Source organism: Urocampus carinirostris, chromosome 18 (genome assembly GCF_059441175.1).
Source record: "Urocampus carinirostris isolate Australia breed hairy pipefish chromosome 18, RoL_Ucar_1.0, whole genome shotgun sequence".
Taxonomy (NCBI): domain Eukaryota; kingdom Metazoa; phylum Chordata; class Actinopteri; order Syngnathiformes; family Syngnathidae; genus Urocampus; species Urocampus carinirostris.
In genome coordinates, this window is record NC_142366.1 from 21,083,038 (window position 1) to 21,187,780 (window position 104,743).

The 104,743-nt window shown below is 37.8% G+C and overlaps 3 protein-coding genes and 1 pseudogene across 4 annotated transcripts; 1 reads left to right on the plus strand and 3 right to left on the minus strand.

The window, feature by feature from the left end:
• Nucleotides 1–29,925: 29,925 nt before the first annotated feature.
• On the minus strand, nucleotides 29,926–69,191 carry hnf4g (hepatocyte nuclear factor 4, gamma). Of its 2 annotated transcripts, none has more exons than XM_088322100.1 (11): nucleotides 68,833–69,191; nucleotides 46,424–46,589; nucleotides 41,941–42,035; nucleotides 41,540–41,646; nucleotides 41,301–41,450; nucleotides 39,713–39,800; nucleotides 39,035–39,187; nucleotides 36,491–36,540; nucleotides 34,610–34,796; nucleotides 33,793–33,912; nucleotides 29,926–31,372 (listed from the first exon to the last, which is right to left on the minus strand). In XM_088322100.1, exons 1-11 carry the CDS (start codon nucleotides 68,861–68,863, stop codon nucleotides 31,251–31,253), a joined length of 1,269 nt encoding a protein of 422 aa, XP_088178226.1. In that variant the 5' UTR covers nucleotides 68,864–69,191; the 3' UTR covers nucleotides 29,926–31,250. The 2 variants fall into 2 exon arrangements, with proteins under 2 accessions (XP_088178226.1, XP_088178225.1); XM_088322099.1 differs by lacking the exon at nucleotides 68,833–69,191 and adding an exon at nucleotides 56,012–56,190.
• LOC148348626 (U2 spliceosomal RNA) lies at nucleotides 44,298–44,435 on the plus strand (annotated as a pseudogene).
• Nucleotides 69,192–74,318: 5,127 nt separating the features above from the next.
• Nucleotides 74,319–79,607, minus strand: gpr141 (G protein-coupled receptor 141). The gene is made up of 2 exons (XM_088322562.1): nucleotides 79,221–79,607; nucleotides 74,319–75,285 (listed from the first exon to the last, which is right to left on the minus strand). The coding sequence occupies exons 1-2, from the start codon at nucleotides 79,230–79,232 to the stop codon at nucleotides 74,365–74,367; spliced, it is 933 nt and encodes a 310-aa protein (XP_088178688.1). The 5' UTR covers nucleotides 79,233–79,607; the 3' UTR covers nucleotides 74,319–74,364.
• Nucleotides 79,608–80,246: 639 nt separating this feature from the next.
• Nucleotides 80,247–104,078, minus strand: pign (phosphatidylinositol glycan anchor biosynthesis, class N). Its single transcript, XM_088322128.1, has 29 exons — nucleotides 103,872–104,078; nucleotides 101,105–101,359; nucleotides 100,923–101,044; nucleotides 98,510–98,608; nucleotides 97,953–98,059; nucleotides 97,754–97,878; nucleotides 97,553–97,683; nucleotides 97,356–97,475; nucleotides 96,519–96,559; nucleotides 96,389–96,448; nucleotides 95,904–95,996; nucleotides 95,581–95,636; nucleotides 94,012–94,090; nucleotides 93,714–93,896; nucleotides 93,497–93,636; nucleotides 92,212–92,311; nucleotides 92,009–92,101; nucleotides 90,803–90,894; nucleotides 89,707–89,812; nucleotides 89,515–89,623; nucleotides 89,343–89,445; nucleotides 88,010–88,112; nucleotides 86,159–86,245; nucleotides 85,238–85,293; nucleotides 85,013–85,088; nucleotides 83,627–83,700; nucleotides 82,300–82,342; nucleotides 82,172–82,224; nucleotides 80,247–81,445 (listed from the first exon to the last, which is right to left on the minus strand). Exons 2-29 carry the CDS (start codon nucleotides 101,329–101,331, stop codon nucleotides 81,322–81,324), a joined length of 2,802 nt encoding a protein of 933 aa, XP_088178254.1. The 5' UTR covers nucleotides 101,332–101,359; nucleotides 103,872–104,078; the 3' UTR covers nucleotides 80,247–81,321.
• Nucleotides 104,079–104,743: the final 665 nt, after the last annotated feature.

Consider the following 104,743-nt stretch of genomic DNA (forward strand, 5'->3'; position numbering starts at 1 on the left):
CTGCCATAGCTTATGGTCATCCTGGAAGGGGATTAACTCATGTGCGGTCCCTTCTCAAAGTTTCTTCATTCTCCACATGTTGAGAAATTCTAGTTTTTCCTTGCCCTCTTGTAGGTTTCAAATCATCCATATTGCTGCAACATTGCACTCTTGATTCAGGACACTATCACTTTTTATTTCAGATTATGATTTATCACCATCATGTGGACCTTAGCAGGAAACAAAAACAAGCTGTAAAACTGCTTTTAACTACCTTCAGCATGTAAAAGAAGTCCAACTTTGTTGGCGACGGAAAGCATATTTCCCTGCCTGCAGAGCCCCGGCCCAAGGCATAAGAGAGCTAAGCTGATGCTAAGGGCCCCGCAAACACTAGGGGCCCCCCAAGAATGGTTAACTTTTTTGGGTCCAACATTGTCCTAATGGTTACCTTGTGTGTCCAGTCAAAAATACTTCGACAGAAATACAACAAAATACTACACAATAACTACAAAACTAAATATCAAATAAAGGTCTTATAAACAGGGACCGTATTTATAATTTTGCTTTCAGTCTGAAAATAAATAAAAAAAATACTACAAAAATACTACTACACTGCTACAGTAATACTACAACAGAATTATCAACTATAAAAATACTACAAAAAGACAACAACAGTATTATTAAAAAAATACCAAAGAAACGAGACAAATATCATACTATGGAAATACTAGAAAAAATCTACAAAAATATTATGAAAATACTGCTTTGGAAATACTTCTTCTAAAAACTACTATAATATAAAAAGCAACTAGAGAAATGTTACTACAAAAATACGACTACAGGTGGTTTACAACCGAAATACTGCAAATTATACATATAGTGATAGTATAAATCCTCCAATGGAAATATCACAAAAATACCACTATAAGAAGTCAAGTCAAGTCAAGTCATTTTTATTTGTATAGCCCTAAATCACGAAGAGTCTCAAAGGGCTTCACAGATTGTTACACTATATTACACAAACTATTTTCAACCGACAAGAGGAGTAGGTTATTCGTATGCAATGGAGTAGAAGTGAGTTTTAAGTTTAGATTTAAACATTTCCACTGAGGTTGCAGATCGAATCTCAGGGGGAAGAGCATTCCACAGCACCGGTGCCCGGATGGAGAACGCTCTCGAACCAGCAGAAGACTTCTTTGCTCTCGGGATCATCAGAAGACCAGCACTCTCAGATCGTAGGCTTCGGCCCGGGACATAGTGGCAGATCAGATCTGAAAGATAAGAGGGAGCAAGTCCATGTATGATTTTGTACAATACTAAGAGAACTTTGAAGTCACATCTTTGGCTAACTGGGAGCCAATGCAGGTTAGCCAAAATCGGTGTTATGTGATCGTACTTTTTTGTCCTGGTTAAGAGCCTCGCTGCGGCATTTTGTACTAGCTGAAGAGACTTGATTCTGGACTTCGGGAGACCGGAGAGTAGTGCATTGCAGTAATCGAGACGGGAGGTAACAAATGCATGAATTATTGTTTCCGCATCAGACTGAGACAGTATTGAACGGATTTTAGCAATGTTGCGAAGATGGAAGAAGGCAGTTCTAGTAATTTGTTTTACATGCATCTCAAAGGATAGTTCAGGGTCAAATATGACACCTAAATTTTTAACTGAGTCACTCTGTGTGATGTGACATTTGTCAATGTTCACAGCAGTTTTTGAGAATAAGTCCCGGCATTTAGAAGGACCAATGACTAACATTTCAGTCTTTTCAGAGTTAAGACGCAAGAAGTTGAGTGACATCCACTCTTTTATCTCAGTGAGACAGGCCTCCAAATTTCCACAGTTTAGTGTGGAAGATTCCTCCAACGGAAGATATAGTTGAGTGTCGTCTGCATAGCAATGGAAGCTGATATTGTACTTGCGAATAATATCACCTAACGGAAGCATGTAAATGTTGAAAAGTAGGGGGCCGAGCACTGAACCCTGCGGAACACCGCAGGTAACATTAAAGGGCTCAGATGTCGTTTCACCATATTTAACACAGTGTGTCCTATCTGAGAGATAGGATTTGAACCACGAGAGGACAGCTCCTGAGAGACCAATCCATTTTTCCAACCGTTCTAGTAGGATATTGTGGCGTACTGTGTCAAAAGCAGCACTAAGATCCAGCAGCAGCAAAAGTGATGAAGCGCCAGAATCCATTGACATTAGGAGATCATTTGTTACCTTGATCAGAGCTGTCTCAGTAGAGTGGTTAGCCCTGAATCCTGATTGCATGGATTCAAAAAGGTTATTCTCCGATATGAAAGCATTCAGCTGCTGTGCCACTACTCTTTCGAGTACTTTAGAGAGGAAAGGTAGGTTTGACACAGGTCTGTAATTACTTAATATTTCTGGATCAAGGTTGGGTCGTTTCAGTGTGGGTTTAATAACGGCGGACTTAAAAGCTGCTGGAACTACACCTGAGGAGAGTGATGTATTTATAATATTTAGAACTGAAGGCCCAAGGACGCTAAAAAGACTTTTAATAAGTGAACCTGGGAGCGGGTCGAACTGGCAAGTTGTCGGTTTGGCCGCATTCACCACTTGTTTGAGATCATCAAGTGACAGTTCACTAAAACCGGCCACGGGAGGTTTTTTTCTGAGGCACTGGGTGACCCAATAATATGGTGCGATGACTGGGTGCTACCTTTGAACTAAGTGGAGCCAGGGGAGAGAAAAGATGGTGCCAAGTTGCTGGTGATATCCGTTTTCCTTCTTTATTTCAAGATGACACTTCGTCTTATGATTGAAATTCCACTTTACTTCATCAAACGCGCTGCTTTTCCTTGCTTGCTACAGAAAACTACAGTAACACTATACTACAAAACTGCTACAGATATACTCCAGATATACAAACATTCTTATATGGAAATACTAGAAAATACAACAAAGATAGTAAAAAAATACTAAAAAAAAAATACTACAGTAATACTACAAAACTACTACAATCATTAAACTACTGTAATAATACAGAAATACTACGAAAATACAACAGATATACGACAAAAAAAAATCTACTTTCAATATACAACGAAAGTGCTGCAGTAATACTAAAAAATACTAATATGGAAGTACTATATGAAAATAACTTCAGAAATACTACAAAAATAGTACAAAAATACAGTAATACTTCAAAACTAAATAACAAATGAAGTGCTTAAGTGGTCGTTTCAAAACCAATTTGATTAAACTAATCTATTTCAAAAGAAGTATAACATGTCACATGCGGCCCCTGATCCAAATAGTTGCCCACCCCTGGAGTAGAACATGGAATGAGTTCTAGTATGTATGTAAATTAATAAGTAATTGGGGGCCCCAAACTCAATTTTGCTTAGGGCCCCATGGAGGCTTGGGTCGGTCTTGCATTTTGTCGACATGCTGTTTAAGGAAAGTTACATTTTAAAACCATTTGCCCCAAAAAATGAATGATCCGAAAAAATGCTTAAACTTTCCTTCAGCATGAAGAGAAGTCCAAGTTTGTTGGCGATGTAAAGCATCTTTCCTTGCCTGTTTGAGCTTTTGCTCTGGGTGTTTTGTTCATATTGCTTTTAGAGAAACTGGAATTTTAAAACAATTTTCGCATTTGTAATGTAGGTTCATCAAATGCTTTTTACGTGCACGTGCAACATTAATGACGCACAGGCAGAAAGGGAGCGTTTCAACTGCTATGCCGATCATTATGCAGAACACAATGCACGATGAAAATGCGCAAAGTAGAGAAGACCCTAAACAAGCAACTTTTCTCATCAAATGACTACATAAGTAAGCTTTTATCCACGAAATGCTTCGAATGGAACCATCCAGCTGAAAATCAAGTTGACAAAAACAGTAAAGAAAGAACCAGCAGTTACTTGAGGCGTCTTGCTACTGCATTATCACATTATGGCCTATTGATGCGGCTGTCAATGAGGGAATTGCGGTCCCTGCCTCTTCCCTGCCTGATTGCTTCAAATGCAAAATGGACAATTCAGAGTGAACCCATTTCTCTTTGATTGTCAGCAGCTGACAATGGCCTGCTAATACTCTTAGAGGTTTCTTCAGATACAACAGATTATTTATATATTTTCTCTCCCCTCGTTTCAGTTCTGAGAAAGAATCATGTGTGCCTCATTTATGTTTGACAAACTTCCTACCACTCTAAAACGAACGGAACCAAAATAAACATTTTTGGATCCTGTCACATGAATTACTGTATAGTCATTATAGATAAGGGGTGCACGCTACATACAAATTTAATAAGTAAAATCAGAAAAGTCACAGTACCAGAAAAAAATGCGAAACATCTAAGCAGGGCCGCTGCTAGCCATTTGGGTGGCAATCGGCACAAATGCATGAGACTTCAGGCATCTAATAAGCAGGGTTGGGTATGGTTACTTTAACTTGATTACTTTCAGTTACTTTTGGATTACTCCAGTACCAAATATGCTAATAAAAGACAAAAGAAACTAAATATGAATAAAATTACTAAATTTTATGCAGGCTTGGGGAATAACAGAACTCATGGAACGGCAAAAATGATGTTGGCAAGCTGTTTGGATTTATTTTCATTTTGTTTCTGTCGCATTTTATGTTAGTTTTGCCAGAGATCAAAGCCAGGAGAGAAAGCTTACCACGTGTTGTGAGTCATAATTGTATTCATATTTAGTTTCTTTTGTCTTTTATTAGCATGTTTGGTATTGGAGTAATCCAAAAGTAATTGAAAGTAATCAAGTTAAAGTAACCCTACCCAACCCTGCTAATAAGCTAGTGCGCCATATGAGCCGACAAAAAAAATACAATTAAGGAGAGTGCGCCCTTTAAAACAGTGCACTAAAATGGGTGTGGAAATACGGTACGCATAAGCTCCATCTTTTTTCTTCTTATTTTTTCTTTTTACGCTTATGACTTCTTTTGCGGTTACGAGGCTATGTTTGCACAGGGGTTCAGCTAATTGCGAATGATGCATAATAGAACATACCACTGGGAGTGCAGGGGGGCACCATGAGACTGGAGATAGGCCGGGGCACAAAGCAAACTCATCCATTTTCTCGGGAAATTTGGTTTATTCTGCTTTTGTGTTGTTTAACCATATTAGCGCATATTATTACCACTTTACACTTTTTTCTACGACCCTGATTTCTTTTGGTGCCCTCCTGGGCATTTGATGCCCTACGCAGTGCACGTTATGTGCCTTTGCGGGGCTACGGCCCTGCATCTACGTTTATTTGAATGTAGTAAAGATTATCAATAAATTCTATATTAACCTAAAATGACTGTGTGCTGTCATTATTTAGCACCTCGTAGTGGTTTCAACAAAACTTAATTCATTAAAAAAAAGTAATTTGAAATATAAGCAAAAATACATGGTACAATCATATAAGCGTGTACTGTATTTCTTTAATTGCTCATAGGTCAAGAAATGTCTATGTATTTTACATAACCTGACGCTTATCTAGAGAGAGTTAACATGATTTCTGGCTTACTTGCTCCTACGGGCACCCACGTAAAAAACTACAAAATTATATTTAGTTTGAAACCATACCGTTGTAGATTTTGGTTTGGATTAGTATGCAGAGTATTTGTCTTGTGCACAGATTGTCCCACCCCATCTGTGTTTGCCTGCAAGTCAACCAACGTGATAATGGGCCTCTTGGTTGCTTCTCTGATTAGTTTTTCTCTTTTTTGGGCAGAAAGTTGAGAAGGACTGCAAGGTTTTGATAGGTTTGCAGTCGTTTTATGCTCTCTTTGTTTTTATATTATTGCTCAATGTTGTAAATTGTATCGTATCCCATTTCTGCCTTGAACGTTTCCACAATTTTATTCTGGACCTGCCTGGTGTGTTCATCAGTCTTCATAATGCAGCCTGTTCTCAGACTGGTTTTTATAATGCTGTTGTAATGCCGTCTTCATAATGTTGTTTGTCCTCTGAGACTTAATGACACAGAGGCGTTCTCTGTTTATCATTGTTGGTCATTTAGGTTGACCTTGGATCATTCAGGTGTCAGTTGGAGGGAACCTCTGGAGTCAGTTGGCCAATATTTTTGCAACATGTAGTTTTTTTTTCTTTTTTTGTTGTAAATATCATATACAATGTTGAAATAATTTGATTAACTTGTAGATTCTTGGAAAATAATTTTAGTTTGTTAGACTGGAAACCTGAAATGTGGCAATATGACAAAACCTTCTTGGGGGGTTGGGGGCTAATACATTCGCCAGGCACTGCATAGCATCATCTCATTTACTGTGTTTTTTTAATACGAAATATGCTTCAGTAAACAATCAGCAAATTTGGAAATTATGTTCATAGTACATAGATTCTAGAAGTATGTTTTCAAAGGTGACTGTCTCGGTATATTATGAAAACCATGGAGCGGTTGCTGCTGCACCACCTGAGGCTACAGGTCCGTCACGTCATCGACCCTCTGCAATTTGCCTACCAGGAGAAGGTGGGAGTGGAGGATGCTATAGTCTACATGCTACACCGATCCCTCTCTCACCTGGATAGGGCTAAGGGGCTGTGAGGATTACATTTTTGGACTTCTCCAGTGTCTTCAATACCATACAGCCTCTGCTACTGAGTAGGAAACTGACAGAGATGGGAGTTAGCGCACACCTTGTAGAATGTATTACGGACTACCTGACAGGCAGACCCCAGTATGTGAAACAGGGGGGCTGTACATCGGACACTGTGGTTAGCAGCACAGGATTTCCGCAGGGGACCGTGCTCTCTCCGTTCCTATTCACTCTGTATACATCGGACTTTCAGTACAACTCTGCCATGTGCAAAAGTTTGCTGATGACACTGCGATTGTGGGATGTATCAGAAGTGGGCAGGAGGAGGAGTACAGGAAATTGATTCAGGACTTTGTCCAATGGAGCGACGCAAACCACCTGCACCTGAACACCACCAAGACCAGGGAGATGGTGGTGGACTTCAGGAGAACAAGAACTCACCCGGTTCCCGTAACCATCAAAGGAGAATGTGTAGAATTTGTCCAGACCTACAAATACCTGGGTGTGCAGCTGGACAATAAACTGGACTGCACTGCCAACACAGAAGCTCTATGTAGGAAAGGTTCCTCAGAAGGCTGGCGTCCTTCAACATCTGCAAAAAGCTCCTGAAAATATTCTATGAGACTGTTGTGGCAAGCGCCCTCTTCAATGCGGCAGCGTGTTGGGGAGGCAGCGTCATGAAGAAGGATGCCTCTCGTCTCAATAAACTGGCGAGGAAAGCGAGCTCTGTTGTGGGCAAAGAGCTGGACCGTCTGACAACAGTAGCTGAGAGACGGGCACTGAAAAAGCTGCGGTCAATCATGGACAATCCATCACATCCACTACATAGCATTATATCCAGACAGAAGAGCAGCTTCAGCGACAGACTGCTGTCACTGTCTTGTACCACGGACAGACTGAAGAGATCTTTTCTTCCTCATGCCATGAGGCTCTTTAACTCCACCCGGCAGAGTAAAGGCCCACATTAAACCACGCCCCCTACATTGCATATTACCGAATTTTATTGCAATATGTATTCTGTGTAGCACTATCTAGATACTCTATAGAACACGCTACAGTGGGTATAGCCACGTCACATTGGGAATTTGTATACTGTATTCTTTCTGCTTTATTATTGTATTGTTTCTCAGCACAGGGATGCTGCTGGAAATTTGAATTTCCCTGCGGGGATGAATACAGTATCCATCTATCTATCTATCTAGTACTTCATTAGTTATCATTCAGTTAGTAACAATCTCCATGCAGGAAAATAAAGATATAAAATGAAAGTATATTACTTTTTCATGATGGTATGCTGTTTATTTGCGTAAAAATCGGCGCATCCGAGCACCATTATCACCGCATCAGATGTCATTGCGCAAAACACTACCCCTACGGTGTGCATTTAGATCCATTGACCGAGGTCCATAGGCTGTAATTTAAACTTGTAGTGACACGACGGGGTTCCTCATATTCTTCAGATAGAAGGTGCTTTGGTTGATGCGCCACAAAAACATTGAAGGAGTCGAAAGGTAAACGATTCCTTGATGCAGATGGAGCAATCTCAAATCAAGACTTCCCTATTCCGCCCTCCCTCATCTTCCACGTGTCCCCCCATCCTCGATAGCCCCCCATCTCAATTGTGTCCCTCGCCTCCGGCGAATGGGAATCATTTGTTTGTGTGAACTTCCCATAACCTGCAGTGCGTGAGACACTTATCATTCAGAGTGCTTGGGCTCCTTCGTCCTCCTCCGTTATAATACCTCATCTATTCTCGGCCCCCTTCCTTTACCCCCCCCTTTCAATATGTATTGTTTTCATTTTTTAATATGACAGATCTCTGCTTTTGTTGAATGTGGACGGTATAAAATTGCTTCATAAAGGTCGAAAAGTCCTATATGTCCTAGAATGTCCAATGCTTAGGAAAATAAACTTTTGGGCATGGAGAACTCAAACTTGGTTTTGTTGGTTTGATTTCCCGTAAGCAGTCTACCTCCAATGATTTGAATGTAAATCCTGACTTTTACACACTGAAGGATTTTATACATTTGACTATAAAGGATTTTATACGATTGAATACAAATTACATTTAATGCAAAAGATATTCACTGACTGGACTGTGGTGCGAGGTCAGGGTACCCCGGTGGAAAATGTTGTTTACAGGAACGGCGGGAACAGGACATACGGCTGATAAGATAATCAGCACATCCAGACGCTGTTGACGCAGAAAAGCCTTGATTATGTAGAAACGCTTGGTGTTGTTTTGAGTACCCCAGACATCGGGATGCTCTTCTCCGAGATAGTGAAGCCCAGGGGGCTTCCTTGGCGTGCTCTTGGGAGGAGTCGCCTTGCCATTATGCGGGAAGAAGATGGCCAATAGGAGAAAGCTAAAAGACTTGAGAAAAAGGCTTCCCAGAGACTCCAACGTCACTGATTCGGCCGTTTACGATGGAGTTCACTTAGTTATTTGGTTAGGGAAATTAAATATGCCCCCGTGTGAAAATGTCGGCTTCCTGTTCATCTTTTCCCTCAAGAAACGAGTGCGCATAAATTGTTGGCTGAATGTAGGTTGTGTTTGGTTAATGGAGTCAGTTAACTAATTTGAACGATTTGGTAAACGGTACTTTTTGATAAGTAAATTCCAACAACACCCGCAGTAACAGATAAGAGACAGAAAAGTGCTGTTAGGGGAGTCAGATGAACAGGGTTCCTGCGGATCCTTGAAAAGTCTTAAAAGGCATTGAATTCATTATTCTAAAAATAAGGCCTTGATTGTAATTAAAATGCCTTAAATCCAATGTTCAAAAGTCTTATACATGTAAACACATTAACATCATATATATATATATATATATATATATATATATATATATATATATATATATATATATATATATATATATATATATATATATATATATATATATATATATATATATATATATATATATATATATATATATATATATAATGAAGAAAATATTTGAACCCTGCTATTTTGCTATTTCTCCCACTTGGAAATGATGGAGGGGTTTGAAATATTAATTGTAGGTGCATGTCCACCGGGAGAAAGATAAACTAAAAAGAAAAATCCAGAAATCACAATACATGAATTTTTAAAAATTAATTTGTGTGATAATAATAATAATAATAATAATTTCCTTTGTATTGTCATTCTTTGTAACAATGTACACAGAACGAAATGTCGATACATCTGACCCGTTGTAGCGAGTCGATGCAGCCGCAGCCAGAAGGCGCCGCCATTATACCAATTAGGTATGTCTCGGTCGAGGCGCGAACCAGCGACCTCCCAGTCTCAAAGCGGGCACACTACCATCTAGGCTACTGAGCTGGTATATATACAGCTGCAAATAAGTATTCAAAAACCTGTGTATTTTGTATTTTGTATTTTTGCTTTTCTTCGAGATATTCATACAATATGCACACAATATGAGAAAAAAAACGATGCCGAGATAGAGGCTTCCGCGGCAAACTCGTTTGACTTGATTGATCTGCCGTTTCGGGATAGTCGGTACCCATAATTGAAAAATTTTCGTTTTTCCGTACAGAATTTCTTGTTCATCGTACATGTCTTAAAATAAATGAAAATAATAAACGTGCTTTGTACGGCAAAAACATACAGGTTGAAAGGTATGAAGGTGAGGTAACCTAAACGAAGTCTTGTATTACATACTATAGCTGACTAGTACTCTTTTTCAATTTTTTTATTTTTTTTTGTTCCTTTAATCCCACTACCCATCGCAACAACCCCCTTTACCCAGCCCCCATCACCTTCCCTCTCCAATCTCCTTCCCTATGTAATCTCAGGGCGCACAGAACTGTTTTCATTACGCCACCACTCATCTTATCGTCCACCCCGTCATCTCCTCCGTCCCCTGTCTCTTTTTTATATGCCTTTATTCTAACAAGTCGGTGTCTCGGAAGCCGGCAGCGGTCCACCCCCTTTTTTTTTTCATTTCCATAATGTTCTCCGCCAGACACACCCTGGCCTCCCCCCCACCCACCCACCCCCCCCCCCCCACCCCCCCCCCGCTAACCCCTAATTTCATTCTCCTAACCCGGTCGCCATCATCATCATCATGATGTGAAGCACACAACCCGGTTGATGTGTGAATGTGTGAGTGGGTGGGTGTGGCTGGTGTATCCTATTTTTTTAGTGTCCTTGATTTGATAAGCTTGTTGTGATTATTCCTGTTTTTTTTATATTAGACACCTTCAAAAGAAATTGCATAGGATACCAGTTATTTTCACTATTATGCATTGTGAACATCATTGCCACTACCTTAATCATTTCACTCTTCTTTGATACCCACACCCTTTAAGGTGGGTGTGCTTTCGGTAATCTAGGACATTTAATAAAAAGAAAGGGCTAGGGGGGAGGTACATTTTAAAACAGCTAGTTATTTTCTTATATTGACGATTTTTGTACAGTCCTCTCTTGTTTTTCTTGCAAGATCAAAATTAATTGATGTCCCCTTTCCTTAGTTTGAGTCACTACTAAACTATAAACGTATCCATATTGTTAAGGGGGAAAAAAAAGGATAAATTAAACAGTCCTCTCCTATTCTCTTTGCATTTTTTCTGTTTTCGCTCTTGATGTTGAGTGTCTACTAAACAATAAACATACAAATATCTGTGAGAAAACAAAAATAATAAAGAGCAAAGTCAACTCTCATCGTCTATTCTTGCAATTTCAAAACAAATTGATGTCTTCTCTCTTTATTTTGAGTGTCTACTAAACAATAAACATAAGAATATCTGTAAAAGAAAAAAAGGGCAAAGTCAACTCTCCTCTCCTGTTTTCCTTGCAATTTCAAAATGAATTGATGTCTCCTCTCCTTATGTTGAGTGTTTACTAAACTTACCATCTTGTTAAGAAAAACAACAATAGAAAAAAATAAATTAATTGAACAGTTCTCTTCTAATCTCCCTGATATTTTTTCATGTTTCCTCTCTTCATTTTGAGTGTCTACTAAACAATAAATGTATGAATATCTGTAAGAAAAAAAAATTAAAAAGACGGGCAAAGTCAACTCTCATCTCTTGTTCTCCTTGCAAATTCAAAACAAACTGATGTCTTTTCTCCTTATTTTGAGTTTCGTCTAAACTATGGTGTAAACTTACCATATTATTAAGAAAAATCAAAAGAAAAAATAAAACAATTATACAGTCCTCTCCTCTTCTCCTTGCAATTTTGTCATGCTTTCTCTATCTTTTGAGTGTTTACTGAACAATAAACTTCTGTAAGAAAAATAAAAATAAAAAGAGGACCAAATCAACCCTTATATCCTGTTCTCCTTGCAATTTTCAAACGAATTAATGTCTTCTCTCCTTGTTTTGAGTGTCCACTAAACTATAAACTTACCATATTCGGGGGAGAATAGAAAAACAAAAACAAAACAAAAAACAAAAAGAGGAAACAAATCAACAGTCCACTCTTATTCTCCTTGCAATGTTTTCATGTTTTCTTTATTTTTTTTAAATGTGTTGACGAAAAAATAAATTTGTAGAAATCTGTAATATGAAAAAGGACAAAGTCAACTATCATCTCCTGTTCTCCTTGCAATTTTAAAATGAGTTGATGTCCTCTATCCTTATTTTGAGTGTCTACTAAACAATAAGCGTGTGAATATGTTTAAAAAAGGGTCAAAATCAGGGCAAAGTCAACTGTCCTCTCCAGTTCTCCTTGCGAGTTCACAATGAATTGATGTCTTCTCTCCTGGTTTTAAGCGTCAACTAAACTATAAACTTACCACATTGTTAGGAAAAAAGTAAAGAAAAAGAACAATTCTACAGTCCTCTCCTATTCTCCTTGCAATTTCTTCATGTTTTCTTTTCATTTTGAGTGTCTATTAAACAAAAAACTCATTAAAATCTCTAAAAAAAAAAATGAAATAAGAAAAAAAGTATACACTTATACTATGTTCTTGTAATTTCAAAACTATTGATGTCTTCTCTCCTTATTTTGAGTGTCTACTATAAAATAAACTTATGAATACCCTTAAAATAACATAAATAAAAAAGGGGAAAGTCAACTCTCCTCTCCTATTCTCCTTCCAATTTCTTTGTGTTTTCTCTCTTTTTTTCAGTGTCTACTAAACAAAAAACTCATAAATATCCGTGAAAAAACAAAAATGAAATAAGAAAATAGTCTATTCTCATATTATGCTCTCCTTGGAATTTCAAAGACTATTGATGCCTTCTCTCATTATTTTGAGTGTCTACTAAAAAATAAACTCATGAATACCCTTAAAAAAACATAAATAAAAAAGGGGAAAGTCAACTCTCCTCTCCTATTCTCCTTCCAATTTCTTCGTGTTTTCTCTCTTTTTTTCAGTGTCTACTAAACAAAAAACTCGTAAAAATCCGTGAAAAAAACAAAAATGAATTAACAAAATAAGTCAACTCTCATATTATGTTCTCCTTGCAATTTGAAAAACTAATGATGCCTTCTCTCCTTATTTTGAGGGTCTTCTAAACAATTACGGTAACTTATGAATATCTGTAAAAAGGGGCAAAGTCAACTCTCCTCTCCTGTTCTCCTTGCAATATCAAAACGAATTGATGTCTTCTCTCCTCATTTTGAGCGTCGACTAAACTTAAAAACTTATCAATATCGGGAAAAATAAAGAAAATAAAGAACAAAGAGGAGAAGCAATTGCCAGAGGGCCTAGGTGAGCCCTGAATCTTTTTTGCCTGCTTTAATCCTTCATTTACGTGGACTCAGCTTTGGAAATGAAGCTGTCACTGTATTTTACCTTCTTTCAGGCAGCCGCCGGTATAATCACAAACCACACATATGCGTTTTGCACACGGAATCACTCAGGAGAGCTGCAAATTCATTCCGGAGGTGGAAGCGGGAGGCTCACCTTGTCTCCTTCTCCGGGAATCTTCGGATATGTCGGAGACAGAAAGGAATTATGGGTAAATGCACTGGTGAGGAATGATGGGCTGCAATCTCTGACTTTAATCTGAGTTAGGTGACACATGCCATTCATTCCACTGCAGTATTCTGCAGTCCTTTATGAAGTAGTCCTTTTTTCAAAAAACGTATTTTTATATTTCAAATAGAGTATATGATTACTTACAGGGTTGGGTAGGGTTACATAACTTGATTACTTTCAATTACTTTTGGATTACTCCAATACCAAATATGCTAATAAAAGACAAAAGAAACTAATATGAATACAATTATGACTCACAACACGTGGTAAGCTTTGTCTCCTGGCTTTGATCTCTTTGATCTCCGGCAAAACTAACATAAAATGCGACAGAAACAAAAGGAAAATAAATCCAAACAGCTTGCCAACATCATTTATTCCATTACTCCCAAGCCTGCACAAAATTTAGTAATGTTATTAATATTTAGTTTCTTCTGTCTTTTATTAGCATATTTGGTATTGGAGTAATCCAAAAGTAATTGAAAGTAATCAAGTTAAAGTAACCCTACCCAACCCTGATTACTTATATGTGTGAACATCCGCCAATTTCTCACCTTATTAATAATTGCAATTCCCCTATTAAGCAATAGAAAACATACAATCAAAACAAGGCACCTATTTACTCACAGTAACACAGATTATAAAAAATAAATACCGCAATCATGTAAAGCATTTACCATGTAAACAACACAACTAATTATTTAATCATCTTTCTCTTTACTTTGAAAATACTATAAATTTCTCCTATAGAAGTACTACAAGAATCCTACAGAAATACTACTGCAGGAACACTACAAGACTGCAACAGAAATACTACGATTGCTGCTACAGAAATACAACAAGTACTACAAAAATCTTTCTACAGAAATACTACTAAAATACAACTACGGAAATGCTGCAAAAATACTACTCTGGAAATACTACAAGAATACTAAAAAATACTACTGCAGGAATACTACAAAAACACTACAGAAATACTACAAAATCAAAAGATAGAAATACCACAAAAATACTACTAAAATCTTACTAAAGAAATACTACTAAAATACAACTACAGAAAGGCTGCAAAAATACTACTCTGGAAATACTACAATAATACTAAAAAATACTACTGCAGGAATACTACAAGAACACTACAGACATGCTACAAAATCAAAAGATGGAAATACCACAAAAATACTACAAACATACTACTAAAGAAATACTACATAAATACAATTAGAGTCTAACTACAAAAATTCTACAGTCATACCACAAAAATGCTATTACAAAAAAATATTTCTGCAGAAAAAGACTGCAAAAATACTATAAAAATACTTCAAAAATCCTACTACAGTAAAATAACTAAAATATGAATGATTCCAATTCCCCTTATTAAGTGATAATAAATGAGACAATGGAAAAATATACAAAAACCCTAATACAGAAATACTGCAAAAATACAACTTCAGTAATATATGGAATAATACAGAAATACTACATAAATCTTACTACAAAATACTAATGCAGACATACAACAAGAATACTACATGACTACAAAAATCCAACTACGGAAACAGAACAACAAGTAGTACATGAATCATACTACAGAGATACTACAACAAATGTACTCTGGTAAAAAAAAACTACTGCAGAAATACTACAAGAATACTACTAAATACTTAATTATTTTTAACTGGGAAATAGTACAAAAAATACTGCAATTATATTACTACACATATAATACAACATACATCTACATTAAGACTACAAAAGTCTTTAAGAAATACTACAAAAATCCCACTACAAAAATACTACAATAATACGCTAATGTTCCCACTATTAATTATTGCATTCCCTTCTTATTGAGTGATAATAAACCACACAAACACACCACGACACCTATTTACTCACAGCAAGACAGACTCCTTAGAAAAAAATATATGTGAAAGCTATTTTCGTCTAGAAAAATTGTTATATTGCGTACACAATTTGAAAAAAACGTATAAAATACTGGGAAAACGTATACATGATGTATACTGTACATTCTCTTCCATGTATCCGAAACAACAATAATAGTGTACTTTAGAACGTGTTGGTTGAATAGGTGTAATAATAATAAACGCACTCTATAGTTTCATTCTCTTGTATTTGCATATGTGTACTTTTTTAAATTGTATTAGTTATTTATTAATAATAAATGATCAAACTATTAAAAGTTATCGCTTATTTTTAAGAACTAATTATTTGCCTCAGAATGCTCATTGACTGTCTTATGTCAAAAAACGGGTCCTTTTACATCTAGCACAACAAAGACTTGCACTGCCATCTAGTGGTAATAAGGAGGTACAACAGTGGTTGGTAAAATTAAATGTGAGAGACGCGACAGCGTATTTCGATTATATATTTAAATTGTTTCTTATTTTTGTTGGGATTCAATTAACTACCGAGCCCCAGTGCTTAATGAAGTACCTTGTAGTAAATATGTAAGCCCTTTTATGCTGACATTCTTATATTTCTTTATTCTATTTCCTGGAGCGTCATGTCTAATCTCATATTCAACGATCACTACGTTGTAATCAATGGTGAAATAGACAATTCAATTCAAATTATTTCATGAAAAAGAAGCTTTATTTCGAGAAGACATTCAATTTATACACGTCTTTAGATAGACAGATAGATAGATAGATAGATAGATAGATAGATAGATAGATAGATAGATAGATAGATAGATAGATAGATAGATAGATAGATAGATAGATAGATAGATAGATAGATAGATAGATGGATGGATGGATAGATAGATAGATAGATAGATAGATAGATAGATAGATAGATAGATAGATAGATAGATAGATAGATAGATAGATAGATAGATAGATAGATAGATAGATAGATAGATAGATAGATAGATAGATAGATAGATAGATAGATAGATAGATAGATAGATAGATAGACGGATAGAGGGATAGATAGATAGATAGACGGATAGAGGGATAGATAGATAGATAGATAGATAGACGGATAGAGGGATAGATGCAGATCATTTACCATAGATAGATAGATAGATAGATAGATAGATAGATAGATAGATAGATAGATAGATAGATAGATAGATAGATAGATAGATAGATAGATAGATAGATGGATGCAGATCATTTACCATTTACCATAGATAGATAAATAGATAGATAGATAGATAGATAGATAGATAGATAGATAGATAGATAGATAGATAGATAGATAGATAGATAGATAGATAGATAGATAGATAGATAGATAGATAGATAGATAGACGGATAGAGGGATAGATAGATAGATAGACGGATAGAGGGATAGATAGATAGATAGATAGATAGACGGATAGAGGGATAGATGCAGATCATTTACCATAGATAGATAGATAGATAGATAGATAGATAGATAGATAGATAGATAGATAGATAGATAGATGGATGCAGATCATTTACCATTTACCATAGATAGATAAATAGATAGATAGATAGATAGATAGATAGATAGATAGATAGATAGATAGATAGATAGATAGATAGATAGATAGATAGATAGATAGATAGATAGATAGATAGATAGATAGATAGATAGACGGATAGAGGGATAGATAGATAGATAGACGGATAGAGGGATAGATAGATAGATAGATAGATAGACGGATAGAGGGATAGATGCAGATCATTTACCATAGATAGATAGATAGATAGATAGATAGATAGATAGATAGATAGATAGATAGATAGATAGATAGATGGATGCAGATCATTTACCATTTACCATAGATAGATAAATAGATAGATAGATAGATAGATAGATAGATAGATAGATAGATAGATAGATAGATAGATAGATAGATAGATAGATAGATAGATAGATAGATAGATAGATAGATAGATAGATAGATAGATAGATAGATGGATGGATGCAGATCATTTACCATTTACCATAGATAGATAGATAGATAGATAGATAGATAGATAGATAGATAGATAGATAGATAGATAGATAGATAGATAGATAGATAGATAGATAGATAGATAGATAGATAGATAGATAGATAGATAGATAGATGGATGCAGATCATTTACCATTTACCATAGATAGATAGATAGATAGATAGATAGATAGATAGATAGATAGATAGATAGATAGATAGATAGATAGATAGATAGATAGATAGATAGATAGATAGATGGATGCAGATCATTTACCATTTACCATAGATAGATAGATAGATAGATAGATAGATAGATAGATAGATAGATGGATAGCAGTATCCTTGTGTTGAAAAATAAAAATAATAAAACAAAATGATAGACTACAAAAATACCCAATATAACATGTTGATGTAGAGTATTTAAATACTGCTACGGAAAATACACACTGCAATAAAAATAGGGTAATATGCAAATGTGGGGGTGGGGTTTAATGTGGGCTTTTACTCACCCGGGTGGAGTTAAAGAGCCTCAATTACAAATAATTTCATTTTGTTAAATAACTTACTCGGGAAGTATATTAAGAATAATTGCATAAAATAATCATTTATTTCAATCATTTGTTGTTCCATCGGATGAAAATATAGCTTGTTTTTATATTGATATTTCTATTTAAAATGGATAAAAATGGTGCCACGGTGGATGGGTGGTTAGCGTGAAGCCCTATGGTGCGAAGGTTCAGGTTTCAATTTCAGCTTGCGCCGTCTCCTCATGCAGAGTTTGCATGTTCTCCCCTGTGTTGCCTGGGTTTATTTCGGGTGCTCCGATTTTCTCCCAGGTCTAAATTGTCCCCTTGTGTACAGGTGGTCCCAAAAATAGCTGGCGATGGGCTCGAGCACCCCCCGTGACCCTACTGAGGATAAGCAGTGCAATAAAATCTGAAATGGGATTTTTATTAAAGTTCTGTAGTTCTTTGCAGTGTTACTGTGTTACTGTTACTTTGTTTTTGTGTGTTTCTGAAGTAATTTTTATGAAGTCTTTCCAGAGTAGTAGTTTTTACATTATTTGTATTATTATTCATTGTTTCTTGTAGTATTCCTGTAGTACTTTTCTTGTATTTTAAAAGAACATTTTTGTTGTATATTTGTTGTATTTTCATAGTATTTTTGTATTATTACAGTAGTTTTATTATTACAGTATTTTTGTAGTATGACTGTAGTATAATTTTTTAGTATTTTGTACTATTTCTGTTGTATTTTGTAGTATTTCCAAATACCGGTAAGTATATTAGTTCCCTGTTTTAAGCACATTTGTTATTTAGTTTTGAAGTATTACTGTGGGTTTTTAAGGGTTTTTTTAGTATTACTGAAGTCGGATTTTTATTGAAGTTCTGTAGGTTTTTTTGTAATGTTACTGTAGTCTTATTTTTGTAGTATTTCTGAAGTAGTTTTTATATAATATTTCCATAGTAGTATTTTTTTGTATTTCTGTAGTACCTTTGTTTTATTTCAAAAGTAGATTCTGTGTTGTATTTTCATAGTCACTTTGTAATATTACAGTAGTTTTATGATTATAGCATTTTTGTTGTATTACCGTAGTATTTTGTTCTTAGTATTTTTGTACTACATATGTTGTATTTTTTAATATTTCCATATAAGAATGTTTGTTGTACATCTGTAGTAGTTTTGTAGTACAGTGTTACTGCAGTTTTGTTGTAGTATTTTTATGATATTTCCATAGGATAATTTTTGTATTATCGCTATAAGTGTAATTTGCAGTGTTTTTGTTTTGAAAGTAGATTTTTTGTTTGTATATCCGTAGTATTTTTGTAATATTTTTGTATTTTTACAGTAGTTTTATTAGTTCAAGTCATGTTTATTTGAATAGCCCTGGCTCAAAGGGCTGCACAGACCACAGATTATTGCAAACTACAGACTGTTATTACACCATCCCCTGATCTAAAACCTACAAGAGGGCAAGGAAAAACTCAAAAACCTCAACATGAGCAAAATGGAGAAACCTCGAGAAGGTACCGCACATGAGGTAATCTCCCTGCGGATGACCAGGCTGCAATGGATTTTGCAATTACAAACAACGTAAAATATAGGTCATTCATATGCTATAGAATAGACGTGTTTTTTAAGCTTAGATTTAAACATTTCCACTGAGGTTGGAGATCGAATCTCAGAGGGAAGAGCATTCCACAGCATCGGGGCCCGAATGGAGAACGCTCTCGAGCGTGCAGATCTCTTCTTGGCTCTTGGGATCACTAGTATAGTATTTTTGTAGTACAGTGGAACTTCCGTTCTCGACCATAATCCGTTCCAGAACCCTGTTCGAAAACCGATTTGTTCGAATACCGAAATCATTTTTCCCATTAAAAATAATGTAAACCGTTTTAATCCGTTCCAACACCCTGAATGTTTACCTTGAATGTTTAACGTAAACATAAAGCTAACCCGGGCTAATCGTACGTTCGTGTTATCGTAATCTTCCGTACGAAAGATTACGCTAACATGAATGTGTAAAAAGAAAAAAAATCAGGTCGTTTACAAGTCATTTAGCACCCGGGTCTCCACAACAAGTGGTGAGTGGTTCATTGGAAAGGGGGCTCCGTTCCAACACCCTGAATGTTGGGCTCCGTTCCAACACCCTGAATGTTTACCTTGAATGTTTAACGTAAACATAAAGCTAACCCAGGCTAATGGTACGTTCCCGTTAGCGTAATCTTCCGCACGAAAGATTACGCTAACATGAACGTATAAAAATTTTAAAAAAGGATAAAGAAAAGAATTATGAATAGGATTTCTTACCTTTGTGGTGGTCAGCAGAAGGCGCAAGTCAGACACTCGCACACCTCCTTCATATTTTGCTATTATTTCTTTCTTGAATGCAATAGTTGTACGCACTACTTTTCTTTTTTCACCTGTAGCAACTTTGATGCTTGCACTGACTTTCTTATGAGGCATTATTAGGGGCTAAAAAACTTCGTACACCTATATTAAAAGCGAAAGCAAAACGAAGCACGTCCGCACGCGATAACAGTTGGTCACGAAAAGAGTGACCTACACCCGTACGCCGCTCAGCATCGCACCCTAGCGTACGCACTCACACATTACCGGCGTTCGAACTCCGATTTTTTTGACCGAACAGCGAAGCAAGAATTTCTCAAAATTTTTGGTCGGACTCAGATATGTTCAAACTGAGAGGCGTTCGAAAACCGAGGTTCCACTGTATTACGGTAGTAGTATTCTTTTTTGTAGTATTTCCATATAATAATGTTTTTTTGCATATCTGTAGTATTTCTGTAGTATGTTTTTAGTAGTGTTACTGTAATTTTATTTGTGTGGAATATTTGTGATATTTCCATAGGGGAATGTTTATAATTTGGCAATACGTGTAATTTGCAGTCTTTCTGTTGTAAGCCTCTTGTAGTAGTATTTTTGTCGTACAATTTCTCTAGTAGATTTTTAATATCATAGTATTATGTTTTGGTATTTTTTAATTTTTATTTCAGTCGAAGTATAATTGGTGTATTTCCGAAACAGTATTTTAGTAATATGTTTGTAGTATTTTTTTTATATTGCTTTAGTATTTTTGTAATATTACTGTAGTTGTATTTTTTTAGTTTTTGTTGGAGTAAATAAACCCTGCTCTTGTCTGTCCCAGTGTGCCCTGCGATTGGCTGGCAACCAGTTCAGGGTGTCCTCAGCCCACTGCCCGATGATTGCTGGGATGGGCTCCAGCACCCCCGCGACCCTAATGAGGATAAGCGGTACGGCTAATGAGATGAGATGAGATGAGGTTTTATCACCCAGATTACTCAGTCTTATTTGATCCTATTCAGTAACATTTGATAAATATTACTAGAATGGCTTTCTTCCACCATCGTTATACTGCGAAGATTTTCCCCAAATTAGATGCTGAGTCTATAAATAATGTGGTTGTTACTTCTCTGCTTGATTAAAGTATTGCAAAATGTGTCAACATGACTTTTGATTAGGACGAGAAAATTTGATCATGATACCATAAGAATTTTAGCTAACTTGTATTGGCTCTCTGTCCGGTTAGGATGTGACTTTCTATTACCAACATAGAAAGGTTTGCATGGACTTGCCCCCTCTTATTTTATCTGATTTGATTTCCCCTTATGTTCCTGCTCAAAGCCTCCGCTTAGAAAATGCTGGTATTCTTGTGATTCCGAGAACTAAGGAGAAATCTACAGGCACAAGAGTGTTCTCCATTCGGGTTTCAGATCAGGGGATGTTGTAATTGTGGTCTGTGCAGTCCTTGAAACATTCAATGATTTATTGTATTGTATTGTGTTGTATTGTATTTATTTATTCAGCCAGTATAAACCATAAACATGATATATACAAAAATCATTTGACACGCGAACACTCAATAATAATAAAATAATAGATTTAAAAGAATAAAAAGAATAGAGTAAAAAAGATATTGTAGTGTATAATACAAGGTAATTATATAGAATAGTTTAAAAAGAAAGAATATGTAAATAACGAGACTAGAGTAGAATAGGTCGGAGGAACGCCGTCCAAAATATAATATTTACAAATGTTTGGCGCAGCATACCAGTAAGTATTGAAGTTATATACTATTTTGTACACTGTTTTATCTTGCTTAAAGTCAAATATACTGGTCCTAAATCTTGATTAGATCTTTGTTCACATATCGAGGAAGTCCCCACTTCCTAGTCTTGCCTTCTGTTTCCAGTGATAGTAGTATGTAGATGACCCCACAAGGCCAATACATGCATGGATAAGTACAGACAGTTAACGCTTCCAGCTTTTTTCGTTCTAACAAGACGACGAAGCCCCTTTGTCATCGTCGGGCCAAGGAGGGATGACGTTTTATGCACGTCTGGAGTAACGCAATCACCATGGTGACCAAAATAATGTCATCGGACGTTGGAAGTATCACAAATACAAAATGAAAATCAGTAAAAAGCCATTTTACTCAGAGGTTTTCTTGGAAACAAGTATTTCCAAGAAACTTGGCAATGTTCAACTGTCGCCTGTGAGAGAAAACCTTAAACTTTAAACTCACCTCAACGACGCACCACACCTTTAAGGTTTCCTAAAATCGACACTCAAAAATAAACAAAAGTCTACCAGCACAAAATCACAAGCTCATCACTAACAAAACCGAGATTTAAAAAAAACACCGCCGTCTATCTTATGCTCCTCCATTCTTCCATCTTGACATCCCCCTTCGTCATTTTCCTCAGGTGTAGGCGAGGCGGCATGGGCTTGTGATAGCGTGCAGCAGGAGGCGCTAGGAAGAGACTCTCAGATGAGATATGTGACTAGCATGCCAAGGCACAGTTTTATCTTCGCAAGACGAGAGCCACGAGGCCCCTGAGTCTCCACGCTGTGTCTTTGATTAAAGTTCCTTGGGTATACACTCTTCCCAAAACACACAGCGAACGCTCATGCACCGGCACACATCAATAATTTGGAGCGTATAGAACACATACAGTATATACATATCCCATTGTGGTTTGCTGTTATTTTGACCTGAGTCGGGCGGCATGTCTATTATTGAGTTGATATGGAGGATTTGGCCAATGTTGATTTTAGATAGACATAAATAAGCTTATTTTTCTCTCTCTGTCTCTGACACACAATAAAGAAGAACTCTCGGATTTATTGCGCGGCATGCGCCCGCAATAGGATTTGTGTATGTCTGTACGAAGATATTTACCGTAGTTTTCAGAACTTTAAGGCGCACCTAAAAACCGCAATATGGCCTGAAACTTAAGAATGCGCCCTATAAGTCGGTGCACCTTAGACACCTTAGAACAGGGTGGATAAGATCAAAAATACATACCGTATTTTCCGCACTATAAGGTGCACATAAAATCTGATTTTTTTTAAAAAAGCTGGCTATGCGCCTTATAATCCGGTGCGCCTTATATATGGATCAATATTGAATTGCAAGGTCTCGCAACTAAGAGAAGCAGCCACCGACTCCATTTTTTGCGTAGAAGAAGAAGTGCGCTGTGTATACTGGGAAATATTAAACAACGATTCTCTTTTATTTGTGCGTTTGTATGAAGACCCTGAAATGGCTCCTATTAAGAGACACGCTTACAACGCAGAGTTTAAACTCAAGGCGATCAGTCACGCAGTAGAACACGGAAATAGAGCAGCAGCAACAGAGTTTAACATTAATGAATCGATGTTGCGGAAGTGGAAGAAGCATGAGGTTGAGGTGTTTATGTTTTAAATTTTACAGTTATTATGTTATTGCTTTATTGTTATTGTTTTGCACTTGTTATTGTTTTTGCACATTACGAGTGTCATTATATTGCGATTGCACTAACGTTTAATTTACCATATCTGTATCACACGTTTTTTTGCGTGACTAAATGGAGGGAGAGTAAAATGTTATGCCTTGCTGTTGTTCAAAGATGTTAAAGATGTGTCACGAAAATGCTTTACCTCAGAGAAAATAATAAAACAGCTGTTTATTCATTTCGGGAGTGAATGGAGTTGTGGAAAGCTTGTTTGTTATCTATTAATAAAGTTTGACTGACCTATCTAATGGTTGCATAACGTAACTATATCCTCTACTGTAGCCAAGTCAAGTCAAGTCACATTTATTTATATGGCCCTTAATCACGAAAATGTCTCGAAGGACTGCACAGGATTACAATTACAAAATTGCACAATTACCTGATCTTAAACCAGCATGCACTTATAGCGCCTTATAATGCGGTGCGCCTTATGTATGGAAAAAGTTTTAAAATATATCATTCATTAAAGGTGCGCCTTATAACACGGTGTGCCTTATAGTGCGGAAAATACGGTACATCACTGTTCTAAAATACAAACCATTGTATGCAACTGGAATAGGGATGGTGAAGGTGCTGACACTTGACAAGAACGAGACCACCTATGGTACAAAAGTCATAGAACAGAGATCTACAACCTCAATTGAAGTTTTTAAATCAAGGCTTAAGACACACTTCTATTCCAAAGCTTATGATTGATGCCTCATATTCTGTATTGTCCTGTCTTTTTCCGACTCCCTGCCTGGTGGTGATACGAAGGAGAAGGACGATTTGAAATGAGTCAGCGGACCAGCGTTTGACCTGAAGCATGTGAACGCCTGCATGGACCAGCTGGCAGAGATGGGAAGCTGCGTCGTGGCCATCATAGACTTTCTGGACTAGTTTACAGGCTGGGGGCGTCGCTGCTGTCATGCACTTTCCGGACAAATGTTCAAGATGTTACCTAGTGTTTACTTTGTTTGTGTACTGTAATGCTAAATGTAATTCACCCTGGTCATCCTGGAAGGGGGATACCACTCGTGAGGACCCTTCTCAAGGTTTCTCTTTTTCCTCACGCTGATGTTTTGAGTTCTTCCTTGCCCGCATGTTGGTTTAAGATCAGGTAATTGTGTCATTGTAATCCTGTGCAGTCCTTAGAGATATTTTTGTGATTAAGGGCTATATAAATAAATTTGACTTGACCTGAATTTTTGAACAGAGCATCAGACCTTATCCCATTATCACACTATTTTACAGAAGCAGAATCACTGATTTGCATAGTGCATTCTGGTTGGTTGAACAGTCTCTCCAGTTTTTCAGCAAAATACTATGAGAGGTTCGTTTAAATATGTATAAATTTCAAACTGCAACATTATTGACGCACAGGTCCAGAACTGATGAGATTGTTTAATCCATCATAATACACTATGCAAATTCATGTTGTGGCATCAAAATAGTGTGATAATAGGAAAGGGCTATTGTCATTTCATATGACGTTTGTACCACTGGTGTGGTCATGTGTCAGCGCTCTCTAAACCACTACAAGGGTTTGATTCCCATTGCATACAAAATTTTGCGATATATGGTCAGCAGCACTTGTTAACACGTTGCATAAGCTTCTACTGCAGTCTCAATTTCTTGCACCATATAGTCCAGTGTGTCTTATGTATGAAAAAAACTATGACGAAAGATTATTTTGGGGGAGTGTGATTTATAATCCAGTAAAGACATGTTTATTTGAATAGCTCTTAATCACAAGAAGTGTATTATTATCAGTCTATTATGACACCATCCCCTGATCTAAAACCTACATGAGGGCAGCGTCTGAACAAGTTACTGGACACCAGGGCAGAAAAGTTGCCTGCCCAGCATTAAAGTTGCCAGCCCATTTTTTCACATCTTGAAACACAATAAGACGACTAATCGCAAAAAAAACAACAACATCGTTACAAAGTATTAAGGCAGGGGTGGCGAACAGGTGGCTCTAGAGCCTCATGAGGCTCTTGGCCAATAAGAATGCGGGTTTTTGCCTCATCATATTTTCTATATACTGTGGAACTTTGCCTTATTTTATGTTTATTTTTTTGTGTGTGTATTGAGGGCGGACATTTTCCTTGAAATCAACACAAGAACAATACTTGTTGTATTGTGAGGAGAGGAGTGTGTTACGGAAATAATATGTTTTTAAATGTGTGTGTTTGTGTGTGTCTGACTGTCATGGCAGGTCAGTGCGTGGTGTGACTCTTTGACTCTCACAGTTAAAAATGTCGGCTCTTTGTGTCAAACTTGTTCGCCACCTCTGTATTAAGGATTGATAATCAGAATATATAACAGAACAACACTTTAAAATTAAGTTTATTGTATATCTACTTATAACCTTAATTGCATCTATATGACATCGCTGTTTTCCATCTGCCATCAATAAGTATCTACCTGTATTTACTCATCTTCATTCATGCAATGTTTGCATTGCGTCGTCTGCTACAAGCCACGTGAACTCCTCTTTCCACGATGCTTTTAATGTATGTTTTTCGTTTTGTAGCGTCATCAATTTTGTTAGCTTCTTTTGAATCTTTCTTCTGGGGCTGAGGTTTTGGCTTGATTCCTAACCACTTATCCTTTTTTCTTGTATTCTCTGTGCGTCTTTGTTGGAAAATGATGTGCAAATGCACGACCTTGTAATGCTCGGAAATGTCACGAAGTTATTCAATGCAGGCTTCTGATTGGCTGCAGAGTATCCAAATTGCCAAACAAACCGAAATTCAGAAATTTCCAAACCGAACGAAGTTTTCGAAATCGGAATAAAGCAAACGTTTGATTTCGAAATTCTTTCTAAAAAAAAAAATAAGAACGAGAGATTTTTTTTTTCTTTCTTGAAAAAGTTGTTGGCCACCCGGGCAGAGACGTCGTGTAAGTTGTACACTGATGAGGGCAAGGAAAAACTCAAAACCTCAGCATAAGAAAAATTGTGGTCATCGATCTTCTTGACCGGCCAATCATTGCGCAAATACGGTATTAAGACCTTGTGCATAACGTGCATCCAAACTTTGGTTTATACAAGAAATAAATATGTCCCATTGTGATTTTCAGTTTGTTTTTACCTGAGCCTGGCGACGTGTCAATGATAGCGTTGACGGGGAGAATTTGGCCAATGATGATTTTTAGATAGACATAAAATAACCTTATTTCCTCTTTCTCTCTGAAACACAACAAAGAAGAGCTCTCGGTTTTATATCTCGGCATCCGCCAGCAATCGTATTTCTGTATGTCTGCACAACCGTATTTTAAAGTACAGCTTGTCCCGTCCGGCTCAGTTTCTGTTGGAATGAATGTTTTACATTACGGCGTGGTATTGGGCTTTGCCTCCATGTGTGTCTCAAATAAATGACGGAGGGAAACTAGTTAGATTTTTGATGAACAGCATCACCCAGCAGGGAGGTTTTCAATAGCCGGGGAACAAACTGGATATATCCCTGACTGATGGAAGCGTGCGAGGGAATGATGACTTCCTTGGAGAAGTAATGGACAAACATGCCTTTGTGTTATTGCACATGGAAAAAATAGATCCTAAATATATTTGTATCAATAGGTTATTATAAGTCGGCGGATTGTGCTCCCAGTAGTAGTAAATACGGTAAGGGTAATTTTCCATTTTTGGAGCAAAAGTTTCGGTCTTTTGTTCGGAAAACTTTGGTTTCTTTAAATGCTGTCATAGGTGCACTCAGGGGCAAGAATACAATACACATTCATACATGTCAACTTGCAAGTTTTACCCGTATTTTACATATTTTTTGGATCATTTCAAATTGTGTACACATTTTTGTTTTGTTTCTTTGATGATACTGATAATAACACGGATATATATCCGTCAAGGTATAGTAGGCTCTGTATTTTATTAGTTTTTTGATCATTTTCAAATGTGTACACCGTTCAAAAATGTATGTGCGGGGAAAAGTACTAGAAAAGTACTAGAAAGTATATAGAAAGTATATATATATATATATATATATATATATATATATATATATATATATATATATATATATATATATATATATATATATATATATATATATATATATATATATATATATATACAGTGAAACCTCGGTTTTCGAACGCCTCAAATCGGTGTTCGACCAAAAATTTCGAGAAATTCTTGCTTCGCTGTTCGGTCAAAAAATCGGAGTTCGGACGCCGGTACGCTAGGGTGCGATGCTGAGCGGCGTACGAATGTTTTAGCCCCTAATTATGCCTCCGAAGAAGGTCGGTGCAAGCAGGACAGGTGAATAAAAAACAAGTTGTTCGTCCAACTATTGCCTTTAAGAAAGACATAATAGCTAAATATGAAAGAGGTGTACGAATTTCCGATCTTGCTAGTGAATACAGCATGGCTACATCTACTATCAGTACGATAGTAAAGAATAAGGAGGCTGTGAAAATCGAGTGATGCGGCTAAGGAAGTTAGCGCTATAAGAAAGCAACTGCCGCAAGTTTTGGAAGAGGTTGAAAAACCTTTGATGATTTTTCTCTCCCAACCGTCCATCACAAAGGTAAGAAATCTTAGTCATAATCCTTTTTTTATTTCTACACGTTCATGTTAGCATAATCTTTCGTACGGAAGATTAGGCTAACGCGAACGTACGATTAGCCTGGGTTAGCTTCATGTTTACGTTCTTGGTAAACATTCAGGGTGTTGGAACGGATGAAAACAATTTTACATTACTTTTAATGGGAAAAACGATTTTCGGTGATCGACCAAATCGGTTTTCGAACAGGGTTCTGGAACGGATTATGGTCGAGAACCGAGGTTCCACTGTATATATATATATATATATATATATATATATATATATATATATATATATATATATATATATATATATATATATATATATATATATATATATAAGTGGTGTACTTGCACTGAAAGGAGAATCCCTCATTTTTTCTGTAATTAAAAAATGACATTCAGTACGAAAACGTACTAAAGATAAGTAAAAAGTACGAAAAGGTACTGAAAAGTATGAAGAATTTCAAAAACGTTAAAATGTATTGAAAAACAAGTAGAAAGGAAAGTACTAAAAAGTATGAAAAAGAACATAAAAGTTTGGAAAAAAGTACAAAAATAATTGTAAAGTAAGAAAAATTACTAAGTACAGGACTAACAAGTACTGAAAAGTAGTAAAAAGTATGAGAACGTACTGAAAAGTGTTAATGTATACAAAAAGTGCTATGAAGTATGAAAAAGCACTAAAAAGTAGTAACAAAGCATGGAAAAGTACTGAAAAATATGAGTTAAAACATTAACAAGTCAAAAATCTACTGAAAAGTATAAAAAAACGATTAAAATGTCATGATTATCGACATGAATCATTTGGGCCTGCCCCTTTGGCCCCAACTGCCTGGGACTCTGAATGGCTCCCTGTCCCTATTCAAACCCACTCATATCCGTCCCCTTTTGTCAGTCTGTCTGCGAACCTCAGTTTACACTAGGCAAACCTTTATTCGACCCTGACTCCAACCTGTTTTTTGCTCCTGTCTGTCCCCCGGCTTCGACCCGTTTTTGATCCTGACCACGTTTACTCTCCCGTCCCGGCTTTTGACTTTTTTTGTACCCGACCACGTCTACTCTCCTTTCCTGGCTTACGAGTCACCTACGACCCCGACCACGTTTTGGCACTCCTGTCCCAGCTACTGACCCATTTTCCGTTCCCGACACCGCTATCGGTCGCCACGGAAGGCCCACTTTCACGTTCAAAGCGACCTGCTTTTCTTCATTCCAATGAAACAGAGAAACGTAACGCAAGTGGGTCCTGTCTCCATTCTGGTCTATACATAAAATATGTTCAAAAATACTGCAAAGTATAAGAAAGTACTGTACTAAAAATTGTATGAAAATATACAGAAAAGTATTGAAAAGTACTAAAAGGAACTGAAATATAAAAAAGTGAAAAAATTCCTGAAATGTATTAAAAAGTTCTAAAAATATTAGAACATATTGGAAAATACTGAAATGGATGAAAATATCCTAAAAATATGGGGGGGAAAAATACAAAAAAATATTATAAAGTAAGAAAAAAGTACTCAGAGGTACTGAGAAGTACTAAAAAGTGAGAAAATGAGTGAAAGGTATGGATAGGTTCTCATAAGTGTGTACAAATAAAGCATTGACTTGATATATTTAATATAGAAGTGAGAAATATAGTTTATTCAATACAAGATCCAGTAAAAGAATCATTTCCAAAATCCTTCCTGTACAAAACAATTTTAATTGCGATTTCTTGTATTTTTAGCTTACGAAACATAAATTAACATGAACATTGGTATGAATGGGGAAAATTAAATATAATTCATTATCTTCTAAAGTGATTGCAGTCACTCCATTACTTCAACATGTTTATAAACTATATTTACCTCACCTGAAATCCCCTTAATAGCTACAAAAAACATAAAATATCAGAATATATTAACATGTAGTATTTTACAATAGTTTTAAACTCTTTTTTACAATTTGGTTTTCAGAATTAAATCATACATTTCGCTAATGTTAAATTTCAATTTTCTTTATTAAAGATACTTTATTTTGTTTCTTTCTTTAGTTTAAAAAATATATATATATAAAATTGTGTATTGTCTAGCAGAAGGTATATATATTTTCCCCAAAAAATATTTGTTTGACTAAGATAAAATAGTTAAAATGGGGAAAAAACAATAAAAAAAATATTTTCCATATTTTCCTGACTTAAATGTTTTTATTTAATTTTTAATATTTATTTTATTTGTAAATTATCATTTTTTAAAAAGTTAAAATATCCCAAAATTTAAAAAACCCTGCCTGAAACAAGCAAAATTGGCGTAATAATAAAACAGTAAATATAACCTTAAAATTATTACATGGTATTGTCTGGTAGATGTTTTTATTTTTGATCAAAAAAAAAAAAGAAACTATGTAACGAGAACCAAAATCTACCATATACTTGATGTTTCCTATTTTATCTATCCATCCATTATCTGCACTGCTTGTTTTAATTTTATATTACTATCACATTTTGCAAGAAAATATTATCCCTTAACTAAAAAAAATTATATTGTAAATTAGATGTTAGATAGCTTTATTTTTCTTTAATATAAAAAAAATACTTAAAATGACAAAAACATTTGCTAAATTTTGTTTATTTTCTTTATTTGTTTTGAAGTTTATATCATCTTTAAATATTAACAGAAAAATAAGTTAGAAAATCCTAATACTCAATAAATTTAACCTAAAATGAACATTTTTTTTAACCGTATAGTTTTGTTGAACACATGTGACTGTAACCCCAGTTTATACAGTTTCCCTCAGTGGTGTGATCTCTTTTGTATTCAAAGTCTATGAGTTGATTTTAGATCTAACTGTAAGTACATATAAGAATAAATTTAGCGCCACGTCCCCAAAAAACTGACATTTATTTTAAAAAACAAAAGTGAGGACACCCCTGAGAAGATCACAATTACAAGAAGTGTTCATTATTTTCTCAGTCACTACAAGGAACTCTATATCGTATACTTTATGGACAAGACACAGTTTCCATTTCAAGGGTCTGTCGGTCTGGAAGGTGAAGGAGTGCCCGGAAGACAGATTTGCTGCGGAAAGTGTTTGTAAGTCTCAGAGGCTTGACCTTGAGGAGGTGATGGGATGGGAGTATCTGGAGAGGCTGTAGAAAGACAGAAAAGGGACATTTTGATATGTTTCCTGCGTACGTGGAAAGAATTTTGCAACTTTTCACATCGCCACCTGCCCATTTCCTCGCCCGCTGGATTCCAGAGGACAGGAAAAGGGCAGAAATTTAACATAGGAATGTTTTAGATCTGGTCTGTTTGTCTGTCAAAAGCTGATGTCAGATCATCCGTCTTCATATTGATTTGATTTTTAAGTGAGTATTCAAACCAGACAAGTAACCCTGATCAGATCTCGTTATTTGACCAAAGCAGCCTCAAATTAGCACAGACTGCTAAGGGCAACGCCCATTCAATGAGTTGGTGAAAAGGGTACTTGCTAAGTTGCTCTCAGTTCTGTATGGGTGCTGGGAGGACAACAGCTTCTCACACAAGCTGGCGATCCTTTTTAGACCTATTTTTTAAATTTTGCATATTTTTACCAGTCTGCGTACCACTTACGTAGTTTCCTTTAGGCCTGATTTTATCAGTGAAACGCTAGTTCATGCTGCCAGAAGGCAACTTGCAGGAAGTAGAAATATCACCCGCCATTGTGTTGCCTCCAGTTTGGTCCTGAGACAAACGCTGTGATTCTGGTCCCAGCAAGTCCATGGAATTCTGTGATTACAAAGTCCTGAGACTGTCTCTTGTGCTAAGTTTTTATCGACATTGACCTGAACCACAGGGCAGCACGGCGGCGCAGTGGTTAGCGCGTGTGCGGCACAGTTCTGAGGTCGTGGGAACCTCCTGAGTGGGTTCAAATCCCGGCCTTACTGTGCGGAGTTTGTATGTTCTCCCCGTGCTTGCGTGGGTTTCCTCCGGGCACTCCGGTTTCTTCCCACATTCCAAAAACATTAATTTCAGGTGAATTGGCCGGTCTAAATTTAGGTGTAACTGAGCGAGTGAGTTGTCTGTCCCGTGTGCCCTGCGATTGGCTGGCAACCAGTCCGGGGTGTCCCCTGCCCACTGCCCGATGATTGCTGGGATGGGCTCCAGCATCCCCGCGACCCTACTGAGGATAAGCGGTGCAGCTGATGAGATGAGATGAGATGAGATGACCTGAGCCACTTCCTTTGGACCGGCACTCTACAGCCTGACCAAGAATCGTCCTGAGACATCTTGATTAGTTGGTGGATCAGATTATAGATTGAAATGATTCTGGGAATATTTATCTGGTGTAAAAAACGACCAATCGTTAAACTCTATCCCAAAAGTTTACGTAACGCAATCTGGAGCAAACTGTTGTTTCGACCTCATCGTTTTCAAAAGCGCCTATCTTACTCTCTATCTTTCAATAAAAATATTTTAGCCCCCTGACGTGTTTTATTTAATTTCCTTTTGCAGATTTGTAGTCAACGAATTTCTCTGATTACATACCTGTCAACATCCACGGCTCCATGCCCTTAATAACTGTCGTATTTTTCGTTACAAAATACAAAATAATCTTACACAATATTTTTTTTCAAACGTGTTTATTTATGTAGTTTAACATCTTATATTGTACATGTGTTTCGTTATATCATATATATTGTTAATTAACATTTTGTTGTGAGATACTGAGTTGGTCGACTTGAATGAGGTTAATTATAAAGAAAGGTCAAAAATGAAGTAGCTTAGACGTTCACTGTTGAATGAAAAAATACATGCAAGTATAATTAAGTAGAATACATTTTCTTATTCAAATTATGAATTCATTTTCTGCATTCAATTATTGTTGGTAATATACTGATTAAAGGGATAAGCACAAACCTGTCTTTTTTTATTTTCCCCTTTTATACTTCCTTTTTTTCTTAACTTCTTAATACAACATAATAATTCGAAATATAATGCATCAAAGCAAGTGAGCTGTCTGTGAGCCGGTTCTTTTTAATGAGTTGAGCCGAAAGAGCCGGTTCTCTAGAAAGAGACGGACTTCCTTTCACTACATCAAACCGCTCGCTTCGTTTGCAACGAAGAAAACGATACCGTGGTAAAGGCTACAGCGGTGAACTCGTTTGACTTGATTGATTTGCCGTTTCGTGATAGTCGGTGTATACCGGATGGCACCCATAATTGGCAAATTTGCGTTTTTCCGTACAGATTTTCTCGTACATCGTACACGTCCTAAAATGCATAATAAACATACTTTGTACAGCAAAACTGTACAGGTTGACAGGTATGTGATTATACGAGTTTCTGTCTTGATTTAAATATACTCAAACCTGCCCCAACAAAGATGTTATGATTAGACTGTGCATGTAGCCTATTTTAGCATATGAGAGTGATAGCCGTTTTTCTTGATAGCTTCGGTGGTCCAAAAAAGCGAGACATATTCATTAAACACTTCGTGCAGACATTAAGTTCGCCTTTTGTCATTCGATTATTTATCAAAATCAGATATTGACCTCTTGAATATGTTACGTGTGCGTGTATTTCATACCTATCGGTTGAGAGTGTGTAATGGGCACGGTGCTAATGAGGAGAGTATGTCCAGTCACAGGGTCCTGGGTTAGCTGGGTATGTGCTGGATGGTGCAGATGTGTGTTCTCCGAAGACAAGCCTGGACAAAAAAAAAACAAACAGAACCTTTATTCGTATGGGGGAGAACATGCAAACTCCACACAGGAGGTTCGATCTCATGACCTCAGAACTGGGCAGCACACGCGCTAACCACTGCACCACCCTGCTGCCCTAAATGCAATATATCTCCATGGAATAAAAATAATAGAGACAATACATATACATAAAAATAATAGTTAATTAAGTTTAGATAAACTGCACATCTTTTTTTTTTTTTTACATGGTGGGGCCTCAATTTTTTTCCCGTGGTCCTTATTCAAACCATCGGCGAAACTGATCCTGCCCGCGTGCCGTACGTTTGATAGTCCTGCACTGAATTGATCTGGATCTCAACTAAACAACTCAACCAGCGTCCCAAAACTTTCCCAATAAAAGCAATTAGTAGGTGGCTCCAAGGGTCCACCATCAAGAACGCTATTTGTCTTGGGATCAAGAGGTCCCAGGTTCAATTCCCGGCTCCTTAGTGTTATATGTCGAAGTGTCCTTGAGCAAGACACTGAATCCCTAATAGCCCCAATAAGCTGGTAGTTTCTTTGCATGGCTGACGCTGCTATCAGTGTGTGTGAGTGTGTGTGAATGGGTAAGTGTGAAGCACATTGGAAAGCACTTTGGGAGGTCTACATTGACTTGAAAAGCGCTATATAAATGCAGAGCATTGACCATATGCGTGTACTTACCTCCCAGTAGCATCTCTTGCAGCAGGTTGTCGATTTTAGCCAAACCGCAAAGCTTAATGAACTGCAGTTGTTCGATCATTTGCCAGGTGATGCTTTGCAGGGTGGGCAAGAGGAGTAACAGCTCCCCAAAACGACCCCGCGAGTCGTACTGCCGGTCATTTATGTAGTCTTCAAGACTCATCTGGACCTGTAACCCAGAATGCCAAGCGTCTCGGAATATATACCAAAAACTCGAGTTCGGCATTAGCAGTGTCGCTTTAACAAAAAAGCACGTACCTCAAACACTATTACGTTTTTTCGGATAACATTTTGTAACTCTCTTGTCGTTACTGCTTGGTGCGTTACAGTACTACGTTTGTCACGGTTGTCATGGCGCCCAATTGCCCCCGCCTGTGTGGTGCCAGCAGCGGCTCGTCAACAGATTGGCTCCCCTGCTATCTAAACCCAGTCCTGTCACACTTCCCTTGTCAGCCCGTCAACAAACTTCTGCCCCGAAAGACGTGGGTTTCGACTCGGTCCTGTTCCGGTTGGTATTTCCTGCCCGGTATTGTTCCCGTTTATTTTATCCTTTTTAATTTTGGTTCCAGTTTTGTTTCCGTCTAGTTTTGTCCTGTTTATTATTTTTTCCAGTTTTCGTTCCTCCTGTTTGTTTTCGATATCCTGATTCATTATCTATCCAGGCTGTCCTGTCCTGTCCCGTATCGACCCCATCTGTCTGATATCAACGCGGGCAGTTTGAATCAATCTCGTCGGTCTCTGGCTTCCTGTCTTTCCACGCCAGACCGCTGTCTAACGTGCTTGACTCCCCATTCCCCGTAAAATAAAAGGCTTGTGTGAGAATGTCAACCGTTTGGGTCCTGATCCTGTTCTTGACAACGTTACTCCGCAAAATAAATTGTTCTACGATTTTTGAGCACTTTTCCTTCACTTATGTTGTCACATATATTCCTCGATCCAGGAAAACAATGTTTTAAAGGAAGGTTATATTTACCTTGTAAATACAACTGAATACAGTTCTGGTAGCGATTTTACAAGGATGCTGAATTTCTCTCATGTAGATATTCTCCCCTCCACAGTATATGCTCACATCTAAGCTAAATTCACAGCTATAAAATATAATACTGAAATCAGTAAGCCAGCTTATAGCCTCATCTCTGGTTGTGTATCACAAGTAGCGAATGGAAGGCAGCTTTTGTGTGTGTTGGGGGGGTGTATTGGCACAAAAATCGTGAAATAAACGGGGTAAACAGTGGCACAGAATCACAGAATTACTGTAGAAGTGTGCTAAATTGTGTTGTTTGAATTGTCAAATTACTTTTGTAAGACAACATGCATGGAGAAAAATGAAAACATCTTGGACCGTCATCTTTCTTCATGTTGAGGTTTGAGTTTTCCCTTGCCCTCGTGTAGGTTTTAGATCAGGGGATGGTGTTATAATAGTCTGTGGTTTGCAATAATCTGTGGTCTGTACAGCCATTTGAGACTCTGTGATTAAGGGCTAAACAAATAAACATGACTTGACTTGACTACAGAGATTGATGAGTGGTTTGATGACCAGAGAAAAATGGATATGAAGTGTCTCAGCTTAGTATCTCTCAAAATTGTGCAATATGAAGGGTTTACAGCGTCCATAGGTTAGTGTAAATCTTTTTTTTTTTGGCTATTTATTTTATTAGGTGGCTATTTGAAGGTCGTTTTAGGGAGTCTGGTTTTATGCAAAGCTATACATTGTAACGAGAAGCTTACTTTCAGTGGAACGCATTCTTAATTATCTTTTTAGATAAAGTAGCTGGGCACTGTAACTATTTTTCAGGAACATGCCCAACCTTGGATGATTGTCCTTACGGTAATTCAAATATAACATGATAACAATACACTCACCTGCAGCCGTGTGGCCTTGATCTTTGATGGGTCCCGTAAAGCTTTTGCATCTGAAAATAATAAGTTTGTTGTTTAAGGATGCGCTGCATTAAACTTAGTGACTTAAATAGTATGTAAGTATTGCTAATATAATAGTAACATTATAATATATATATATATATATATATATATATATATATATATATATATATATATATATATATATATATATATATATATATATATATATATATATATATATATAGTAGTCTGATTAGCCCTTTGAGACTTATTGTGATAAAGGGCTATAGCCGCTGTACTGTACAAATAAACGTGACTTGACTTTTTAGTTGTTCGGGCCTGCAATACCTCCCCTTCTGCAACAGATGGCATCATTACCCCATTTTCCAGTCTCTCTCCCCGCTTCTCTGTCCAGGTGCTCCCACTCATCATTAACCACCCTCCACTATAAATACTCCGGTCTCCCACTCAATGTTGCTGATTCGTCTTTGAACACTGCTCAAGATATTCCCTCGTCAAGACTACAAGTGCATCTTTAGAAAACTTTCTGTGCCAGATACTCCTCACGTACTCTTTTCAAACATCTCGGCAGTCCCTGTTCTACTCTACCTTCTGAGTAGTAAGTCTGATTTTTGTTAATGAATAAACACCCCGTTTTGGGGTTCGATCACATCCTCATTTTGTGTCTCCCTGTGTTCTGCATTTAGGTATGTCCGACATTAGTAGACACACTAAACGAGGAGACAGAAGACATTGAACTTTCAAAGAGAACAGGAGAGAACTGTTATAGAAACAATCACAATGACAAATTCCGAAGATTTTCTAAAAGCCCTGCCCTGAGCCCCTTCTTTTTTTAAATCAGCACATTTACCCTAAAGTTTGTGTAAATTAGCAATATAATTGTCCAATAAATTTGTTGACTTTGCTCTTTGTTCATTTTTTATGTTTTATAGAATTTCTTTTCTATTAAATTAGATACACTTAATGTATGTCTAAAACACTCCCATTGTTTTAATCGGCTTTCTTCCACATGTTTCCCTTCTTTGTAATGTACCATATTTTCACGACCATTGGGTGCACTGTGTTAAAAGGTGCAATCTCCGTAGCTGGTTCTATTTCTGTATTTAACACTACACAGGGCGCACTGCACGATAGGGCGCGAGGGCCCTTTACTGCAGCTGCTGAAAATTGACCCTGCATGAAATCTCCTCTTTCACGTATACAATGTGCAAATCCTTTACTGTTCTATTACATTACTCCCATAAACTAAACACGAAGACATTTTAGTAACGATTGCACGAAGTCAGGACATTAAGTGACCACCACCACCTTAGAACACAGACAAGCATACAAATGTGCGTATTTAAAAATACACCAGTTGTCACGACCAGAACGGAATTCAGACCCAGATGCGTAACGTTAACCACAGGTTTATTGAGATATAGAGGAAAGGCAGCACCCGCGATCGAGTGTTCGCTGGACGCGGGACGCAAGGCGCTCACAGAATCGAAATGTGTTCCGAATGCGGAAGTGGATCTTCTGGAGCAGGAGATTGTAGTGTAGTAGACGGAAAAACACGTCGATAGCCGGGACAGGAGAGCAAAACGTGTTCGGGGTCAAAAAAATGAGTCAATAGCTGGGACGGGAGAACAAAACATGGTGGGGGTCAAAAAACGGGTCGTAGCCGGAGACAAACGGGGAAAATCATGAACGGACGGATGGAAAACGGGTGAAAAAGCGGGACCGACGGGAGTCAAGAGTCAAAATGCTTGCCTTGTAGAAACAGAGGTTCGCTGACGGACTGACAACAGGCGAGTGAAAAGACTGAGCTTAAGTAGGACGGGGAAACGCCAAACAAGCAGGCACAGGTGAAATCAATCATCAGGACACCGGTAGCAAAACTGATTTAGGTTGTGGTTTATTCGAGTATCGATTAAAAGACACAGTTAAAAACTTGTCCGGGTTTAGTTTTTCAGCTTCCTCCACTTGCGAACCTTTGAATTATTAATTTTCAAGTTTCTCGCGGGTGCTCAGTTCACATGTTCTTCTGCGTAGCGTAGAAATCAACACATCGTAGCGGACGAAAATACGGAAAGCATTCAATAGAGGGAAAATGAGGTTTTCGATTCATTGAATATTTGGGGAGACAACTCTGTTCTGCCTCTGGTAGCACAATCACTTTCAGTGATTTACTACGGCGATATAATCCATGAGCACTTCCGCTAACAATCCATTGTGCGTGATGTGATGCGACTTTTTTTGCGCAAGTGTGACATGATGACAATATAACAACAGACATTTAAAAGTCACAGAGGACGCATAGAAATCACATTTAGTTAAAAATGTGAATGATCTCACAAAAACATCGGACTTTGCCCAAAAATTGGAATTGATCATCAAGCTGTGAACGGAAGCCTCATGGTGTCCTCCACTACGCCACTTGCCTTAAATCACATACCGGGCGCACTGCACAATGTGAAGAAAATCTGAGACTTCTATGTGTGCCTTATGGTCATGATAATACCGTAATATAACAGAATTTACCAGGATCAAAGAAGACAATGGCCTTGAGTGCAGCATATTCGTTGTCATCGATTTGAATATCCTGAAAAGGTTGAACCAGCTCATCCAGAACTCGATTGGCAACCCGGCAGAGCTCAGGTTCTGGACTGTTCCTGTGTATCACACAGCCATTACCTGCACACACAATCATATAAGAAGGTGAGGTGGCTTGGGTATTTAGTCCGGATGACTCCTGGAGAGGCGGAAGGAACCCCATGTGGACAAACCAGGACACACTGACATGGAAACAAAACTCTTTACTGGAAATTAAGAAATTATAGATAAAAATTAGATGATCTTGGTCTCTCATGTATTGCAAAGGTATCAATTTGAGACTCTATCTTTAGATACAAAAGAAATAGGAATTTTAACAATTTTCTTAACCCAATGAGGCCCACTACTCAGAAAATGTACCCACCCGTGTACTAAGGTGTGACTCAGGGATCCTTGTTAGGCCTCTTTAAATAATCTTAGAAAGGTCCACTGTCAGCTGGTGACAAATTTCCTTACAGAATAAAAACTGCCACACTCCCCAGCAATAACTTATACCATTGCCACTTTCGAAAGAGAGAAAACCCTTTGAGTAAATAATTCCTCAAAAGCAGCCATCACATTTCACGTGAACACGCAGAACCAAATGACATTCTTGCAGCCACTTACCTAAAAGCAGGAAGTCCTTGAACGCTGTTGACCTTTTGGCCACTCCCAGCAAAAGGTGCTCACCTGCATGAGCCCTGAGCAAGCTTACCTGGTGACAAATACAAAAAAACTTTAAACATGAATAATGAAACAATGGACGCCTTTGGTTTATCCATTAATACCATTTGGATCATATCCAGGGTGACGTACAGTATGCAGTTTTTGTTTGATAGTAACTCTTTGGTTAATCATTACTTCCAATAATACTTTACAACACTAAGCTGATGAGATTCGGACAAACTCGTCGTTGGGTTGAGATCCAGAAGATTTTTTAAGACGTTTGTGTGAACAAAGCCACAGATTTTTGATTAATATGAATGACTCTGGTGTTTTATGACCCATATGGTTTAGTACCTCCATTACACCTAACTCAAAAGGCCAGAATATGGCTCCTGCAAAAATTGCTGAAAAAAACAATAATTTTAAGCAGGTATGGTAGATAGCCCAAAGATGGTGACTGCTGATGTATGACCTCATCAGCTTGCTTAATATGTTTTGGAATTAGAATTTAGTATTTGCCATAATCTGGATGTACTGTGTATAATAAACAATATCAAAATATTATTCATGAATTTCTCACATTAGTAAAGCTAAAGGCATGAGTTTTTTATTGTAAGTTTAAAATAAGTTGATCCTGTCTTTAATATTGGACACCTGCAAAGTTCGTTATTTTGACTATTATGCACAGATCTTTTGTTCCCACAACCTTGGGGGTGGATCTGCTTTTTGTAACCTAGGAGATTTAATAAAAAGAAAGGAATCGGAAGGCTTTTAGAATATATTTGAATTGCAGCATTCTTTTTCAGAATCAGCTTGGAATTTTCTTATCTTGAGGATTTTGGTACAGTCCTTCTTGGCGTCATATCTTTGAACTGGCAAGAACAGGAGAGGACTTACAAACCCAAACCAAAATGCCAAATTTAAAGTCAGTTAAAAAAGACCTAAGAGCATTTTATTTTTATTAAATGTCCTAGGTTACAAAATTACCATAAAGTGTTTTGAAATCAAAAAACAGTAACATAATAAGCTTAGAGTGACAACAATCCTGGTGGCACGTTAGATAGGTGCTTAGCGCGCAGCACCACATGGCAGAGGTTCAAGGTTCAAGTCCAGCTACCGCAGCCTCCCCGTGTGGAGTTTGCATGTTCTCACCGTGCTTGGGTGTGTTTCCTCCGGGAACTCCGGTTTCCTCCCACATCCCAAAAACATGCATGTCAGGTTAATTGGCCGGTCCAAATTGTCCCTAGGTGTGAATGAGTAAGTTGTCTGTTCCTGTGTGCCCTGCGACTGGCTGGCAACCAGTTCAGGGTGTCCCCCTTCTGAAGATGGCTGGGATGGGCTCCAGCACCCCCCCGCGACCCTACTGAGGATAAGTAGTGCAGATAATGGATCAAAATTCCTGCAACTGAAGCCATCGAAATAATAAATAACAGTGAGGTGGTATATTAGTCCAAATAGCGAATTGGCATACTATGCAATGTCCTTCGCAGGTGTCCAACAATAAAAACAGATTATAGTTATCAGTGATAAGCACAAAACGTCCTCTTACCTGGTCATCAAGTGGCAGTTCTCCAAAAGATGGAATATATTTGGCCCATTCTACCAATACTAGTAGTTGCTGTCTCATTGAATCACACACATCCCCAACAGTAGCTAATTTCTGCTCTCTGTCATCCATTATCCCAACTGGAGAGTTGATCTGGATGAAAACAGTGTTCATGGAATGGTTGGTTAGTGTGAAAAACACATCTGCTTATTCTTGAGAAATGCTTTCAAAGGGATGACCACCTGTTGGGATAATGACTCAGCTTGGGCTAAAACTGTAATGGTTGGAAGGTCTTGAGGGTCGGGAATATTTCTTCTAGAGCTGATCCGATCTCTCTCATTTTGCACGGCTAAAAGGAAAGGAAATACACTGTCAGTGAAACTTGTTGAATAGGACTCAAAGGAGAGCAGATTGGTGGGTCGGGCGGTTAATATTTAGGAGGAGAGTACGGAGGGAGGCAACAGCTAGAGGAGTCAAACGTTAACTTCTTGCAATACAGAACAACAACTTTGAATAACACATGATTAGGGGGTCATAAAACACTGCACCAAGGTTATTCCCCTCATAAACGCACACACACTTACACTCGAAATCAGCTAGCCGTAGCAAAATTCGATCATTTTGAAACGGCTTTTGAAGTTACCTTCTTTTTTCATTCCGGCTCGAAAGCATTTGTGGAGTCTGCAGAAACGACACTGGTTCCTCTTATCTTTGTCGACAACGCACTGCCTGCTGAACCTGCGTGCGACCAACAAAAACCTTACAGTTTTTAAAGAAAATAAGGAGTTACATACAGTGTTCCCTCTAAGCTGCGCGCGTGCGCAATTGCGCACTGCTTGCACATTCTCAGCGCACAAGAAAATCTAGCCAGCGCACAAAAATCAGGGCTCAAAATGACTATTTAAGAAGCGACTTAAGTCAAAGTTACAGTGCATGAAGGTAAAAATACACGGGTTCCCCTGACGTTGTGTCATGAATGCGGTATTTTGAAGTCGAGTCGAAGTAGTACGAAGTTGAGTAAAGTTAGTAGAGAACCGGCTTCTTCGGCTCGGCTCACTAAAACAAACCGGCTCTTTCGGGTCCTAAACGGCTCTTCAGGTTGTTTTTGCTTCTTTAATCCCAACATGACCAAATATTATGTAAAATTATGCACAACATGATTTAAAGGAAGGGGGGATAGAACAAAAAAGAAAAAAATACCAAATGAAAAAGTAGTGAAAAGCTGAGAAAAAAGAAACAAAAGGAAGAGAAAAAGGAAGGAACAATTTAGAAAAAAAAGCCAGAAAAAAGGAAAGAAACAAATGTAGGAAAAAAGTAAATAGAGAACAAAAAAAAATAACAAAAAAGTTAAAAAAAAACAGAAAAAAGAAGAAAAAGTTTGTGTTGCATTCAAGTAATTTCCAATTATATCAAGTGAAACTTGTTGCCAACATTGTACTTCCACTCAAAAATGTGATTAAGTACAGTTCTGTATCTTACAACCGACTAAATAAGCCCCCCAAAATGTTAATATTATGCGACAAAATATATCAGGAAAAAAAAAGAAATGGATATCTTGTGAAATAATTGTACGAACAAACGACGTTTGTAGGCCGTACAACCTTTGCAATAGTACATGAGTCAATTCATTCAAAAGAGAAAAATAATTTTGCATTGCCGGAAACTCAGCAAAATGGAACTTCATGTCAAGTTTTGGACATGTTTGATAATGACTTAGTTGCCACACTTCGGATTGCTGTTGCTCACTGTTGTTTCAGGCGTTTCTCACCGACTTTGTGTGAACGCTCAGACCCGTGGAAAATTAGATGGAACATTGGTCACATATCTTACCGAGGGGAGGTTAACAATGAACACGAAAATAAAGTGTTAACTGCCATGTTAAGGCCCACTGTCTTTGTAAAATTAGTAGTTTGGGTTTTGATATAGAGTTATTGCTAACATTAGATGTGTCTATTGAAATTGGGAAAGGAATTTGGGCTATTAATGGTGTAGATATGTGTTATTGATGACTACTGAAAAATTGGGTATCAGTTTCAGTATTTAGGCTCATTTCTGATGAGCAGTTTTACTTTCAGAACCACAGCGACCAGACGATGAAGGTGTTGTATCCGAGTCAGACCTGAAGTCCCCTCCTGCTGCTGGTAAACATGGAAACCGGTACTGTTTGCAAACACCTAACCCAAAAACAGCCTGGAGAGGAGGGAGCGCCACCAAACTGTAATTGCCCAGGACACATCACAAGATGTGGTGCATCAACAACCCAGGTGATTAAGGGATCCATGAACAGGGATATTTAAAGTGACAGTATGTGTTATTTAGCTTCGTCTAGTGGTAGAATAAAAAGTCCTTCATTACAAAACATATTGATTTAAATAAAAAGCAAAAATACGTAACATAATACTACCGTAAATTCCGGACTATAAGCCACTACTTTTTTCCCAAATGTTCAGCCCTGCGGCTTATCCGGTGAAGCGGCCAATTTATGTAATTTTTCTAACGCCCGCTCGCGGCGCTAGAGTGTTGCTACCATTAACTGCCCTGTCAAAGCTATATTATTATTATTAAAGCTTTGAAAACTTTCTCGGTGTACCGTCTTTCTTTGTAAATATGTGTCACCCATGTATAATATGTATTTGCAACTATATATTTTTGTAATGTATTTATTTGTATTTGTTTGAGACACTTTTGCTGCTTTTCACGAGCGAATAAGAAAGAAGGGGCGGAGCAAACGCCGGCTGATGGGAACTGGGGACGGGTAAAGGTGAGTGTTTGTGAATGCAGGAGACAATAGTGGATATATATTTTTCCCACCCTTACCTTTGGAAATATACACTTTTTTTCCCTTGGATTACTTTCAACGGGTACCCCGACTCTGCAGGCCTGCATCAAATGATAAGTAGCTTGCTCTGTTCACTTCACGTATCGGCCCAGTATTGCAGTACCACCAGGAATGATTCTGCTTTGATGCCAGGTCCTTAGCTTGGCCTTGAAGCTAGGTCCTTAGCTTGGCCTTGCTTTGATGCTAGGTCCTTAGCTTGGCCTTTGATTTTTGCATTCCGGAGATGGAATAAGAGCTTGCTCTGTCCACTCCACGCATCGGCCCGGTATTGCAGTACCTCCGGGAACGGTGCATTCGCAATGATCGCAGCAAGGCTTTAGGGCTAGGACCTTAGCTTGGCCTTTTGGCTGAGAGTAAGTGTCCCGGCTCCTAGGCTTTGTAGCGTATTATGAACTGACCGATAGCGGATAATGAATAACGAAGATAGAATAATAACCCTTAAAAACCCCAAAACCCCCGCACTGATAGTTTCTTGGGCCCTATGCCAGGACCTTGACTCAGTTCCTTAACTGATAGCAAGTGTCTCGGCCTATTGACCCTGAACTGTATCATGAATTAACTAATAATGAATAGTGGATGATTGGTGAAGAGTATATATCAATAAACCTACACGAAATCCCCCGTCAACTATTCTCAACAGAATAGTTTGTTCAAGAAACATAGTTCGTTCAAGAAACATCCATTATTTAATGTGGCCGCATGCGGCCAATACACTGGTGTATGTACGAAGTCTGTTTTCCTCCCGAAATGCGGTGGGTGCGGCTTATAATCAGGAGCGCCTTATAGTCCGGAATTTACGGTGTATATTTTTTTAAATACGTGTAGGCCAGGAAATTAGCAATGATTTTACATAATATCAGGCTACTACAGGTACCCACCAAATACTTCAAAGTTTGGGTGAAGCATACTGTTCAATTGCCACTAGAAGACAACCAATACTGGTGTATGCTAACATCGTTCATATCGATACATTAAAAATAGCTGGTTTTGGCACTGATAGAATACTCCGAATCGCTATAATCAATTTAAATTAACTACATTTCTGAACTTGACTTTGTTGTTGGCAATAATTGCTCTTGTATTTACTTGGTATTGATTGATATCAAACCTTTTGATATTGCACAGCTACTCATAGTGCGGTTAGTACATTCGCATGAGCCCCAGGGTTGGGTAGGGTTACTTTAACTTGATTACTTTCAATTACTTTTGGATTACTCCAATACTAAATATGCTAATAAAAGACAAAATAAACTAAATATGAATAAAATGACTAAATTTTGTGCAGGCCTGGGGAGTAACGGAATACATGGAACGGCAAAAATGATGTTGGCAAGCTGTTTAGATTTATTTGCATTTTGTTTCTGTCGCATTTTATGTTAGTTTTGCCGGAGATCAAAGAGATCAAAGCCAGGAGAGAAAGCTTACCACGTGTTGTGAGTCATAATTGTATTCATATTTAGTTTCTTTTGTCTTTTATTAGCATATTTGGTATTGGAATAGTCCAAAAGTAATTGAAAGTAATCAAGTTAAAGTAACCCTCCCCTCCCCTGCGCATGACACGCAAGAGGTCCCCATTTCGAGACTGTGCGGGAATATATGTTGGCCTGGAGAGTGATGGGTGTACTTGCCCAACACACACCCCAAGAAATAGTGCCAATACGACCATAGTGTTTAAGGGATAACCCGAACTCATAAATAAGACTCACATTTGTTGAGGATACAATAATGGGACATTTTGTATTATCTAACGCCTCCTGGTGGTAAAATAAAACTTCATCGAAAAAAAAAATAATTCTACAAATAATAGGCAAAATACCTTAATTATAGTATAAACCCACATTTTTTAATACGGCATAATTTTGAGGTCATGAGATCAAACCTTCCTGTGTGGAGTTTACGTGTTCTCCCCGTACTTGGGTGGGTTTCCTCCGGGCACTCCTGTTTCCATGCATATCGAGATAATTGGCTGGTCCCAATTGTCCCTAGGTGTGAATGAGCGAGTGAGTGATGCCTCTGTGTGCCCTGTGACTGGCTGGCAACCAGTTCAGGGTGTTCCCTGCCCACTGCCCGAAGAGAGCTGGGATGGGCTCCAGCACCCCCGCGACCCTACTGAGGATAAGCGGTGCAGACAATGGATGGATGGATGGACATCGATTTGGGAACAAATTAAAATGTAAAGTAGGCTGTCGACAACTGCAAAAAAAGCGGGCTGCCAATGACTCTCAAGTCATAAATTAGACTTTTACCGAATACAAGAGATTCTACGTTGGATTAGCGTATAAAATACCTGCATGTGTAGATGTGGCTCTTGCGTATGGAGCGCCGAAAGAAACCTTTGCAGCCGTCACAACTGGAGGCGCCATAATGTTTCCCCGTGGCTTTGTCTCCGCAAATGGAACAGTTACTGTTGGCCCCGTCCGGACAAGGTAGGCTTGAATCTGTCGGCATGCTTTCTGAAAGAAACATTGCCGGTACAAAACATTGAAAACAAATTTTAAGAATGGATGAAAATAATTTTTCAGATTTGCAATTTTCTTCCGAAGTAGCATTTAAGAGTGATATTTTTAAGTCAAAAGTGGTTCTTAGGCCATGTTAAACTGCACACCAAACCTGCTGTTACAGCAAGCTTCCAACAGATGGCAGTAATGCACTATAAATAACCAAGGAACAATAAACATTGTTTATATAAAATTATGTTTCGTAATTTACCGTAAATTTTGAAAATCAAGCCGCTACTTTTTTGCTACATTTCAAACACGGCGGCTTTTAATACACTGTGGCTTTTTATGTGGTTGTACCATGGAAAACAGCAAGCTGCTCTTTTTTACAAAACACCACAGTGACGTGTGGAAACATTTATGACACCCTTCAAGAGAAATGTATCATGTTTTTGCCAACTCTATTCACATAATACATATAACAGGAGCAAAACGGGATGTTTGACAGTAGGTACTTTATTGAACATTAACAATGTGCTCATGATATTTTTAATTTTTCAGCAGTAGAAGTTAATTATCAGCCGGTATTCTCACCTTGCTGAAGTTTCCTTTAATCGAGAAATGAGAACAAGCAAATGCAAGCTAGCTCTGTCCCGCGGTAACCACCACCAACAACAACAACACAAAAAGCAAAGCATGTGATGCAATCTGGCACTATTCTATGCACTATGGTTTCCCTGGCGGAAATATAAGGCTCACATTTTACTCCACGCAGCCTTCATTTGCGTTTTCTTTCAGTGCAGAAGCAAATATGTGATCGTTTTTGTAATCGCCATCTTGAATGCTCACATGATCTGAAAACACGCCAGGTGTACTCCGGGCCTAAAATGTTAGGAATGGACGTGAAAAATGTTTGTTTTTTGTCTGTTTAAGCCTGCATCTTAAAATCCAGAGCGGCTCATACCAAAACAAAACGGACTTTTGTTCTTAAATGCAGCTTTAAGTCGTTCGCTCTGTAGTCATGAATTTACAGGCGTAGAAAATTACAGAATATGATCTGTTTTAGGAAGTTCTTTAAAGACGGCAAATGTGACTTATCTTGCACAGATATTTCAGCTAACCCACAACTACATTTGAATACAAGACCGATACTCTTACCAAAAACTAAACTATTGGCTAAAATCCCTGGTACCAATACTTAGGTATCGGCACTGATACCATGGCTAGTATCAATATGAACGATTTATATGATGAATTCTGAACTTGGCTTTGGTGATATTTGCTCTAATATTTACTTTATATGTATATAATATGGCAGTGGTTAGCGCTTGTGCGGCACAGTTCAAGTCATGGGAACCTGTCGTGGGTTCAAATCCAGCTCCAGACTTCCTGTGTGGGGTTTGTATGTTCTCCCCGTGCTTGCGTGGGTTTCCTCCGGGCACTCCGGTTTCCTCCCACGTTCCAAAAACATGCATTTCAGGTGAATTGGCCGGTCCAAATTGTCCCTAGGTGTGAATGAGCGAATGAGTTGTCTGTCCCTGTGTGCCCTGCGATTGGCTGGCAACCAGTTCAGGGTGTCCCCTGCCCACTGCCCGGAGATGGCTGGGATGGGCTCCAGCCCCCCCGCGACCTTAATGAGGATAAGCGGTATGGCTAATGAGATGAGATGAGATCTATATAATATATATATTTTTATTTTTATTTTTTTATTTCATATATATATTTTTATTTTTTTAATTTTTTATATATATATTTTTTTCAATGTTTTCAATTTTTTTTTATATTGCACAGGTTTGCGCCCACTAGTGGTAAAAAAATGTCATTCACTAAAACAAAACAAGATTGATATGAAAAACAATAAAAAATACATTCTCCTTCCTCTGCAAAAAAACTGATATTTAAAAGGGAATACCCACAGATCCCAACATAACATTTTCTATTCCTGTTTCATTTACTTATTGACAATTTACCAATCTGTATCTACCATTTTCGACTTACGAAAAACGGTAGATACGAACATTTTTTTCGGAAGGTCGAAAAATATCCGGACATTTCTCTAAGTCAGATTTTGTATCCCAAGTACAGGACATTACTGTAGTGCTTCTTTCCGCCACTACCGGTGTGCGGTGGCGCTGTGAGATGTCACCCAGCATCCACCCGGAAGTAAAAAAATCCGCTTCCTCTTCCTAGTTCATGTGTAAACATTCTATACTGTAACTCCAGCGCGCTAAGAACTTTGACATTTTCATTGTTTAATATCTCATGCATCCATTCGATATGGTTGGTGTAAAGTGTAAAGAAGAGGCGGGGCGTTTCCTTTGAAATGAATGTTGAATAAGAAAGCTTGATGTGGTTGAGAAAATGATTGGATCGCTTTTTTTTTACCACTTTTAACCGCAGAGGAGAATGTCTCCTAAATTTTGAAGCCCATCTTCCAAAAGTAAGTTAAACTTGACTTTATTTATCTTTTTACAGCATATTATTTTATGAAAGGTTTATTTTTTAGTACAAAACAATACAGGTTATTTATACAAGCCTTCAACATACTTATATAAACCTTAAACATAAAAAATATAGCACTTAAGAAACTTACAAACAAATTCAACTTACGAACGATCGTCCGGATGGTTCGCAAATAGGGCAGCATCTGTATTGTTAAATGCCAATAGATAAGAACTGATACTCGTATTGGTTAATATCCCGGGTGCCGATACATTGGTATCGACACTGATACCATAGTTACAGCCCTTGCAAAAGTAACCAATGATCTCCTTTTAACAATAGATTCTGGTGCCTCATCAATGTTACTGCTGCTGGATCTCAGCGCTGCTTTTGATACGGTCGACCACAACATATTATTGATTCGTCTAGAACGCATTGGTATCTCAGGAACTGTACTCTCGTGGTTTAGGTCCTACCTGTCAGACAGGATGCAATGTGTTAACTATGGCAATATGACCTCTAAACAATCTAATGTCCCTTGTGGTGTTCCTCAAGGCTCTGTACTTGGCCCCCTTCTTTTTAGTATTTATATGATCCCGCTTGGTGACATTATCCGCAAGTATAATATTAGTTTCCATTGCTATGCAGATGACACTCAACTGTATGTGCCACTGGAAAAAACTGGACATTTAAGTTTTAGAAATCTGGAGGATTGCCTTACTGAGATTCAAAGATGGATGTCAAATAATTTTTTACGCCTTAACCCAGAAAAAACTGAAATGTTGATTATTGGTCCAGCTCACTGTCGTCATTTGTTTTCAAACATTACCCTGAACCTAGACAAATGTAATATCACCCATAGTGACTCGGTCAAAAATCTAGGTGTTATATTTGATCCTAATCTGTCGTTTCAGTTACATGTGAAAAATATTACTAGAATAGCTTTCTACCACCTCCGTAATATTGCGAAGATTCGTTCAATGCTGTCCCAATCAGATGCAGAGATTTTAATTCATGCGTTTATTACTTCTCGGCTTGATTACTGTAATGTATTGCTTTCTGGTCTCCCGATGTCTAGCATTAAAAGTTTGCAGCTGGTTCAGAATGCGGCAGCTAGACTTTTGACTAAGACTAAAAAGTTTGAGCATATTACACCTGTATTGGCCAACTTGCACTGGCTCCCAGTCCACTTAAGATGTGACTTTAAGGTTCTCTTATTAACATATAAATGTTTGCATGGGCTTGCACCCTCTTATCTCTCTGATTTGATTTCCCCCTATGTTCCTGCACGGAGTCTGCGCTCGGAAAATGCCGGTCTACTTGTGATTCCGAGAGCCAAGAAGTCTGCGGGCTCGAGAGCGTTCTCCATCCGGGCCCCGGTGCTGTGGAATGCCCTGCCTCTGGAGATAAGATCTGCAACCTCAACGGAAGTTTTTAAATTGAGGCTTAAGACACACTTCTATTCCAAAGCATATGATTGATGCCCACCTCGTATTCTGTTTTGTCCTGTCTTTTTCTGAGGCCTGCCTGGCTGATACAAAGGAGAAGGATGATTTGGGATGGGTCAGCGGACCGGGGTCTGACCTGCAGCATGTCAACCCCTGCATTTACCAGCTGGCGTCGTCGTTGATGTCACGCTCTTTCCGGACATTTTCAACATCTTACCTAGTGTTTACTATTCTGTGTACAGTAATGCTAATTGTAATTCACCCTGTTCAATCCTGGAAGGGGGATTACCACATGTGAGGTCCTTTCTCAAGGTTTCTCTTTTCTCCTCACACTGAGGTTTTTAAGTTTTTCCTTGCCCGCATGCTGGTTTGCTAGTTTAAGATCAGGTAATTGTGTAATTTTGTAACTGTAATCCTGTGCAGTCCTTTGAGACATTTTTGTGATTAAGGGCTATATAAATAAATTTGACTTGACTTGACTTGACATAGTTGGCATCGACATGAACAATTTAAATGATCATTTTTGAACATGGCTTTGGTGATATTTTCACTCATATTTGCTTTATATTGACTAATGTACGTATATATTTTTGATAGCGCACAGGTTTGCGCCTTCTAGTTGTAAAAAAAAAAAATCATATAAATAATAAGCGAAAATACTTTTTCCTTCCTCTGCAAAAAAATTGATATTTGAAAGGGAATAGATCCTAACATCTCCCATCTCATTAGCCGTACCGCTTTTCCTCATTAGGGTCGCGGGTGGGGCTGGAGCCCATCCCAGCCATCTCCGGGCAGTGGGCAGGGGACACCCTGAACTGGTTGCCAGCCAGTCGCAGGGCACACAGGGACAGACAGCTCATTCGCTCATTCACACCTAGGGACAATTTCTATTCCTGTTATATTTACTGATTGGAATTTTAGTAATGCTTCAATATCAATTTTTCAGTTCTTAGAGAGCCAAACATGAAATTACGAAAAGTAAAAAATGCACACCAGCAAAATTTTAATTCATTCCCTTTTCATAATTCCCTCCTTCTTTATTTTCCTTCACTCATGCCTGACATGTAAGTTTCTGCATATTCATTTCTTCAGAGAGAAAAACAGCATTATTACTTTGAAAACTTCTCACAGGCAATAAAAGTTTGTGTATTCAGGCAACAGTGTATTTGTTTATTGATAGAAACCTGACTAGAAAATGGCAATTCAATCAGCGGCCCTAATAAACATTCCGCTTGATATCCTTATTTCCCAAGTCATCCGCGCATTTTCATCACCCTTATCATTTTGATGATTATAATAAGCACTGCCGTTTTTGTCACTATAAACAAAACCATCATCATTATTGTTTGGCACTTTGCCACCTTGAAAAAGTCCGACGAACAGAAACAAACTCCATTAAGGACGTCATTTCGGAGAGTACTTTATTATAACGCAGGCCGGTAAAATAGGCACCAGTCAATAAAGGATTTTTATGACTCGTACCTGCAATTTTATACCTAACTGTCCTCGGGTTTATTAAAATTCTGATTGCGTGCTTTTATTAGTCTTTGTTGTCCTCTGATTTTTCTCATTTTGCACGCAATCAAAGAAATAAAAGCAGTAGACGACAGCAATCAGTATGAAAACAAGGCCACGTGCGCATTAAATGTAATCAGCTTTCCAATCAGCAGAAGTTAAAAAGCTATTCATTTGCCTTCCCTTCTCCCTGATGTTGCCATACAGAACTTTATTATAGCTGTCAATCTCGGTCTTTGTGTATTTGTGTTTTCAATACACTTGTGATCAATGTTCCCTGTAATTTTCCTTACGGGTCTGAGCGTTCACACAAAGTTGGTGAGCAACGCTTGAAACAACAGTGAGCAACAGCAATCCCAAGTGTGGCAACTGAGTCATTATCAAAACTTGACATCAAGTTACATTTTGCTGAGTTTCCGGCAATGCAAAAAAGTTTTCACTTTTGAATGAATTGACTAACGTATTATTGCAAAGGTTGTACGGCCTACAAACGTCATTTGTTTTTACAACAATTCTTTCACAAGATATCCGTTTCTTTTTATTTCCTGATATATTTTGTCGCATAATATTAACATTTTTGGGAGCTTATTTAGTCGGTTGCACGATACACAACTGTATTTAATCACATTTTTTTAGTGGAAGTACAACGTTGGCAACAAGATTGACTTGGTATAATTGGAAATTATTTGAATGCAACACAAACTTTTTCTTCTTTTTCCCTGTTTTTTTTCTATATATTTTTTAATCCCTTTATAAAAAAATTAATTGTGTTAACTTTTGTCCTACACTTCTTTTTTTTCTGTCTCTTTTCTAAATTTTTCCTTCTTTTTTCTCTTCCCTTTGTTTCTTATTTTCTCAGCTTTTCACTACTTTTTCATTTTGGTATTTTTTCTTTTTTGTTCTATATTCTATTCTATTCTATTCCCCTTTCCTTTAAGTCATTTTGTGCATAATTTTACACCATATTTGGTCATGTAGGGATGAAAGAAGCCAAAACAACCTGAAGAGCCGTTTAGGACCCGAGCCGAAGAAGCCAGTTCTCGAAGAACTCTACCGACTTTACTCAACTTTGTTCTACTTCGACCTTGACTCCAAAATACCGCATTTAGAACTCAGCGTCAGGGGAACCCGTGTATTTTTACAAAAATACTAATAACAAAATACAACAGTAATACTACAAAAATGCTATAATCATAAAACTTCTGTAATAATACAAAATGACTATGAAAATGCAACACAAAATCCACTTTCGAAATAAAACAAAGGTACTAAAGAAATACAAAAAAATACCACTATGGAAATACTATATAAAAACTACTTCAGAAATACTACAAAAATAAGACTACAAAACAACCTACAGAACATCAATAAAAATCCGACTTCAGTAATACAAAAAAAACTTTAAAAAAACAAAAACAAACACAGTAATACTTCAAAACTAAATATCAAATGAAGTGCCTAAAACAGGGAACTAATATACTATTTTGCTGTAATTGTGGTAGTTTCAAAACCAATTTGATGAAACTAATCTATTTCAAAAGAAGTATCACATGTCACATGACTCCAAATAGCAGAACATGGAATGAGTCTAGTAGGAATGCAAACTAACAAGTAATAGGGGGCCCCAAATTTAATTTTGCTTTGGGCCCCTGGAAGGCTTAGGCCCTGCTCTCTGGTGTGTACCCTGATTAAATCTTTCTTCGGTTTTTAATTACAGATGTTAATTTATTTATTTATTTTTTTAATTTTTCAAATGTAATTTTTTTAATTGATAAATAACTGATTTTCTCAAAAGGGTCACAAAATATACTGTACATGTTTAAAACACACACCACAATCAAATGTAAGAACTTGTAGTTTGAAATAATTCAATTCATATGATAGAATTGTGCTGTTACCATCATTTGGAAACTACTATCTTGTGTCATTTTTATGACCAAAAATGAAACTTGATTTGCCCTACGCCTTCTGACTCATAGTGTGGAATCACAATTATAATGCCTCCCAGTGGTAAAAAAAACAAAACACTGTTCATTAAAAAAAACAGTATCGATTTAAATAATAAACAAAATAACAAACTATCATATACAAATGAATTTTTTAGATAATCATAGATCAAGAAATGTTGAATATGTAAATAGAAAGCACATTGCAAAGCAAATGCAGACTATTAGCAATAGTCTAGCAATGGTCACTTTGAGTCCCTGTAGTTTTTATTCTGCCTTGTGCTTTTTAGCACTCGTTAACGCTGGTATTTGTATGCGCTACACTTACCTTTTTCAAGTTGAGAGCTACTTTTTCTTACTAATTAGTGCAAAGATCACCCTGTTTGATGTGCATTTCTAAAATATCAATTTATGCTGTTAATATGTTTGTAAGGGAAATTATAGTTTGATTATAGTTTGAATGTGCCTTTGTATGATTTTATCCTCAAAAGTGCCTTAACAAAGCCAAATATCATATCCAAGTGCTGCTTGCATTCTTGCAACAATTGTATCCTCTTGGGGCCCGCTAACTCTTAATCAAGATGGCCTTTGCTTCGGTGCTGGGAAGTCCGAGGAAGAGCTTACAATTGTATCCTCTTTGGGCCCGCTAACTATTAATCAAGATGGCCTTCGCTTTGGTGCTGCAAAGATGTTGTTTTATTTATGTGTTCCCATATAAATGAGTCTCTAGCCATTGGGGGAGCGTGGTTCCTTCCTGAGTCGATCTTGAAAGCAGATCTTGGAAGCACGCGTCTCCGATGGAAGGATCCCAATACATTCTCAAGTTTGTCAATTTGTTACCATGTTATTACTGGGTTAATTATTGGGAATGGGTTTTTAAAAAAAAAAGCATTGTTAACCACGAAAAAAATGTTTAAAGCCGAGTCATATTTAGAACAGGTCCGCAAGCACCTTTGGGGGCGAACCTACCAAGACCTTTTCGCCTGTCTAAACTTTGGGCCCAAACGAAAAGAAAACTAATCAGGGAAGCAACCAAGAGTCCCATTATCACATGAGATAACCTACAGGCATACACAGCTGAGGTGGAAAAATATGTGCATAAGACAACTATTAGTCATACTCTGTATAAATTTGTTCTTTATGGAAGAGTGACAAGAAGAAAGCCTTTTCTGAAAGGATACCATAAAAAGGAGGTTTGGTGTGTGTAAGAAGCCACATGGGAGATTAAATTAATATGTGGAACAAGATGCTCCGGTCAGATGAGAACAAAATTGAACCTTTAGGGCTTAATGCGAAGCGTTTGGCGTAAGAGTAACACTGCACCTAACCTTGAAAACACCATCCCCACTGTCAAACATGGTGGTGGCAGTATCGTGCTGTAGGGTTTATTTTTCTTCAGCAGGGACTGGGAAGATCGCTGGAGTTGATAGGAAGATAAATGGAGCTAAATACAGGGCAATTCTAGCAGAAAATCAGTTGGAGTCTGCAAGAGACCTGAGAATGAGCAGTGGTTCACCTTCCAATACCACATCAACAATGGATTTAAATTAATTTTAAAGTAACGATTTAAAGATGTTAGAATGGCCAAGCCAAAGTCCAGACCTAAATCCTAAAGATCTTTTGTGGAAAGATCTTAAAAAATATGTGGACAAACAATCGCTATGAAACTTTGGGGAACTTTAGCTGTTTTGAAAGGAAGAATGGGCAAATATTTCAGTTTTAAGATGTCCAAAACATACTCTGTAATTCCGCAAAAGGAGATTGTACAAAGTAGTAACTCAAAGGGGGTCAATACTTTTGCAACGTCTACTTTTTTATTTTTTTTTATTTGTTAGTACAATATAAAGTGTTGGAGATTTGGTTTATTTTGTCTATTGTGTCTGTAGAAATATATCGTACATGAACTTGAAGACACATAAGTCCATGTATTAGCTGCTCAAGGACCTCATCTCCAACAAACTTCTTACTAGCAACAGAATCCTCTCTTTTGCAGTTTAGTAGCATAGGCAGAACATTCAGCCAGTTCCTGCATTTGCAACCCAAAATCTAAATTCTAAATCGCTTTTCAGTATCAATACAGACTTACCTCCCCCTCCATAAAGTACTTCAGCATTATCAAAGCCAAGCACGCTGTACGAAGGATCCAGGCAGTCACAATAGTTAGCAACTTCCATATCTAATAAGGATTTACTCTGAGCAACAGTTGGATACTTCATTCCTGTTCACCTCGCACGTATTTCCTTCTTTCCGTCCTTTAGCGCCTCATCTAACTTTTCTCAGAGACAACAAAAGAGATGCCTCAAATAAAATATCTCTTGGGATTGGTCTTCAACAAGCTGAGGAGGAGGAGCTCCGGCCATAACTTCTCACCTTGTTGTACATTACTTATCTCCCTTTTTATGACAGGATTGAGAAGATTAAGTTGTAGGAAGTGACAGCTTTTTCTGGTGGGTTTTAACAGTACGGCGTGTTCTTGACGGATAATGGCTGACCTCAACTTTTTTCCTTAGGAAAGAAAAACATGCAAAGATCTGAGGATGTGCATTAGAAAAGTTGGGAGTCCTTCCAAGGACTAATCTAATCAATAGTAGAGTAATACCAGCACCACCTCAGCATATATTATCTCCAAAAGCACTCCTTGAATGAGCCAAACACTGATAAGTCCATTAAAGCAATCCACAACCAGATTGCTTGCCTCATAAAAATTTGACTCTGAAATTCACAGATTCATCTCGCTGACTACTTTCGATTGAAAATTTTTCAACTTTTGGGATTTTTTTTTAAATGGTATAGATACAGTGAAGAAAATAAGTATTTCAACATCCTGCTATTTTGCTATTTTTCCCACTTGGAAATCATGGAGGGGTCTGAAATTTTTATCGTAGGTGCATGTCCACTGTGAGAGAGATAAACAAAAAAGTAAAATTCAGAAATCACAATGCATGATTTTTTAACGATTTATTTGTGTAATATAGCTGAATATAAGTATTTGGACACCTGAGAAAATGAGTGCACTGTCCGATGTGCAGAAAAACACCCCCAAAACATGATGCTACCACCCCCATGCTTCACAGTAGGGATGCTGTTCTTCGGACTGTGCTCTTCATTCTTTTTCCTACAAACACGCTAAGTGGAATTATGACCAAAAAGTTCTATTTTGGTCTCATCTGACCACAAAACTTCCTCCCATGACTCCTCAGCATCATCCAAATAGCCACATGCAAACTTAAGACGGGCCTTGGACATGTGCTGGTTTTAGCAGAGGAACCTTTCGTGCCATGCATGATTTCAAATCATGACATCTTACTGTATTACCTACAGTAACTTTGGAAACAGTGGTCCCAGCTCTTTTCAAGTAAGTCACCAACTCCTGTCGTGTAGTTCGGGGCTGATTTTTTACCTTTCTTAGAATCATTGAGACCCCATGAGGTGGTATCTTGCAGGGGGTTCCACTCCGATTGTGATTGACCGTCATGTTCAGCTTCCTCCATTTTCTAATGATTGCTCCAACAGTGTACCTTTTTTCACCAAGCTGCCTGGCAATTGCTCCGTAGCCCTTTCCAGCTTTGCGGAGGTATACAATTTTGTTTCTGGTGTCTTTGAACAGCTCTTTGGTCTTTGCCATGTTACAAGTTCAAGTCTTACTGATTGAATGGGGTGGACAGGTGTCTTTATGCAGCTAACAACCTCAAACAATACAGGATGATACATGGAGTGCAGGTGGACTTCTAATGGGCGGGCTAACAGGTCTTTCAGGGTCAGAGTTCTAGCTGATACACAGGTTTTCAAATACTTATTTGCAGCTGTATCACACAAATAATTTGTTAAAAAGATCATGCATTGTGATTTCTGGATTTTTCTTTTTAGTTTATCTCTCTCACAAAAAAATCGTATTTATACAGAACATATAGAATTTTCACAGCAATCTCATCAAAATGTGCGGCCTCTTCTCAAGGTTGTTCATTTACTTCATGTTGAGGTTTTGAGTTTTTCATTGCCCTCATGTCGGTTTTAGATCAGGGGATGGTGTCATAATAGTCTGTAGTTTGCAATAATCTGTTGTATGTGCAGGCCTTTGAGACTCTTTGTGATAAATGGCTATACAAATAAAAATGACTTGACTTTTAAGATCTGTTTTCTTTGTTTTTCTTGGAAACCTGAAAAAATAAAATCCTTGAATTGAGCAAAAGTATCTCCTATTGCAGATGGAAGATATATTTTATCCATGCAAATAAATGTTTTCTGATGAGTATAGAAAAATGAGACTTAAAGTTGATACACTAGTCTACAAACGTATATATTTCAACCATATTACAGTCTTATCTTTGAACTTACACTGAAATGTCCTTTTTTATTTCAAAAAGTAAATGCAAATACAATAGAACGGGAAATATGACCAGCTAAATTACTGTACCTGAAAATGGGGTAAGAATTTAATTTTTGGGGGGGTTTGTTTTAAATTCTGGAAAAACTGTAATTTTGCTGATTTCATGAATATTTTTCTTACTTCACTTTCCCGTATTTTAACTTGTCATACAGTTAGTTTTATACAATTTCCCTTTGATTTTCTATTCAAAATAATGAATAATATTACTTGAAATAGAATCATCTGTTATTTTTTTTTTTAACAGAATAAGCTAAATATGCTGTTACATAGTTACTAAAACTCTTAACCCAAAATACCTTATTAAAATCATTTTTTTACTTGGCCAACATTCTTTTTTATCTACATGTTTATCCTGGAGTGCCACATCTAATCTCATTGTAAGCAATTTTCACTATGTTCTTATCAATTAGAATTCGTATTCTATTTTACAAATTTTACTCAACGACAGCCACATTTCTGCAAATAATAATTAATTAGTTTTCTTAAGTTTAATGAAATGTAAGATTTTATTTAGTTAAAGAAGAGTTGTGAAACACTGAGTTAAGTAATCCAAGGGGAGATTATGATCAGTAGCCACCACATTGACATTTACTTACAGATCCCAAACCAAACCATTAGAACCCCCCCTTTGAATCGATAATTGCAAGCAATTTGACTTATGCATATCAGTTTTTCTCACAGGTTTTTGGAATATTGTCCTCAAAACGGTTGTAAAAGATAAGAGGACCCCTTCTGAGACAAAGCCAGTTTTAAAAATGTTACCAAATAACAAGATCTAGTTAAACTACCTTAAAAATTCCAACGTGTGTGTTTGTTTGTGACTCATAGGCAACGAAACGGCTAAACCGTTTTTTGTGAAAATGTACACAGTTGTACATCAGGCTTCCCTGAGTGTCCTTAGTTAGGTTTTGTGTCAAGGCACCCCCTTTAAAGAGCAACAAAATCGTTAAACACGAGTCCTGCAGCTCCGGACCACTCCAAGCACCCGGATCCAATCTTCTATCGGAACAAACGCCTCGATTGATGAAATTATTTCCACAAAACACAGCCCGCTACGACGAGCCATTCTGCTTTTTGTAAATAATCCTGAAAAAAACGGAGCAGTCCCTTTTAGGCCACCTTGTTTTTTATTGTAGTTTATCTATTTCAAGCTTGGTTGCTTCAGTACAAGAAAGGTGATAGAGAGGTAATGGATTACATTTTAACCAGGCAATGGGCTGAGTCCTGACTCATCACAATTGCGAGGAGTGAAAATGAGTTCTTATCAAAAGAAAGCACTGACCGGGGTGTCAACAAGATACATTCCATTACTATTTGAAAACAATGTAACTTATATATCTCTCGAAAATCTTACCCTTTTTACAAGGATCCTTAAAAATACATTTTGTAATATCTGATGGCTACATGTTGCTGTATTGTGTCCTGCACACAAAAATGAGTGCTACAAAGCACAAAGAAGACAAACTAAAGAGATTTAGAGGGACCAAACCTCACAATTTTTCTTTTTTTTTTTGCCCAGCCTTTCACAAAAAAACGTAGAAACGGGGAAAAAAAGATACTTAAAGAGAATGATTCGAGCAAGGAATAAAGAAAGATCGAAATAATAGAGAAAGGAATGGAGAAAGGAAAATATAAAAAAATAAAGAAAATAATAATTAACAGGAAAGAAAGAAGGAAAGAAGGAAAAAAATAAGAAAAGTAATAAAAAAGAGATAAAAGAATGGAAAATGAAAAAAGGAAAAAAGGAAAAAATGATATAAACAAAAGAAAAAAAATAGATAAAAATAGAACCAAAAGCTCAGAAGAAAAGAAAACGGAAAAGGAAAAAAAGTAGACAAATAAATAAAAACAGAAAGGGAAAATTATTTGGAGAAATGGAAAAAGAATGTAAAGAAATGACGGGAAAAAAATCCAAAAGACAAAGGGTAAGAGAAAGAAAAAAGAAAAAGGAAGTCAAAGACGAACAAAGGAAAAAGAAAAAAAAAGAAAAAACAAAAGAAAAGAGAAGAATAGACAAAGGCCGTTCTTGATTTTTGGGGTCCCCGTAGCAACAAGAAGCTTATATGCAAATATTTGCTTTTAACATTTAGGTTTTCAATATCCGATATCCAATAAGTAGTCAGAATCAGAAAATCTTAAACAAAAAAAAAATGCAAAGAACCCACAAACTAAATCGATAAAGTTAAGGTATATAAGCAACAATTTATTATGTAGTTCCTCCCTGCTTGAGTATCAGCACCTGGGGCATGAGCTAGTTTTTATTTTGTGTTTTATTATTTTCTTTTTCCTTCCTTACATGAAGGAAAAACAACATAAAATATCCAAGGTTGTGTGAAATGATCCAAGTACCAACACAATCGATACCTAAATGAGTAACATATTGTACTGATACCGATATGCTAGTATCAGTGTTTGACATTCATTGCTTTTATATGGGTATTTATAATGTTTTCACGCGTAGAACCCGGAACAAAAGTTCCTAATAAATAAAGAGACAATGAGTTATGGTAAAAAACACCTTATTTCATTTAAACAATAAGCAAAAATAAATGAACTCTCTTATAAATTTGCATTAGTTTTAAAACACTTCTTGGTTGGGAGTTTTGCATGTGTTAAAAAAAAAAGCTTATCTAGAGGGAGCTGACATGATTGTTGACCATCGTGCTGCTTCGTAGTTAGGATTCTTCGTTGTGCTTTGTAGCACTATGCAATAAAGCGACATATTTGGGTCATATATCATATAGTATCCCTTTAAGTGTCATGAACTGGAACAGGATCAGGACCCAATTGCGTGACGTTTCTCACACAAGCTTTAATTTTACGGGAAATGGGGAATCATGCACGTTAGGCAGCGGTCTGGCGTGGAAAGACAAGAAGCCAGAGACCGACGAGATTGATACCAATTGCCCGAGCAAATATCAGACAGTTGGGGTCAATACCGGACAGACCGGGACAGACAGGATTGATATTGAAACAGGATATCAAAATTAAACAGGACATACTAGACGGAAACGAAAACTGGAGAGCATAATAAACAGAACAAAAATAGATGGGAACGAAACTAGAAACCGATATTAAACAGGACAAAATAAACGGGAACAGTACCGGACAGGAAATACCAACAGGAAAAAGGACCGAATCAGAACCCACGTCTTGCGGGGCAGAGGTTCGTTGACGGACTGACAAAGGGAGAGTAAGAGCACTGAGCTTAAATGGAAAGGAAGCCAATCTGTCAACGAGCCGGAGCTGGCGCCACACGGGCGGGGACACTTGGGCGCCATGGCAACCGTGACATTAAGTAGTTTCGCATAAAGATAACTCAAGTTGTAAGGAATGCACTGAATGTTAAAGCCGGGCAGATTGATCCAAATATCGATATTATCGATACTGACCGAGTACTACACTCGGATAGGTACTGTCTTTCCATTTTAATATTGTTGTTAGTTAGTAATTTTATTATACATACATCATGATTTTCAAATTTGTTCGCACTTTATTTGACGGTATTTTAGTGGTCTTGTTGACAGAGTTATAGAGTAGGGGTCTACAACGTGATGCCCGCAGGCCTCAAGTAGCCTCCAGACAATTTCTGAAAATATCTTACCAGTGATGGGTCATAGGGATTTTCTAACCGTCAGGAGAAATTTTAGTGGTTGATTTCTGTGAGGAGGGGGCGTGGCATATGCAGGAACAAGAAAATAAATGGTGCTAATAATGTGAGCAGAGAATTTATGGTAAAAGTGTGCTGAATGTTGTACTCTTGATTTCTAAAGTTATTTTGCCTTTAGAAAAAAAGAAAACGTCTTGTACAGTACCTAGAAATAGAAAAAGAAATATTTAAGTGGTTTGAAGCCGAGAGAGAGACAAAATGGATATGGAGTGTCTCGGCCAAGTGTTTCTTTGAGGGCTCTTAGGATGGATTCACTGCTTTCACAGGTTGGTTTACACTAGGAAAGTCAAACTCAGTTTGGCTCTTCCTGTTCTGAGGTGGGCCACAATGAATGAAGAGAAAGAAAGACATTGTGGGAGGGAGTTCAGCCAAAATATTGTCATTTTCACAACGCTGTGATGCAATAGCATGCTATCGATGTCAACCAGTGTAGCAAGTTACTGTTCAAATAACTAGTTACAAATGGTTACTATATATATACATATATATATATATATATATATATATATATATATATATATATATATATATATATATATATATATACTGGACTGTCTCAGAAAATTAGAATATTGTGTTAAAGTTCTTTATTTTCTGTAATGCAATTAAAAAAACAAAAATGTCATACATTCTGGATTCATTACACATCAACTGAACTATTTCAAGCCTTTTATTATTTGAATATTGCTGATTTTGGCTTACAGCTGAAAAAAACTCAAAAATCCTATCTCAGAATATTAGAATACTTCCTCAGACCAAGTAAAAAAATAATTTTATAACAGCAGCAAAACTAAATCAAACATTTGAAAATGTCCATTGATGCACTCAGTACTTGGTTGGGAATCCTTTTGCACGGATTACTGCATCAATCCGGCGTGGCATGGAGGCAATCAGCCTGTGGCATTGCTGAGGTGTTATTGATGCCCAGGATGCTTCGATAGCGGCCTTCAGCTCATTTGCATTTGTAGGTCTGGTGTCTTTCATCTTCTTCTTAACTATACCCCACAAATTCTCGATGGGGTTCAGGTCAGGGGAATTAGCAGGCCAATCAAGGACAGTGATGCCATGGTCAGTGCACCAGTTACTGGTGGTTTTGGCACTGTGGGCAGGTGCCAGATCATGCTGGAAAATGAAATCCTCATCTCCATAGAGCTTTTCAGCAGATGGAAGCATGTAGTGCTCTAAAATCTCTTGGTACACAGTTGCATTTACTCTGGACTTGATGAAACACAGTGGACCAACACCAGCAGCTGACATGGCTCCCCAAACCATTGCTGACTGTGGGAACTTCACACTGGATTTCAAGCAACTTGGATTTTGCTCCTCTCCAGCCTTTCTCCAGACTCTGGCGCCTTGACTTCCAAATGAAATGCAAAACTTGCTTTCGTCTGAAAAGAGGACTTTGGACCACTCTGCAACTGTCCAGTGCTTCTTCTCCATAGCCCAAGTCAGACGCTTCTTCCGTTGTCTTGAGTTCAGAAGTGGCTTGACCATGGGAATACGGCTATTGTAACCCATTTCCCGGACACGTCTGTGAACTGTGGCTTTTGATACCTGGACTCCAGCTTCAGCCCACTGTCTTTGAAGCTCCCCCAAATTCTGGAAGCGGCTCTTCTTCACAATTTTGTTAAGGCTGCGGTCATCTCTCTTGATTGTGCAGCGTTTCCGGCCACATTTTTCCTTTCCAACAGACTTTTTGTGGATATGCTTTGAAACTGCACTCTGTGAACAGCCTGCTCTTTGAGAAATTTCTTTTTGTGTCTTACCCTCCTGATGGAAGGTATCAATGATGGTCCTCTGGACAGCAGTCAGATCAGCAGTCTTCCCCATACTTGTGATTTAGTTTACTGAACCAAGCTGAGTGTTTTTAAGGCTCAGGAAACCTCGCAAGGTGTTTCGAGTTAATTAGATGATTCAGGTGATTAGTTGAATAGCCTACTTGTATACTTTTTCATGATATTCTAATATTTTGAGATAGGATTTTTGAGTTTTCTTAAGCTGTAAGCCAAATTCAGCAATATTGAAATAATAAAAGGCTTGAAATAGTTCAGTTGATGTGTAATGAATCCAGAATGTATGACATTTTTGTTTTTTTAATTGCATTACGGAAAATAAAGAACTTTATCACAATATTCTAATTTTCTGAGACAGTCCAGTATATATATATATATATATATATATATATATATATATATATATATATATATATATATGTGAATGTGAATGTGAACTCCAATTTTTTTAGCTTTGTTATTCAATAATCATTCAGACTATATTAATACTTTACCCTACATATTATCACGGAGGACTGTGGATCAGTTCCAAACACAACACAAATATTCAAAAACAATGGGGAAAAAATGATTTCATGTTTAGTATTAAATGTGTGAATTGGTTTATTTTATCAATTGAGTAATATAGTAAAACTCCTAAACCAACTCACCACGCTATACCATATCAACACTGCCCTCCAGCGGCCGGAAGGAGCATTTAATGAGCATTTGTTTAAAAAAATCATAACTTTGATAAAAAATAACCTAGAGACTCGCTTCTTTTTTTGACATACTCGGAAATTTATGGCGGGTCGGATTAAATAATCAAACGAGCCGGATTCGGGTTCGGCCTGCGGGCCTCACGTTGGACAAGCGTGGTGTACTTTTTTTTTTTTTCCATTTCATTTAAGATCTGGGTATTTAAAGCAGTTTTACGGGGTCACTTTGAATGCAGGTATATATAGTAACCATTTGTAACTAGTTATTTGAACAGTAACGTGCTACTCTGGTTGACATCAATAGCAAGCTATTGCATTACAGCGTTGTGAAAATGACAACATTTTGGCTGAACTCCCTCCCACAATGTCTTTCTTTCTCTTCATTCAGTTCAAATTCTGGTAAAGACTTTGCATACTTTACTTTTCTTTTACTTTCTTATCAGGAAAATGGTCATTTGTTAGCAGTTAGCATACAAGAATGTTTATTTTGGGAAATGGTTTGGAAGAAATCTGCCTTGTCCAGAATATACCCAAATGTTTATATATTGTGTTAAAACTTTTTGAATTGCTACACATAAAATAACTTCAAGTTACATCTCTAAGCTGCCTGTCTGCTATTGGCCAGTCATCCTGGAAGGGGGATGACCTCATGTGCGGTCACTCAAGGTTTCTTCATTTTCCTCATGTTGAGGTTTTTGAGTTTTTCCTTGCCCTCATGTCGGTTTTAGATCAGGGGATGGTGTCGTAATAATAATCTGTGTTCTGTGCAGCCCTTTGAGACTCCTTGTGATTAAGGGCGTCACAAATAAACACGACTTGATCTGACTTACTCTTGGGTGTCAGTAATCGTAATTACTTTTGAAAGGAATGCACTGAATGTTAAGGGTGGGCCGATTGATCCAAATATCGATATTATCGATACTGATCGAGTACTTCAATCAGATCGACACTGTCTTCCCATTTTAATAATGTTGTGAGTTGGTCATAATATTAAACATACTGGACTGTCTCAGAAAATTAGAATATTGTGATAAAGTTCTTTATTTTCTGTAATGCAATTAAAAAAACAAAAATGTCATACATTCTGGATTCATTACACATCAACTGAACTATTTCAAGCCTTTTATTATTTGAATATTGCTGATTTTGGCTTACAGCTGAAAAAAACTCAAAAATCCTATCTCAAAATATTAGAATACTTCCTCAGACCAAGTAAAAAAATAATTTTATAACAGCAAAACTAAATCAAACATTTGAAAATGTCCATTGATGCACTCAGTACTTGGTTGGGAATCCTTTTGCACAGATTACTGCATCAATCCGGCGTGGCATGGAGGCAATCAGCCTGTGGCATTGCTGAGGTGTTATTGATGCCCAGGATGCTTCGATAGCGGCCTTCAGCTCATTTGCATTTGTAGGTCTGGTGTCTTTCATCTTCTTCTTAACTATACCCCACAAATTCTCGATGGGGTTCAGGTCAGGGGAATTAGCAGGCCAATCAAGGACAGTGATGCCATGGTCAGTGCACCAGTTACTGGTGGTTTTGGCACTGTGGGCAGGTGCCAGATCATGCTGGAAAATGAAATCCTCATCTCCATAGAGCTTTTCAGCAGATGGAAGCATGTAGTGCTCTAAAATCTCTTGGTACACAGTTGCATTTACTCTGGACTTGATGAAACACAGTGGACCAACACCAGCAGCTGACATGGCTCCCCAAACCATTGCTGACTGTGGGAACTTCACACTGGATTTCAAGCAACTTGGATTTTGCTCCTCTCCAGCCTTTCTCCAGACTCTGGCGCCTTGACTCCCAAATGAAATTCAAAACTTGCTTTCGTCTAAAAAGAGGACTTTGGACCACTCTGCAACTGTCCAGTGCTTCTTCTCCATAGCCCAAGTCAGACGCTTCTTCCGTTGTCTTGAGTTCAGAAGTGGCTTGACCATGGGAATACGGCTATTGTCCTGGACACGTCTGTGAACTGTGGCTTTTGATACCTGGACTCCAGCTTCAGCCCACTGTCTTTGAAGCTCCCCCAAATTCTGGAAGCGGCTCTTCGTCACAATTTTGTTAAGGCTGCGGTCATCTCTCTTGGTTGTGCAGCGTTTCCGGCCACATTTTTCCCATCCAACAGACTTTTTGTGGATATGCTTTGAAACTGCACTCTGTGAACAGCCTGCTCTTTGAGAATTTTCCTTTTGTGTCTTACCCTCCTGATGGAGGGTATCAATGATGGTCCTATGGACAGCAGTCCTCCCCATACTTGTGATTTAGTTTACTGAACCAAGCTGAGTGTTTTTAAGGCTCAGGAAACCCTCGCAAGGTGTTTCGAGTTAATTAGATGATTCAGGTGAATAGTTGAATAGCCTACTTGTATACTTTTTTATGATATTCTAATATTTTGAGATAGGATTTTTGAGTTTTCTTAAGCTGTAAGCCAAATTCAGCAATATTCAAATAATAAAAGGCTTGAAATAGTTCAGTTGATGTGTAATGAATCCAGAATGTATGACATTTTTGTTTTTTTAATTGCATTACAGAAAATAAAGAACTTTATCACAATATTCTAATTTTCTGAGACAGTCCAGTACATTATAATTTTCAAATTTGACCAAATTGTGTTAGCACTTTATTTAATGGTATTTTAGTTGTCTTGTTGACATAGTTATAAAGTAGGGGTCTCCAACGTGGTGCCCGCAGGCCTCGGGTAGCCTCCAGACAGGTTCTGAAAATAGCTTATCAGTGATGGGTCATAGTGATTTTCTAAGCATTGGCATGATCACTGTCTTATGATTGTAGTTGTTGACTGTTCTCATTTTAACCCTTCTAATGATTACAACCTAGTAGTAGCATCCTAATAATATTGTAACAATATATCCATCCATCCATTATCTGCACCGCTTATCCTCAGTAGGGTCGCGGGGGTCCTGGAGCCCATCTCAGCTATCTTCGGCAGTGGGCAGGGGACACCCTGAATTGAGACATTTTTGTGATTAAGGGCTATATAAATAAATTTGACTTGACTTGACTTGCCAGCCAGTTGCAGGGCACACAGGGACAGACAATTCGCTCGCTCATTCACACAAAGGGACAATTTGGACAGGCAGCTGAGTCTGCTCCTTTGGCGCCAACTGCCTCGGACGCTGATTGGCTGCCTGTCACTTTTAAAACTCCCCGTCTTCCTGTCACCGGTTGTCAGTCCGTCTGCGAACCTCAGCTCACGCTAGGCAAGCATTTCGACCCTGACTCTCTCCTGTTCTTATTCCTGTCTGTTTCCCGGGCTGTGACCCATTTTCTGATCTCGACTACGATTTTGCTCCCCCGTCGTGGCTACTATTTTTTTTTTTTTTTTTGCTCTCGACAGCGCCATCGCTCGCCACAAAACTAACACTTCCGCGTCCGAGCAACCTGCTCCCTGCAATCAGCGCTCTACGGATCGTGTGTACTATCCTTTCCTTTCTTCCCAATAAAACTGAGAGAAACGCACACAAGTGGGTCCTCTCTCCGTTCTGGTCCTGACAGCATGTTTTTGGAATGTGGGAGGAAACCCACGCAAGCACTGGGAGAACATGCAAACTCCACACAGGAAGGTTCAATCTAATGATCTCGGATCTGTGCCGCACATGGCTAACTACTCTGCCGCCGTACTGCCTGTAACAATATAGGAACTAGTTATTTGAAGAGTAAGTACACCGGGGGGCTAAGAGGCAGGGTTGGGTAGGGTTACTTTAACTTGATTACTTTCAATTACTTTTGGATTACTCCTATACCAAATATGCTAATAAAAGACAAAAGAAACTAAATATGAAAAAAAATGACTAAATTTTATGCAGGCTTGGGGAGTAACGGAATACATGGAACGGCAAAAATGATGTTGGCAAGCTGTTTGGATTTATTTTCATTTTGTTTCTGTCGCATTTTAAGTTAGTTTTGACGGAGATCAAAGCCAGGAGAGAAAGCTTACCACGTGTTGTGAGTCATAATTGTATTCATATTTACTTTGTTTTGTCTTTTTTTAGCATATTTGGTATTGGAGTCATCCAAAAGTAATTGAAAGTAATCCAGTTAAAGTAACTCTACCCAACCCTGCTGAGAGGTAAAGTAATTACGTTTGAGATGAGTAACTAGTAACTAATTACCGTTTCACAGTAATGTGCCCAACACTGTCATCCATGTTGCCAGAGAACGTGAAAGTGGGTTATCTGCTTTGGCAAATGACTCTGGTAAACAGTAGTAGACTGTATCTCTAAAAATACTCTGAAAAGTACAACTCAAGCTTTGATGGAATACATTAAATCCCTTCCCAATCGGAATTAACTACACAAAACACTGCCCACTGACCTACAGCAAGAGGGGCTTACCTGTGTTGCCGTTCCTATCCGGGATGAGCATTTATCCGCTTGTGTCCTCACACAGTGGGAGAGACCCAAACCGGGAAAGCGACTGGAAAAGGTAAAAAACCTAGCACACAACTTCAAAAAGTGAAGTGCGGGGAGGCGAGCGCCCTGTCACTGGCGAAGCAACACGTTGAACAGCGCCACCATAGCCCCCGCCATTAGATCGATTTACTAAACAAACTGAAAGACGGGTGGGGATGTTAAACAGTAACCAGAGCGCCATAAAATCCAAAAGGAGAGGGAAGACCAGGTGGGAGCTCTTGTATGCACGCGAGGAAATCAACTTGAGAGAGCCCGGATGAGTTGCGGTAATGTTTTCACAAAGAAGCCGTGACAAAGTAACAAATGATCATTCTTTGTTAGACCTCCAAGTTCCTTAGAGCTGCGTACAAAACTCAAGTGTGAGAAAATATCATACCTGTCAACCTGTACGTTTTTGCCGTACAAAGTACGGTTATTATGCATTTCAAGACGTCTACGTCGTACAAGAAAATCTGTACGGAAAAACACAAATTTGTCAATGATGGGTACCATCCGGTATACACCGATTATCACGAAACGGCAAATCAATCAAGTCAAACGAGTTCGCGCTATCTCTGTATCGTTTTTCCGCAAACAAAGCGAGCAGTTTGATGAAGTGAAAGGAAGTCCGTCTCTTTTTAGAGAACCGGCTTCTTCGGCTCAACTCATTAAAGAGAGCCGGCTCTCAAATGGCTCACTTGCTTTCATGCATTATATTACGAATTATTATAGAATAGAATAGAATAGAATAGACCTTTATTGTCATTGTTACAACATGGGTTGAATATATTGTGACAAGCAAATTGGACGTGGCACTCAAGTCCACATTTTACAGTGAGGATAAACAAAACAAAGAAGATAAAGGAACAAAGACGATGTTTGTACAAAACTCAAGTGTGAGAAAATATCATACCTGTCAACCTGTATGGTTTTGCCGTACAAAGTACGGCTATTATCCATTTTAAGACGTGTACGTCGTGCGAGAAAATCTGTACGGAAAAACGCAAATTTGTCAATGATGGGTACTATCCGGTATACACCGACTATCACGAAACGGCAAATCAATCAAGTCAAACGAGTTTGCCGCGGTAGCCTCTATCTCGGTATCGTTTTACCGCAAACGAAGCGAGCAGTTTGATGTAGTGAAAGGAAGTCCGTCTCTTTTTAGAAAACCGGCTTCCTCGGCTCAACTCATTAAAGAGAGCCGGCTCTCAAACGGCTCACTTGTTTTGATGCATTATATTACGAATTATTATAGAATAGAATAGAATATACCTTTATTGTCATTGTTACAACATGGGTTGAATATATTCATCTCATCTCATCAGCCGTACCGCTTATCCTCATTAGGGTCGCGGGGGGGCTGGAGCCCATCCCAGCCATCTCCGGGCAGTGGGCAGGGGACACCCTGAACTGGTTGGCAGCCAATCGCAGGGCACACGGGGACAGACAACTCATTCGCTCAGTCACACCTAGGGACAATTTGGACCGGCCAATTCACCTGAAATGCATGTTTATATTGTGACAAGCAAATTGGACGTGACACTCCAGTGCCACATTTTACAGTGAGAATAAAGAAAACAAAGAAGATAAAGGAACAAAGAAGATGTTTGTGTGAGAAAATATCATACCTGTCAACCTGTACGGTTTTGCTGTACAAAGTACGGTTATTATGCATTCTAAGACGTGTACGACGTACGAAAAAAACTGTACGGAAAAACGCAAATTTGTCAATGATGGGTACCATTCGGTATACACCGACTATCACGAAACGGCAAATCAATCAAGTCAAACGAGTTTGCCGCGGTAGCCTCTTATCTCGGTATCGTTTTTCCGCAAACGAAGCGAGCAGTTTGATGTAGTGAAAGGAAGTCCGTCTCTTTTTTAAAAAAACGGCTTCCTCGGCTCAACTCATTAAAGAGAGCCGGCTCTCAAACGGCTCACTTGTTTTGATGCATTATATTACGAAATATTATAGAATAGAACATACCTTTATTGTCATTGTTACAACATGGGTTGAATATATTGTGACAAGCAAATTGGACGTGGCACTCCAGTACCACCTTTCACAGTGAGGATAAAGAAAACAAAGAAGATAAAGGAACAAAGAAGGTGTTTGTACTGTCCTTGTTGCAGGCTTTGTTTTCCTCCGGAGGGGGGTGTATGAGTGGGGTGAGGGACAGACAGAGATGGCCGGATCCAACTAGATGTTTGATATTAATGTACACACGGTCCAGTGTTTTTTTTCCCCTGGTTGCTCAGTCCACGTATTGAATTAATTTGGGAATTACAGTCCTTAAGCATGCCTGATTAAAGTTTAAAGATTAAAGTTGTATAAAGAAGTTAAGAAAAAAAGGAAGTATAAAAGGAGAAAATAGACAGCTTTGTGGTTATCCCTTTAATCAGTATATTACCAACAATAATTTAATGCAGAAAATGAATTAATAATGTGAATAAGAAAAAAATATTATTCTACTTAATTCTATTTGCATGTATTTTTTCCTTCTACAGTGAACGTCCAAGTTACTTAATTTTTGAACTTTTTTTTATAATAAACTTCATTCATGTCGAGCAACTCAGGATCTCACAAAAAAAATGTTAATTAACAATATGTATGATATAACGAATCACATGTACAATATAACATGTTAAACTACATAAATAAACATGTTTGAATAAAAAAAATGGTGCAAGATTATTTTGTATTTTGTAAGGGAAAACACGACAGTTTGTGAGGGGTTGGAGCCCTGGAGCTTGACAGGTATGAAATATGATTGGAAAAATGTGGAAAGTAAACCATCTTGAGTTATGAGTGACATTACTAAGGAATTCTTTAAGCTGTGAAGAGCGCAAACCCTTTTACAAATTGGTACATTTAGCAAAGTCAATAATCATTTGAAAAAAAACAGTCTTCAGTTATTTGACTTTTGTCCCGGTTGCCATGGCGCCCAACTGGCCCCGCCCGTGTGGCGCCACCTGCGGCTCGTAGACAGATTGGCTTCCCTTCTATTTAAGCTCAGTGCTCTCACTCTCCCTTTGTCAGTCCGTCAACAAACTTCTGCCCCACAAGACGTGGGTTTTGACTCTGCCCGGTTTTTGGCCTGCGTTTTCTGTTTGGTATCGTTCCCGTTTATGTTCTTCCTGTTTATTATTATCTCCGGTTAATGTTCCTGTCTATATTTGTCCTGTTTATTATTATTTCCAGTTTCCGTTCCCGTCCAGTTTGTCCTGTTTAATTTCAATATCCTGTTTTGATATCAATCCGGTATCGACCCCCTCTGTCCGATATCTGCTCGGGCAATTGGTATCGATCTCGTCCGTCTCTGGCTTCCTGTCTTTCCACACCAGACCGCTGCCTAACGTGCATGACTCCCCATTTCCCGTAAAATAAAAGGCTTGTGTGAGAATGTCACGCGTTTGGGTCCTGATCATGTTCCGGTTCTTGACAGCAGATCATACATTGACTCTTTGTTTTGGTAAAGGGACACTGTGTAATGTTCGACCACTTGTGTAATGGAACCAAAAACGAGTGCTACAAAAAACAAGAAAGAAAACAAACTACAAAAACTCGGATTCAACTTAAGTCATATATCATAGTTCCACAGATTACTTTAAATATCTGAATGGGAATTTTGTGTTTTTCTTCTGAATGTAATTGTTTTTAACTAAACTGTTAGTAAAAATAGTAAAAATGCAGTAAATTATCTGCCATCAAAACAAAAAGATATACTTTTTTTTGGACTGCATTCTTTCATCCGTTTTTTTCCAGTTAGGCTTCCGTAGATTGGTGTCATATAAGATAAATCATTAAAATACATATATTGGTGTAAACAAAATAAAGTCGTATTGCATGAAAGTGCTGCGGAATATCATATGCTTTAAAGTGTGAGGCAAAAGAGAATCGCAATAGAGGATGTTTCTCCACAAGCTTCTCTTTGTACATGACTCAGCAATATGGACTATTTCTAATCCGAGCATTCAAATGCTGAGAATCTGAATATTTACATTTGTAACTGTCATTGAAAAAAGAAGTTAAACCATGTATATAGTAGAATATATATGAAAAAAAAACTATTTTATGTCTTATTTTCCACCAAACTTGCTAGTACTTCAATACAGAGGTCTCAGACTCACGGCCCAGGGATAAATTGTGGCCATCAGGTTGATAGTTTGAAGCCCCGTCCTAATATGAAAGTGTAACGGGACTGTGTGCATTATTTGACACTTGATTACACTGTGTTGCGTCGTATAGCTAAAAAATAGTACTAAAAAGCTAAGACAAAAAAAAAAGAATATAAAAATTGGAAAACATTAAAGATACAAGACAAAAATACATTTTAAAAACGAGAAATAGGAAGACAAATTGAAAATAGAAAGAAAAAGGAAAAGAAAAAAATATGAAAACAATTAGTCTCCGGTAAATGGCCATGCAGGTATGTATTTTAGGGCTTCTATGCGAGTATATCGGATAATTAGAAATTCCAAAGTTACTTTCAGAGTAACGCGCTACCTTTTGGTGTCAGCAATCAGGAGGGTAATGGAGTTAAACTGAAATAAAGTAGCCAATAACCAGGGTTGGGTAGGATTACTTTAACTTGATTACTTTCAATTACTTTTGGATTACTCCAATACCAAATATGCTAATAAACAGGGTTGGGTAGGGCTACTTTAACTGGATTATTTTTAATTACTTTTGGATTACTCCAATACCTCATCTCATCTCATCAGCCGTACCGCTTATCCTCATTAGGGTCGCAGGGGGGCTGGAGCCCATCCCAGCCATCTCTGGGCAGTGGGCAGGGGACACCCTGAACTGGTTGCCAGCCAATCGCAGGGCACACAGGGACAGACAACGCATTCGCTCATTCACACCTAGGGACAATTTGGACCGGCCAATTCACCTGAAATGCATGTTTTTGGAACGTGGGAGGAAACCGGAGTGCCCGGAGGAAACTCACGCAAGCACGGGGAGAACATACAAACTCCGCACAGGAAGTCTGGAGCTGGATTTGAACCCACGACAGGTTCCAATGACATGAACTGTGCCGCACAAGCGCTAACCACTGTGCCGCCGTGCTGCCCTTACTCCAATACCAAATATGCTAATAAAAGACAAAAGAAACTAAATATGAATACAATTATGACTCACAACACGTGGTAAGCTTTCTCTCCTGGCTTTGAACTCTTATATCCCCGGTAAAACTAACATAAAATGCGACAGAAACAAAGAGAAAATAAATCCAAACAGCTTGCCAACATCATTTTGCCGTTCCATGTATTCCGTTACTCCCCAAGCCTGCACAAAACGTAGTAATTTTATTCATATTTAGTTTCTTTTGTCTTTTATTAGCATATTTGGTATTGGAGTAATCCAAAAGTAATTGAAAGTAATCCAGTTAAAGTAACCCTACCCAACCCTGCCAATAACTATAACTATTTACTGTTTTTCAATATTGCACCCAACACCAATAATGATCAAATCCTATTTCCTGGGAAGCACATCAGGCAAGTCCTTCTTCCAAAAAGGGTTAGCATGTCCACGCAGTTAAAGGTGGTCAAGCTCAAAAACACCTCGTTGAGATTCTGTAGATGAGGGTGCTCCAAATAATACAGTCGGAAGATGTGGTACGGGATGAAGCACACGTCCAAGATGATGACAAAGTACAGACTCATCAGCTGAGCCCCGAAATCTTGCTGTGAAGTACATCGGCCGTGATGCTCCTTGTATATTCTCCAGAGGACATTGGCTTGGAAGCCGCTCAGCACCACGGCACCGGTTATAAACAACGCACTGATGACAAAGTTGATCACCTTGGCCGCGTTTTCGATATTGCTGCGGAATCGGAAACATTTGGAATCCCTCTCCAGGTCACTGTTGGATTGGCCGTAGGAGAAATAGACGATGCACGTGACGATGACGAGGACCACCATCCACATCAAGACGCTGGCGGCCTGCGCGTAAATTCTCGGACGTTGCTCCATCTTGCGGTAAAACCCAAGTAGGCGCCCGATGAGGATGACCACGTAGATGCAGAAGGAGATATACATGTGGATGTGGACCATGCTGCTGACTACCCGGCACCAGCCCAGGCTGAAGCTCCAACGCCGGGCCGTGTGGTAGTAAATCCTGAAGGGCAGGGTGATGAGGAAAAGGAAGTGCGTGAAGATGAGGTTGAGGATGGCCACGGAGGTGGCGGACAACCTCTGGGACTTTATGATGAGAACCGTGAGGCTCACGCTGCAGGTGCCAATGAGAAGAACCGATGTGTAGATGACGATAAGGAGGGTGTGGTATTCTTCTTCCACCGGTGCATCTGTGCTTTTATTTTGGGAGTTAAACGTCCATGCGGTGGTCGCAATGATGGATGAATTGGTGAGCGTTTGGTGTGAGGCCATCTGAAAGAGAATGAAAGAGAAGAATAATTGGGGCGGCATTAGCTCAGGAGGTAGAGCACCCATCTAGGGATCAAGAGGTCGCAAGTTCGATTCCCGGCTCCTCCGTGTTATATGTCGAAGTGTCCTTGGACACTGAATCCCTAATGCCTCCGATGGCAGGTAGTTACCTTGCATGGCTGACATTGCTATCGGTTAGTTAGTGTGTAAAAGGGAAAAGTGTAAAGCACATTGTAAAGCGCTTTGGGAGGTCTTCCATGACTTGAAAAGCGCTATATAAATGCAGACCATCAATAAAGAATCCATCCAGATGGTTACCAGCCAATCACAGGTAACAGAGACAGACAACTCACTCGCTCATTCACACCTAGGGACAATTTGGACCGGCCAATTGACCTGGCATGCATGTTTTTAGGGAAATGTGGGAAGAAATTCAGATTTCCTGAAAATGAGAATAAAAATACTTATTAAATCTAGGGCAGAGGTGTCAGACATGCAGTCGAGATGTCAGTGGCCCAACCATATTGTGAGACCCCCACTTTAATATGTATGAGTTCAACATTGATGCTCCCACCGGGAAGAAGATTGTCACCACTGTTGAACTGAAGCTTAAAGGACAGGGGATGCGCCTCGCAAATAACGTTCATTATCTGCACCGCTTGTCCTCAGAGCGCAGGGGTGCTGGAGCCCATCCCAGTCCTCGGGCAGTGGGCAGGGGACACCCTGAACTGGTCGCCAGCCAGTCACAGGGACAGACAATTTGCTCGCTCATTCACACCTAGGGACAATTTGGACCGGCCATTCAACCTGGCATGCATGTTTTTGGAATGTGGGAGGAAAATGGAGTGCCCGGAGGAAACCCACACAAGCACGGGGAGTACATACAAACTCCGCACAAGGAGGCTGGTAGCTGGATTTAAGGCAAGGCAAGTTTATTTGTATAGCACAATTCATACACAAGGCAATTCAAAGTGCTTCACAGAAATGGCAAAGTTTAAAAACACACAATTACAGTTAAAACATAGAAGACATTGAAAATTTAAAATGTGTTTTTTAAAATGCATTAAAACCACAGAAAAAAACATAATAAAATCAATGAATTAAAATAAAGTAAAAATGAAAGTGCAGATAGAACCCTTTCAGTTGTATGCACAGTTGAACAGAGCCGTTTTCAGCCTGGACTTAAACACTGTCAGAGTAGACGCCTGTCTGACGTCATCAGGAAGACTATTCCAGAGTTTAGCTGCATGGAACTGAAACGCAGCTTAACCCTGTTTTGTCCTGGCTCTGAGCACCAGCAGAAGGCCTGTCCCTGAGGTTCTCAGGGTCCAAGATGGTTCATATGGGACCAACATGTCACAGATGTACTATGGTGCTAGACCATGAAGAGACTTATACACCAGCAGAGCTGTTTTTAAGTCTCTGAGCGACAGGAAGCCAGTGCAGAGACCTGAGCACAGGACTAATATGGTCGTACTTCCTGGTTCTAGTCAGGACCCGAGCAGCAGCGTTCTGGATGTTCTGCAGCTGTCTTACAGCTCGTTTAGAAAGTCGTCAGAAGGCCGTTACAGTAGTCTAACCTGCTAGAGATAAATGCATGGATAAGTTTCTCCAAGTCTGGTTTAGACAGTAAACCTTTGATTCTGGCAATGTTTTTGAGATGGTAAAAGGCTGATGATGTTATGGATTTAATGTGGCTGTTAAAGTTTAGGTCTGAGTCCATTATTACCCCGAGATTCCTAACCTGATTTTTAGCTTTTAAAATAAATGATTCCAGATGACTGATGACACTTTCTCTGGGTTTTTGTGGGCCAAAGACAATGACTTCAGTCTTGTCTGAGTTTAGACCAATGACTTTAGAACTGTGCCACGGAAGCTTCAAGCTGCTTGACCTTTGTCTTAAAACACAACTTGGCTTAATTTGCTTTGTCATACATCTCAGAAGTTAAATGTTTCAACAAATTATTTTGCAAAAAGGAGTGTAAAGAACAGTCGATGTTAAGAAATTTGGAAGTTAAAAAAGCTGCACTGAATTTGAAACTTTGTTACTCTATGCTGCAATCGCATGTCACGATCGCAGTCTCAGTCATTCACGATGCGAGTTCATCTCTCATCTCATCACTGCTTATCCTCAGTAGGGTCGCGGGGCGATGCGAGTTCAAGTACTTGCATTTCTTCGACACACTTGGAGGTTTACAAATCGACAGATTATTTTTACAATTAAAAACGCGTGCTTTGCCTCCAAAAATGTTGACAAACACTATTCTAATTTTGCACAATTATTGGACTTAACAGTTCTTAAATTATAACTTGTTTTTTTTTTTAGAAATATATGTGGCTGTAGGTGTGGCTAAAACTACGGCCCACAGGTCACATGCAGGCCCGGCAAAAAAATGTTATGAAATGAAATGATCTGCATATGTATGCAGTCAATGAAGACTTCCCAAAGCGCTTTACAATGTGCTTCACATTTCCCAACAGTGGCCGTGCGGCCATGTAAGGGGCAAACCTGCTTATTGGGGGGCATTAGGGGTTCAGTGTCTTACCCAAGGACACTTTGACATGTAACACAGAGGAGCCGGGATTCGAACTGCGATTTTTTGATCCCAAGACTAGCGCTCTACCTCCTGAGCTACTGCCGCCCCTAAATGTTAAAATCTGATGGTATTTGAATTAAATGGTTTAAAAAAAGTGTGCCTGATAAAAATGTTTATTTGGTGCCACCCTTGTCCCCAGTGTACCCAACATTCTTCACTTCCTTTTTCTCAGGTATTAAATATATTTATCTCATCTCATCTCATTAGCCGTACCGCTTATCCTCATTAGGGTCGCGGGAGGGGCTGGAGCCCATCCCAGCCATCTCCGGGCAATGGGCAGGGGACACCCTCAACTGGTTGCCAGCCAATCGCAGGGCACACAGGGACAGACAACTCGCTCGCTCATTCACACCTAGGGACAATTTGGACCGGCCAATTCACCTGAAATGCATGTCTTTGGAATGTGGGAGGAAACCGGAGTGCCCGGAGGGAACCCACGCAAGCACGGGGAGAACATACAAACTCCGCACAGTAAGTCTGGTAGCTGGATTTGAACCCACACAGGAGGTTCCCATGACATGAACTGTGCTGCACAAGCGCTAACCACTGCGCCGCCGTGCTGCCCTAAATATATTTATGATATTTTTTATTTTTTAAATATAATGAAACAAAACAAACCCTCCCAAGCTTGCCGTATCACATTTGGAGTCTTTGAACGCATATGAATAGGGGACATGATTTATTACTTTAATTCAATGTATTTAAATGTAAATGGTCTGCATTTATATAGTGCATTTCATGTCAGTGGAGACCTCCCAAAGCGCGTTACAATGTGCTTCACACTTTCCCTTTTTACACAATCTCACATAACGATAACAGCGTCAGACATGCAAGGCAACTACCTGCTTGTCATAAAGGATTCTGTGTCTTGCCCGAGGACACTTCAACGTATAACACGGAGCCGGGAATCGAACCTGCAACCTCTTAATCCCAAAACGAAGAGCGGTACCTCTTGAGCTACTGCCGCCCAGTTTTGGTTCAAAAATGTATTCATAGGCAAAAATATAAACAGAACTTGTACTAGAGAATGTCTGCATGGATGTTGCTATTCTAAAAAGACTTGTCTACGTTTTTTCGTCTTTTTTTGTGTTTTGCCTGAATGGAATCTACAATAAACCTTTTCAAAATGGCAGCAACGAAAGTCCCTCATTAGTTTTACATTATTTTGTTCATTTATGTATTTATGAAGTATCAAATTTGAGAGTAAAGTGGAATTAAAAACAAATAAAATCAATTTCTTCCCCTCCCAGCCCTTATGCCAATTTTCTTATCCCAATGCAGCCTACGACTCAAAGATTTTGACCCCCCCTGCCGAAAAGAATGACAAAAAAGTAACGATACCTTTTGGTCCATCCCACTTTATCTTTGTTGAGTACCTCTCCTGCAGTTGATCGATTAAGATTGAAAAAGAAGAATGCGAGATGCCCAAAAACGATAGTGTAGTGTAGGAAGGGTTTGCGTGTGTATGTGCAACTGTTATTACTCAAAACGCAATCCAACCACAAAGTGACAACTTCCTCCTCAAAACAAGTAACCAGTTCTCCTAAATGCAATCTATTGTCAAGAACACCATCAAGTATTAGTTTACTATTTGATTTTACAAAAAGTAAAAGAAATAATATTATTCCGTTTTTTTTTTAAATATCAAACCAAAAAAAAGGCCAAGTTCTCAAAAGGACCACAAAATCAGACCGTATTGATTATTTTCTATTTTCCTATTTGACTGTTTTAAAATACTTTCATTTTTTTCAAGACAAATATGTTAAAAATATACTAATATGAAATACACTGTACTTAAAACTAGAAAAAAATGACAATGAAATAAAATTATAGGGGGAAAAAATGTCCAAAGTGGTCTTAAACAGCATACTGTAAGTCAGTGAAAAGGAAATTGTAGTTTGAGGATAGTTTGAATGTCACTTTGTATGATTTCATCTTCAAAAGTACCTTAACAAAGCCTAAGATTATATCCAGGTGCTGTTTGTATTCTTACAACAATTGTATCCTTTCTTAATCAAGATGGCCTTCACTTTAGTGCCAGTAAATCTGGTCACAAGCTTGCTTCCTTTCTATACTCCCTAGGTTTTACAGTTAATTCATTGAACTTTTATGATACAGAAGTTTCACTTTCCTCACTGTTCATTTATTATGCTCGCATGCCACCTAGAAACCAGCATTATTCGTCATTTATTCATGTGATTTTGTTCAAGCCAATCAGATTCGTTTCATGTACTCATGTGATCTTGTTTAAGCCAATCATATGTTTTGTTTTATGCCTGTGTTTTAAATAAATGAGCCTGTAGTTATTGGTCCTGTGATTTATTCCTGGGCCAATCTTTCTCCACACATGACAGATTGAGTTTAGACCAAAAAGTTCCACATAGGTCTCATCTGACCACAAAACCTTCTCCCAGTCACGTTGAGTATCTTCGTGGTGATCAATGCTATACTTTAGGTGGCTGACACATGTGCTTTCTTAAGCAGGGGTACCTTTCGGGCACTGCAGAATTTTGATCCATTGTGCCGCCAAGTGTTGCCAAGAGTCTTCCTAAGTTCCTGGTGACTCTGGTCTCAGCTGCCTTGTGGTCATTCAGCAATTCCTTTTGAGTGGTTGCAGGACGATTTATAACAGTTCTCCGCATGAGAAGAAATGTTCTTTGGAGCACCAGCCCGAGGTCTATTGATAGTCATGTTATACTTACAAATTTCTCACAATTTCACCACATATTAGAGGACCACAATGGAATTAGAAATCATTAAAATATGGTTAATTGTAAGGATACACTCATCAAAATACAGTACAATAGTCCTTTAGTTACAGTACAACTTCACAAGGCTGGGTATCTGGATCATAGGCATGAGCTGTTTCTGAGTAGTTCAAATTTTAGAACCTTGTCAAATGTTAAACAGCTATAATCTAGTTTTAAGCTTTGAATAAAATGTTGCCCATAAATGTACAGATAATGTTTGAAATTCAAGAAAGGTCTCATAATTTGACAGGATATGAAGAAGTTAAAATCCTAAAATGCTCTCAGCATTGAAGGTATTTTGTACTTACCATTGTTGGTACTTGTTCTTAAATTGTTGGTATATTATTATGCTAAAATTTCCATTTGTTCTCTTTGCGAGTGCTGGTATTTAGTTTTGTTACCACTACTAGTTAAATTATACATACAGTGCTGTTCAAATAATAGCAGTTCAATGTGACTACCCAGACTATCCCTGTTTTTTGTATATTTGTTATTGTTACATGCCAAACAAGTTGCTAGTAGGTGCAGTAGATTCTCCGAAGGCTGTAAAATTGGGCAAATAATTCAAAGGGATGTGTTAAAAAAATAGCAGTATGGGAACCAAACTGTGAGGTCATCAATTTAAACCACAACTTCCAATTTTCGAGCGTTTCTCATAGTTCGGTTAGCTCGTACTGTGCTGATGGTTTTGCTCAGGTGAAGTGCATCTTCCGTCTCCAGGAGAAAAAGAGTCGCTGTGACATGAGGAGTTGGGTGAGGACACTGAGAGCCATCAGGAAGATGGTCATCAACATGACGATCACGTAGTGGCTTATACTAAAATAAGAAAAGGAAAAAAACAAGGTATAGCACATTGCGTTAACTGTTCCTAACTACAAGCCGCTACTATTTTGCTACATTTTAAACACTGTGGCTTTTTAATTTTATTTTCGTTGTCGCACGAAGGAAAACGGAAAGCTGCTCTTTTCTACAAGGCATGCGATCTAAATGCATAACACTGTGGTGATGTCTGGAAACATGTCAAGTCAAGTCAAGTCATGTTTATTTGGGACGCACTTAAAAGCCCAAAAAGTCTCAAAGGGCTGCACAAACCACAGATTATTGCAAACCACAAGACTATTATTACACCATTCACTGATCTAAAACCTACATGAGGGCAAGGAAAAACTCTTCATTTTTTATTTGTTAAAAAAGTTGAAAATATCTAATAAAGTGTCTTCCACTTCATGACTGTGTCCCACTTATTGTCCATGTTTCACAAGAAACTACACTTTTATATCTTTGTTTGAAGTCTGAAATGTGGCAAAAGGTCACAAAGTTTAAGGGGGCCAAATAGTTTCGCAAGCCACTGTATCGCTGTAATAAGTTTATTTTCATGGTTGTTTAAACCTGCGGCTTTAAATCTGTTGCGGGTCATAGAAAGACAAAATTCAGTTTTGTTCTTAAATTTGAAAATGGGGCTTAGAATCAAGTACTCCCTTCTGTCTTAGATTGGTGCTTTTTCCAGATTTTACACAGCAAGGACGTTCGGCACCAAGATACCTTGTCCCGATGTCCAACCAGGAGCCGTAATCCTGCACTAGGAAGAAAAAGTGCTGTGGAAAATAGACACAATTATAGACTTACATACAGTAATATACGCTTTGAGTATGCAATAATGTAAATCTTACCAGAGCCATCACATCAGAGATGACCAAGACGATCAAAAATAAGCTGGAGATCAAAAAAATGATCGCATTAGTGATAATACAAAATGTAAATTTGACAGTGATGTAATGCGCGTGGTTTTTTCTAGGATGAAAATTATGAAAGTAAGAAAACAACTTTTTCAAATACAGTCCGAAAGCCAACCCAAACTGCAGAAAAGATGAAAAATGAAGAGTTTATTCGAGCGCGTCTAACAATTACACATACTGCGATGATGGTGATGCCAGCAAGTAGAATATTTTGAAGTTACATACTACACATTTAAGAAATGCCTTTTTGTATCATAAAAAATGATACTCAAAACAAGCATATATTGATTTAAATTTCCTTGTTTTTACGATTAAAATGTTAAACCATTATAACATTTGCTTTACTAATACTTAAAATAAAGAATTAGAAACGAGTAATCTTACATGTACATTATATTGTTTTTCTTGTACTATGATTCGTATCCAGGACAATGTAAAATGAAAAACATTGTTTTGCTATTTTTAATGTTTTAATAAGAAATTTTGAGGATATTGAGAAAAATACATATATATTATTTTTCCGATTTTGTATTTTGAATAGTTTGTTGTTTTATTAAATTAATGATTAAAATGAATCAGAAAATAAGGATAATAGGCTAATTTATAAATACTTTTCTTTTGAACATTTGGCGTTAATTTTACCTATCCTTGTTCATTATTTTATTCTTTCCTTCTATTACAATTTATTTACAATTATTTTCCTGTGCAAAATACTAACAATATTATAACATATTTTTTCTGTTGTATGATTTAATACATGGGTCTCTAATGGACTGCCCCCTAAGACCACTTGAGTAGCCCGCAGACTGCTTCTGAAAATATATCTTGGGTAATTGTGATTTTCTCGGAAATGTGATTTCTAACTAGCATGATGTTCAGCGGTAGACAAACCCTATTTGAACCTCTAATAATTAAAACCTGGTAATAAAATAGTAATAATATAGGAATAACATGTTATTTTCGAAATACTGGTAGCCATTTGCACTAATCAGTCACAAAAAAGTAGTTCTCAGATTCAATTTGATTTAAGATGTATACTTCGTAAAATATGACAATAAAAATACCCAATATAAGCATACGTTTATTATTTTATAAATTTTATCCATCTTACGTGACTATTCAATCACAAAATCATCATGAAAATATGAAAACTATCACAAAAATATTTTCAAAATTAACAATAGATTTGCCCTTTAAATACGTTTCAACTACCTGATTTAAATTACCAATCTTCTCAAATCTTGAGTATTATTTGCCTTACCTTCTGGATGACAGCTGTGTTGTCACTTGGATGGTCTCGAATGCACACATGACAAATATGAATGGAATGATGATCTGAAGGACACATCGAGCATTATTGATGAAAAACTTTATTCATCCAGGGCTGCAACAACTAATTGATAACATTGATTATCAAACAGTGTTGGTGACTAATTTCTTCAATGGTTAGTTGTGTCGCGGGATTTATGGGCCATTAAATAAGTGCATTGAATCCAGTTTTGAAATTGTTAGGCGGTATAACCACTTTTGGGCGCCTTAAGACAGTTTTTAATAAAATACTCTGACTTTTTTTTTTTTTTGAAAAATTTGTCAGGTCATGCTTATTTGTATAGCCCTTAATCACAAGGAGTCTTAAAGGGCTGCACAGACCACATATTATTGCAAAACACAGACGATTATTACACCATCCAGTGATCTAAAACCTACATGAGGGCAAGGAAAAACTCAAAAAACCTCAACATGAACAAAATGAAGAAGGGACCGCACACGAGGAAATCCAGGATGACCAGGCTGCAACGGATGTTGCAATAACAAATAATTCAGAGATATTTGCACCATGAAATATAAGTCATTCATAAGCTATAAGAATAGAAGTGTTTTAAGCTTAGATTTAAACAGTTCCACTGAGGTTGCAGATCTTTTTTAATGACCATTGCATTGTTACAAACAAAATTGGCATGAAACATTTAACACTATGTTAACAATTTTCAAGGGAACATGAAGTGCTGCAAAAATACTGAGGGAAAACAAATCTAAAAACAAATTAATAAAATAAAAAAAGTAAAAAGAAAAATAAGAATGGTGACATGTTGGACTGAACACAACGTGTAAAAGCATATTTCATATAGTTAACACATTAAGAATGTTATCATATTCAAAGATTTAACCCATTAAATAAATGTATTTACAATATTTTGAAAAGTGGGTTTGCAGTTTTGTTATTTTTGGCAAATGAAAAATTTAGTGACACAAAAATTGAAATGTATTGCTTCTTCTTCGTTTTTGTTTTGTATAATAAGTCCAAAAGTAATCTGATCTTTGGATAAGGTGGTAGAAAAAAAGTATCTTACAGATTTGCAGGTGTATAGCATACATTTGTAGGTATTTTTTATTTATTTATAAAATGAAGTTATCTGATAAACACTTTGATTTTTTTTATTGCTTTATATTTGGACTATTATGGTTATGTTTTATGTTTTGAGCACTGTTTTCTAACTGTCCAAAACTTCAATATTTGAATAGAGGAGGAAATTAAAAATGCGTTTTTAAAACTACGATTCATCAAATAATCAAGAAAATAATTGCCCGATTCCTCGATCATAAAAATAATTGTTCGTTGCAACCCCAACTTTCATCAATACTTCACCTTCCACAGCAACAATGCTCCCATGATGAAAGGATTGTAGACGGTGAGGAAACAGTAGACAGACACCGGGTCAAAACTGAGAGGAAAAAAAAGAAAAGAAAGATTTCAGACACCTTTATAAAACAGTCTGGACTTAACATACAGTCACATATTTTCTGAGGTTCAATACAAGAGTCTTATTAAAGAACTAGCATAAGTGCTCATTCACAATACAGTGGGCAGTACCTGTTAATGGAGGCGATATTCCCAGTGCCGAAAAAAGCTGTCAATATGAAAAAAACCTGAAAAGTTTAAAGTCAAGGAAAGCTGAATAACAGTTGGTACCCTACTTGAGTACTAGGCAAACACCGGCTGGTGGGCTACATCAAGCGGATTTAATCGGGCCTGCGACACAAAGCCGAGAGAAGCACAGGAGAAAAATGAGTCGTGATGACGTGCAGTTTCAAATATGCCCATTGGATGGAGTTAAAGCCAAGCGCCAGTACCACAGCTGCATTTGCTGACTATTTATCAACCAGAGAACATTTAAGGAAACAGCCATCCGATGTTATTTTAGTTGAAATTTAAGTCGAGAACGCTCTGTTTAAGGCAAATACCATTGCACTCTCCTTGATTTCTTAGCAGGTGTCACTAAGTGTACCCAATTAAAAACTACTGGCTACACTTTTCTGTACTTGCTTTTAAAAAAATCTATTTTATCTATCAACATAATAAATTTCATGCAATGAAACAAGCCATTTTGCATTGAGTTTTTTAATGAAAATGATCAAATTTTGTTCTTAAAAAAGGTAGATATTACTATCCTATGAATTTATATATTTGTTATTTGTATATTTTGAATGTTTCAAATACAATTTGTTGAAATTTTCCCTTCATAAACAAATAGACACTTGTGCAGGTAAATGCAAATGACTAAAAAATGGATTGGCTTGTGTTATCCTTGTTCCTCGTGTATTGCAGAGGAACAAGAGTTAAGAATATCTGCATTTACCAAAAAATTAAAACATCAATCCGCCTTTCATATTACACCGGCCTGGCCCCTGGGCATATTTATCCAACCAATTGCAGCCCTTGATTCAAAATGTTTTCCAAATCCTGCCCAACTCAATGCCCCGGCTACATTCTTGTAAATAACTTTAAAGATACAAAGAAATAAGATCGCCGAATGTCATCCAACTTCAGTTGCCGAAGCTTGGAGATGTCGATGTTGGCGGAGAAGTCAATAGAGGAAAGCTGAAAGACATTTCAGATACAATTGTTACACAGAGTGTATTTTAAAATAATACATTAAGTTGTTTTAGAGGGTCAACAGAAATCTAATCTTTCAACACGCATTACAACTGTGATAAAAAATGGTAAATGTTTGTAAGGGATTTAAAAAGGAAATAATGTATTAATCCCAAAATTACGGCAAGAATTCCGTTTTATGTTTAACATAAAACTGTAAACTGGAAGTCCCAACATAAAAGTTCACCCATTTTGTCTTTATTTGGGCTATTTACAGAGGTTAATACTATTAAGGACATTCTATTGGAGTGTTTCATATTGATGTGAATATATTTAAAGCTATTTATTTGTTTTCATGCTGTGGTGGTGGAAAGGGACTGTTTGCAAAGAAAATTATGCTGTTTTCAAGGATCCAAACATCTGTAACGATGACATTTTTCAGATGTAAGGATTGGCAAAACAATTTCTCTTAGGAAGAGTGTCGTACAAGTTGACATCAGAGCTGCCATATGTTGAAAATCCAATTTCAGAACGTATTACGAGAATGTTCAGACGTTAAAACATTTTTCGCAGTAGCATTTATTCAAAAGCATAATTTTTTAGTCGAAATTGCAAAAAAATATATATGCACACCAAACCCGGTGTAACCGCAAGTGTCCAGCAGACGGCACTAATGTACCATAAATAGAACTATTTTCTCGAAACAAAAATAAGATTAATTGAGTTTTCATAGAAACTGCTTTATTTAATATGCTATTAACTCGCACAGTAAAACATGGAATATTTAGAGTGTTTGGTGGCACAGTGGTTTTATTTCTTTTCTGATTTGTGTTTTGTCTTGACGTGCTTCCAAGGCTTTGATATTGTTGGGTTCTGTAGCTTCTCTTTCCCCTTTTTGTTTAATAATGCTCGTGCAGTGTGACTAAAGACAGGCAATATATAATATTTGCATGGTTAAATGAATAAATCAAAATATAATGAATACAATTTGTGGGAAAACATTAAGAGGTTTGCTTTTCAGACATGGCAGGAACATTAGGGATAAGCATCACAGACTTACGCTTTTGTAGCTAGCTTTAGTGACATTCCTACCGTTAAAAGCTGATGCTCAGTAAAGGTGGCATTAGCATTTAGCGTTGCCATTTTTTTTTTGCTGATTTGAACGGTTAGCATGCAAATGCTTTCACAAACCATAGCGACTAGTATCGCAGACACTAGGATAATCAGTTTGCTAAATTGTAGGCAAATGTGATATTTGGGTTCCATGTAATTATAGGGTATATAAGGGATGAAAGACAAATCCTGGAAATCCATGTCTAACAGTGTTGCAACCGATGTTTATTATGTTGTTATCAATGGCAATTTTAAAGACTATTAAATTCTAAAATAGAAATGAAAAGAGATATTTTGAGAGCAAAATATTGGATATATGCCTTATTCAATAAGAGGAAATATTTCGGCTGAAGCGTCATTGTATGGCAGCAGCTTTGAATAAAATTGTCAATTGAACGTGCTATGTATTTATTTATTTTACCAACCAAACAAAATACGATTGAAAAAAGGAGGGGGAACAATCAGGATAAAACACCTTTTATATATATATATATGTTGTTTTTTTAAGAAAACCCAAAAGTTAACCTGGGGACAAAATCACTCACTCCAACATGCCAATACCACAATGTTGTAGCTGGTCCTCTAATTTGAAATTATCACTTGGACCAATCAGTTCCAAAAATTATTTTGCAGTAAAGAATGAGAAAGCATTTCTACCTCTTGCCTTCCAGAGATGCCATCAGCGATCATTGCTTCCTGTTCAATGTTGATCCACACAAACATCAACCACGACAACACTGGAGGGAACAAGGCCTCGGCCCTGGGTTAGAAATCACACCGGTCATGTTCCAATTTATTCACCAAAGAATTCAATTAAAAGTAATACCTCTCTCTATCGCGGTTAACCTTGCGCGATTTAGCTACTTTGCGAATTTTCAGCGTGCATTTGTTCAGCATGCATTTCTGATTGGCTAAAAAGTCGACCCGCCCCTTTTCTGCTTGTGTCTGCCTGTTCATCAACAGCTTGACAAACGTACATTATTTATGCGCAAATCTTTGTGGCTTTTTATGCAAGCACAGCACAAAAAACAACAACATCAATGACTAACTAACAAAGGAAACCACAAAATGTTTACACACAAAAAACAACAATCATACAATCTTTTTCAATTTCGAGTTTCTCAAAAAACCCATCATGTCAACAAAACGCTCTGGACCCACAAAAGCCCCGAAAGGCGTCAGAAGATGCTTTCTATCGCTGACAAAATTGGACTTTTCCACATGCTAAGGAAAGGTAAAATAAATTTTATGACACATTTCTGTTTGCCAATAACGTCCAAATGATGGCTACAACATGATTCTAGTATAAAATTGGATGAAGTCCTGAATGCAATGAAGCAGAAAGATTTTTAATTTTTTTTTGCTAAAACGTTTAAAAAATATAATAATTTCATTTCTAAAACAAATGCTTGAGCCTGTAAATAGGGTTTGTTCTTTGGTGTCAATGCAAACCCATCAAACCTATAATTTTCATTGCATTTTATATGCTTTCAATCATTTACAATTGTGTCGCCGTATAACAATTTTTCTAAGTGGAAGAAACAAAACTCGTTTTTTTGTTACAGCTATCTCGTCTCGGCCATTGCGGCTCCAACCGGAATTGCCTTTTTTCAGTTGGGAGAGAACTAAGAAATTGGCCGAAATAATTGTTTGTGTTGTTTATTAAAATAAACTTCTTTACACAAATTAGCTTTGGTTTTATTCTACACAGTCTACCATGCTGTGAGTAAATAGGTGTCATATTGTGTTTGTAAGGTTTGTCATTGCTTAATGAGGGGAACAATTGGCTGAGGTAGACAGGTATGCAAAATGTTGAGTAAACAAATAAACGTTTCGACTTTGCAGGTATTAACTATCGCGGGTCTCTTTTTTTGGAATGCACACCCGCGAAAAATGGATTACTGTACATGAATAAGTCTTTCCCCTACAGTGCACGTTTTTCTCCTCTAATTAATGCCTGAAAAAAATATCAACTTGTAAGATACCTTACCCAGTGCTAAGCAGTAGGTACATGGAAGTGAGCGAGAGAAACACACTGAGGAGCCGGTGAAACAGACGTGTGGAGCTCATCAACGGAACCAACATGAAAGATGCTGAAGAAAATAAGTAATTTAAGTTCTTGTTTTTGTCTGAAAACATGTTTTCAGTCAAACACAACCTACCCAATGTGAGCCAACTGATGATCTGACAGAGAAAAGGAAGGCCCTCTTTCTGATTCAGGCTGGAGTGTGTGAGGTAGGGCACGAAGGCACACACTGCCACGTGCAGCATCTGTTTAGGCACACCCATTAAAATGTGCACTCATGTTAAAGTAAAATGTGCATCAACCCAAGAACAGTCAATTAGACAGTTACCTGTAAGACAACCTGCTGTTTATCCCTGAGTTGCAGCACTGTCCCTTTCCATGAAGGCCACAGAAAACAGGCAGATCCAAAAAGAATCAGCAGACCTGCACATATCCTAAGAAAAAGACACCATTTGTACCCAATTTTCTGAAAAATAGTCAAAATAGTCTATTGTCATATTTTTTTTCAAACATAAGGTGCATTGGACTATACGGTGCATAGGATTGAAACTACCACAAGGGCTAGAGTTGCACAAAAAAAATAGTATCGTTTGTGCTCATTGACTGGATGGAATACATCACTAATCACAATGGCAAATCATTGAATTACAGTGGACGCAACGGGAATTGAACTCAGATCACGGCATGGGGTGTGGCGGATCCTATCCACTCGCCCACTAGAGATACAGCAACACATAAAAAGGCAGTTGGTATCTCATCATTACACGATTTTTAGTCACCATACCAAATTCTTGATGTTAATTTAACCGACCTGTAGTATAGCCGGCAGGCAAAATATTTTCAAAGCGCACAAGATTCTGAACTGAATTAGGAAAATAGTATTGTGGGAAGTAATTTGGTCATCCAGAAAGGTATAGGGAAAATACAATCATGGCCGCATATATTTAAAATGTTTGTCACTTACTGTGCTTAGTTTGAGCTGCTAAAAAGTGAAAGAACATTCTTTCTACTCTAACATGTCGAGTACAGTGACTAAAAATAGTGTGATAATGAGACAGGAGCTAATGTCTTTTCAAGGGTATGTCTGTATCTTTAGTGGACGGGATCCGACACCCTCCCCGCCACAATACAGATTTGATTCCCGTTTCATTCAATGTGATGCATTGAAGGATTGGTTGCTCTTAAAAGTGCTATTCAGTTCTATCCCCGTTGCCACCATTCTCCTGTAATTGTGGTCAGTGATAAAATGTATGATTAATCTGGTGGTAACGCATTTCCAATTTTGTAAGTGCATACGGGGCACTTGACACCATGCTCAAAAATCCATCCAATTTGGGGTCTGTGGGTGCACCTTATAGTCCGGAGAATACGGTATTTGTATAAGGGAGATATTGATCCATTAGTATCCAGTTTAACACACTTACACTAGATATATGTTCGGCTCTCTTCCCAGAACAGGCATGAGGGGGAAAAGAGCCAAGCAAAGACACCCCAGGAACCAGCTCACTGAGCGATACTACAAAGCAATGCAGAACAGAGTTCCTATAAATAAAATGGACTACTCAACCATAACAAAAATGACATATGCGTAGAATACAGGTTAAAAATATGAAAAACATTTATTTCTACTTTTGATAAGCTTTTAATTCCTGTTTTATTTGAAATCAAACTCTTTATTGGCGGACTTCAATAAAACGTATTAGTCCTAATATCCCCATTTATTGAACTATTAGGTGGTACCACCCAAAAGAAGTGAGACATTTGGTAACCCTATTTTGAAATGTATTTAAACACAGGCGCTTCTATCAAGCTATCGCACTTTTTAACTACTATTAAACTATTAAAACATAAAAATATTCAATTGACATAAAATAATATTTTTAATGAGCAACATTATTTGCAAAATGAGGTCAATTTGCTTATTTTGAGACCTTTTTATTTCACTAGAAAAAATATTACACCTTGTGGGCAAGATGATCTGCCTTTGAGGAACAAATACTTTTTTTCCAGTGTGCACATCATGTGATAGGATCTTTTAAAATGTCACTATGTACTTGTCTAGCTGGCTTGATTATTTGGGAGAGTCGCAACGTCTCATATTTATATGTGGTGTACAAAGTAGTCATTTAATCATGTAAACTAAAAATGAGTTAAATTTTAGGTAATGGGAATATTGTCGATAACTGAGAACCTCTTAACACGAGTGTTGCGATATACAAGGTGTTTTTGAACAATAATCTTGCTAGATTTACGAAAAAATATCCAGTTCATTAACAGTCCCAGAGGCTACCACTAGAGACCGCTTCCTGTTTGTGACTGTTTTCCGCAGCAGGTTTGTTTTGATCACATTTCTTTAATCTCATTTAATAGCACCCACTTTTTGTGACCTTAGACCTGAAGAAAGTGACAGCGCTGTGAGTCCAGCTAAAAGGTTTGTGCATGAAATGTTTTTTGGTGTGTTTGTGTTCAGTCATTGTGTCAAAAACTTTAATTTTAGTTTTTAATGCATACATATATATTCCCCCCTTCTTTCTTTTTAAGACAAATAAATTAGGGTAAAATTAAAAAGTAAATACATTAATGCACTCAGATTTAAAATGTACCTGGTTTCACTATCACTCCTTTCTTACCTTAGCTTTGCCAAAAAGACCAGACAACATGGGCCAGAGTGATAGAAGAATCAGGCCCACTGACAGCACAGAACGATGGAAAAAACTCACCACCTGAGGGCAGTAGAGGAACAGTTTGTAACCATGACACCTCAGCGTACGGCAAATACATTAAATAACCAAATGTAGTCGAAACAAAGTTAAAAAAAAAAATAGAAACCTACCAGTAGTTCAATGCCGAATGCTACTAGTGCAAAGTAGCCAAAACACTTCCTTAGAGGCAGGGAAAATGTAGAGTGGATCAAATCTTTTAACATGCGTGACCTGAAATTCAAAATATGCATATATAAAGTTATGTCAAGTCAAGTTATGTTTATTTGTATAGCCCTTAATCCCAAAGAGTCTCAAAGGGCTGCACAGACCATAGATGATTGCAAACCACAGACTATTATGACACCATCCCCTGATCTAAAACCTACATGAGGACAAGGAAAAACTCAAAAGCTTCAACATAAGGAAAATAAAGAAACCTTGAGAAGGGACCACACATGAGGTAATCCCCCTTCCAGGATGACCAGAGTGCAATGGATGTTGCAATAGCAAATAATACACAGATATTGTCAACATAAAATATAGACAAAGTTAGAAGATTAAAAATAATGATCGAAGTGCGCTATTTTTTTGCCTAGCCTTTGCAAAGAAAGAGAAAATTAAAAAAGAAAAACAAATAAAAAGAATAAAGCATGAAAAAAACTAAAAAGATAAAAAGAAAGCAAAGAGAAGAAATTTGAAAAAAGGGGAAAGAAGAGAAATATAAAAACAATGAAATAATGAAAAGGATGGAGGACGTAAAAAGGAAGAAGATAAAAGAAAAGAATCAAGAAAATACTAAGAAAAAGGGAAAGGGGTCGTTTTCTTCCTGTCGTAGCAAGATGGCAGCCAAACATGTCAGGTCCCTCTAGGTGAGCCTCATGTTACACTTTTGTGTGATAGTTCATGTATTTTTGTTGATTATCCAAATCAGTGTTGTTTTTGTTTAAAGGTGGTGTCCTAACTTCAAAATATTCCACTTGCTGATGGCATTTTCTGTCGGAAATCATCTTGGCAGCCTCTCTCAAACTGCTTGTATGGCACGTACGCGTCTCTCTTAGAAGCACTCAAATAAAGACCTCTTTTTTTCATCATTTTGGGGTTTGGGTTAGCATCTGGACTGTATTTGAAAAGGTCCTACTCTTACTTTCACCAGTTTCATCCTGGAATAAAAATTAAACCTCGAGCACGGGAGTTAAGTCATTGTCCTTCCCCAATCTCTCCTCTTGCCTAATGCAATCCAAGGCTCTTTGAATTCATCTGGGTATTGTTAACACAAAATATATAATCTAGTTTAAACTTTTTAGGGACACCTCAAACTCTGCACGCCACCTAAAACGAGTTTTTTTAACCACTAGGTGGCAATATATTATACACAGGATCCTTATGAGGAAAAAAAATTGTTTAGAAGGAACTCACTCTTTGAAAACAAGGTACCACAGAGGCACTGGCATCAGACAGTAAATATAATATGTTGGCGGACTCTTCTGGATAAGAAGAAACACGGTGATCACCACCGTGACACAAGCACACAGCAACACCAAGCTGGAATCGGGTTTCTATGGATACAGAAGCAACGAATAATGAAAAGTAATGTAAAAACCTTGTCAGTAAGCTGAATAGGATTTAATTAAACCTTGTTCAGGATGTCGGGGTGCATGTTGAGGCTGGCGTGGGTTTTCAGAATCGTCACACAAACATAAGAGGTCCACCCTAAAAATCCTAGCACCACGCTACAACCTAGGAAGAATCTGTCATAGGTGTGGTAGTAAATGAGGCCTTCGAGGGCATCGGATATCAGAGCCTGAGAGAGCGCAATCTAGGCAAAAAAAATGGAGAGAGGTTTAAAAATGTCGCTCAATGATTGTGTGATCAGTGGATCTTTGCCAGTAGTAATATACATAAATTAAACATAATTTTCTCATGATACTCACAGCATCTTTGTACTTTGCCATCTCGATCAATGATCTTGCTTTTTGAATGAACTCTGCTTGCTTTTGCTCAGTCAGCTTTCTGTTAGAAGGGAAAGCAATTTATCTTGTTATATGTAAGAAATTGCGAATTGTATTCTGGATTTTTTGACAAAGTTAAATGAGGGAAGAAAACATAAAAACAGTCACCTTTGATAAAATACAGTAAAATAAGAAAACTAGCATTTATTCCAAATATAGGTTTTGTTCTATTGGAAGATAATGGTGGTTATTTTAAATCGTACGCAGGTTTTAGAAACCTTTTTCATGGCCAAATTCAAGCACTTTTTAAGCCAATTTTAATTTCCCCAGTACCATTGCAATAAGAAATCATTTGTGGAACTGACTAATACGTATGTTAATATTTTTAAGACAATTTTCTCCCCACATAGGTGTTGTGTAAAATGGTGGTAATATGTAGCTTGAATATTCAGTCGCAAGCATTTCTTCCCATTACAACTTACCATTTGGAAACACTACCTTAATTTATTGCACGGCCCATGACAAATGTCCATAATTAATACACAATACTAAAACACTTAATGGCGCCATTTAGGTGTAGCATGCACCTGGTCTCTTGGGCGATGGCACTTCATAGGAAAATGCCATACAAACTAATTCCATAATTCCAGCCGCCGCGAATCACGAGGGAAGAAGACATGCAAAGGCAAAGTGAAGCCAGCAGATAGCAGTGTCGGCGTTATTTTTGAGCAGATTTGTTTCGAAAAATTGCAATAATTTAAAGCGATTACAAGCGCTTTACCTAAAATCAGCAACTGTACGAACCCTGCATATGCATACAGTATATTTTTTTGAAATTATTCTTAATTTAGCCTCAATTTTTACTCTACTTTTGTAGTGTGGAGCGTCAGTTCAAAATTTAAGGAATACAATATCATTGGAAATTAAGAAAGAATATCAAATCTAATTTTACCTTGTTCTGTTGAGATTATTGTATTATTTTATCATTACTATGAATCTTTTTAACATTATTTTTGTTATTTTACTATACTTTAACTGCACATTTATAATTTGAGTTGTATTTTAAAAAATAGAATAAAATGACATAGGAGAAATAGTTTTAAAATAGATTGTTATGTGTGGAAAAATATAATCACATCTGCAAACAGAATATTGTGTGATGCTACAGACATACTGAATTAAGCTCTGTTAAATATTGAGGAAAATGACGTGAAATGAGAAAAATAAGCAACACAAATATATATTTTACAATGTAAATAAAAAGAAAAAAAAGATAAGCACACAATACATGCATTTCTTGTGGAGACAGAAGCTTTTGTAGTTAAACTAATTACTAACCAAAAATGACAACAATTTTATATATTTTTTAAATTATATCCAAATGAGAAAAATAATAGTTAAATGGAGCAAATTTGTTATTTGTTTTTTTTTGTATTTTATTTTCATACCTTACTTTTAAGATGGATTACAGTGTAGTAAAAGTAGTGTTGCAGCCACATTGATAATAAAAAGGAAATGCTCAAGTTAATACATTCAGAATATTGTACTTACTGGTAAGGAGTAAAGAGAAAAGACAATGTTGTCCCTTTTTTCTGCTTCATTTTCACCTAAAACAAAAACGAAACTATGAATACAGTTGCATGAAAGGGTTGAAGAGTTTCTTTCATAAATCATTGGTTTTTCGGATGAACAATGTCACCCGAATAGATCATATAGACACACGGAGACAAACACAGTGACATCTGCGAAGTGAAATGAAGTTTATAGGATTTACAAAAAGTGTGCAATAATATCTAAAACAATATTCAATGTACGCATTTATATTTTTAGGCAAACAACTGTTGAACATGCAATATACGGCAAACCTGCCTCACCTTGAACTGCTCCAATATTTGGATAGCATTAGTGTACATACACTCAGCTTTATAGTAGTCACTATTGTTCAAGTACAGGACAGGTAACACACCCTGGGGACACACAATCAAAAACAAAAATTCGACTGTAGCCTTGAAAGAGGATGACGGTAATTTCCAGACTACAAACCGCAACTTTTGTCAGACATGTTTGACCATGAGGCTTATGCAGAGATGCGGCTAATGTAGGCAGAGGAGACCGAGCAGAAAAGTTAAAAGTGAGACAGGTGGTGTTTAAGGAAATGGCATATCACAAATATAACACAACCTCAAATAAACACCATAGAAGAAGCAATTTTATAAAATGAATAAGCTTACTCTCATTATGGAAAATGTGGCTTATAATCAGGTGCTGGTTATGTATGTACAACATGTTTTTACCTTTAAAAATGAATTAGGTGCGGCTTATGGTCCGTATGTGCTTTGAGTAAAGTAGAAACACTCACAACAGAGTTGACAGGAATGGGTACACCGATTAGAGATGACATGAGAGGCGCAACGTCAGCCTGTAGAATGAACACAGCAATTTCTTAAACATGGTATAACATGATTATTGATATTTTTATATAGTCACACCTGATTGAGATCAACTCTTCTGATGTGCTCCAGTCTCCAGTCTTGGTTTGAAGAGAAAGACGGAAACAGTGTGTATATCATCTCAAACATTAACATTTTTAAAAATCATGGTAAAATTAAAACTCAGAGTTCAAACCCCTTTTTCATGGCCAAATTCTAGCACACCATATTTCCATTTTCTTCAGTAGCATTAAAAGAAGAAATCCAGTGTGAACTGTGTATTTTGCAGAGCCACAAATGTACCTGTGATTTACATATATCAATTTTAAACTTGCTTATGCATTTATTAAGGCATTGTATTTTTAGATGTGTAAACATTTTTGAGACAAATCTCTCCCCACAAAGGTGTCTGGTAAAAATAACAGTAATATATAGCTTATGGTACATTGGTTTTTTTTTTTTGTATGGCCCTTAATAAATGCACCTGCCCTCTTGGGCAGGGCCCGTTGGGGGAGGGGATGGCACTTCGTATGACAGTGGCACTAAGATAGGACTCAAAGGGCCCTTTAATGGTGTAGCATGCACCCGTCTTCTTGAGCGGGGACCGTAGGGAGGGTGATTGCCCTTTGTAGGACAATCCCATACAAACTAATGCCAGCTGTCGTTAATCACGAGGGACGGGGAAATGGAATGGCAAAGCGAGGCAACCAGAGAGCAATGTAGTCATTTTTAAGCAGACTAGATTTGAAACATGGCAACAATTTCAAACATTTACAAGGACTTCACCCAGAATTCAAGCACTTTTCCATCCTTGAAAACATCACATTAAAATTCAAGCATTTTTAAGGATTTCAAAGACTTATACGAACCGTGAATAATAGCCTTTTCTAAGTGTACCTTGCAAATAGCCGTCTTGGTAACCCTGATCTTCAATCACTTTGTGGGCTCCCTCTATTCCGCCACCCCAAGCCACAAACGGGGTATACGTTTCGGACGTGTGACCGGCACCATGAGTCCCTAAAGGCAGCATATTTTAGTTTATAATCTCACATCACAGGAGATTATTTTACAATTTGATCTTTTTTTTCCAATACCCCAATCAGTCATGCCGTGATCAGAGGTAAACAAGAAGGCGGTTCTGCCATCATTGCCGTAGAAGTCTTCAATTATGGAAGCCAGTTCTGACAAACCGGCGTCCACAAAGCCAATATTGGTTATGTACTCCCTGCAGAAAAGACATGTAAAATGCTATTGCTGCATAATATATGAAAATGAAGATAAGTCAAGGTACTGACTTGGACATTGGCTTGTATGTATGTCCATTTGTGTCGAGGCCCAAAAGATGCAGGAAAAAGATGTTCTTATCTTCTAGGAGGCTGGCCATTAAAGAAGAGTTAGACTTTGCTGACTGAAAAAGTGACTGTTAGAAAGAGACACAGTCAAAATGTTGTTGATCCTTTCATTTGTGGATCTAATGAGAAGAGTCTACCATACTTTGACTTGAGTAAACACCCATTTGTCCAACTTCGATGGGTCTGTGGAGGCGAAGTCCTGTTCTGATGCTGAGTAAGCATATGTGAAGACATGGTCTCTACTCGCTTCTGTAAACATGCATTAACAACAGTATCTCACATGCTATATACACAAAACTGATAAAGCCATAAAATTTGCATGACTCAAAATCCTTTCCAACTTCTCCTACACAATTTTGTTCTGAGCACAGATATTCACGCATCATGATGATCACAATGCAAAAATATGTCTTAAAGCAATATGGCAGAGGTGTAAAATCTATTTTAGCTTGGAGGCCACATGGTAGAAAAAAACCCTATCTTGACGGCTGGAACGTAAATTAATGGCATGAAAAGTGTGCCTTAGCTGGAGGGCTGGGGGTCATTTTGGAGGCTCTCAATCAAACTATGATTCAGGTAAGCAAGATTTAAAAATAAAAGGATGATTGAGAAGTTGTTTTTCCTAAATATTCGTATGCCTTTGAAATGTTGGATACCATCAGTATTTCATTTTACATTAATGTATATGTGTGTGTTTACCTTTTGCAAACATGTTGACAATATCAGGACTTCCCCAACACCAAGTATGTCTGCTGTGATTAAAAACAGAGTCAAACTCCACAGGATTGACCTTCCACCCTGTTGATGACAATGAAAAACACAGTCATTAACTGACAATATCTGCTTGTGACCTGAACAAAATAAAATATTTTTGAATTATGCAGTAATCACAGGTTCTAGACATTAATGCTACCTTGACTGTACATGGCTGTTAAGGGACAATATCGCAGACTCCTACTCTGAATGTGGCAGTCGCTGCCTAAACATACAGATTTTGAGGTAACATGACAACATCACAGTACCATTTTTATTTCCCTTGTGATCAGAAGTAAAGAAAGAAGCTGCCCTGCAATCAAGTGTTGCCCAAATCTACAATTATTGAGATCAGTTACGACACATTAGCCTTCGTGAGGCCAATATCCGACAATTATCTGCGATGTAAAAGCAGATGGATTTTCAATTAGTCAATTGCAGTAGTTCAACTTTTTTTATGAACACGCTGTGAAATATATTTTACTCCAAACACCCTAAACAGCACTAAGTATGGGTTATTTATTTTGTTATATAAGTCCCTATCTCTTGTTCTTGCCAAAAAAAAACTACATTTTTCGGTCAGTGGAGGAAAGAAGAACCATCAGGGAAGGGTAATCTTTTATAAAATGACAGAGGTGTAGAGATGATGGATAACAGTGGAACGGTGTGGCAGGTAAGTCAGTTGTTGTTTGCAGATGACACAGGGCTTGTGGCTGATTCTGAGGAAACATTGAGAAGGTTGGTAATGGAGTTTGAAAGAGTGTGTGATAGGAGTAAGTTATGTGTGAATGTTGGGAAGAGTAAGGTAATGAAAATGTTCACGTGATGGAGTGAGCATTGCGTTAGAAATAAGGTTGTATGGTCTGGTGCTGGAAGAAGTTGAAAGTTTTAGGTACTTGGATTGTGATGTGGCTGCAGTTGGTGGAATAGAGTGCGAGGTATTGCACAGAGTGAATCAAGGAAGCAAGGTTTTGGGAGCTCTGAGGAGAGTGATGAGCAACAAGAATACGAGTATGGATGTTAAAAGGGGACTGTATGACAGTGTGATTGTGCCGACTCTGTTGTATGGTGCAGAGACTTGGAGCCTGAACGCAGATTTGAGAAGGATATTAAATGTTTTTGAGATGAAGTGTTTGAGGAGTATGTTAGGAGTGACAAGATTGGATAGATTGAGAATCTACAGAGCAGAAGTAAATGGAAGAAAACCAAGAGGAAGGCCGCGATTGACGTGGATGGATGGTGTTATGAGTGCACTGCAGGAAAGAGGTCTAAATTTAGTGGAAATTAGAGCTCTTGTTGGTGATAGGAATGAGTGGAGAGGTGTTGTAAAGGGATAGTGGGATGTTTAGACGTGTTCTAAGGGATGGACAGGGCACCCGTATGATGCGGCAGGGGTAAACCAGTGATAGCCGTCAGGCCCTGCTGTTGAACAAAAGAGTGTGTTGTGTCACACTGACCCGAGTGACATGGCCGATTTCTGGTGTCCCATTTCATCTGGAGGGACGGAAGCATGACCAACTTGGGTGCCGGGGTGCTTGACTTGTTTGGGTGTTTGGGCATTTGGGTTGGCCATGGTCCAAGTGTGTTTTTTGCTACTTTTTCCTTTTTTTTTAATTTTCTTTTTTTTTGTATGCGTTTGTCTTGCTGTCGGTCACCCCTCTCGAGGGATATGAACAGGGTAGATAGATAGATTCATTCTTCCAAGCCTCATGCAGGTCTACAATTTTGTCTCCGGTGTCCTTCGACACCTCTCTCTTGGCCATAGTGTAGTTTGGAGTGTTACTGACTGAGGTTGTGGACTAGTGTCTTTTATACAGATAATGTATTTAATCAGGTGCATTAATAAAGGTAAAGAGTGGAGCCTCATTAGAAGTTATCCCATATGACAGCCAGAAACTTTGCTTTTTGTTGGTAATCAAATACTTATTTCCCACTGTAATTTGGAAATAATTTAAAAATCAAAAAATGTGATTTTCTTTTTTTTTGTTTTTCCACATTCGGTCTCTCGTGGTTGAGGTTTACCAATGTTGACGATTCCAGGCCTCTTTAATCTTTTCAAGTACAGCTTTTACAATTGGTGGTTGACTAAATACTTATTTGTCGGACTGTAAGTTGTAAGCGCATTAAAGTAATAGTGCAATGACATTAGCAACAGCGTATTTATAAAATAAGAAACATTTTAAGTCCAACATGAAAGGAAAATTGTATGAAATGTGTCAATAAGTCTATAACAATTACAAAAAAGGGCCATGCAATTGAGACCATGATTTTTCTTGTAAATTATGACATATTATGGCACTTTTACCCACCCACTGTTTGCCAAATGTGATTACCTGTGTGATAACTGGCTAGTACCTACCTTTGGCAACAGCACTAACATCTTCATAGAAGCCAGCGATAAGTGCAACATGACCAGGTCGAGACTCAGTGGGAACACGTGTGTGGGAAACACCCCATGTACCTCGGTTTTCGATGACAGTCCTATCAGCAGAAAATCTTTAAGTGTCATTTTTAAATGTCAATATTTTGCTCGTTTCCTACCTCAAATAAGGAGCTGTGGTTGAGCCGTTGGGAAGTGGGGTGTAGAGGCTGTCTGCTCTAAGGCCGTCAGCCACTATCAGCACCAGTCTGGAGGCCGGTGGTGGCAAAGGTGTGGCCATGGGTGTCATCCCATGGACCAAAGGAGAAGTGAAGTATATGTCAAAAATAGACATGAGAAAAACTAGGTGGACTGTCAGGCCCACCACTAAAAAGGTAATTGTCTTCATTGTGAGCAGTGTCAATGATGCTTCAAGCCTGCAATGAAAGGATAGAGATTTTTTTGTGGCTTGTAGTTAATAACAATAAACAACAAAATTCCAGGGCAGCACGGCGGCGCAGTGGTTAGCGCGTGTGCGGCACAGTTCTAAGGTCTTGGGAACCTCCTGTGTGGGTTCAAATCCAGCTACCGGACTTACTGTGCGGAATTTGTATGTTCTCCCCGTGCTTGCGTGGGTTTCCTCCGGGCACTCCGGTTTCCTCCCACATTCCAAAGACATGCATTTCAGGTGGATTGGCCGGTCCAAATTGTCCCTAGGTGTGAATGAGCGAGCGAGTTGTCTGTCCCTGTGTGGCCTGCAATTGGTTGGCAACCAGTTCAGGGTGTCCCCTGCCCACTGCCCGATGATTGCTGGGATGGGCTCCAGCACCCCCGCGACCCTACTGAGGATAAGCGGTGCAGATAATGGATGGATGGATGGATAATAATAATAATAACAATAATAATAATATATATTTTTTTAAAACAGGCTAAGAAGCTCACTGTTTCAGGGACTTTTTGAGGCCTACATGCCGACGTACAGTGAAAAAGAAATTCTCATTTCTATAGATAATGACCCTACTGAGGATAAGCGGTGCAGCTAATGAGATGAGATGAGAATAAAATTCCAATCATTAATTAACAAAAATAAACAAATAACTAATTGCACACAAAAAAAGCAGATGTACATACAATAAATAGTACAATACATAAACATGTGCCCAATGAGAGTCGGCTGACACCAAAGCTTTAAAGTGCCTGCCCCATTCCATTTTGTTCCTTGCAGGGAAGACACATTTAAAATCCAAACCATTACCCGCAAAGGAAAATTAGAAAACAAAAAATTACATTTTAAACTTACAATAGTATCGTTAGTGATTCCTACAACATAGGATACCCGAAAAAACTATTGAGATAATATATATATATATATATATATATAGATATATCCAAACTACATATAGTATATGCCTTTATATGCAGATTTTTATTTTGCATATCCTTTGTGAGAAGTTTCAAAAACATCAGTGAAACCTCTATCACATTCTATTCGATTTCAAGAAGGCATTTGACAGAGTACAGCAAGCTGCTTTATGAGCCACCATGCGGACGTATAATATGAGAAGTATATAATATAATATAGCTCAAACCACAGCCGCACTTGCCAGACTTAAACCCATCTGGAGGGACACGAACAAAGCAGTGAAATCAAAGACCAGACTCATGCAAGCGCTGGTTATTTCCATCTTTCTCTACACTTGATAGCATTTTAGTTGGCAAAATGGCTTTTTACGTTGTGCAAGAATATTAGAGGTTTGCAATATTGCAAGTTATGGATGTCCCTGAGATGATGAGTGTCTACTACGTAGAGAAACAACAGATGAATATTTGTTGGGAGTTGGTGCTTACTTGCTTTGTATAATTAATAAAATATATTTAAATTTCAAATTTTAAAATGTTTTCGATTGATATACAGTTTTTTTGTTTTTGCTATGCAGTGGTATGCACATTACTAATCGCTTGCTTGTGTAATTAGATAAGCGATTATATATTGCTTTTGAATGCATTTCCCCAAATCTCTATACAGGAACTTAAATAAGGTAAAATTAATGAACTGTACATTATATGAATCAAATATATGTATGCATGTTCTCATAACTACAATGCTCTTTGGTCATTTGGATTGTATGCCATTTTTTTGGGGCATGGATAATAATAACTCAAAGAAAATACAACTCTTTAACTTTATCTATTTGAACATTACCTATCTTTATTTATATTGCAATGCATTTTGGGATTTCCCAAATACCATAACCTTTGTTTTATTTATACCTTTACTGTTATTCTATTTCAAACCATTCTTTGACTTTGTTACTTTGTTTTCTGTCTGTAATTCGTGTGGAATTGTACCCGAGCCTAATGTAGCAAAAAGGTAAGATTAGTCAGCAAAAAGATAACATTTTATTTTAGACGATACATTACACATATCATATATATCAATCATCTGCACCGCTTATCCTCAGTAGGGTCGCGGGAGTGCTGGAGCCCATCCTAGCTATCTTTGGGCAGTGGGCAGGGGACACCCTGAACTGGCTGCCAGCCAGTTGCAGGGCACACAGGGACAGACAATTTTCTCGCTTATTCACACCTAGGGACTATTTGGACAGGCCAATTAACCTGACATGCATGTTTTTGGAATGTGGGAGGAGACTGGAGTGCCCGGAGGAAACCCACGCAAGCATGGGGAGAACATACAAACTCCACAAAGGAAGGTTCAATCTCATGACCTTAGAATTGTGCAGCACACGCGCTAACCACTGCCCCGCCGTGCTGCCCCATTATATATCATTAATCAAAGAACACCTATGCTTATGGAGCCTCAATTATTAAATATTTTTAAAACATTTTTGATGAAATTTGATACGGAGAACATGCCAGCGGATGCAGTATATTTTAAAAATATTTTCATCCTTTAACATTTTCAAAGAAAGGCCAAACTTTAAAGCTTACCTTCATACACATTTTGAGATGTCCAACACGAAAGGAAAGTGAAAAACGAAGATGTACAAACGTTACTTGATTACATTGTGTGTCTCCAAAACTAAGAAGATAAAAACTTAAACCCCCAAAAATATTATTTGGGTCCCTCAATGCGTACATATAAAAAACTACCCATGTATCATTTTCAATGAGCTTAGTTGAGAGATGCTTCCGGGTTGTGACGTGAAATACACAGCAACTTTTGAAGGAATTGTGGGTAGGAATGTAGTCCTCTCCAACGTTGCCATTCATGGCTAATGAAAGAAAAGAAATGATCCATTTTTTCAGCAAAACATATTAAATTATTCAGTTTGCCTTGGGAAAACGATGTTGAATAATAAAAATAAAATTGACACTTTGAAAGCAGCACTTCCGCTTAGTGACCAAATGGGTGGCGCTAAGGATTGGATGCAGCTATCTGATCTGCGTGTAGTGAGCAGGGTTGGGTAGGGTTACTTTAACTTGATTACTTTCAATTACTTTTGAATTACTCCAATACTAAATATGCTAATAAAAGACAAAAGAAACTAAATATTAATAAAATTACTAAATTTTGTGCAGGCTTGGGGAGTAACGGAATACATGGAACGGCAAGCTGTTTGGATTTATTTTAATTTTGATTCTGTCGCATTTTATGTTAGTTTTGCCGGAGATCAAATAGATCAAAGCCAGGAGAGAAAGCTTACCACGTGTTGTGAGTCATAATTGTATTCATATTTAGTTTCTTTTGTCTTTCATTAGCATATTTGGTATTGGAGTAATCCAAAAGTAATTGAAATTAATCCAGTTAAAGTAACCTTACCCAAACCTGGTCGTGAGGCAAAGGAAGACAGGGACACTTC

What these genes read in the sequence shown, in the direction of transcription:
- pign (XM_088322128.1), bottom strand. Translation starts at nt 101,331, where the DNA reads ATGAAGACAATTACCTTTTTAGTGGTGGGCCTGACAGTCCACCTAGTT. An exon ending in CCATTCCTGTCAACTCTGTT is followed by an intron (nt 95,997 to 96,388) that starts GTGAGTGTTTCT and finishes GTGTGTCCCCAG; the next exon opens with GGTGTGTTACCTGTCCTGTA. An exon ending in CATCAGTTGGCTCACATTGG is followed by an intron (nt 89,446 to 89,514) that starts GTAGGTTGTGTT and finishes TATTTTCTTCAG; the next exon opens with CATCTTTCATGTTGGTTCCG.
- hnf4g (XM_088322099.1), bottom strand. Translation starts at nt 56,141, where the DNA reads ATGAAGTATCCAACTGTTGCTCAGAGTAAATCCTTATTAGATATGGAA. An exon ending in AGCCGGAATGAAAAAAGAAG is followed by an intron (nt 41,647 to 41,940) that starts GTAACTTCAAAA and finishes CTTTCCTTTTAG; the next exon opens with CCGTGCAAAATGAGAGAGAT. An exon ending in AACTGCCACTTGATGACCAG is followed by an intron (nt 39,801 to 41,300) that starts GTAAGAGGACGT and finishes ATTTGTCACCAG; the next exon opens with GTAAGCTTGCTCAGGGCTCA.